The 105,839-nt window shown below is 49.4% G+C and overlaps 2 protein-coding genes across 4 annotated transcripts; one reads left to right on the top strand and one right to left on the bottom strand.

The window, feature by feature from the left end:
* Positions 1–40,034: 40,034 nt before the first annotated feature.
* On the top strand, positions 40,035–86,947 carry EFR3B (EFR3 homolog B). Of its 2 annotated transcripts, none has more exons than XM_037528409.2 (22): positions 40,035–40,111; positions 41,215–41,342; positions 48,730–48,880; positions 63,626–63,747; positions 66,267–66,416; positions 67,513–67,647; positions 68,084–68,162; positions 68,854–68,962; positions 69,214–69,375; positions 70,002–70,113; positions 70,497–70,548; positions 71,717–71,889; positions 72,390–72,465; positions 72,909–73,070; positions 74,303–74,434; positions 75,332–75,399; positions 76,116–76,243; positions 76,950–77,041; positions 79,599–79,647; positions 80,670–80,776; positions 82,807–82,856; positions 83,279–86,947. In XM_037528409.2, the coding sequence occupies exons 2-22, from the start codon at positions 41,236–41,238 to the stop codon at positions 83,382–83,384; spliced, it is 2,322 nt and encodes a 773-aa protein (XP_037384306.1). In that variant the 5' UTR covers positions 40,035–40,111; positions 41,215–41,235; the 3' UTR covers positions 83,385–86,947. The 2 variants fall into 2 exon arrangements, with proteins under 2 accessions (XP_037384306.1, XP_037384305.1); XM_037528408.2 differs by having other exon boundaries at positions 68,827–68,962.
* A 3,419-nt stretch (positions 86,948–90,366) lies between these two features.
* POMC (proopiomelanocortin) lies at positions 90,367–97,219 on the bottom strand. 2 transcript variants are annotated; one of them, XM_037526926.2, is made up of 5 exons: positions 97,208–97,219; positions 97,059–97,074; positions 96,748–96,884; positions 93,338–93,489; positions 90,367–91,309 (listed from the first exon to the last, which is right to left on the bottom strand). In XM_037526926.2, the coding sequence occupies exons 4-5, from the start codon at positions 93,467–93,469 to the stop codon at positions 90,518–90,520; spliced, it is 924 nt and encodes a 307-aa protein (XP_037382823.1). In that variant the 5' UTR covers positions 93,470–93,489; positions 96,748–96,884; positions 97,059–97,074; positions 97,208–97,219; the 3' UTR covers positions 90,367–90,517. The 2 variants fall into 2 exon arrangements, with proteins under 2 accessions (XP_037382823.1, XP_037382822.1); XM_037526925.1 differs by lacking the exons at positions 96,748–96,884; positions 97,059–97,074; positions 97,208–97,219 and adding an exon at positions 96,526–96,547.
* Between the last annotated feature and the right edge of the window lie 8,620 nt (positions 97,220–105,839).

The raw sequence follows: 105,839 nt of genomic DNA, 5'->3' as shown, positions 1-105,839 counted from the left end.
CCTGGCTCCAAACAAAAGGTTTTCCTTGTGGTTGTTGGAAGAGTGACTCAGTGTGTGTGTGTGTGTGTGTGTGTGTGTGTTGCCTGTCTCTCTGTATTCTCTGCTGAGTACTAGCCTTGTGTAGCAGTCCTTATTATATAGTCCTTGCTGGAATGTGGGGTTATGAAGAGTGGATGACGCTTTGTCCCAGCTGCTATGCAGTGGGGGAGGGTTGTCAAATGGCTGCCGAACCTCATTTACAGTCTCAAGTCATTCAACTGAGCTGTGTGCAGTCTGAGCACAGTCGGTCATCACTCCTGGCACTGAACACCCCACTAATTCTGCTAGGTGTAAATGGTGTGAAATGGATGAGAATTCACAAAGATGCTGGGGAGGCTGGTAGATACGAAGCGTTCAAACAGGGGAGTGATGGAGGGAATGAGCAGAACAGAAACCACCAGACAATTGCCCACCACTATGTTTCAAAGAGGTATTCCTCTAAAACTGTAAGATAAAAAGACACATATATTTTTAAAAAGAAAATGCTGTTAAGAGCATCAGAAACTCCTACTAACAGCTGGAATTAGAGCACAGCAAACGCCAATATTGAGGAGATGGTGAGAGAAAGCTGTTCACACATAGGCAGAGCGAGAAATTTTAAAACTAAGACAACGGAGGACAAGACTCAGCAAATGCTCTAAAGAAAAAAGTCCAAGGGGGTGAGAAAGAAGAGGGACAGGACATGGCTGTTCCTGGCAGGACTGATTCTAGGCACATCCCACACTTTGTGGCCTGGTTCCCTAACAAGTCTCAAGTACATATCCAAGTGCATACCACCAGTACCATTTGCTGAACGTTTTTAGTTGACTTTCTTTTCAAAACTCAAGTATCTATTTGCATCTTAAACAATACAACAATCATAGGATTGACATGCTAGTTATATATTTTCCTAACATACATTAATATAAACATATATTTAGGGGCTTCCCAGCATATGTTGTCTGTCTATGTATGTATTTATATATGTATGTATGTATGTATGTATGTATGTATGTATGTATCTATCTATCTATCTATCTATCTATCTATCTATCTATCGATCAATCATTACCCATGAAGTACCCAAAATAACTTCAGGTACTGACTGGTGGCATGCATGCCATTCTCTGGAAAATCTATCCTCTGTTTCATTTCTGTGCAGAAATTCATCCTCTGTTAAGCCCATACCTTAATGGTCATCATCTCTTACTAGAATTATCCAAACCTCTCCCTCTGCCTGGAAAACTCCCTCTTCTCTATCCCTTCTCTATACAAACTCTGACTAGACCTTCAAGTTATACTTGGCTTTCACTTCCAACCACAAGACTGGGGAGTTTCCCTAGCACATGAGTCCATAGTTCCACCTCTTTCCTTATTCACTTACTACACTTGCTGCTATCACTTATTTCATTATTTCCAATTCTCCTTTGGAGATGAACTCTGCCAAGGCAAGGAAACATCAGTGATTTTCATTACATTATCAGGACCTACCACATAGCCAAGTGCATTGTGGAACTCAATAAATTGTTGTTGAATGCATCCTTAGGCGATGCTCCCTCCTATCAAGATTTTTTTTCTCAGCTGACCCTCAATTTGCAAAATAGTGTAGTATCTGTTTTCAGGCATGTAAAGCTGTAAGAGCCAAGTGCATAAGTGGTCTATTTGTAGGGTCCAGCCAGCCAGTGAGATATTTCTTTGCAGAGGATTTTCTTGGAGTCCCTCAAATCACATTTACGTGATGGGTCAACTGTTTTGTTTTGTTTCACACTACGTAGGGTGTGTGGGTGGTCGACAGCGACCTCCAGGGCAGGGTCCCTGGGTGCTAGTCCCAGTGTCCTCAGTTAATAGCTGTACAACTTTGTGAAAGTTATTTATTTAGCTTCCTATGATCCAATTTCCTCATCTGTAAAATAGGTATAAAATTATGCCTGTTTTATAGGTTTTAATATGTTTTCAGCCTGGTACCTGGCACATAGTAAGTATTCAATAAATCATCATTATATCCAGGTGCTTTATCTGCACATACTATACTTTATTAATATCCTTTTAAAAGTGTAACATGTCAAATCCTCTAGTCTACCCAATACAAAAGGTACAAAGGGCACCACCTAAGAGCTAGATTTTTTTATTTATTTTAATACATCCTAGGATTACCCTGTTACTGTTGCTTATTATTATTATTATTATTATTATTACTGTGGCTATCATATCATACTGTTGAGTTACACTGACTTTGCATTTAATAAAATCCTCAGACTTTTGGGGTTAAATTTTTATCTAAATAACACTATTCTTCCTATCTTTGGCAATTATTTTTTTTAAAACAAATACAGAAACTTTACATTTATTCTTGTTCATTTTCATTTGATTGCTTTGGATCCAGTGTTTCTGCTTATGCAGATAACTCTGAAGTTTGATGACAGTCTACAGTATTTGTTCTCATTCTTAGATCTGAATCATCTGTAAATTTGATAAGTATACCTTTTAATTTTTTTAATAAATTTTATTTTTATATTCCCCATACAATTGCAACCCCCTTATTTTGACCCAATCCCTCCCCTCCCCGCCCCCTACCTCCCATAGAGTGTCTCTGGTTCATAGTTGTTTGTTGATTTTGATTTTCACTTTTTTATAGTTATTCATTTTCCTGGTTCCTTATTTAAGTTTTCTAGATTCCTGCTATGAGTGAGACCATCCGGTATTTTTCTTTTTCTTTCTGGCTTATTTCGCTGAGCATGATCCCTTTCAGCGCCAACCATGTTGCTGCAAATTGCATGTCTTTATCTTTTTTGAATGCTGAGTAATATTCCATGGTGTATATGTACCACATCTTCTTGACCCAGTCATCTATTTTTGGGCTTTGGGGTTGTTTCCAAAGCTTAGCTATTGTAAACAGTGCTGCTATAAACATAGGTGTGCAGGTGCTCTTTGGAATTGCTGTTTCTGTGTCCTTTGGGTAAATACCTAGGAGTGGAGTATACCTTTTAATTTTAAATACCTTTTAAAAGGGACCAGGAAAATGAATAACTATAAGAAAGTGAAAATCAAAATCAACAAAAAACTATGAACCAGAGACACTCTATGGGGGGTAGGGGGTGGGAGGGGAAGGATTGGGGTCAAAATAAGGGGGTTGCAATTGTATGGGGAATATAAAAATAAAATTTATTATAAAAAAATAAATAAAAGTTATTCATAGAATGAATGAAAGAGGCCAAAGGCTGAATCTGCATAACTTTAGTAAAGTCTTTGCACATCAACACCAATGAACCAGCTCCATCCTTCATATGTGATCATTCAGCTTACGTTCTCCATCTTGTCTCAAAGGAGTCAACATGTCAAAATCGACCACTCACTAGATATGTCCGTAAAAATTGGGTTCTAAGGATATTTGTTGAGGCAGTGTTTCTAAAAGCAAAAAATAGAAAACAGCCTTAATGTCCTATAAAAGGTAATTGATTGAATACTTTTCTGCACATACTTCTAATGAACTATTCTTTGTCATTGCAAAAAAAAATAATAGAACTCTGCAGATTCTTGATTTCCAAACTTAATTTTTAGACATAGATATTATAGAAATTTGGTGGTAACTGAGGACCAAGAACAGTACAAATTTTGTTTGTAAATAGGGATGATATGTCATAACATACAATGCTTAAAAAAATTAAAAGACAAACATTGCCTCTGATCACTGCACAAGAATAGCAACTATTTACTCTTGCCAAACTACAGGAACATCAAAGGAATTTAAAGGGCTGCAGGTGGTATAACTTCTTCTGTTGGCTCTACTTTACTTAAAACAAATGACAAGCTCAAAAACTTAAATGATCAGATTATAATACAAATAGAAACATTTTCTAAGACAACATGAACAAGAAACTCATTTCTGATAGTCACCTGATGGAGATAATGGAAAACCAAACTCTGTGAGTTGCCAAATTACAAAGTTAACTGAATTTGCAGCCTACGTAGATCTCTCATGGGAAACTTGGGCACTGACAAGTGTAGCTCAAGAACTGGAATAGGAATACAGCAAATATCTGAAGAACTCAGGGGACCCTGTACCCCTAAACCTCACTGAGCCTCCATCACCAGCCAGAACAGACCTGCCCCTATGTCTAATGAGACCATTACTGCGTCACACAAAGATGCACCTAAGGGAGTCCCCTTGCAAAAGGAGCCAATTATCCTTATACTCTAGTCCCTTCACTGCTCATAATTTCCAAACATATAACTAGGACTAGGTATCACTATACCCTGGATGGCCAATTATAAAGTATAACATGGGAGTTAGTGATTAGTACATATAGCGGACAAGGTGCACACATATACACACACACCAAGATTTGTTAATTTACATGAATATAGGGGAACACACTTGGGAATAGATTTCCTAAGAAGAGAAAAAAAATTTTAGAGTCAGGTTGAATTTATCAACTTGGATATGTTTTCTAAAAATTTGCATTTAACATATTGACTTGAGTAATTGGAAGTGTTTCTAAATATTTTCTTGGTCGGTTGCCTAAAACTTAGTAACAATAGAGGAAAATGCTAAATGAAGCTGAGAGATGATGTAGTATAATGTGGAGGAAGGAATTCAAAGATGTTGAAAGATAGAAATATTGGGAGACCTTTATCATGTCCTCTTTCTACGTCTCCAGGGTGGCCCAGAAAACAGCCATGAAGGAAATCTTTGAGGGAGTGTTGTGGTTATTCTAAGTAGGCCGGAAATGCCTGTGGGATGTGACAGCTGAAATGGCCTCCCTTATTTCAATTGCAGGACAGATCCTGACTAAGCAGAGGCCCATATGATGGCATTTAACTGCCAGTGGTTTGTGGACATGATTTCCGGTTGGACAGCAAGACCAACCTGATAATTGGAAACTTCAGGCCTTCAAGGTTTTTTGATCATGGGCCCTCAGTATCAAACTAAATGATTAGCCAGTAGGATCCCTTTTGATTTAAAATATATTTAAAACAATAAAGAATTAAAAAATTTAAAAGCCAAACTCTATTCTGCCAAAAAAAAAATATATATATATATAACTTGAGTTATTACCATAGAATGAAAGCCTCATCACCCAATGACCAGACCCAAGACCCCATGAACAAGGGAGGATCCGGGTCCTTTGATAGAACTGTAACACTGTGGTACCACTGAGAGTATAGACTATATTCCTTCTATCCTTTCCCAAAGGGAATTGTGGCCATTGACCAAGGTAACTTTGGGTGGGTGGGAGGCAGAAGGAGGAGGATAATTAGGGGTCAATGGACACTGGCTTCGAGCTAACACTTAACACTACTATTGCCCACTGGTCAAAGTGGAGGTCTTAGGGAGTCAGGTCGTTAGAGGAATTTTGCCCAGAACCTACTTCACAGTGGGCCCTAAGACTCCTGAATTCACCCCAATGTTATTTCTTCAGTTCTTTTTTTTTTAAAAAGATTTATTTTATTTATGTATACAAGCACTGGGTACAGTCAGAAGCACGGGAGGGTGAGAGAATTCACCAGAGCCAGAGCAAGGAACAGAACAGACAGACTAATGTAATACACTGCTGAAGGGAGCAGCGGGCATGGCAGGAGAGGTCTGCATGCCATGTGGGACCCTCGCCCGGTGGCCAGGGATGGAACCGGTGCTGCAGAGGCTGCGGGCAACCTCACGACCACTCAACCTCTGCGCCACCGGAGAGGCCCTATTTCTTCTGTTCTTGAATGCAGAATTAACTAGATATTCTAAGATACTGGTATAATCACAGAAATAGACTCCTCACCTTTGCAGAAAGGTGTGTTACATATACAGGGCCATGTGGAAGTAACTACAATCATTCCTCTATCAAAAAACAACAAAAAATACGGCCTCCCCTGGTGGCGCAGTGGTTGAGTGCTGGACTGCGAAGCTGCCCGCAGCCTCTGCAGCACCGGTTAGATCCCTGGCCACCTGGCGAGGGCCCCACATGGAGCGCAGACCTCTCCTGCCGCGCCTGCTGCTCCCCTCAGCAGTGTACTTCAGTTCTTCTGCCTGTTCAGCTCCCTGCTCTGGCTCTGGTGAGTCCTCTCACCCTCCCGCACTTCTGACTGTACCCAGTGCTTGTATAAATAAATAAATAAATCTTTAAAAAACAAAAAACAAAAAATAGTCAAGTGCCTCTCTGGTGGTGCAGGGGTTAAAGTCTCAGTGCTATCAAGCTATCACCAGCCACTGCAGCATGAGTTTGATCCCCAGCCAGGGAACTGACCCACATGGCGTAGCAGACCTCTCCTGTCTCACTCACTGCTCCCCTCAGCAGTATATTTCAGTAGATCTGCTTGTTCTGCCCTCCACTCTGTCTCTGGTGAATCCTCTTATCCCCACATTTCTGGCCTACACCATGGTGAATCCTTTATCCCCACATTTCTGGCCTACACCACAATTCTTGCATGCATTAATAAATAAAAATAAATCTTAAAAAAAGGGTCAAAAGCAAAATTACATCCCCAAGGAAATCATTAATACAGTTACCCTAATAGTCTTGTTAGCTGCAAGGTACAAAGTTCTATTATTTTTCTATTAACTATTTTGTTGGGATGATGAAGAAGATGGTTGCATCCTGGAAAAGAGTATGTGGGTCCATAACACCTTTTGAATATTATCAACTTAACTAGGTGTGGCTGCCAGTTGTATCCCCTGTTCCAGATGAGATCTCCTGAGTGAAAATCTCTGGTACCTAGAAGACTGGAGTTGATCTTTATTTTCGTAATGTTCTTTACCCCAATGATTAGAAAATACAAGGGAAAATGGTTGCTTTCATCTGTTTAAGCAATACACCATTTCCCTTGCATTCTGCCATCCCTCTGCCTCTGTACTACAACTTAAATGCATTAATTGTCTTTCTGTCCCATTGGACGCCATTCTAGACTGCAATATGGATCACATGATGGTAGGATCTGGAGGCCTGGAGGCCTGGAAGTACCAGGAACCCTTGTAAAACATGCATGAGGAGTGAGGAAGGGAATTTCTCAGGAAGTTCAGGGTCTGTCACCTCAGTGAAGTTTCTAGAGGTTCAGTATCTGAGTCATGGCAGGGTAGCACATACAGAATGATGAACACCAGCAGCCCTGTCACTTCCATCGGCCCAATGGACCTTTCTGGACTGTCCAAGTAATGCACAAATGACATTTGCGTGTGTTTGTTCAAACTGTTTACCAAGAGACTTGAAAGACTTCCAGGCTTTGAGCAAGACCCCCAAAAGGAAATATTCTGCAGGTTACAGCCTATGTGGCCTTAGTTATTCACGATAGATCCCATATTGGGCCACAAAATAATATTCCTATAATATATATGTCCCTCATTTTCTTTATCCATCTGCTGGTTGATGGACACTTAGGTGGTTCTCATATCTTGCCTGCTGTGAAGAATACGTCAATAAACATGAGGGTACAGCTATGGCTTCCAAATACTGATTTCCTTCCCTTTGGATATGTTCCCCAAAGTGGGGTTGCTGGGTCAGATAGTACTGCTATATAAAAAAAAAATTTTTTTAGTAACTTCCATGCTGTTTTCCATATTGACTCTACCAATTTACATTCCCACCCATATTGTACAGAGACTGCCTTTCTCTCTACCCTCACCACCACTTGTTATCTCCTTCTGGGGATAATCATCCTAGAAGATGGGAAGTGATATCTCCCCGAGGATTAGTGATGTAGAGCACCTTTTCATGTGCCTGTTGGGCATTGGCATGTCTTCTTTGGAAAATAGTCTAGGAGACTGGGCAAGAGATTTAGAAGCTGAGGATGGGGACTGATTATGAAAGCAGAGTCCTCCGGTTGAGCAGAGGCCAAGGAGGGGAAGTGGGTGTAGCCAAGGACCCTTAACTGCTAAATGCTAAGCTGGTAAGTGTAAAATCAGCATCCTGTGGAGAAGAAGGACGGTGATTTCAGGGTGCAAAGCCAACATGGAGCAATAGACAAAACTGGTGGGCTGGGGTTGGGCTGAGGTGGGCCAGGGTCACTTACTTGGAGAGGTGATCTTTGGCCCCACTGAAGTTGTAGGGTTCTTCCTCCACAGGCATTAATTTCCAGTAGCTAGGCTCACAATTTTCTGGAAGTGTTTCTCTTTCCTCTCCTCCAATTTCATTTACTTTGATCAGGCTGGCCAGCCTCTGGGCAAGTCTGTTCTTTCTGGCTGGGATGCCAAGCAAGTCTTCTTAGTCATGGCCTGGAAAGTCAGATCTGACTGTCTGAGATCATCCATGTGACCACTTCACCACTTCCCATTTCTTCTTTTCTCTTTTAAGTCACGCCTATCAGCAGATGAAAATACGCCATGCACCAATAATCCTTCAGAGAGTGGGTGGGCCCAGGTCTGCAGCGTGGGCCAGTATCACACAGGCTGGACCTGGGTGGTAACAGATGGGGAACAGGCGCCTCCTGACAGCTGGGAGCAAGGAGAGAGTGAAAAGACAGAAGAGTTGAGGTGAAGGCCATGGAAATGCTGAGCTTCACCCTGCTCTGGAGGATGAATGCAGAGTAAACCCAAGGCAGGGGTAAGGATGGTGGCTGAGAGAATCTGTTCAATATTCTTAACTTTGACTTGTCAAAAATTGATATCTCAAATTTCACTCGTGGTCTGGTGAAATCTGGTCTAGAGGAGATAAAATCTGTCTGCTGCATCCCTCTCCACTCTCAAACCTCGGTCCCCCTTGCCCCTGCAGCCCAAGGCAGCTCCCAGGGACCTCGCCAGGAGCATGTCCTACTTACCTGGCTTGTGAGCCGTTTCTGTGTTGTGGAGATGCAGTCTTCACCCCAGACATCCACCTGCTCCTATGCTGGGTTTTGTTTTTACAGGATGTTCTTTCTCTGCAGCTTCCGAGAAGTAGGTCAAGGTGCCTGCTTTTAAGGGAGAAGTGCCAGGGGTTCAAATCACTCAGCCTGGAGTCAGGAATCCTGAGTTCTATTTCTGGCCTCCCAGCTCTGACAATCTGAGGGGTGAACGGACTGTCTTATTCTCCCTGGGACCTTCTTTAGATGTCATGAATTCCTCCCCCACCCCCAAGCTGTATCCCTCTTCCCTCAAAGCTGTTAACTACTCCAGGCTGTTGCCCAGAGGCAGGTCTGCTGCAGTTGCCTGGCTGACCTGGAGATTAGAGGCTTTGCAAGGCACAGTGGAGCTGGGTATGAGCCTGGAACACAAGCAAGCCAGACTCCTGACTGAAAGACAGGCCTGGGGCTGTTCTGTGGATGCTAGAGCCTGATGCTAGCTCTGGCTCCTGGGTTTTATGTGATGGTTATAAATTGCCTCCTTTTCTCTGTAACTCAGGGAAACTTCGTCTTCGGTTCACATGGAAACTCTAGAAATCCCAGTGCTTGCTCATGGCAGAGGGGCCCATTTGAGCTGTTGCAGCAAAGGACATTGTTCAGGGTGACCCCATTAACCAGGGTGCACTTTGGTCAAAGAATAATAACATTTTCTAAGGCCTAGTAGCTCTTGACAGTCCCAGCGGGCCCCTGGCTGTGGAGCTGCTGCAGACATAGCAGGTCCACTGTTGATGGCCTAATGGGGAGGGTGGTTAATATTAGCCCCCTGCTTTGGTCTGGATAACCTGAGACCCTCTCCAATATCTTCAAACCCAGGTGATGGGAGTAAAATACAGATGAGGAAGAGGAGAAAAGCAGATGAGGGGAGGAAAGGTGCATGGGTCTTCAGGCTGTTAGAAAGAACTATTCCATTTAAGGTGCAGTTGTTATTGGAGTACAAGTTCTCAGGATGTGATGGAAAAAAATGGGTGTTGGGCAGAATGTCCTGGGCTTGAATCCTCCCTTGGCCATTGACTGAAGATTTTTCTCACTCTCTGGACCTCAGTTTCCCAGCTATAAAATGGGAATAACAGTACTTCTCTTACCAGGTTGCTGAGCAACACGTGTTCCCCAAGATGACCCAAGTCCAGTGCCTGGCACAGAACCTGCCACCTGTTGGGTGTGCAGTAGGTGTTATTTCTTTGCCATTTTCCTTCCCGTCAAACCTGCTGCCCTCTTTTGGATTTCTGAAGATTAAGTAAGGACCCATTCCTAAAATAAGAATCCGAGTGCTGACACACCTTTCTTTCCATAGTTCACCTAACCAGCTGATGTCTGCTTGGTGTCTCGTCACAGCCACACCACCATCATTTTGGCCCATGATGGACTACATCTGTGACAGTGGTCCCCAAAATGCCAGTTGCCTACTGACATGGTAGCTTTGGTAATATTGTAGCATTTTATGCCTGCAGCAACCTCAGCCATCTCCTGTTTACTGGGTCTCTTGATAACATTCTTTTCCCTTGTGCTTGATTTAATCTTGGGTTGTCTGGTTCACAGTGGTCCCGGAGAGAACAAATCCGCTGCTAATGTTGCGTTGGCACAACAATGAACCCGCCTAATCACGTGTCTTTCTCAGGCCAGATCCCTGCTGTTAAGGGACACATGGCTCTCTTCTGGATATTGGGACCACTGTGTTTTGGCATTTCGTTAAAACTCCGGGCCAGAAGACTGGGTCCCCACAAGTCTCAGCTGCCTCATATGGGAGTAACAGCCCAACCTGAGATTTCTACCATTTCCAGCAGCACTTTTATCTAAACACTTTGCCTACACTGCAGACAAGCTGAGGACAGTCTATTCCTTCACCATGGAACCCAGAGGGCCCTCAGCCCCTTGGGCTAAAGCACCCTTGCCAAAGAGGGCAGAGTGGTCAGAGTGACCCATCCTGTGTCCTTAGAAGCCACACAGCAGTGGAATCTATTTGCTAATGAGGACTGGGCAGCAGGGAAAGGACTGGCCTGGGCCTGGTTCAGTCATGAGGATCCGCAGCAGCCATGAGGTTCCGCAGCAGCAACACAGCACCAGCTAGAGCTGCCAGAGAAAGCATAGACTGCATTTGATAAGCAACAACCAAAAATTAGGTATAAATATGTCCCAAATAGTACATGGGACACACAGTGAAAATGACTCTTTATTTATTTGAAATTCAAATCTGAGTGGGCATCCTTATTTTTCTGTACTACCCTGGCAGCCCCACATCCAACAGGAAAGCCTCCGGGTTGGGCGCTCAAGAAGCTCCCCCATGTGGTCCCAGGTGCCCTCCCAGCCTCCCTTCCTGCTTCTGCTCCCGTCTTTAACTCAGTTCCTGCCAGACAGAAGGGTTCCCAACTTGCCCTCAAATACTCTAACCTCTCCCTTCTTGACCTTGGCCATTATAATCTCTCTGCCTAGAATTATTTGCATTATGGCCACATCTAGAAATCCTGCCCATTCTCCAAAGCCCATCTTGAGTGGTTTTGTTTTGTTTTTGCATTTCTTCCCTGTTCTTTCCATGGGCCACTGAAATTATCAGATCTTGTTATAATTTTTTACATGTCTCCCCTCTCCTGTGCACCTTCTGTGATGTCTAGCACATAATAAGGCAGGATCAATAAATATTTGATAAAAAGAATGAATTAACCTATCATCCCTGAATGCATAAATAGAATTTTGTACCTCTCACAGAATCGACCACATACTTTCTTGTCATGTAATGTTTTCATCAGTGTTTGTCTTGTGCTCCCTGCCAGACAGTTCAATCCATGAAGACAGACTCTGCACTTCCCACTGAGCTACACGCACCCGAGTCTATGGGTATAGTTTGTGTTGAACAGAACTGTGGGCTGGGACTATCTCTGGGTATCTTGACCAAGCTAGACTCCAAATTCTCAACGCCATCAGCAGGTGCAAGTCTCAGCCAGCCTCAGAGCCACCTGGCTGCCACCTAGAACTGGCACATAGAGACTGAGCTTCATTCTCTATGAACCCTTTGAGGGTCTAGGTGAAATGTGAGGTGGGGGCGGGATGCTCCCTTGTTCTGCTAATAGAGGCAGAGGAGCAGCAACAAAACCTGATGCAGGGGTGGTGAGACCAGAGAGAAAAAGGTGAACTGGGTTTGAGTGCTTTCGTGTAGGTTTATGTACTTTTCTCAAAGGAAAAGTAGGAAGCGGAGGGTCAGAGCAAGAAGATGACTGACCTATAGACACACAGCACACTTTATGTAGGAAGAACCCCATTAACCTCTCAAGGTCACCATTTCCTCTTCTGTAAAATGGGAGACATGACCCCATCTTTAAGGTCCTCCCCTCCTTAGCTTCTACTGGTAGAATAAACCTCAGCCAATGGGGCAAGAGGAGAAACCAAGGCAGAGCTATTGAAAGGACTGGGAAGTGTGAAGTGCAGAGGGGTCTTGAGCTGGGCTAGGCGGGATCTTCAGGGTGTGGGCCTGGGCCTTCTGCCCCTGAGGGTCTTTTCTCACTTCTCACGTGGGTCACAAAAGGTGGGGCATTTGACCCTGGGGCATGACTGGAGAGGATCTTGGCACAAAGCTTGTGATTTAATTACACGTGTAAATCTGGGAGAGGAAAGCAGCTGACTTCCCGCGGCCCCTGGGGTCAGGTAGGGTGCGTTTCCTGCGTGCCTGGCCTGGGAAGCAAGCTCTTTGGTAGCAACCTCCAGGCCAGAGGAGCTGGGAGGGCCAGAGCTGATGCCTCAATTAGAGAGTGGGGCTTGGTTTAGGGGACCAGGGATGGGGGGAGGGTCATTCCCCAAATTGTCTTCCTTGTACCCCCGCACTCATCCTATGCATCCTGGACAAATCCTGGGGCGCGGGTCCACCTGAGCTTCCAGCGCCGACGCTGCCCCTCGTGGGCCCCGGGTTCGGGGAGATCTCGGTCGTGGGCGGATCTCAGCTGTGGGCCTGGGCATTCAGACAGGAACAGGGGGTTCGGGTGGGTGACTCCCCCGGGGGAACGCTGCAGCTGGAGGACCCGCCGCCCCGGCGACAGCTCGGAAAGGCTCACCTGGGGATCTGGGTTTCCCCGAGGGTGCCTGGGCGGGGATGTGTCTGGGGCGGGGCGGGGGTCGGGCCGGCGGGGCCGAGTTCGGGGGGTTGGGGGACCTCATTAGCATAGCCTCCTCCCCTGCCCGCGCCGCGCGGCCCAGAAACCCGAGCGGAGGCCGGCGGCGCTCAGCCTCGGCCGCTGAATGGGCGCGCGGCTGCGGCTCCGGCCCTCGGCGCCCGGCCCCCCGCGCCCGCGCCCCGCCCGGGGCTCGCCGGCCGCCGCCATCCGCCGCCGGGGCTGCGAGTGAGAGGCCGGCGCCGCCGGGGCTGCGTGCAGGCGGCGCGGCCTCCCGGGAGGCGCTCGCCCGCGGAGATGTACGGTAAGGGCGGCGCTGCCCGGGCTCCAAACTTGCGGCCGCGGACCTTTGTCCCCCGCGGCCCGGGGAGGCCACGGGCGCGGGCGCGGGGCGCGGGGCGCGGCTGCTGCTCCCCCGCCGTGCGCGCGCGTCTGTGCCGAGAGGACAAAGATGCCTCGGGCCGGGGGACCCCGGGGTCCCCGGGGTCCTTCGGTCGGCGCTGGCTGGCGCGGGGGTGGGTGGGCGGCCGTCCGTCGGGGCGCGCGAAGCTGGGGTGATCCCCGGCGGCTGGATTCTGGGGAGAGCGAGTGTCTCCCGAGCCGAGCAAACAAGGGGGAGCTATCAAGGGGGTGGCCTGTGACAGCGTTTGCGGAATTAACAAAAGCGGGTTGTGCTGGGGAGTTTTATGCGGAAAGCTGGCCCAGGATTTTGGGGAGTCGCTCGCTGCCGGCTCACACCGCGCACCGGCTGGGAGGCGCGGGAGGCAGCGGTGGTGCAGAGCGCAGGGGCGCGCGCGGGCTCTGCGGCCGGGTCCCCGCCGCCCCTGCTCGACTTCGCCTCTGCTCGCCCTTGTCGCCGGTGGGACCCTGGTGCCCCAACTTCCAGATCTGTCCACTGCAGTGAGGAAGGGGGGAGACCTGCCCGAGGGAGCCACGCAGCTCTGGGTGTCCTCCGGCCTTCTGGCTGTCCCCCGACCTCTCGCCCCCCACCTGGGCCAGCCCCTCAGTTGTGTGCAACAGTTAGCCAGACCCTCGAGCCGCGCTCCTGTGCTTTGACCTCCCCCGGGAGTCCTGTGGTTTGGGAGGTAGAGTGGGTGACGGGGAGCACTTCGGACACCCCCATCAGGGCTCTGATGAATGAAGCTGGAGACCCAGACTGGTCTAGAAATCAGCTGCATTAGGGAACGTCCAGACAGAGCTGCTGTGTGTGTGTGTGTGTGTGTGTGTGTGTGTGTGTGTGTGTGTGTGTGTGTTTGAGAGAGAGAGAGAGAGAGATGGACATAAGCCCATCAGAACCCAGGTCCTGGCAGCTGTCCTAGGGCTGGAGCTGTACTCACCTCCCAGCCCCACATCCCCCGTGAGGGCTCAGGCAGCACCTGAGGGGTAAGTGAAGAAGGGGCTCATTCCCAATTTAACCCATCCCTGAAGCTGCTCAGCTGCCTCACTCCGCAGAGACTGTGAGTCACAAAGTTTGTTGGAGGCAGAGGAAGCTGGGAGTGTGATGCAGGGCTCCGCAATCGGTGGGGTGAGAGACACTCAGCCTTTTAATCGCTTCCTACGTGGTGGAGTTACTTAGACATCTGCATTTCTGAAGCCAGTTGAGACACCTGCAGGTAACCCTCGGCAAGTATTGTTTCTACCCGCTGGGTGGACTACCCGCTGGGTGTTTGGCAGGAGGAGGGAGAGTTGGGGGGGGAAGAGATAGGAGGGAAGGTTGACCTCAGAGCCTGATGACGGACCAATGGAGGACTCCGGAAGCCAGTGGGGGACTCTGGGGGGAGGTATCCAGGGTCGTGTTTTATAAGCTAGGAAATTATGAGATTCCCAGCGGAGAGCTCTATTTTCTCTCTCTGCTGTCCCCCCTTTCTTTCTGCAGAGCGAGCAGCCTGAAACTGCAGATCACTTGACAAATGCATGTGACTGCAGGGGCACCTGCAGTGGGGAAGGCATTAGGACAGGCCCATCAGAATGGGTAAGAATTAGGAACCCTAGTTCTGCTGGGCCACCTCATTGCGTTCAGCCCAAGACACTTTGGTAACTGACCCTAGGGTACCTGAGCCTTGGGGGGTCCCAGCCTGCCTCTGTTGTATGAAGCAAGTTGTGGAAGAATTGGATGGTACAGGGGGTGAAAAAAGTGAATTGGGAAGCCAGTGTATCTGGCTATTTTTGCATACACCACAGATTTTCATTTTTCCTTTATGTTTGTATTCCTCTCGATGCACACAGAGATGGCACATAACCCCTGAAACAGTCTTAGAAAGATTATAACGAAGGTATCCTCTAGACAGTTGCCTGCAGCAAAAGGAAGTCACACCAGGGCCTCCCCGGTGGCGCAGCGGTTGAGCGCTGGGTTGCGAAGCTGCCCGCAGCCTCTGCAGCACCAGTTCAATCCCCGGCTGCTCCCTGGCCACCAAAGGAGGGTCCCACATGGCGCGCAGACCTCTCCTGCCGCCCGCTGCTCCCCTCAGCAGTGTACTTCGGTCCTTCTGCCTGCTCTTCTCCCCACTCTGGTGAATTCTCTCACCTTCCCGCACTTCTGACTGTACCCAGTGCTTGTATGTATAAACAAACAAACAAATAAATAAATAATAAATCTTTAAAAAAAAAAAAAGGAAGTCATACCAGTGCTGGCCAGGACACTATTATGAGTCTTGCTTCGTGCAAAGCCCACTCTCCACGGTAGGGCTCATGGGCCTGGATTTTTAGTATTTTCTTGATTTTAGTGGTAAAAAAAGATCTAGGATACTTGTAATTTTCCCCCCAGAAGTTAGTCGAGTGATGAAAAAAGATGTAGATAAGGAGGTTAGGAAGTTCTATAGGCGCCTTATCTTTGGTTTTATTTTTCCCTTATTTTCTAAGGAGTTATCTAAGATGATGCAGATGGAACAGGGCAGAGTGAAAACTGGGGCCTCCTACCTCAGTGTACTCTCCCCCCATACTCTGGGTAAATGTTCATTAGGAAAATGGTGACAGGAATTTCACTAGCTGACGGGCAGTGAGGGCCGTGGTGGAGCTGACGGTCACCTAAGAGCGCTAGGCAAAGGCTTCCTTTCCACTATGAATTTCTGGGATCTGCTCTTACCATCTCTCTGCCCCTTGGTGATCCTGACAGATTTTCTTCTTTTCCCTGCCTCACCTTACCTCTGCCCCCACAGCTCAGTCTTCCTGTCTCCTCTATCTTTGTCCTATGTCCATGAGAGGGTAAATGGCTTTGTCTTTGTGAGAGGACACATTCTCTGAGACAGAAAGAACCCGAGACCTGGAGACATCCACCTCTACCCTTGAGCCAGCTCCCTGCTGTGTGGCCGTAGGCAAGTCGGGTCATCTCTTGGATGATACATCTCTGTATAAAATGGTGAGGCACCCAGCCACCTTCCAGGGTGTTGCCAGCCCCAAAGCTGGGCACTGGATGTGACTGCACCCCATGGGGCCCTGCACTCCCAGGCTGGATTGCCCAAGAGCCTGTGCCCTTGGCGTCAGTCCTCTTGGGCCTCCTTCCTCTCTGCATCACCTCCCACCCCTGCTAAACTACTTCTCCCCCTTCACCAACTCACTCCTGCTGTCTCCTCACCCCCCCTTGTTCCGACACCCCAGCCACTTTCCGGACATCTGCCAGTCTTGTTTATGCCAGTGGACAGATTGACAAGGGCCCTGGAAAAAATAAAAGCACTTTGTGCTGAGTGGGAAGATTGTGGGCAAATTCTCTGTAAAAAATGGATGCCCATTAGTTAGAACTGAAAGTTCCCCATTCCCCTGGCCCGTGGTCCTGCCGAGAGCGGCCCACTTACCCACCGAAGCGTGGCAGAGCTCTCTTTCCAAAGGACTTCCCTCTGGAATCAGGGCTGCCGGCCCTGAGGAGAGACTGGGAAGGGTTTCCCCAGAACCAGGTTGTGCAGCCCAATCCGACTAAAACAAGAGCTGCTCTGGGAACCTCCTCACCTCTCCCTGCTGCTTCACCCTCATCACGTGTTTCTTGGTGCTTCGTAACCGGGGATGCTAACTGGAGGGGAAATCAGCAGTGGCTTTCAGCTTTCCTTAATATGTTACAGGTGATGAGAGTGGAGAAAGGCTGCGGGAGCCCCTGAGGGGCAAAGGCTCACCTCCACTGGGCCTGCTTCTCATCACAGGGCGCGCCCATAGACAGACACACAGAGCACATGCGTGCCAGCCGCCCCCAGTCCTGAGCCTTCTGCAGCCACAGCCACGCGGTGCCTTGTGTGGCTCACTCATATGTGGGAGCTGTGTGGCCCTCCCTTGCCCCCCAACTCCTTCATTCCCTGTAGAAGGGGGTAGGGTGAGCGGATCCTGTGCTCTGTCTCTTGTTGGCCACAGTTCAGTGAATTCAAATAGTTGCAGTTTTCTTCTTGCACATAATAAAATAAAAAGTTAGTGTCACTTTATAGAAAATCTGGGAAAGAAAGGCGGGAAACCCATTCACAGCCTTACCCAGTAAAACCAACCCTTTATAGTATATAAATTACCACTCGGACTTGGTGTCCATCTTCCTGTGCCCTTTCTCCCTCCGGCCCCATTCCTAGGTCCTGGCTGTGGACACAGGCGTGATGGCGAAGGAGAGAATGAGAGTCCCAGGCCTGGGGGTGACCCCTGGCTCTGCTTCTCAGGTATTCTTGGGCCGAGTCTGCTGCCTGGCTCTATAGTGATGACAATGCCCACTGCAGCAGAGATTAATCAGGGGAAGAGCGCTGCCCCCGCTTCTTCCAACTCTCTTGTTTCTTAATTTGAAAAGAGGGGAGCAAAAATAAAAATAAACAAAAATTTGTGTTCCCCAAGCTTTGAGACAGTGTTTGTGATGCTGTCCCTTATATTGAACAAAAAGATAATTGAATTTAAAAGTATCTTTTTTTTCTTAATAGTTATCCAGTCCTTCCAGAAAACCTGCAAGACTTAGTAAACTACAAGCAAGTATAACTGCTTTCACTGTTCTGATGTCTTCCATGCATTTCTTGATGCAGCTGGAATTATTTATTTTATATTCTGTTTTTTTTTCTACTTAACATTGTAATAAAAACATCCCCCCCGGGCCTCCCCTGGTGGCGCAGTGGTTGAGCGCTGGGCTGCGAAGCTGCCCACAGCCTCTGCAGCGCCAATTCAATCCCCGGCCACCAGGTGAGGGTCCCACATGCACAGACCTCTCCTGCCGCCCGCGGCTCCCCTCAGCAGAGTATTTCATCAGACTGCCTGTTCTGTTCCCCTCTCTGGCTCTGGTGAATTCTCTCACCCTCCCACGATTCTGACTGTACCCAGTGCTTGTATAAATGAATAAATAAATCTTAAAAAAAAAAAAAGCATCCCCCTCCCCAAGTTAATAAAAAACCCTCACGGATTGCTATTTTTTTTTTTTTTTTTTTTTTTATAGAGGCATGCTTTATTTATTTGTTTGCTGGTTTGTTTGTTTTGTTTATACATGCACTGGGTACAGTCAGAAGCGCGGGAGGGTGAGAGAATTCACCAGAGCCAGAGCGGGGAGCAGAGCAGGCAGAAGGACTGAAGTACACTGCTGAGGGGAGCAGCGGGCGGCAGGAGAGGTCTGCGCGCCATGTGGGACCCTCCTCCGGTGGCCGGGGAGCAGCCGGGGATCGAACCGGCGCCGCAGAGGCCGCGGGCAGCTTCGCAACCCAGCGCTCAACCGCTGCGCCACCGGGAGGCCCACGGATTGCTATTTTTAATGACCATGTAACAACAACCCACTGAATGGGTGTATAATTTCCTTATTATATATAAAAATTCAATATAATAACCCTGGGCAAAGTACCTCTGAATTTTGGACTATTTCCCTGAGCTATAGTCCTCCAAATGGGTTAAGATATAGAAACATCTTAAAGATTTGTTATGTGTTGTCAAGTTATTTTCAATTCGCATCCACTACATTCCCTATTTCCCTGCACCCTCAAAAGCATTAAATATTGAGATTCCCCCCAAGCTCTGCTAATTTGATAGAAAAATTATTTTAACTTCTATTGTTTATAACTAGTGAAGTAGAACACTACCTATGCTTTTTAACCATTTGTATTTTATTGACTAGTCATATGTCTTTGTTTATTGAGGATGTTGACCGTTTGCCTGTCCTTTGCTTTACACTTTGTGTCTTGAAGAGAAATAGTCATAAACTATCAAGTATTTGTGGAGTGCAACCTTATTTGATGCTGTGTAGGGCATCACCGGGATATAAAAGCCTTCCATCAAGATTACCATGTCAGTGGCCAAATGGTTGTAAAACATGCAAAAAATATATAAATGATACAAAAAGTTTTTTGCAGTGGAATAGTTACTCATCAAATCATCAGCCAGTGATATCTTGAAGTGGGTGAGACCACTGCAGGGTGGAGGCTTGGGGCGGGGGTGCCCGGAGGAGAGCAGTCAGTGCAGGGTTCTGAGAGCTAGAAGGAGAAAGGGAAAAGGTCGGCCAGGTACTGGCACCTGTGTGGAGGCAGAGAGGACGTGTAAGGGGTGCTCCCAGGTCGGGCAGGCTTTAGATGGAGAATTACTTGATGAAGGAGCTTATGTCAGGTTTAGGCGTTTTCACTTGGGAAAGTGAGCTGGAGTAGCTGGTGATGATTTCAGACTGTCAAAAGGGCTGATTGGCTCAACTGATGTTTTAGGGAAATGAAGTTGGAGGCACTGCAGAATGGGGGGAAAGTGGGGATGTGTGAAAATAAAAAAAGGGGAGATAGTTGCCCCAGGCACAGGGGGTAGCATAAGGCAGGAGAAAGCTCTGGACTAGTTACGATACTGTATATCCCCTAACCCCCACCCCCAAAGATTACCCAAGGGGGAGAAAAGCAGTAAGATTGGGTGGGTGGAAGGGGTGAGGAATAAGGTGAATTGAAATTTAAAAAAAAAAATTCATGGTACCTAAAATGTGGGTTATATAAGCAGATCTGGAGAATCACTCAGTTTGGAATAGGGGCTAAATTACCTGGAACTGTATATTTATTATAATCTAGTTTATTCTAAGAAAGATCTGGGCATATATTTTACATGCAAATACCCTGTGTAACAATATTTTTGTTTGCCTCTTTATAACTTCTAACCCTCCACATATTTCAGCCTTAAATGTGTTTTGAATAACAACACAAATATTATTACTTTAGCTCCCATTCATTGGGCACTACTATGTGTCAGACAGTATGCAAAGCACCATTTAGGTATTAATTGATTTAATCTCCCCCAAACTCTCTGAGTTAGGGATTACTACTCTCCTTTTGTAAATGGGAAAATGGAGGCGTCCAAAGAGGTTTACTGACCTGCCCAGGGCTGATGAGCACAGGTTTCAGGCAGAGACAAAGGACTTTCATCTTCATGTGCAGCCAGTGTAGAAGCAGCAGTGGCCGCCTCTAGGAGGTGGGGTTAGGACCCAGCTGTGTTTGAGAGAGGACAGACGTCCAAGTCCCAGATGGTCCCCTCTAACCCTGGGACCTGGGCAGTTAGTTCATCCCTCTCTGAACCCATTCCTTCCCCTGTAAAACGAGGATAGTCAGCCTGCTTTATAAGGTGGGGTGGTAAATGAGATCACATCAATGGACATGTAATTACATTAAAGAACACTGTAGTATGAAAAGAAATACTTTCACAATCCAGCAACACATGGATGCTTCTGGGGCATGGCCACACCCTCTCCAGAAACACTGACACTCCCCGCAGACAAGGTTGGATATGTCATATTTAGCCTGGGTTTATTTAAACCCTTAGTCAGAAGGGTCTGGTAATAAAAATGTAAAACCACAGGACTGCTGCATATTAGCAAGCTGGGCATCTGCCTCTGTGAAGTCTGCTGCCAGATTGGGCACCCAAGAGGGGACATTGTACTGCTGATCATGCTGGACATTCTCCTGTCTTCCTAGAGGGCCACCCGCAGATTAGCGGTCTGTGAGTGTTCCTCTCTTCCCTGCACCAGGAAGATAAGAAGAGGAGAGATATGACATAGTTACCTAAATCCTTGTACTGGGCTAGATTCTTATGCACTACTACAATTTAGCAACATTTATTCCAAGGGATTCTATTCATTATCTCAACTGGAAATGACCCTTTGGAAGTAGATGGTATTGATTTCTTTTTGAAGACAAGGAAGGAGGGATACAGAAGTCCAATAATTTGCCCAAGGTCAAGCAGCTGGTTGAAGTTTATTCTCTCCACTGCTCCAACGCGAGCGTTCACAGAACTTTGTGTAAGATTAAAGCCTTGCTTTTGGACCTGGTGACAATTATAAGAGGCACCCATATAAACTTTTGAGCTTAGTGCACCCACACATGTTCTTGTAATCTGATTGTAAATATGAGAATTAGGATTCCTGGTTCAAATGCTGACCTCATTAGCCTACAGAGACCCCAGGTACATTCCATCATCAGGGATCCAAAGCATTAGATTTGGGGCTTGGTAGAGTTCCCACTTCGTCGTAACTTCAGAAAAACTTCTCTCCATATCCCAACTTTTCTTTTAAGTGGATAGCACTTGAAATAATATTTATTAAGTCATGTGAAGAAGAATCCTTAAATTGTAAGAATATAAAGACCTCACATGAGGATCTTTTAGAAAGGAATGGTACAAAATGATGCACTCCCGGCATCTTGTTACTTGTTACCACTTTTGCAGGAAGGATGTTTCTAGAGTGGAAGCATGCAGGGTGGATGCTGCAAAAATCCGTAACACTGCAGCCTCCCACCATGCTTCTTTCTGCTCCCATGTATTTTATGCTTTGATGTTATTTTTATCATTTAGTTGTCACACTGAATACCATTTATTTCTTTACAAGCTAGATCCGGGGACCTCTTGAGGACACAACCTCTGTCTTAATCATCTGTGTTTTCCTTAGCATCTAGCAGGGATCTTTGATTTGTAGTAAGAGCTCATATGTTTGCACTGGATTATAAAATATGTGTCCTGCACGCCTCCATGTATATTTCTAGCAGCCTTTGTTTCCAGGGTACCAATGGCAATGGGCTGGGAAATCTCTGTATGGTCAGAGAAAATCTGGTAGTGCCAGCAACAATATTTCATCATCTTACTGTCTAAGGATCATAAATCCATACAGAGTAAAGAATATGCCAGAATGTAGCCATTTGGCTTCTCCTCCAGACACTGATGGTGTTAGTCACGAGAAAATGCCTCTTGGCCCAATACTGACATGGTTAAAGCAGTTAGAGAAATATTTTTACTCTCAGTGCCCTTGCCTTTTTGGTTTGTGGAGCTCAGAATAAATGTTACCATCTTTTTCTTCGAAAAAGAAGGTCATTTGTTAGCAGGTTACAGGTAAATATTCGCTTCGATTTCCATTCGTATTGTTGGTATAGTCTTCCTTCATGAAACAAGGAAGATGAAAAGGCCCTTTGAGGCAAGGCAAAATGAAATGTCTCTCGTTGCTTGGAAGCACCTGGCCAGAATGTTCCTGCATAAGCCACACGCAGCCAGTGAGCCTTTAGTCTTGGAGCTGGAGGGTGTGGAAGAGCACGGATGCTGACCTTGACTGAGGGTCATCTACAGAGTAGAAGAGGGAAAAAACAGCAGGGTCTCGCGTTGTTTCCATCAGAATCCTCAAGGGCCGTTCTGCTCAGGGACTTGGACTCAGGGGCTGGAAAATGCAGCAAAGACTGACTGTCTTGAGAAGTTCCTGCCCAGAGCTTTTCCACAGCTCTCCGAGGAACGTCCTCTTCCCCCCCAGTCAGCGCTATTGGAGAAGAACAGGGCTGAGTGTTCTGGAGAGGAGTGGGTGGTGCTGGACCTCATACAATGCTTCCTTCTGCTTAATCAAGGGCATTTCTGCTCAGGAGGAAGAGTTAGACATCAGGGCTGACTGGGGCTCTGTGTGTGGGGGGAATTTGGGCAAGATTTATAGCCTCCCTCAGATTTAGTTTTACCATCTGTAGGTTGGGATTGCTGGCCTGGATGGACTTGAAAGGTTCTGAGTTGTCTGCAGACTAGTTGGAGTGGCTGTTCTGTCCCGTTGCTGAGGCAGCAGGGCATGGGAGGGGTGGAAAGGTAGAGGGGAGGAGGTAAACACTCAGCAGGGGAGGAGGTAAATCACTCAGCAGAAGATCTGGGTGGCAGTTTTGACACTGTGAGCTCAGGTGCTTTATGTAAACTGGCTTTGTCTCCATTTCCTCATTGCTAAGATAGGGATAGTTTTCTGTCAATTCACACCCTTGTCCTGGGGCCCTGGCAGTGAAAATGTGCACACTGACTAGAGTGTTGGGGTCGGCGTGGATTAGAGCCCTGTGCCTCCCAAGTGCTGGGCACTGTGATTCTTGCTGTATGTACATTCAAATTTCACAGAATTCCTGTGTGGTAGGTACATCTTTCCCCTGTCCCATTTTCAGATATGGAAAAACAAAGTTAAAAAGAGATAAATGCCTTGTCCAAGGTCATGCAGCTCATTACGTGGCATGGCTAAGAAAAATCTCATCTGTTTTATTCTAATACTATCTCTTCTATTCCAAATGGACTTTCATTTAAAATACCACTATTCATCAGCTTTTACAGTTTTACCAGTTACCTATTTTGCATTGAAATTAAAAACGTTGGTGCACCAAGGGAGACTGTCAACATAGTGAAAAGGCAGCCCATGGGATGGGAGAAAGCATTTGCAAATTATATATCCAAAAAGGGATGACTATGCAGAATCTATAAGAATGCCTACAACTCAACAGTAACAAACAAAAAATTTTAAAAATAGGCAAGCACTTGAATAGAGATGTCTTCAAAGATGTATAAATGACCAATAAGCACATAAGAAGGTAGTCAACATCACTCATTTTTAGGGAAACACAAATCAAAACCATAGTGTGATACCACTTCCTATGTATTAGGGTGACCGTTATTAGAAAATAAGTATTGGTGAGTTTGTAGGGAGCTCAGAACCCTTGTGCCCTGCTGATGGGAATTCAAAATTGTGCCACTGCTGTGGAAGACAGGGATCAAGTCACTCCGTTTCTGGTATATGCCAAAAGAACCAAAACAGGGCCTCAAGAGGATATTTGTACACCCATGTTCATGGCAATAGTATTTAAAATAGTCCAAGGTGGAAGCAACCCAAAGTGTCCAAAGACAGGTGAATGAACAAGCAAAATGTAGTGGAAGATTACTCAGCCATAAAAAAGGAAGGAAATTCTGGCACAAGCATGAATGAACCCGGAGGACATTATGCTAAGTAAAATAATTTAGTCACAAAAGCACAAATAGTGTGTGATTTCACTTACGTGAAGTAGTCAAATTCATCGAGATAGAAAATGGAATAGAGCTCACCAGGACTTAGGAGAAGCAGTTGGGAGTTGTTTAAAGGATGCAAAGTCAGTTGTGCAAGATAAAGAGTTCTGGAGATGGATGACAGTGATGTTGCAAAATAGTGTGAAAGGACTTAATGGCACTGCAATGTACTCCTAAAAGTGGTGAAAATGGTGAATTTTATGTTATGTATATTTTACCACAAAACTTTACAAAATTTTCACACACACACACAAACACACACACACACACATGATACCATTGTCAGAGCTGACTCTTCACCTATTGCATAAATAGGCTTGTGACATAAGTCAGACCTATGCCCTGATTTATGCCGTTGTTGGTTCAGGGTGTGGATAAAAGGAGACCCAGAAACTGACATCATCATCCTATTCTTTGGATCTCTAGAAAACTCTAATTCTTTAAATAGGAATGTCATTCAAGTGCCATTTTTTTTTTTAAAGAAAGAAGATTTCTATAAATAAGACCAAGGGCATGTCTGTTTGTTACTGCTGTCTGTGGAAGTAGCTGGAGGGGTGATGGCCCAGGTTGGAGGGCACCCTCAGGGTGGTCAGTGTTCATGACAAAGGCATTACTGACTGGCAGGGGGAGAGGGCCTCTCAGGGAACTGACTGTTCTTCTGAGCAGAACACTAAGAGGCCCATGTGACCCCCAGCTGGAGAAGGCAGCCAGACAGCTTCCACAGAAGGAAATAGCCATTCAGATGTTGATCCCAGCTGAGCCACAGAGGGCTGGCACCTTGAGCAGCAGGCTGAGTTTTGATTGAGGTGCCTCTCGGTGGGCACTCGAGTGGCCTCTTCTGAACTGAGCAGCGACAGACTTTATTTAAAAAAAGAACCCTGATGTCATGCCGGGGAGCTGGCCTGTTGTAGGCCGTGCGTGTGGACTAGCCCTGACAGAAACCCACTAGAACACGAACTGTGATGATTTCCGGGTGCCGGGGTCACAGATGAGGTTTAAGTGTTCTCTTAAAGAATATTTTATATTTTTCAGTTTGTATAGAGCATGCATTTTAATGGCAGCACTTAAATATAATTAAAAGTGTTTTTCATCATCGAAGGTCTGTGGATCATTACCTAGAATCTTCTAATTATGTTTTAGAAATGATTATTGCAAGAAGACATGGAAAAACAAAGCGATGATGTCAGAATTAGAAATCATCCCGTGGTGGGTGATTTTTGAGGAGCTCAAAAAGCAAGGGGAGCTTTTTGAGGAGCTCAGAATCATCCTGTGTCCTGTTTCAATGGTGATTCCCCAGTGTATAAACAGTTGTCAAAACTCAAGGCACAGAACCCTTAAGATTGGTGCTGCTATTGCATGTTGATTCTCTTGCAAAAAGACAATAGGAAACCGGAAGAGGAGAAAACATGTGTGCAAACAATTGCGGGTCTGTTTCACATCCTTTCCAGTGGGTGTGCTGGAAGACAGCAGAGGACCTGTGCCAGCCGGCACCAGGACTCTCCCCAGCACCCGATTAAAAGCACCTATTGAAAGTTCCTGGTCAGAGGCACAAGCTGCTACACAACTTATGTGCTGAGCAGGGAGCAGCAGAAGCTGACCAGGAGGCCCCCCCACCCCCGTCCTTGGCAGCTTGGAGGCTGATGATGCTGGCAGGGCAGTGGACAGAGGACCCATAAACAAGGCCATCTGGTGTGAGACCTTTTGAGCGCTGCCATTGGCATGCTGGCTCTCCTAGGACTTGAAATAACAAAACAAAGCCCAGCATTACCAGGCCCGCGGCCCCATCTCAGCACCAGCGAGGGCACTGCTGATGGCTGGGCCGCCTGCCTGTGTGCGGGATTGATTTTTCCATTTCCTTCGTGGGGCTTCTGCGACCTCACAGCCCACAGCGGTGTCATTCTAATACCAAGTAGACTTTAATGGCCTTATTATTCACCGTTTCTTAATAACGTGCTGACTTGTGGCATCTTGCACAAGGACCTGTATTTTGCTGGCAAAACGCAGATTCTTTTTTTCTACAGACCCAATGAAATGAATAAATCTCAGTGTCTCCTTTGCAGGCTGGGTTTAAATATGAAAATCTGGGAGTTGGCCTGGCCTGGGTTTGAACCCCAGCTACCCCTTGTAACAGCTGTGTGACTTTGGATAAGTTACTTAATTGCACTCCTTATCCTCATCTGTAAAATGGGGCCAGTCGGTCCTGCCTCAGTGTTGTTGGGAGGATTAAATAAAATAAAGCCTCCAAGGGCCTCCCCTGGTGGCGCAGGCAGTTGAGCACGGGCTGTGAAGCTGTCAGCAGCCTCTGCAGCACTGGTTCGATCCCAGCTGGCTGGAGAGGGTTCCACGTGGTGCCGCAGACCTCTCCTGTTGTGCCCGCTGCTCCCCTCAGCAATATATTTCGTCAGTTTGCCTGTTCTGTTTCCTGCTCTGTCTCTGGTGAATCCTCTCACCCTCCCACACATCTGGCCTGTACCCCGGTTCTTGTATAAAATAAATAAATAATAAATCTTAAAAAAAAAATTCTTAAAAAAAAAAATAAAGCCTCCAAGCCTATTAACACTCTTGATGCATGGTGAGAACTTAATGTTAGCCGATTGATGAGAGAGGCCGTAATGTCTATTTTCTGTCATCAGGGCCCCTTTGAATGACAACAGAGCTGTCATAGGCCCACTCTCTTCTGGATCTGAGGATCTGCTTGGAGGAAAGCTCTGCACTCCTCATTTAGAGCTGTTTCAGGAACTATCCCTCTCCAGCTGGTTTTCTGCTTTCAGAGACCCACTCAGCTCAGCGGCTTTCCCAGCTGTCTGCTCTCTGTTCTTGCAGAGGGCAGAATCTGTTCGAGTGCCTTTCTTCCCTGTGCAGGTACAGCCACAGCGCCCATGCGCACTAGAGCTGCTTCATTAAAAATGGGTCTTGGCGGTGCTCGGCCTGCTGCTTACTTGGCATTTTCAGTGTGGCTCAACCCAGTGCTTATTTTGCATGATTGCAGAATTCTGGTGCTTGCTCCTCATTCTGTTTTGCATTTCAAAAGTGTTGCTTCTGAAATCTCCCTCTGGCACCTAGACCACCGGGTCCTGGCTTTATGTTGTAGCAGCGCTGGGCACCCTGCCTGTTCTGTGCTCCAGCACCGCCGCTCATGCTGTGACAGACTCTCTGATTATATATTTGGACTTTGAATGATTGATCTTGGATTCTCAGCCCTGAAGAGACTGTATCTTAAATCTGTTGGTGTGTGTATTTAAAGCACTTACACTTGTTCTGCATCAATTTGGCTCCATAACACGGAAGCTTCCTCTAGTTACTATATTTGATATTGTGTGTTCATTTGGAAAGCTGGAGGTGAGTAACCCTGCTTTTTATAGATCGCCTGATGACTACAGTAGGAAACTGGACATAATTATGGGAAAGCATCGATGTGTTGTAAATTCTACATCCTGATTTCTAGTTCCTACCTCTGAACTTCAGCCAAATCGCCAGTGACATTTCTAAAACCGCATTGTTTTCCCATGATAGTTTCTGTGCTCTGTGCTGGGAGCCCGTTGGGATGGTGTAGATAAAATTGGGCTTTGCATAAATAAATAAATCTTTTTTAAAAATTGGGCTTAGCTTGGGGGTGGGGAGAAGGGCGTTATTTATCAGAAGTCTTCTTATCCCCTATAGTTCACATGTACTTACAAAAAAACCAAAACGAAACAGAATGCCTCAATGGGCCAAGCTGTAGGTATTTAGGTGGATAAATTTCAGGTGGATGAAGGCCTACAGGTGAGCTCAGAACCCCTTAGGAAAGCTGCATACATAATCATTCGCGTTCACACATACCCCCACCCTCTTCACTCCCATTTATTAGGATTTCCTAGGCTTAAAAGGTCTGCAAAGCACTTCCTTCCACAAATGTAACCAATACACTACTTACACTGATAAGAAATGTTTATAAAGCTAGTACCAATAATTTATAGAACAGGGCACCAACAATGCTCTGTTAAAGGAAATTCTGTCATCAAAGCTGCAAAATACAAGATGTACAAAACCTAAGGCCACACTAGAAGCAGGTGACAGGACCCCTCAGAAGTGCAGGCCGGGGCCTGCACTGCTTCTGGCAATGAAAGCAGCCCACAGTTCCTCAGCTCTGCACCTTGAGCCCCCCAGAACATCCGGCCCACCCCGGGCAGAGCAGACCACGCATGTCACCACTGTTGTTGAACAAATGACCCACACAGCCTTTTATGATGCTGCTTAAACCAGCAGTGGCAGAGCTGAGGTTACTCTCTCCTGCTCACTTTGAGGTCACAGTGGAGGCCTGATTGCCTCCCCTAGGCCTTCACCTTCTCAGTTTTTTTCCTCTCCTGATCGCTTTACTTCCTGAAACTCACCTCTCCCCAAGAAAGAGATGCCCTCTCGGTCCTTCCTTGCCTCCCTGTGTGATTACAAGTCACCTCTGCTCTGAGGTCCTAATGGGTCCCTCCACTCACCCTTCCCATCGGCTCTTGAGGACTCACATGTTTGGGCGGGGGAGTGCACTTACCATGCCTATCTCTGGGCCTCTGCTTGTCCCAGTGGGTTGCTTGCCTGGGGCAGGTGAGGCACCACCTCCACTTTCTTCCTTGCTTCCTTTTTCACTTCCTTCCCACTTCACTGTGGGACTCTGGGCTGGAGACTGAGTATGCCCACCCTCCAGTGTGACCCCACCCCCATCACCATGGACGTACCCTGGCTGCTTTAGCCAGTCCCCTCTTGGTGGGCATGGAGGTTGTTCCATGCCAAGCCGCCTCTCCATTCTTACCTGCTTCCCGGAGCATGTGAGCCGGGTGGAGACCGAGCCTGGGGTTTCTGGGCCCAGGGCAGGAGGAATGACCCCGCCCCCCTCGGTTCTCCTGGAGGCTGCGCAGGCCCCGACCGCTGTGCTGTGCTGGGCTGGCCCGTGTCTGAGTTCCCATCAGGAGATGCTATTATTATTTTTTGGTGGGAAGCTGACAGTCATGTTCTGCTCTCCCCACGCCGAGAAGCTGAAACCTAGATCTTATCAGACAAGCCGTGATGAGCTCTGAAAATACAGAGACATTAATAACAATTTGAAGATGACAGACACAGACAACATTCATCTGCGGGCTGAGTTTGATCAGACTTCAGAATCCAGAATGCTCGGTACCTGGTTTTTAAATTAGAGTTCCCAAAACCACGATCATTCTACTCATCATCTTGGGGCACAAATACAAGATGACTGGGGGGCACAGGCTCATCGATTTGCTAGCATTTGAATGTTGAGCAAAAGAGTGAAATAAAGATTCATTGTATGGTCTGAGCCAGGGTCACTTTCATAGTTTCAGTTCTGCTTCATTCCAAAGCATGTTCTTCCTATAAAATATAAAAAAGTGTCTACGTTGTGGTATAATTCCTTTCTGGAGTGACAATATTGAGGATCACTCTTTAAAAATTGTTGGTGTGAATGTTCATTGAATTATTCAGCAGTTTTTTGGAATACCCATTCTGCCCTGACGGCTGGGTGCCTGGTGTCTGCAGGGAGTTTTCAGGCAAGCTTGGCTCCTAAGGCACTCCTGCGTCCTACTGCTTTTCTTAATTGTCTCTCTTGCCTGGACTGCTCTTCCTCCTTATCTGGAAGCCCACCAGGCTCATGTCCTTCCAGACTGCCTATCCAGAGAGATCTTCTTAACCAACCCAGCCTAAGGAGCACGCTGTCTCCTGTGAGCCACTAAGACACATGGAACCAGCAGGCTGGCTTACATTTTGTTTGTTGATCTCACCTTTTCTTGTCACCTAGACTTTAAGAGCTCTGAAAGCCAGCCCTTGTGTTGTTAACACCTCTTATTCCCAGACAGACCCGAGCACAGTGGGGACCCGTGCTGGCCGCTCAGTACCTGTGTGCGTGAACCAGCTTTCTCCCTCCTGGCAGAAGGGAGGCTGTGTGGGGCTGACTAGTTGCTCCAGGGGGGAGTGAGGGGCTCTGACTTGACCCTGGCTCTTCCCTCCTTCCCTCTCAAGCCTCCCCTCCCCGAGAGATGACAGTGCCCTCTGATAGTTACCACCGTCGTTCAAAAGAAGTGTCATCTCCCCGGTTATATGCCAACTACTTATTTTAAAATACAGATTCATAGGTAGTTGCAAAGAAATGGACAAGGAGGTCAAGGTGCCCTTGACCTTCCCCAGTGTTAACATCTTCATCACCGCAGCTCAGTATCAATATCAGAAAGTCGGCATTGGTGCAATCTACCTAGCTGGGTCAGAGTTCATGAGCAATTAAACAAAACTTTTTATATTCCATCTTAGGAATTATCTTTTTTTTGACTTGATCTCATTTTCTTCTGCCTAACTTATTTACTCACACTTCAAATATTTATACACCACATTGCTTTGAAGTCAGAGGGTCTCCCTAGCTCTATTCCTGCCTCTGCTTTTTGTTCCCTGTGTGATCTTGGGCAAATTAAGTAACCTCTCTGTGCTTTGGTTTTGTCATCTAAAAAGTGACAGTAGTAACCTCATGGATTTTTTTTTTAAATGTGAGTACTTAAGTTAGCCTCTCAATATAAGTGATACTCAGGAATGTCAGTGTTTTCTTTCCACGCTCTTGCAATATGCTAAGGCCTTCCTCACAATTCAGTGGAATTCTTCTCTTTTAAATAATGTTCACATTAGTCTTCTCTACACTTCCCCGTCCCATTTCTAGTTACCTCAGCAGTCTTGCTCTGTGCATGTGTAACATTTAATTAGTCTGGTCCTGATTATATGTTCCATGTTCCTGTTGAATATTCGTTTCTATTTTTTACCGACCAATAGCATAAGGTATTTAAGGGCAGAGACCTAAGCTCTTTAATTTCTACAAGTCAACATATTGGATAAAGGCCTACTTTTGGTGGTGCCTATGAAATGAGGATACGAGTCTCAAGTTCATAGACATTTTGTAAAGATTACCCGAAGGCGTGCAGGTGAAACTCCTGCCACAGACAAGCTCGAACCCTGCAGCTGCTGCTGGTGGTCTTGATGACACCCCCTCACCAGTGTGTCCCCTGGAAACTTTGTCCCTTGGCATCTGAGATGTGTGTCTTCTACATGCTTTGGGTTCAGATTTCTCAACAGCTGTTTATGCTTCGCACTCCAAGTATAAAATAAACTGAAAGATTTTAAGGGCCATTCTTGTTCTAAAATGCCGTTTTCGGGCCTTCTTGGTGGCGCAAGGGGTTAAGTCATAGCACTATGAAGCTATCCACAGCCACTGCAGCACAAGTTCGATCCCCGGCCAGCAAGGTGACCCACATGGTGCAGTAGACCTCTCCTGACTCGCCTGCTGCTCCCCTCAGCAGTGTATTTCAGTTAATCTGCATGTTTTGCTCCCCACTCTTTCTGGTGAATCCTCTCACCCCACCCCCACATCTCTGGCCTGTACCCCAGCACTTGTATGCATAAATAAATAAATATTTTAATAAAATAAAAATGCCATTTTCTCCTTTCTAGCTTCCTAAATTGGGAGAGATTTTAGTGACAATTGTGATAATACTGATGATGATAATAGCTAATAATTTTTGAAGGTTTAGTACATGCTAGGAACAGTCTAAGAAATTCACAGGGGTTAAATTACCTAGCTTTTACCAAGACCCTACGAGGTAGGTCCCATAATGAGTAGCCTGAGTCACAGAGAGCTTGAGCACTTTGCCTACATTTGCACAGCTTGTGAGAGCTGAACCTGGGGTGGGAAGCCAGGCCGGCTCCTCGACGATGTTGGGATAAATTCTTTCCTGCTATAGGCGCTTCCAGGAACTAAGAAATTGGAAAACATTGTTTATTTTTATATATTATTTTCTTAAAGTGTGATGCCAAAGCCCAGGGAAGCTTATAGTTAATGAAGAATTGAAGCTCTGACATCAAATCAGTTGGACACATTTTTCTCTTTAAATACCCATCTTCAATTAAGGTGGCAATCAGATTAAGCAATATTGGCCGAAAGCAGTGAGCATGTGGGAAGCACAAGGAGATCTGGAAGGTCAGACTACTGACAGCTTCTGGCCTGTAAATTCAGACAGGTCTGGCTCAAAACATCTCCCAGAGAGAATTCAGCCACTGCTTAATTGCACTTCCAATAAAATATGTCTGGAAAACGCAGACCTGCCTCCTTCCCCATGCTGGTTTCCATCAGCACTTCCTGTTGGGCTCTTCAATCTCAAATCTTCCCTGGACAGTGAGACAGGTCCTGCCCCTGCAGATGCCTCCTCGCTCCTGGGCTTCAAGTTCTGCAACCACCAGGCGCCATTTGATTTCTTATCACCGAGAAAACCAAACCAGGTGCTCTCTGAACCGTTCTTGGCTTCAATTACCAAAGGCAAATTGCCACATCATTCAGAATAATGAAAAATTGGAAACAACAGTGGGAAATGATTAAATAAATCCAGGTCTGATCAAAATACAGAGTAGTAAGTTGCCTTTAAAGTGGTGTTTTGAACAAGGAAGGTAGATGCTCATAATATAAGAGAAAAATAGATTTTAACACTATACTGGATAGCACCAATTTTATGCATAATTTTTTAAAATGTGCATAAACAGACCACTAGAATACACTAAAATTTTAATAATCACGTATAGTATAAGTGATATCTACATTCATTTTTCCCCTATATTTTTTCCTTGCTGACAAATGTATACACATGAACATGAATTTCTTTTAAAATCAGAAGGGAAAAGAGCACCAAGAGAAAAGGGAAATTTTGGTTTTCTTAAATTTTTCTCCTTTGAAATGTTGCTGATTTTTCCTGTCATGGATTCACCTGCACTTACCAGCTCTCATCACCCCTAGAGATGCAGTCAGGTCTGTCCTCTTCCAGGAAGTCTTCCTGGACTCATCAGACTCCTTAGAAAATGTCTTCAGTTTCAGGAACTCTTCAGTCTCGTGATACATCATCAATTTCAAAGGTGTGTCTAGGCCTCATGTCCCCAACTTGAGAGTGAGTTCCTTGATAGCAGAATTTATTTACTTTTCCCCTCCTTCTTTACTCCATAAACACCTAGTTACAAGCTGTACAAATAATAAAAAAAAAAATAACGGCAGATAAGAGTGGAGGGGGAGGGCCTCCCCTGGCGGCACAGGCGGCTGAGCCCCACACTGTGTAGTTATCCGCAGCCTCTGCAGCTCCCGTTCAATCCGGGCCGGCCGGCGAGGGTCCCACATGGCGCGCAGATCTCCCCTATCTCACCCGCTGCTCCCCTCAGCAGTGTATTTCATCAGTCTGCCTGTTCTGTTCCCCGCTCTGTCTCTGATGAATCCTCTCACCCTCCCACACATCTGGCCTGTACCCCAGTTCTTGTATAAATAAATCAATCTTTTTTAAAAAAAAAAAAGCGTGGAGGGGAAATTTTTGTGATGTTTGGGGCAAAAGAAAGTGGGAACCAGATCTCCCCCTCCAGCACATCCCAGGACTCGGGATCTGAGGAAAGGGCAAAGGGTAGCTGAGGGAAGGAGGAGACCCCTAAACCCAGAGCTCACCCCAAATGCCTATCAATGCATGGAGTGGGGTAAATGAGGAAGGTGAGGAGGTGCAAAGATGGAACAGACACAGAAGTGGCGTCATTGTGGTCAGGGGTTTTAGAAGGAAAACAAGGTCAAGGAGGCAGTGAGGTGGGCTCACTGAAGCCCCTAGGGAGTGGTGGGGGCTGGCTTGCCTGTTAATTTAATATTCAATTGGTTTGGGTCTTGTAGCAGGAAGGTTATTTCAGGGGATGATTTCTCAGCCTTTCAGCCTGTACATGAGGGGCTGAGGGCCCAGAGTCCTCACTAGTCACAGCCCAAAACTCAGGTCCCTGCATGTCCAGGTGGGGAGACCCCTGAAACTTTGTACCTAAAGTCTCTGGGCAAAATCCCCAGAGGGAGGGGCTCTTCTGCCGGGTTCTGGATGTCTCCCTCTGTCACTTAGCACCCAATGCTGCGACTATGCCCACTCAGCAACCCTGGCTCCCAGGGCAGTGGCTCAGGAGTGCTGGGGGATGTGAGCCGACCTCAGGTGTGATGCCCAAGACACCTGCTCTAATCCACGTCTCCCAGATCCACCTGGTGCTGAGCTCCAGCTCCCATTTTAGAGAAGGAGATGGCCTTGCAGAAGGAAAAGGTCTGCAAATTGCCTCCAGCTGTCACGTGTTCCATACTCTGGTCATGTCGTTCATCATCCCAGACACATCCATGAAGCCACCAACAGTCCCTGCATCCCCAAGGGGAAGTCTGCATCCAGCGGCTGGCAGGACTGCCTGGTCCTACCATGTTACCATCTGTGATGCTGAGGAAGCGGCGCTAGTCAAAGCCCCTGACAACATACGGCTCCTGTGCCAATAGTGAATAACAGGCCCCATGTCCCTCACGAAGCAAACATCCTGATTTTAAGCCCAGGGGGCTCCACAGGGTCCTGATTGGCTCCTGATTCCTGCTCAGCGGGTGGGCGGGTCTCCCTCTCAGTGGGCTGCAGAATCAGGTGCCATATGGGATTGCTCCCGGCCTTGGGCCCCTCCCACAGCTGCCACCTGGATAACCCCCCCCACTCCCGGGGCCCCAGAGCCCAGGACCTTCCTCTCCCTTTGTACCAGCAAGGCCTGTGCCAGCTGCTGGGTTCAGTGAACAGCAGCTGGACACAACAGCAGCTGGCCCTCATGGAAGGCACTTGGGCTCAAAGTCCCTCTGTTTCCTGCAATTCATTTGGAAGGGTGTCTGTGCCACTAACCCTGAGTTAAATTTTATTGTAAATTGTTTAAAAAGAATTAGTTTGCTTGGTATGGGTGATCAAGTACAGCCCTCGCCTTTACTAGGCATTGTAAAGCTAATAAATATGAACTATTTTGAGCCAAAAGGCTTTTTTTCTTGGTGAATGGGAATAATGGCGTTGATGTTTCTGAAAAGGAAACCAAGGGCCAGGAGGGGAGGCCACTTCCCTGGGTCTCACGCTGATCAAAGGCGTCCTGCCTGCTTTCGAGTCCTGCTGGGCTCAGATGCCATAGCAAGTTCAGACGAAAGTGAGACCTGGGGAATTTACAGTTTATCTGGGGAGAAGAAAATATGAGTCATTGAGATAACTTAGTCTGAGCCAGCAGTGGTAATAGAAGATTGTTTAAGAGCCTATGGTGCAAAGGATATACAGAAGTTGGGGGAGGGTAATGCCTAGAGTTTGGGGGGGCATTATTTTTTTTCCAAAGATTTATTTATTTATGCATGCAAGAACCGGGGCACAGGCCAGAGATGCAGGGGGTGACAGGAGTCACCAGAGATTGAGTGGGGAACAGAACAGGCAGATTGACTGAAATACACTGCTGAGGGGAGCAGCAGGCCAGGTAGGAGAGGTCTGCTGCACCATGTGGGTTTCTCTCTGGCCAGCCAGGGATCGAACTTGTGCTGCAGAGGCCGCGGATTGCTTCATAGTGTGGTGCTTAACTCCTTGCGCCACCAGGAAGGCTCCTGGGGGACATTATTAATGGAGGGCTTCCAAGGGGAATTGAACAGGTGTGAGGATCTGCCCACCTTCCCACCCCCCACTCAGTATGATGATCTCAAGGCCTTGAGGTCCAAGGCTCAGACTCCTGTCCCCTCACCATGTCTGGCTTCTCTCTGGTCCTAGTCACTTGAATGTCCTCTGTCCTGCAGCTGTGGGGCTCTCCAGGCCTGGCGCCTTGCCCTCCCCCAGCCCTGTCTGCTCTGCTGCAGACTCCCCTGCCCTTCTCACAGCCGGACTCAGACGTGGCCTCCGGCTGCTGGACAAAACTGTTCCTGAAGGTGCAGGGGAGAGTCCCTGAGGGCCCGCTAAGGACATGAATCCTAGATGGAGCAGCCCACCACCTGGTTGAATACTAAGTCAAAAGTTTCTCATTTGATGCAGTGGCAAGCCAGTAACTGCTTGGCTGTGAAACAGGCTAAGTTGAGGAAAGGTGTGCCTCAAAACCACATGTAGAGTGACCTGGAGCAAGGAATCTGGCCAGGCGCATGGGCAGGACTGGGTATCAGATGTCAAGGAGAGTCTGAGCAGCGACTGTGGCAAAGGAGAGCAGAGGATGAACCTGAGAAACTGTTGAGGATGTGTTTTGGGGTAAGTGATGGGACAGTAAAGGGAGCCTCAAGACACATGCTGTGTGACCTTGGGAGGGGAGGGCGGTGCCTAACCTCTCTAGTCCTGCTTATTTGTCTGTAAAATAAATAGTGCATATCTTAGTGGGTTGTTACAAATGTTACATTAAATATTTGCAAAGTGCTTGGCCCAGATGCCTAGCACAGAGTAGGTAGTTTACTTGATTTTTTTTTGTTATTAAAGATCCGCTGGGGCAGCAGTGGAGGAGAGGAAGGGACTAGAGGGGCCCCCGCTGGACCTCAGGGAGTCTGGCAGGCTGGACTGGTTTAGTGCGGGGACTTGGAGGAAGCGACCTATGTGTTGAAAACATGACGTGGTTAGTGTTTGAGATTTTTTGCTCCTTTCAGACCGCCGCTGTAAGTAACAGGTAGTCCAATAGGGGAGGCAGCTCAGTGGCAGAAATGGAGCGAGCAAGCAGAGCAAAGGGGAATCAGGGCTGCTAGCAGGCTGGGTCAGGGGTGTGATGCTGAGCGGCTGTCAGCGGCTGTGAGGTCCACCATCACCTGCCAGGCAGGCAGAGCTGGGCAGTGCCTCCCACCCTGGCTGTGCACTGGATCACGGAGGAGTGCCCACTGTCCTCAGAGCCCCCAGGACTGCACCCACAGGCCGAGCCAGGGCCAGCAAGCAGGACCAGCCAGGAGCCTAGGTGGAATTGGGCACAGTGGGGGAAGGGAGTGGCAGGAGAAGGGCAGAAGCAACTCTGACCCCAGGTTACCCGGCGCCCAAAGCCCCCAGCTGAGCCTCGAGAGCCATAGGCGTGGCAGTCACAGGTGATGGGCTGGACAGAATTCTGGAACAGGAGCCAACCTTTCTCTGACAGCAGCATTCCCCTGAGGGCTCCTAAGAGAACTACCTTGCAAGACCCCGAGATCGTTCCCTAAATGTTTGTTTTATCATCCCTTTATTGACTTTGAAGTTTGATTGCTTTTCTGTTCACGCGTGGGGAGGTGGGCAGGGAGGGCAGCTGCCTGCCGATGTTCCTGGGTGTCTACCAGGCCTGGTCCCGCCTTATGTGTTTGCAGCCTCGGGCCTCCCCACAGCCCTGTGCCGTAAGCCTGGGACATGCGCAGAGACGTCCTTACTGCTCCAAGTCACACATCTGGGATGCGGCAGTACTAGGGTTTGACCAGAAAACCCATGCTGTTAACTACCCTGCCTTTCTGGCTCCTGACCTCCGAGGGGCCGATGAGGTTGGAAAGAAAGAATATACTGGATGGAGAATCAGGGCCTAAGTTAGCTCTGCTAACAAGGGGCTACTGCTCTCCCCTCACTTTTGGCCTTCTGACTCCCCCACCAGTGGGGAAATGCCCTGGGGCCTTGAATGTGACTGGTCCCCACATAGGACCCTGCCTGGTGGCTCTGGAGGCCTCTGTGGTGGGAGGGGGGCTTCCCAGAGGGGCTCATGCACTAGAGGAGGGACAGGAACAAAGGGGGCTTGAGCGTGCCCTTTCCAGAATACGAGAGCAGAAGCCCAGCAGACCTGTTTTCCACCCAAAAGGATATCAGGTCAACGACCCCAGACTGGTCATAACCAGGCCTGCGCCCTGGCAGTTAGTGTCCCTTCCTGCCCTGCACGCGGTGTCTACCCCAGGACCAAAACAGGCCTGTGCTTTCTCTACAGGTCTGGGTTTTAGCATCTCTGAGCTTGGCCTCTGCCAGGGCTGTCCCCAGCTGATAGGCCCTTCAGAAAGGCTTGAGGACGGGACTGACACTAGGAGTTTTTTAGTTCTGACTTCTCTGTGTTTCTCTGTGCTTCTATTTCCTCACACTCTTAAAAGGCGCAGAGCGTGTGTTCCTGTTTTAGGGACAGTGAGGGAGGAGGCTGTTGGGAGACGTCCTGACAGCTGGATGGAGGGCAGGTGTAGATCCTGTGCTTGAGGCCCTGTAGCCAGGAACACAGCCCCAAATGCTGCCCCAGTGTGAGAAATAACCCGGGTCCCCCAGCTGGGCCTTATAACTTCTCCAGGCAGGGGCAGGGAGATGAGGAGGTGGCAGCACAGCCCAATGACACTGAACTTGAAGGACCTGGTGTGCAGCCCAGGAGCAGGTTCTGCCGAGTTGTGGGAGGCCAGGGGGTACACAGCCACCCCTCTGTGGGGGGATGGGTGTCACCAACTGTTGTCCCATATGCTGCACTCCTTTGGGGTCTCCCTTGGACATCCAATCTGCCTGAGTCACCTCTAGAGCCCAAATCAGTGCGCCTTTGTGTATGAACACACACACACACACACACACGCGCGCGCGCGCCCCACGCCCATCACAGCTCCCAGGGAGCTGCTTTTTTCCATTTATACAGGAAGTGATTCAAGCAGCACCCACTGAAGTAATTCATTCTTTGCTGAAGGACCCACAGGCTTGAGACTTCTGAGCACATTTGCATTTCAACCAGAGCATTTTGAACAAGCAGAATTGAGGGTTAATTGGTAGAGTGAAGGGCCAGTTATTGGAGGGAAGGGTGGACTTTCCCAGGCCCATCCTACCCCCCAACCCTGCAGATAAGGTAAGATGGGCAGGGGATGTGGAATGGGAGGTCCCTGCGAGGGGAGGAAGGTGGGAGAAGAACAAGTTACTGACTTTTTTAAAAAAAAAGATTTATTTATTCATTCATGCAAGAACTGGGGTATAGGCCAGAGGTGCGGTGGCGGTGGGGGGTGGGGGGGTGTGTGTGAGAGGATTCAACGGAGAAAGAGTGGGGAACAGAACAGGCAGATCTACTGAAGTACGCTGCTGAGGGGAGCAGCGGGTGAGACAGGAGAGGTCTGCTGGGCCATGTGGGCTGCTCCCTGGCCAGCCGGAGATCCAACTGGTGCTGCAGAGGCTGCAGATAGCTTCACAGTGCTGTACTTAACCGCTTGTGCCACCAGGGAAGCCCAGTTACTGACTTTTTTTATTTCCTTCATCAATTGAAAACTTTTTATGGTGAGACCTAGAATCAAGTTTTTATTTTCCCAGGGTTTGTTTTATTATCAGTGATTTCCTAACACCATCACTTCATAGCACCAAGAAACAAAAAAGGAGTTCATCTCAGTCTTCGAAATGGAGTAGATTGGCTTTCTAAAATCATACTGCATTGCTCGTTTCTTCCTTTTTGCCCCAGACTGGTGAACGCCTCAGTGGGAGCAGGGGTGGCGGCTGGCCGGCCCCTCAGGCCCCGCCCCAACACCACGGTCATGCTGCGTTAAAGATGCATCTTCAGATATTAATAATTAATGACAATGTTAATTTATCATAGTTTCACATAACATCTATAATGGAATCGGCCCCAGGGGAGAGGATGGAAGAGGAGGTTGAGGAGCAGAGACTGAAGAAGTGGGGAGCAAGTGAGGGGTGGGGTGGAAAGAACACCCCTTCAAGCTGAGGAAGATTCATGGGCTGCACAGGCAGTTTCACAGTGCAGAGCGTGAGTGTGTGCAGGTGTGTGTCCATGCATGCTTGTGCACACACAACAGTGGAATTTGTGGGGGCAGTAACTGGCCTTTATGTAAGTTCCACCCCCAAAGGTTCACTCCTTAAAGGGCTCGTCTGTGGCCTGGCTTCATGAGCCAGTGCTGGCGTCTTCCATGCACAGGCCAACTCTGCCTGACCCCCACCCAAAGACTCAAAGTGGAGCTGGCGAAGGCCTGGAACGTGGAGGTTGGGGAGCTGTGGGAGATGCCAGCCCCAGGAAGGGTAGGCCCTGGCACCGTAAGAGAGGGACCTTTTTGTTTCCAGCCTGGGTTTGGTGTCTTTCAAGCCTCCTGGGCTGGGTTGCCAGGACTCCTCAGCCTAACCTGGAGGCTTTGCTCATGAGTTTTTCCCATTCTCGTTGCAGGTGTGTGTGGCTGCTGTGGCGCCCTACGCCCCAGGTACAAAAGGCTGGTTGACAACATCTTCCCCGAGGATCCCGAGGTGGGTCACATCCCAGCTGCATGTGCCTCTCAGCGCCCAGGCTCTGAGGGCCGTGTGTGGAAGCAGGACTCCCCCAGGGTCTTTGCTGTTGGGCCCACTCAGACAAATCAAACTCCAGTCAGTGACATGAGGCTGTTGGGGTCTGAAGGCTGAGACTTGGATCTCTCTGAAGTCAGGATCTGCAGAAGGCTCTGGAAGTTTGTTTTGGCATGCTTTTGGCCATTGCTGTAGGCTAAGACATCCTCACTTACATCTCTGGATGATGATTCTTTGAGCTGCTAACTCCTTGATGATAATATTTCCTGCCTTTAGTGTGGACACTTCTTTGGAGCTGGCTCAGGAACCGGTGTCTTCTCCCTGGCTCTCTCCGGTTCCTGCCAGGCATGTGGTACCCACACAGGAGACCCGGCTTCTTCTTTCCAAGCTGGCACTCCACTCTCGGGCCACACTGTGGTTGTGTGATTTCAGGTGGTGGGACAGAAATGTCAGGAGTTGATGTGCTTGGCTTGCTCTCTGGGAATCAATGACTTCTTGAGGGGCAGTTGGAAGGCTCATATTTCCAGCTATCTCTGGAGAATTCCCTAAGAGCTGCACAGCTGCCTTCTTCCTGTTTACATCTTAATGTTGGCTACCCAACCCTTTTTAGTTGAGTCACTTCCCATGAAGCCTTGTCGTTCATCTATACACACACATGCACACACACATATTCATGTATATCCATCCATCCATATATGTACACCCATATAGTCATGTGTACACGCAGATGTGTATACCCATATCATACCATGCGTGCACACACGTACACACACTATTCATATTGATAGCTAGTAAACATTGGGTAAGTGTCCAGAGGAGGCTTTTGATGGGTAAAACTTTTGGGTTGGGAGCTGCCCCCACATACTCCACTGCTATGTGTGCACACATATGCCTGCAAGGCAAGAGCTATGCTTTAATCATCTCTGTATCCCTGAAACCCACAAGTTGTCTGACACATACTTAATAGGCACCCTGCTAAATGTTGATTAAATTGAATTATTATTTACCTTCAGATTTAGCTCTCCTGGCCACCTGTGGCAGAGAGATGAGCAGTCTGTCTTTCACAGGATGGCCTGGTGAAGACCAACATGGAGAAGCTGACCTTCTACGCCCTGTCAGCTCCAGAAAAGCTAGATCGGATTGGAGCCTATCTCTCCGAGAGGCTCATCCGTGACGTGGGTCGTCATCGCTATGGGTGAGTCGTGCGGGAAAGGGGCAGAACCGCAGAGGCTGTGATTAGGGCAAAACCTCAGGATCTTTTAAGAAAATGATGCTATTCTGCAGAGGCGGAGAAGGGAGGGAAAAGCACAAGGGACTATGGGGATGGATGGCTCATGGGTGAATGGGTGGTAGGAATTTCACAGGGACTATAACCGAGATGAAAATACACACATTGTACAAAAATGAAAAATGATGTAAAAAAATTATAAAATAAAATAATAATTAAAAGAAAGAAAGAAAATGATGCTAGACTGGACTATTGATCAGACCAAGAAAATAGGGCTGGGGAAAGGGGAGTGGGCTCGCCTGTGCTCCTCTAGTAATGGGAAAAGTTGATGCTGCTGCCAATATTTGGGAAGAAGGAGATTCTGGCTTCTTAGGAGCACCTCTTTTAGCATCCGTGTACCCCAGTATCCCTGTGCAAAAGCCTCCAGACACAGTCTAGTCCTTGAAAAGTAGGTTTAGCTCAGAATGTAGCATTATTCTTTTTTTTTTTAAAGCAGGGGGTTTTTTTTAATTTATTTTTTTATTTAATTTTTTTTAAATTTTTTTTTTTTATACAAGCACTGGGTACAGTCAGAAGCGCGGGAGGGTGAGAGAATTCACCAGAGCCAGAGCGGGGAGCAGAGCAGGCAGAAGGACCGAAGTACACTGCTGAGGGGAGCAGCGGGTGGCAGGAGAGGTCTGCGCGCCATGCGGGACCCTCCTCCGGTGGCCGGGGAGCAGCCGGGGATCGAACCAGCGCTGCAGAGGCTGCGGGCAGCTTCGCAACCCAACGCTCAACCGCTGCACCACCAGAGAGGCCCAGAATGTAACATTATTCTTGTCAAACCAATCCTGCCTCGTTCAACTTACTGCCTGAAAAAGCAAGGAGGGACCGTCTATAGACTAGTGATAAGGCAGGATTCTAGGGGTAACTTGTCCTTTAAAAAAGCACTTAAGGGCCTCCCTGGTGGTGCAAGGGGTTAAGATGCAACCTATGAAGCAATCCGCAGCCACTGCAACATGAGATCGATCCCCAGCCAGGGAGCTACCCACTTGGTGTGGCAGACCTCTTCGGACTCACCTGCTGCTCCCCTCATCAGTGTATTTCAGTCAGTCTGCCTGTTCTGTTCCCCACTCTGTCTCTGGTGAATCCTTTAACCCCTCTTCCCCACATCTCTGGCCTGTACCCCAGCTCTTGTATGCATAAATAAATAAATCTTTAAAAAAATTAAAAAAGAAATATAAATCTCAATGTCTAGAAAATAGAGCAAAAAAAAAAAAAAATTGGCCAAAATGTGAGCGTTCTCACTTGCTGAACTACGTGGCTGGGATTTTGGTATGATTTGCTTTGGGTTTCCAGCTACTTTTTCGTGTATTTCCTAGTGTTCTCTACTGGCCATATGTTACTTGCAGAATGAAAAAAACATGAGTTGCACGTCTTACTGTGTTGCTGCCTTAGCATCACACCACATTCAGAGTAAGGTGGCGAGCAGAGAATGGAAAGATGTCCTGGAAGGGTGGAGTGGGCTTGTAGCACGTGTTTCTAAATCCCATTGGTTCTATTATGCCGTTGTGTATAAGCCTGTTATGTCCTTTTCCCACTTTCTTCTGCTCCTACCTTTCTCCTGGTGCAAACTCTTAGTCTCTTTTCGTGCATATAATGACAGTAGCCTTGGAAATGGTCTCCTGCTTCCCATCTTCCCTGTTCTGGTCCTTCCAGATCAATGCTGCTGGCTATGATCTTTGAGACACAGAACTAAAGCTATACTTCCCTGCTCCTTTGGAATAAAATCATTTTGACTTCTGGGTCTCCCAGAATCTGCCCCTCACTGACCATTCCACCCAGCTGTGCCCCCTATACCTGCCATGCCTGCGCTAGGCCAGCCCCAGATGGCCTGGCTCACAATCCCCCACCCCCTGGCTCTCTGGGCCTTCTGCTTCTGAACCTTTGCACTTGTTTTCCTTCAAGGCCCCCTCAAAGGAGCCCCATCACTGCCCCTTCCCTGCCCACAACCTTTCAAGGCCCCTTCCTCCTGGTTTGAACTAACATGAAAAGGTTTGCATTGTACAGACGGGCTGTCAAAGGCACACCTCTCCAGGGCCCACCCCCAAAACTGAAAGCCAGGTCTGCCTGGTAGAAGGCAAGACTGAAAACAGTTCATCACAATGATCATTTTATATAATAAAATTAGATTACATGCTTAACAAAAAGGGCATGAGTGTACCATACATGTCAATTATATAAAGGACCTTGATCTATTCTCAATCATGCTTGAGCGCATAAACACAACTTTATCCTAGATTGAGCCTAAAACTAATATACAAACAATTGCATTAAACATTTAATACTATTTTGCTTCCCCTCTCTGTGGTGATGGTTCTCTTAGTCAAAATGCCCTGTAGCCAGCAGAGCTACTTAGAATCATTCCACTGTCCTTAGAGCTGCAACTCAAAATTGGTATCATCCTAATAAAAATAGCCATTGCAGTATCTGTGTATTTAAAGCCTCGTAGCCCTCAGCCAAGGCTCCAATCATAAATTCTTAGAGAAGAAACATCTGTTAGATCTGATATCTTCTCTCTCTCGCCCTCCTGGCCTTACCCCACCTAACACCACGCTCATCATCATCTCCTTGTCACCAGTGAGCATTTGGAAGAACAAACAAAATATTTCACACAGATGGCTGAGTGGCTGTGTCTCCCCATCACCATGCAGGTGCTTATGGCTCTATCACGTGGACGTGACCCTGGGGTGTGGGACCCCGAGGCAGAATCACCCTCTTTACCCCACTGCCCCCCTGCATCATCGCCCCATTCCGGTAGCGTGTACGCTCAGTGCTTGGAGGTGCAGCGGGGTGACAAGGCAGAGGACATGATGTGATTTCTAAGGTGTTGGTCAGTGTGGACTGTGATGGGCAGTGACATTGACATGCAGACAGCAGAAAGAAGCAGTTCCTCCTAATTTCTCTTTCCTCTTTGTACATTTCCTTTCCGGTTCAGCACAATTACTACAATGTCCTATAAGCTGGGGAGGAGAGACGGTGGTGGCAGTGCTGGATGAGACAGGGGTCAGTTGAGTGACCTTGGCTTGCTGGTCATGCACAGTGCATGGAACCCTGGAGGAGGAGACACCCTGACAAAGACAGATGGGGTGCTCCACGAAGATCCAGGCCCCATCACTGGCCTGCTGAGGATCCTGAGAGATACATATAATCCTGGAGAGCCCTAAACCTGGTCGGAGGAGGGGGCTGGTCCTTCAGACAGAGACACTGCAGCTCCCTCTTAGCTGAGGAGGTTGATCTTTCCCTCCCTTGGTTGAGGTCAATCCACTCCCTTGTTTGAGGTTCCTAAATCCAAAGCTTCTGTCCAGGAGTGAAGCTGACCAAATACATTCAAACTGCCCAGAATAAAAGATGCTTTGCAAAGGCCATGGCTATTTCCCATCGACACGTTCTTGGGCATGGCTGGTCCTGTGCAGCTGCCCCCTCTCCTGCCTCCTGTCCCCGACGGATGACCCTGCATCACCCTTCTCCAGGACCCTCCCAGGACCCCAAGCCCCGAAGCTAGCCTGTCTGGCCCTGGTCCTGCTGAGTGCACAGCACTCCAAGAGGCCCATGCTCTCTCCTCTGAGCGTGTGAGCCTAACAAACAGGGCGTGATGGGACAGACACAGTGAGCATTGCTCCAGGGGCCTGGTTGCAAGGTCCCATTGACTCCTGATTTTCTAAGATACTTCGAAAGACACATCAGTACAGTCCTTCCATCCTCAGTATTGGGATCAAATTTGGGGAATGAAGAACAGTGTCTGCAAAGAACAAGGCCTTAGCCTTTACTTTTCAATTTCATTTCTACTGTAATTTTCACTTACCATCAAAATTTCCATTGGTAGGTAGCCAATTTTTGTTTTTTTAACAGAAGATGGTCTTTCCTTATCAGTATTTTCTGGGAATTTTTTTTTACAGGAAAAGGAAAAGCAGTCATCTAAGCACAAGGGTTTGGGAGGCCTTCTAGTTTCTTCTCTTGCCAAACCCCACCCTTCCTTTCCCTCAATTAAACTCTGTCAACTAATGGTGAAATGCCTCTAGTCCCCTTCATACAGACGGAGGCTGGAATAATTTGTAACAGAAGAGAATTCCCACTGCCTTTTCTCGCTTCCCACCCCCTGTGTCTGGTGGCCGGGACGTGTCTGGGTTTCTCTGCAAGGAGACCTGTCCCCTTTAGAAGGGCCCTGTCCCAGGTTGCTTCCCCAGACCTGCAGGATTCAGCCTGCTTCAGTTTGGGGACCCCAAACTGCAGGGCACAGCAGTTTTCCTGGCCTGTGAAGGTTTGAAAGTCTTGAGGACAAAGCTATAACGAGCCAGGAATGCCCCCCTTTACCTCCTAGCCCCATTCAGCAAAGAACTCAAAGTCCCAATGCTGCCTTTATATTTGAAAGACTCTCTAGATAAGAGGTGACCTGATGCATTTCTGAATGCCCCCAGAGATGACAATTTAATAATATTTGAATTTAACTTAATGATGGTTGACTTGGCTCCTATGGATAAAAGAAATACACAGTTTATAAAAGATTCAGAGGAGAGAAGCTGTTTTTGCTTGTACAGAAGTTAACTCAAGGATATCAGAGAAATAGTATCTGATGCCTGAAAAAAAAGAACATTTCAAAGGTGCTTTTCTTTGGGGTTTGCAAAGCTGGCTGGTGTGCAAGGCACATTGGACACAGACTGAAGCTGAGCTGCTCCCACAAGCAGTGCGGAGCCTCGTGTGGTGGCCTTGTGGTACCCCCAGAAAGTGTCCTGCAGTCATGCTTCCTGTGCTTTTTCTTTTAACCAAATTCTGTTTTAACAAAGACAAAACTAGCTAATTGTGCATTTTTAAATAGCTGCCTAACATTCATAGATGTGTATGATTTGGATCAAAACATAAAAAAGAAGAAACCTTTTTAGTTCATCTTCTATGTATGTGCATGTGGCACAGGAGCCTGACTTCAGAGCACCGGGCAACTTTACCATCTCCAAAGCCCAAGGTGACAGCTTCACCACAATCTCAGATCTTTTGCTACTGGCTGTTGGCTTGGAAAAGCATTAACCTGATTCCTTAGCTCCCCAGCTAGGGCTGGGAGTTCTCTGCCCACTTCGCCTCCCCTGCATTTCGTGTGTATCTTGAGTACTTTTCCATCCACGTGGATGGAAACATCACCAGCCAGTAATGGGCACTTAAGCCCACACTCTGGGTCCTTGCCATCATCCAAAGTCTGCTGCTGGTCTCCCCTCTAGCAGGGTAGACTCGTTTTGAACTCTTATTTCTGCTCTTTCCTATGAGGTCGGTCACTTGATTTGCTTTGGATTGTTTAGGACTCACTTTTATTTATACCAGCACATTTCTAAAGCGCTCCTAACCCTGATTAGTAGGTACCCATGTTATTTAGGATACAAAGAAACTCAAATTCTCAGTAGCTCCCATAGTGCATTGTAGCTGCATAATCAGAAGCTGTTTTTCTCTCTCCTCTGACAGTCGAGGCTTGGTGAGTGGGCTCTACCCCACCAGTCCATCCAGGGGCTTTTGTCTCTGTGTGTCCAGTTGTTGCCACTTCCCAGCCACTGGGCAGAGGGCAAGAGAAGACATGGAAGGCAACCCTGTCTTTTAAGCCGGTAGCGCTGACCTCTGCCCCATTTTAATACAATGAAGTCCTGGGACCTCACCTCCTAGTCCAGCTCAAATCCTAAGTACTAGCGGAAAGGGGGAAGTAGATTCTAGGGGCACAAGTAGCATTGTGCCCCAGGAACCTTAAACTCCTAAAGGAAAATTATGAATATTTTAATCAGAATAATTTTTGACAAATTTGCAGATGAAAGGATGTGTCTTCATGATGCACCTTACCTGACTGACCATAATGTCTTCATGGAGCAAGCGTGGTTTGATCTCAGCCTTGCAGTCCTGATTCTCTGTAGGAATTTGACTCTGGGCCTTCTTCTTGGGATTTGAGAGAGGCACTGAGGAAGACAACTGCCAGGATAATTGGAGTTGTCCTGTGCAGGCTAGCTTGGGGAAGAAATGGATATTTCTTTAGCATAGAAAAAAGAAAAATGAGATTGTTGTTTTAAGAAGCTAAAGGGCTGGCAGGTAGGGAATATTCAGCCCTCTTTTTGCTGCCTCTGAAATTTGACTTGTGAATAAAGGACAGAAATTGCTGGAGTTTAGCTTGAAATATAAAGGAGTTTTTATTTAGTTGCCAAAAATGGGATGGACTGATTTAACTAGTAAGCAATTCACTGGATGTCGTGTATTCCATTTCCAAAATTATTCACTCAGTTTTTAGACTTTGGAAGAATTAAGTCATTTAGGAGCTTAGAGTTGACATGGACCACCTTCGTCAGAAGAAGAAAACAATTATTCTGTGTCCATTTTTTCCTCATGAGGTACATCTGCTTGCTAGGTAGGAACTGATCCAAACTTGGCAATACTGTCAACCGTCTTGTTTGCAAAGTACTTCATCAGAGAACTTCTGAGGTCTTCAGAGTTTATATTCCTTAACCTTCAGCTGGCTGGCCCTCAGGCCATTCCAGGCTCTGCCTAAGCTTTCTTCCTAAAGTCCTTCACTGCCTCCTCACTAGAGCCATCTCTCTTGTTCTTGGGAAACCTTGTGCACGATTTTCTTGCAGCATTGCATATTTCATATTTCCCTTTTAGAGGAGATAACCATGGATTTATTTTGTCTATTGGATTTTAGGCTCCTTCATTTGAGGGTCTTCTCCACTCGAGCTGAATAACTCTCTGATCTCACTGGGTTTGGGTTCAGAATCCTCTCTGCTTGGGTCTACTTGTGAGATGGTGTCCCACATCTCTCCTTGTGCTTTTCATCTCTAAAATGAGGCATTGATGGGCCACCCTGGTGGCGCAAGGGGTTGGGACTCAACCTATGAAGTTGTTTGCAGCCTCTGCAGCATGAGTACTATCCCCGGCCAGCCAGGGAGCACCCCACATGGTGCAGCAGACCTCTCCTGGCTCACCCGCTGCTCCCCTCAGCAGTGTATTTCAGTCAGTCTGCCTGTTCTGTTCCCCACTCTGTCTCTGGTGAGTCTTCTCAACCCCCACACCTCTGGCCTGTACCCCAGTTATTGTATACATAAATAAATCTTTTTTAAAAATTAAAAAATAAAATGAGGCATTGATGAGTTCTAGCAATTATTCATTCTGACTCTCATGTGGACTAGAGTGGACACTCATTGGCAGGGCTGACAAGACACAGGCGATTGATGGGAAATCCTCCTTTTCTGTCTGCTGTCCAGTTGGCCGTGTACTGCCCTCTAGAGCTCTCCAGTTTGCAGTGGGGGGTGAGTGGCTATGAGGCTGAGTGATGACAGTGCTGCCCCCCTCCCAGGTACGTGTGCATTGCCATGGAGGCGCTGGACCAGCTGCTCATGGCTTGCCATTGCCAGAGCATCAACCTCTTCGTGGAGAGCTTCCTCAAGATGGTGGCCAAGCTGCTGGAGTCCGAGAAGCCCAATCTGCAGATCCTCGGCACCAACTCAGTAAGGCGCTGCCCAAGGGGCTCCAGAGGTGGGGGGGAGGAGGGTGGGGCCTTGGGGACAATGTTGTGACGGTCCATTCCTATTGGGGGTCTGACAGTTTCCCTCTTGCTTAGGGTCCTCTGTGTGAATAAAGGAGTATTTTTATGTGGATGTATAATTTAGCTATCATGATTATATAAATTTATAATGAATAAAATAGTTGATAAATAAAATTAACACAAAATGTATGATTCAGTGGTTTTAGAATATTCACAAGGTGGTAGAGTCATCACCATTACCTAACCTAGTCATCTGTAGATTGATGGTCATCAACAACGCTTTAGTAATAGATTTTTCCCTTAACTAATTTTAAGGGAGGCCCCAATAGATATAGAAATAGATGGAAAGGGAGGCATTCCTCTGAGAGTTGGGGGTGCCCAGAACCCACACAGCTTGAGCCCAGCTCTGGGGACTTGCTTTGAAAGTTGGTCCAGATTATGCCTCTTTCAAAGATAAAACAAACTGAGGTGCACAGGGCAGGGGCACCCATAAGTGGAAAGATGCCAGGGACGCAGGAAACGGGGTTTCTTGCTTCGCTCTGCCCTCCCTGTCTGGCTGCCTCGATGGGGCATCGCTTATTGGCTGCCACCTTCCCACGATGCCATGAGCAGATTGAACGGGGTCCAAGATCGAGACACTGGCCTCAATTTGAATGCAGCTCTCGTGAGAGGTTATGGTTCTATGAGAGAACTATCCGCTGCGTCCAGAGCTCCCAGCTTCATGTGTGTCTACAGAGGATACTTGAGTATCCCGGCGGCTTTCTTTAATGTTTTGCCCTCTCTCCTATCCCGCCCCAGCGGTCCACGCTTTCGACTCCGTGTCTTCACGCAGCCTGGTGTTAAAAGCCTTGACAAACTGTCACAAAATGTCCCCTTCTCATCCCCCTATATCGTAACAGTGCCCTTGCCATTCCCGACCTGACTTTCCTGAGTTTTTATTGCTCAGGTCACAGCTGCTGTTCTGTCCTACATGATTTGATTTAACCAGAAGATAGTCTTTCAACTTTAATTTCAGGGACCCAAACTAACAACTTATTCCCTTCTCTTTCCACTCTGCGAGCCAACTGCCTTTGATAAATTACATGTACAGTAACAGAGGGTGAAGTCTTTTGTCATGTTGCCCTGGCAACAGCTTCAGACACCGTTTCACTTGTCCCCTTTAAGATAACTATAGTCTAGAAAAGAACATCCCAGTGGAAAATAAACTAGTCAGCTGCATCCAGAGGGTGTCTCCCCAAGAAGCAGGTGGCCGCCGGCTCTAACTTTCCCCTTTAGTAGCAAATTCTGGCCCACGGCTGGCTTTTGTTAGCTACGTGCACCCTTAATCCAGATCCTGCAAATTCCTGATTCCACATCACTGTGAATTGTCTCAGTGGAGAGAGCAAGTCGCCTAATGGCGGCTGCACCACCGCCAGATGGTCAAAGGTCAGGCGATTACAAGGAAATGTAGTCAAGTAACCGCAGTGGGTTCAGAGTCCATCTTGAGGCAGCCTGTCCTAGTGCTGTCCCTCACCCAGAGGCTGTTTGCAGCTCTTGAGACCTTGGGGCTTCTCCAGTCTTCCCAAGAGGAATGTTCTTTTGCTCCTCCTCATTTCAGACCTGCCAGCAGGCCAGTGCCTGGTGTGAGTGCGGGGTGTCAATCCTGGAGTCTCAACTGGTTTCCGTGGGGATGTGAGCCTGCTTGGGGTTGGGGCAAGGGGTAGAGGGGCGTCACCCCGCAGCCAGCCCTGTTTCGACAATTTGTGTGGAAGCTGACAACATTTTATTTGGATAGAAGCTTTTGCTGCCAGGATATTGAAAGAAAGAAAAGAAAGGAGCAAAAAAAGAAAGAGAAAAGGAAAAGAGGCAGTGAGCTCATCCTAACACCCTCACTTTGCTGGATTTCTCTGCCTGGAAATTGAAGCCCCAGTCAAATTGTCTGTGTTCGCACAACTGGAAAGCCACAGCCCTGGCTTTCCACAAGGGCTTATTCAGCCCCGTGCCTTAACATCTCCCCTAGAATCTGAGAGGTGGCAAGGTCAGAGGTCACCACTGTGACTGTGGTTCCAGCCTCCTGCAGCCAGGCCCGCTCCGAAAAAGCCCTTCTCTCCAAGCCAGCCCTGCCGCTCTGTAGCAAGACCGCAGACCTGCCTGCATGTCCTTCAGAATCTCCTTCTTCTGCAGGGCATCTTTTTCAAAACCCTACTTACTCGAAGTTTCCAAACCTGGCCAGTGACAGAGTCTCCCTGAGAGTTTGGAAACCTACAGATCCCCTGGTCTAAGCCTGGCCACTGAGCAGCATCTGTGAAGAACCCACCCAAGTGTCTGCTTTTGGGCTCCCAGGTGACACTAGCAGCAGGTTTGGGGACCAGGGATCCCATAGTCTTAAACCTATGCAGGGTTCCTGCCTCCCTCCTGCCTTCCCTTCTTCCTTGCCTGACTCTAATGGACCTTGTATTTGATCATCCCAAAGATGAATGAGGTTGTGCTGAGACTTGTCATAAATCCAATCCCTCTACATTATGCATTATAAAGTATAATTTTAAAAATTCAAGTGATGCCTTCAAATCTTAATGAGAATAGCTGAGCTTTGGATGATGACGAGAGACTAGGAATATCAGGAGAAAATGTAGAACCAGGGCCAGTTAAGCTTGGAGTGTTGGGGTGGGGAGGGCAGTTTGCTTCTGCCCCTTTGCTGGTGGGTCCAACTGTGTCTCAGGGACAGTGCAGTGACCATAGGTCATGACCTTTTGAGGTTCTACATTAGTGGTAAACTGAAAATATCAAATCTGAGAATGCCAAGGTCTTCTACATAAACAATGTAAGCTATAAGCCTAATGTAGACAAATAGTAAAATATTATGAAGATGTGGGTCCTCCCTGGTGGTGCAAAGGGTTAAGCACCACAGTATGAAGCAATCTGCAGCCTCTGCTGCATGAGTTCGATCCCCAGCTGGCCAGAGAGCAACCCACATGGCACAGCAGACCTTTCCTGTCTCGCCTGCTGCTCCCCTCAGCAGTGTATTTCAGTGCATCTGCCTGTTCTCTTCCCCACTCTGTCTCTGGTGAATCCTCTCACCCCCTGCATCTCTGACCTGTACCCCAGCTCTTGTATGCATAAATAAATCTTTAAAAAATATATTATGAAGATGCATGGATTCAGAGTTTGTACTTTTACCCCTGCTTCATAACACATAAAAAATTAACTCACTATAGATCTAAGACCTAAATGTGAGACCTAAAATGATCAGACTCTTAGAAGAAATGATAGGGGTATATCTTTATGATCTTAAATTTGGCAAAGGTTTCTTAGATTTGTCATCAAAGCCAAACAATAAGAGAGCAAAAGAGATAAATTTGACTTCATCAATATTTAAAACTTCTGGGCATCAAAAGACACTATCAAGAAAATTTTTTTTAAAAATCACAGAATGGGGGGCCTCCCTGGTGGCACAAGGGGTTAAGCATCAGCACTATGAAGCTATCTGCAGCCACTGCTGCATGAGTTCGATCCCCGGCCAGGGAGCTACCCACATGGCGCAGCAGACCTCTCCTGTCTCACCCACTGCTCCCCTCAGCAGTGTCTTTCATTAGATCTGCCTGTTCTTCTCCCTACTCAGTCTCTGGTGAATCCTCTCACCCTCCCTACACCTCTAGCCTACACCCCAGCTCTTGTATGCATAAATAAATAAATCTTTAAAAAAATCAAAGAATGGTAGAAACTACAAAACAGGCAAAGGACATAGTCTTTTATCCAGAGAAAATAAACAGATAGTTGACAAGCACAATAATTGCTAAGGAAATACAAATCTTTGTACCCACTGGAATGGTCATAAATAAAAAAGAAACATAAAATGACAAGAGTAGGAGGCGGGGAGGGATGTATAGAAATCAGAACGCCTGTGTGTTAGGGGTGGCATGTGAAGTGATGCTGTCACTGTGGAAAACCCAGTGCCTCAAAAAACAAACATAGAATTACCAGATGACTCAGCACTTCTACCTAGCTATATGCTCAAAAAATTTGAAACAGGGACTCAAAAACACCTGTACACAAATGTTCATAGCTGCGTTATTCACAGTAACAGTGAAAACCACCTAGACCTTCACCTGTCGTAGGATTCTATTCATAGAAGATTCCAGAATAGACAGACCCATAAAGACAGAAAGCAGGTGGTGTTTGCAGGGGACTGAGAGGGAGGGATGCAGAGTGACTGCCTGCTGGCTACAGGGTTTGCTTTTGGGGTGAGGAAAATATTGCAAGACATTATGAAGGTATTAAAATGCCACTGAACTCTACCCTTTAAAATGGTTGATTTGATGTTCTGTGAATTGTCCCAAAATCAAAAAAAAATTGCACTCTCTTGAGTCTTGGATCAATGGTGTTATAGGAATTTGTGTTTTTACTGTACGTGACCTAAGTCAAGGGCGCACCGAAGGCTGCCAAAATGAGTCAGAGGAAGAGTAGCTTCCCGGCTTCCCCAGCACTGGGGAGATTCGGGATGCTGAGGCAGAGCCTTCCTGCCATGTTCTCAGGCTCCCCTGCCCCGCAGCAAGCCCTGCCTCCCATGCCTCCTTTCCCAGCTCCAGCGCCCACCTGGCTCCCTCTCTGGAGCTGGAGGGCACCCACTCTGAGCCCTGCCCTGGCCTCCCGGTCCTGCCACCGCCCATTCTGCCTTCTCCACCCAGCGCCCCGGCTGGACGCCCTTCCTCACGAAACCCCGAGGCCTGGGGTCCCTGCACAGAATCCTCACGATTTTACTGGGGCTCTCAAGGCAGATGCTCAGTCCATCTTTAACCACCGCCCTCTCGTCCTCTCGGCAGCCTTTACAAACCTCCTGTTTCCTCCTTATCTCTTCCCAAACCTGCTTCTCCAAACTGGGAGGCGGCCTTGCCTTCCGGGGCTCCCTGAGAAAATTGAGGTGTCAGGTGGGGTGCTCTCATTCCCCTCACCCACCCTCTTCCTCTGCAAGTTTCTCATGTTCCCTGAAGCTCCCTGCATCCATTTTCTCTCTCTCCTCAGTCTCCACCCTATTCCTTTTTCCTATTTCCTTCCCTGGAAGTTCAAGTCTCTTCCAGCGTAAAAACAAATAAGCAAAAACACAAAACAAATACCTTTAGCTCATCTGACGAAAGCCACAATCTTTCCCGGGAAGACCTTTAATATTTAGTGCAACTTCAATTTTCTGTTCCTAAATTATCTTTCATGGCTATCTTTCAAATCAGGATTCCAAGTAGATGCTTTTACTTTGTTTTGTTTTTTTTCCCCATCTTGTACCTCTTAACCAGCCACAGCCTCTATTTTTCTCAACACTGAGTTGTTTGCAAGAGACCGAGTCAGCTACTCTGAGAATGGATTTGTCTGATGATTTCCTTGTGGTGCTCTTCATTCTGCTCTCTGCTCTCCTATGAGCTCGACTTACATTGGAAGGTGTGACTGGGAGAGATAGCTGCTTCTGGCCATAACAGTTCACAGGGGGTGCGGCACGGCCCTGCACGTCTAGCGAGTACAGGTGTCTGGCCTCCCACTTTTCTGTCTACGAAGCGTGATCCCAGGTGAGGGGTGACAGCTGTTCACGCCATCATGAGCGTGCATATTCATCTTTGCAGTTAGAAATCTGCAGAAACCACCAAATAACCCATTCCTGCCCACTGAGATGGCTGTTTCTCTCTCAGGTGGCATTTCCCCCATGCCTGCCCCATCCCCCTGGCTCTCCCTTCTTAGCGCCCGCGCTGGCTAAAAACTGCCCACCCCAGGTCCACATCCTCATCCCTGGGACCTTGATTATTACCTTCCATGACCGATGAGGAGATTATCCAGATGGTACATCACAGGAGGATCCGGGAGGCTCGCAGAGAGGTGATGTGACAATGGAAGCAGAGGGGCAGAGATTCGGGGATGCAAGTCTGCTGGCCTGGACATGGGGTGGGGGTGGAGCCAGAGGATGTAGGCAGCTTCTGGAGGCTAGACAGGTCAAGGAAATGGTTTCCCCCATGGGGCCTCAAGAGCCACAGCCTGGCAGACCCTGAATTTCAGCCTTTGACCTCCAGATCTGTAAGGTCATATGATCGTCTTGGTTTTGACCACCAAGTGGTGTCAGTTATTATAGCATTCACTGGAAACTAATACCGTCTCCTTCAGTGATGCTCTTCCTCCACGGCCCCTGCACTATGTGTAGTCTCCAACATTGGTGCTGTTCTCTTCTCACTCTATATTGGGCCCACGGCCTATTTCATCAACTCTTGTGGTTTGAACAGTCATCTACAGACCAGAAAGGCTCTCATCTCCAGCACCTGCAGAAATCAGCACTGCAGGAGGCCGACAGGCTGGAGGTGGGTCGCAGGAAGGCAGGTCAGACAGACCTTCTTGGATAACATCAATTGGACTTTCTGAAGAGATGTTAGAACCACTCTAGCTTCTCAAAGACTCTGGAAGGAGGGGTGCGATGAGTCTAGATGGGAGAGGCTGCAGGGGTCTCGGAGTCACTGTGCTCTGGCTGGCTGTCAGAGATTTGCAGGACGTGGCTGCTTCTCTGGACTGAAAATCACCACAAACAAGAGCAGCTGGGGGAACAGAGGAGGATGATTCAAACGAAAACCACCTGTTTTACAAGGTCGGCTTTCCAGCAAAGGTTTGTCTTCGTGAAGCAGGGAAGCAGTTCCCGTCTCCTGAGAATGCAGGTGAACATGAGAACAGGGCATGGAGACCCAGGAGAGAGGCGGCTGGGGCTCCATCTCTGCCCAGTACTTTTTTTTTAAGATTTATTTATTTATCCAAGAACTGGGGTATAGGCCAGAGTTTTGGGGGGTGAGAGGATTCACCGGAGACAGAGTGAGGAACAGAACCGGCAGACTATAGTGGCAGGATTGACACTGAGCAGGTTTTCTGATCCAGCAGACCGGGGAAAGGAGTCCTGGAGCCCTCAGTGGCTTTGCAGGCTTTTATTGGGATTTACCAGGTACACGGCAGGCAGGGGTGCTGGGGGGCCGGGAGGCTGGCAGGTCTCCCAGCCCCCAGCAAGTCTTCACTCTGGGCTCTCCGGCATTCTCACATTCTGCTCTTCTTCTCTCTCGGCTTCTCTTCTCCTGCTGGCGTCCCCGTGACGCCGCCCTTAAAAGCCCAGTCTCAGCCCAGGTGAATCCCATCTACCTCCGCCCACACCCTACTCCAGGTGCCCGCCATCAGGCATGCATTTGGGACCACAGGGTTCCTCATGGCGGGAGGACAGAAAAGCCTGATAAATTTTTACCTTACTCTGCACAGACTGACTGAAATACACTGCTGAGGGGAGCAGCGGGCTAGTCAGGAGAGGTCTGCTGAGCTATGTGAGTTGCTCCCTGGCCAGGGATCGAACTTGTGCTGTGGTGGCTGCGGTGAGCTTCATAGATTGCATCTTAACCCCTTGCGCCACCAGGGAGGCCCCCGACTGCCCATTACTTTAAACCAGGGCTCTGTTGCTGAGGCAGGGCGTTGCATGGCTCAGAATCCCCATCTGGAGAAGAGGAAAAGCGAACTTCTGTTTGGAGAGACTCAGTCTGCCCTGCAGGGAGGCCAGCCGGCTCGGCTTCCATTTTCCAGACCAGGCGAGAGCTATTTTCGCAATGTCAATATTTGGAACTTGCTTTTTCTATTGACCCAGGCCCTTCGTGATCCTCAGTTTTCACACAGTTGTGGCCCCTCCCTGCTTGAACAGAGGCTGGAGATCCGCTCAGCCAACTTGGCCCTGTTGTGTGTCATTTGCTGAGACTTTGATCTTGAAAGGGTGACCCTAGCAGCATCCAGGGCCTTTGAAATGTCACATGTTCAGAATCTTCCGTTTGTTGCTATGGAGACCTTCCTCATCGTTGCTATCGCTTGAAAAAATAAAACAAAGAAACCCCAATTATTTCACAATGTTGTGCATTAGGCAACTCGCTTTTAATAAAAGCTGTTTGTAGGGTAAGAATTCACCATGGTAGAGGTGAAGCAGACAGGAAGTTCCTGTTTTTACTGGGCATTAAAAAAAATAGTCACCTGTCACAGGTTAAAGGGCTGGTGAAACCCATGGAGTGCTGACAGCAGCCAAAAAACCATGGTGGGCTGGTCATACCAAGCCTACAACAAGTTCTCTTGTTAGCCCGTTTTACAGATGGGTGACTGAGGCTCAGGGAGCTTAGGTCACTTGCCCCAGATCAGTCTCCTGAGGAGAGGAGTAGGATTCAGAAATGGGCCTGGTTGGGCCTCCCTGATGGCACAAGGAGTTAAGTCTGAGCACTATGAAGCTATCCACAGCCACTGCAGCACAAGTTTGATCCCCAATCCGAGAGCTACCCACATGGCGCAGCAGACCTCTCCTGTCTTGCCCGCCGCTCCCCTCAGCAGTGTATTTCAATAGATCCGCCTGTTCTGTTCTCCTCTCTGTCTCTGGTGAATCCTTTCACCCCTCCCCACCCCACATCTCTGGTCTACACCCCAGCTCTCGTATGCATTAATAAAATAAATCTTTAAAAAAGAGAGAGAGAAATGGGCCTGGTTGGTGACCCCGTGTTGTGCCTCTCACAGAGGGTGTCTTTAGGCCTAGAGTTTCCACGCCATCTGTTCTGCAACTGTCCCGGGCCGGGTAGGTTCATCATCGGTTCAGACAGCTTAAAAGAGAAAGTTGGAGCCCTTGGCATCATCCCCACAGGTTTTTTAATAGTATGCAGGAGAAACGAGCCAGCAGGGAGACAGACAGCAGCTTGGGCCCCCTGCGAGTCCCTCTGCGCTCTCTCCTCTCGTAGCCGCTCTCCCGCTCTCGGCTGCATTGTCCTCTGCCGCACACCAACCTCTGTGTGATGCTGCCCTTATGGCCTCAGGCTGCAGGCTCAGGCATTCACACTCACACACGCCCACACCACACTCCGGGTACCCGCCATCAGACACGCGTACAAGACCACAGGTGCCCATCATAGATGCTAATGGGGGAAGGACAGAAAAAGCCTGGTAACTTCCATTTGCCCTACACCACCTCAGCCAGGGTTTGGCTCACTTCCCAGATGGGTCTCCCCAAGGGAGACCCCCCGAGTAACACGTTGCTTTTTACCCCCTTGTAGTGCAGGCAGGCAGCAAGGCAGGTTCTCTATGGATGCGGGCAGACAGGTGAAAGAGTTCTGGAGCCCTCAGTGGCTTTTTCAGGCTTTTAATGACCTTTCTATGCCGTTTGCAGTGAGGCCACCAGGTGCAGGAAAGCAGGAGGGCCAAGGAACCAGGAGGCTGGCAGGTGTCCTAGCCCCAGGCGAATTCTTACTCTTTCTGGACTCCTCTGACCTTCTCTTGTAGTCTCTGCTGCTGTCCTCTGCTGTGCTGTGATGCTGCCCTTATATGCGCAGTCTCTCAGCTCAGGTGTAACCACCTATGTGTGCCCACACCACACTCCAGGTGTCCACCATCAGGCATGCCGACCCTGAGCCCACACTCCCAGGCACCTCCTGCCTTCAAGGCCACAGGTGACAGCTGCAGCCGCATTTACCCCACAGCCCTGAGCCACCCTCACCCAGGTTTCCATTTGAGTCTCTCCCGCCAGCCCAGACTCAGGTGCAGCTTGCTGGGTTTTTAAGGTGCTGTCCCCACTGGACACTGCAGGCCTGTACTCCCTAAGCTGGTCATCTGGACTGGTGTGTTCATCCTTTCAGACTCGGGAACTCACATCAAGCTGTGAAATCCAGGGCTCCTAAGGATGCTGAGATCCTGGTACAAAAAGTGCCTGTCTTGTTATTTGCAAGCCACAGTCTTGTAGAAGAGTAGAAGACAGAGTAGAAGACAGTGTTTTCCAGAGATGGAACTGTGGCAGGGAGGCCCACCTCTCCCATCCTTGGCTCAACCCCAAACCACTTTGGCTCAAAGGATGGTCCTCGCCATCCATCCAGCCTGGACAGAGCTCCATCGCCAAGTGCAAGCTTCCCTACATCCTCCCCACATGCTGCCTCAGAACATTTCCAGAGCTCCAAGGGACAAAGGAAATGGTGTCTATAGACCTCTGCCCCAGAATCTCCAGGGTCAGAGGGAACAGCACTCTTCCAAATGCAGATACCCAGGCCCTACCCCCAGAGAGGCTGTCAGCAGGTCCAGGTGGCTCAGAAGCCTGCCTTTTCAATAAACTCTTCAGCTCATACCAATGTCATGAAAGTTAAAAAAAAAAAAAACAAAAACATTGGTACAGAATCCACATTCCAGTTTCACCTGTCATGAGTTGATTGATCTGAAATAATTCACTTGCTCCTTTGGCACCTCCTTGAGCTGCCTCTTCATCTGCACAATGGGAGCAATATAGGGAATATAGGTCCTGATATATATATATATATATAATGGAATATAGGTCTGTTTCACACGTTGGCCAAAATGTGCACCAGATATAATGGATGTTGTGTTAGAATGAAAAATGTCCCCCTCCCCATTGTCCACACGCCAATCCCTGGAACCTGTAAATATCTGCTACTGAGAAACAGGCTGGGCAATATGGTCAAGCTAAGGAGCTTGAGATGGGGCGATGATCCTGGATTATCTGGGTGGCCCCTATCCCTCACAAGGGTCTTATATGAGAAAGACGATCTGACACAGAGAAGATGGCAGAGTTTGGAGTGGCGCAGCCCTAGGCAAGGCTGCACTGTGCATTCCTCAACAGGAGCGGTTCCTTTGTTACGATTTGGTGTGTAGGTGTAACTGCTCTGTCACTCACCCTGCATCCACATTGGGCGTTAAAGGTAGGGCAGCTGCTCCTCACCAAGACGCCTGTGTCCATGAATAACTCCTGCAGGGATCCATGGCTTCTGAATATCTGGAAGGCATCCAAAAGAACAAGGTGTCCAGGAAACCCAAGCAAGCGGGCTTCACTACAGCCGTATTTGAAATTCGTCTTTCTGGTCAAGTGGGGTGTGAAGGCACAATAGTGGACTCGTGGAGTGTGAAGAATGGAGTGTGTATTTGCACGTTGACCCAGCAAACACTTGTTCAGTGACGTGCGGGGCTGAATTTTGTAAGACTCATAAAAAGTTTAAGCCTCTTAAGAACCTTAGGAATAAGAACCTTAGGAATAATAAGCCTTGAATGCGCACAGTTCCTGTTATTCCAGATTTCCTTTACTCTATTCACACTCTAGGAGGTGATATGTGCATTTTAAAGATGTCATTCTGGCTGTGGCCACTCCCTGAGCCCCCATTCCAGTCCGCCCCCTGCCCCCAGGTGCTGTGTTCCCTCCCACCCTACTGTGCTAAATGATCTTCAGTTCCTGAACGGCACTTCAGGTGCCTCAGCCATCATCTCCCACTTCTCAGCCATCTGCCGCCACCCCCACTCTCACCCTCAGGGGCACCGTGTTATGGGGGGTGTCTGTAACTCATCTTCTCTCTACACCCCACCCCATGTCATATTTGAGGTGTGTTAGTTACCTGCACAGTCCATGCTGCCCCTCTGGTCTGCTCCTCTGATTTCTGGCTGGACCCGTGTTGGTAGCATGGAAAGGACAAAGATCACCCTGCACCCGAGCCCAGGCCCAGCTGATGGATAAACCGTAGACGCCCACTGTCTCCACGTCACCACGGTGCTGTGTCCTGAGCACGCTGCGGTGACTAGTGGTGATGGCATGTGCGGTTTATGTTGAGATGTGGAACTGTGAAGCTTTGCTCCTGGAACCCATCAGTCACCCCATGCTGTGTCAATTTAAAAAAGAACAATTGAACGGAGACTTAACGTCCAGTCCCAAGAGGACCAGAAATCCATCCAGAGACGCGTCAGTGTGGGAGAGAGGCTGGAGAGGAAGGAGGAAGCCAATCGCTGTCAGTGATTCCGCTGTCAGTGATTCCGCTGTCAGTGATTCCGCTGTGCTCTCAACTGTGGGCCTCGGGCCATCCCACTGGGGTTTCCTGGGACCTTATTAAAAGGGAAATCCCTGGGCCTCATCCAAGACCAGGACTGATTCAGCATGTCTGGGGTTGGTGGCAGGAATCTGCCTGGTTACCAGCCCACTTGGCTCTGCTGTCACTTAATGTTTGGCACTCAGGACCCTCCCTCCTTCACCCCCTCTCTACCCCTCCCCCACCCCCTCCATAAGACCCAACTAAGGCCACCCTGGCCACGTCTTCATTCTCTGCTTGTTCCTCCCCTGAAATACCCCCTATGCCTCATCCCCTATCCAGCAGTCCCGGGTCACCTGGCCTGAGGTGCTGGAGGAGGCAGGGAGTGGGAGTAGAAGTGGGGGAAGGTCTGGGGCAGAGGTCCCACGAGGCTCAGGGGGCTGAGACCTGGGTTACTCCTGCAGGACCCTGGCAAGTTCCTTAATGTTTGTGGGTCTCAGTCTCTTAGCGTGTGAAGTGAGAATAATGCTCTCTCTAACTTAGAACCACTTAAGAAATAAAAGAAACGATGTACATAAAATGCGTAGGGTAGTACTAGATATCTGTATTTATTCTGACTATCTATCTATCTATCTATCTATCTATCTATCTATCTATCTATCTATCTATCTATCTATCTATCTCTCTGTCTATCTCTCTATCTATCTATCATCTATCATCCAAAGTTTCTAAAAATTTATTGCTATTCACCCAGAAATCCTCAAACCAGTGAATGCGAAATTTGGCCTTTTGTTTTCCTGACATGTATTTGAGGTCCGCACTCAGTAAATGTTAGGGACAGAGGCTTTTTCAATTGTTTCTCCGTTTACTAATAGCCTCTTTTTCCCCCCAGTGTTGTTCTAAAGTGCGTGTACTCTTGCAAACACCCAAGTAGGCTTGTTTTAAGCTGCCTTATCCTATCTGAGGTTGCTACCTATAAATAAAAACCTAGTGAATGAAGACTGGGCCACTTATTTTACACGTGGGAAAATAAAATGAGGAGTTTAATGTCCCACTCATGGGTCATACCACTAGCTAGGGAAGACCTGCCTTAGACCCCTTACAGGGCTCTACCCATCCCCATTGAGGAACAGACACCCTGACCCAGTCACACTTCAGTCATGGGGAGCGCAGCGTGGCTAAGGGCAGCGATGCACCCAAATTTTGCTTCAGCTCAGCATCAGCCTAAGTCTGTGTTCTGGCCTTTGGGGGCTTAGGAAGGTCATATAGTCACAGCCCTGCTTTATAGTTGCTTCTGGAACTCCTGAACTTGTGTCTAATCAATGCTCTTGTGATCACATGGGTTACCCTTAGGGCTCTTCTGCATAGACTCATCAATAATGCAGGCTGAGTCATTTGGATTTATTGCTAATATCAAAATATTCACTTCCAAATATGTGTATGGATTTTAGATGTGACTTGGGAGGCAAGATCTTTCTATCTGCATCGCATGTTGGGATTTTATCAGTGAGCAGAAAATAAATGTATATTAATTAGCGTAAGAATGAAATACCAGTAATCATTAATTAATATTTGTTGAAGTTGTTAATTTTCATCCCGAAGAAGTGAATACAATGTTTAAGTAGTTAAACGGGGAAATAGAGTGATAAAATAATGTTAAGGGAGTGTACTAATCAGATTATTTTAAGGATAATAGTGGTGTTGGTGATTCCTAGTAAGAAATATGTATATCGCCTCTGTCCTATTTCTGGTGCAGAGCCCCTAACCATGAGCTCTAAAGGAGAATTGGGTGTCCAGTTCATAACACGCTACTTTCCACCCCAACTGGGTTGATGTGAATGAAGTGACCTTGGGACCACACTAAGGAAGGGGACTAATGGTGAGCCCCAATCCTGTGATTCGAGGGTTGGAACTTTCAGTCCTATGGCCCTTCACCCCACCCCCCACCCCAGGGGAGAAAGGCTGGAGATTGAGCCCCATCACCAACAGCCACCAATTTAATCAACCATGCCTCTATAATAAAGTCTCCATGAAAACCCAAAAGAACAAGACTCAGGGTGCTCGTAGGTTGGTGAACTTGTGGAGTTTTGGGGGGGAGCTTCCGGCTTGGAGAGGGCTTGGAAGCTCTGTGCCCTGGCACTGGTCCTTGAATCATCTCCATAGTCTATGCTTTTTGAACCAACACGTTTGTAGATATTAAATAATACAAAGCAGAATATGGAGTATATATTTTTAAGTCTAATCTCTTTAGAGTCATTTGCAATAAATTTATAACATTAAACAAAATAACCCATAAAAATTACATTTAATTTTCAGTAATTTAACTCCACTTAGTCCACAATTCTGGCTTCTCTGTGGGATGCGGTTGAAACGAAGACCCCGTTGAGAGTAGCAAATGGGCCGCAGAGCAATGACGGAGGAAGCAGCAGCGAGAACCAAGAGAGACTTACTCCACTGAAGTGGCAAACCATAAATTTACTCAACTGTTTAACAATAAAGTGTTATTATAGTTTTCATCAATTTTAGATGTGTTCTTGTTTGCCGGAAGGCATTCAAGGTGATGCCATGTCGACTGACACTGGCTTCTGCTCCATTTCAGAATTATTCCTCTCAGCCTGGCAGCCTGTGTGTCTGGAAACAAAAGGGAGCAGGAGCTGAAGGAACCTCTTCTCTTCCACCCTCTGCTCACCCCACTGGGGATGGAAGGCGAGGACCTTGTTTTCCAGGCTGATTGTGTAGACAGGAAAGATGAGCAGGACTTGGAGCTCCTGATTTCTCGAGTGTGCACTGTCAGGTGGACCAGCACCGGGTACCCAGAGGTGCCGCCCTGGAGCTTTACAGTGGCAGGAGCCTGGGGAAGCCAAGTGCGGCCTGTGAGGACACATGGTCTCCTCTTACCTGCCTTTCTCTCTGCTCCCTCATAGTTCGTGAAGTTTGCCAACATCGAGGAGGACACGCCATCCTATCACCGGAGCTATGACTTCTTTGTGTCCCGCTTCAGTGAAATGTGCCACTCCAGCCATGATGACTTGGAAATCAAGACAAAGTGAGTCTGCGCAGGAGGTGGGGGCGGGAGGGGAGGGGCACTGTGCGGCCAAGACAGAAGCATCACAGGGCTTGCTGAGCTCCCAGCCCAGATTGCTTGTCTGACTTCCTTGGCGTTGAGCTCTGCTGTGACCTTCTCTGGAAGAAAGAGCACCTGGCAGGACATCAGTGGGCAAGTGGACAGACTGGACTCCCAACATGTGCTTTCTAAAAGAAAGGGCTCTGGAGGCAGAGAACAGGGTGAGATGTAAGGTAAGGGTCTGCTGAGCCCAGTTTGAGAGCATAAGAGCTCACACACATGCACATGAGCTCACAGACACGCACATGAGCTCTGGCTCATGCACACAAACATACACAAGCACACATGCTGCCTTTGTTCAGAAGCACATTCATTTATGCACTTCCTGCCTTCATCTCAATGCTCTCCCATAAGCCCCCCTCAGCCACCAAGGTCTCCTCACTGCCCCACAAACGTACAGGGGCATCGCTGCCACAGGGCTTGTGCACAGTCTCTTCCTGTAACTAAAATGCTTCCTCTGTGGGTCTGTATTACTCACTCCTTCAGGCTTTGCTCAGATGTCCCCTTGTCAATAACTTCTCCTGACACCCCCACATACCCAGTCCCCTTCTCTCTCCCTCACTTGCTCCATAATCTACTCACGATGCCTCCTGTTGGGTGCCTCTCCCCACTAGAATGGAAGCTCTGTGAGGGCAGGACTCCTTTGCTCATTGATGCATCCCAAGAGCAAAACAGTGCCTGAGAGCAGGAGGCACACAATAAGTATTTGTCGAGTGAATGAATGAATGAATGTTTTCAGATCAGCTACTTGAATTAAAGAACACACTTTTACACAAGCACACACTCAAAGTCACACAAATACTTAACTCAGAGATATATACTTATCGACATAGATTAATAAAACCCTTCAGATTGCATCAGACTGATGAAGCAAGGACAATGTAAAACATTGTCCGAATCTGAAAATGCAAAAGGATTAGAAGTAAGTCCCTACCTACAAAGAAGGTGTTATCAACTGAGGGAGGCTCTAAGAGGCTATGAGACAGTCTTCTAGCGATAAGCAGCCCTCCTGACTGGTTCTGGAAGCTTCCAAGCTAGAGGAATGATGTTAGGGCAGGGCCAGTGGAATGGATTCCTGTGACTTGTTACATCCTGACTAAGGGTCTTGACAGGGGTCAGACTCAGAGCAGCTGAACCCCTGCCCTAACTGGTCCTGGGCCCCCAGTTTGGGTACCGTCACCCAGTAAGACACAGGGTAGGGTACTTGGTAACCCCATTTAAGACTGAAAATACAAACAATAGCAAGAAGAAATCCCCAGTAAACATCAAGAAAATTCAAAAGAGAAAAGCTGCCAGATGTGGGGCTTTTCTGAGCTATAGATTAGACCCGGCACTTATGGAGAACAGTGAGGATGGGTGGTGTTTTTCTGCGCCTGTGCGCTGGAGGCACACAGTCAGTGGGCAAAATTGGGCCCTTCCTTTCTTAGCTCTGGATTCAGTAACCCCTCTTAGGGCAATCATTTGAAATGTGGTAAAATATTTTAAACAATGAGGTTCGGTGTAGCTTTCTATTGAAGACAGAAAACTCAAACAACTTAAATGACCAATTGGAGAGGAGTTTACAAAGTTCTTAAGACAGTTTATCATGCAGCCACCAACATGTTATGATAATGATACTGGAATAATAAAGGAATGATTAGGAAATGAACCAGTGAAACAGGAAAATGCTTAGGATAGAATGTTGGGGGTGGCGTGGGGACCAATTCAATTACACTCACAATAGGGTCTTAATTCTCTTATGTATCATGCATAGAAGAAAGGAAGACAACAATGCCGATAATGGTTATCTTTGAGAGGTGACTGGAAGGGTAAATCTTCTTTATAGATTTCTATAATTATCATGTTTTATTTTATAATTGAAAAAAGTTGATTAAAATAAGGATAAAAAAGGAATTCAGGCTGAAATAAATGGCCAGGAAGGGCGCTCCCTGCCTTGGGCCAAGCTGACTCTGGGTCAGTGTATGAGGACTAGGTGCCCTCCCTGAGCTATTACTCAACTTCCCCTGTGGGTTTCCAGAGAGCATAGCCCCCTTGGGCGCCCATAGAGCCCAGTGGCTGTGTGCTTCTTCCCCGACCCCCACCCTCCTGTAAGTGGCTGAGTCCTGGATTCTACCTCATCAGTTCTTGGCATATCTTTGGGTTCATATCTTAGGCTCAGGCTGGAACAAACCCAGCTGAACAACTGGCATCCTAGGGATGAAGCCCAGGTGGTATTGGGAACAGGGAGTCTGGAAATCTCTGGGATGAGCCAGAAGACATGGTTTCCTGGGCTCACAGCCACCAACACAAGAAGGTAGCCAGCCAGGAGTTGTATGAAGAGTAGAAGTGGGCTCCCTCCTGCCTTTTGATGGACAAATGCATCCCTCACCCCCACACTGTCCTCTCCGTGCCCAGGAGCTGGGCTTCTCAGGGCCTGAGTCTGCCCACCCTTTTCCTTACAGGATCCGAATGTCCGGCATAAAAGGCCTGCAAGGGGTGGTGAGGAAGACGGTGAACGATGAACTGCAGGCCAATATCTGGGAACCACAGCACATGGACAAGATCGTCCCATCACTGCTTTTCAATCTGCAGCACGTGGAGGAGGCTGAGAGGTAAAAGGGGCAGGTGGGGCAGGTGCAGGCTGCTCTGGCTGCTTGGGCACCACAGGACCTGGGTGGGTTGGTGACACTCAGCTACCAGGCCAGGGAGCTCTGCTTTGTGGCTTGTTGTGCAGAGAGCCCAAGGCTTGCTCCCTAATAGCCTGGGGTCTGGCCTTCAGCCAGCCAGCCACAGCCTTAAGGTCTGTGCTCACGAAGGAAGGACAAGCCAGGCTCCACGGGGGGATGTGTGTGCAGATAAGAACACAAAGAACCAAGAGTCCAGTTACCTTTGTCCCTCTGGCAGCAACAGGCCAAGGAGGTTTTCAAATGCCTATCAATGGCCGCCGTTGCTGAGGATTTTCCCTCCCTGACCTTGCTTCCTTCCTCACTTCCCAATGGTATTTCAGGCCTTTGTGTTTCTGCCTCACCAGCCAGCAGCCACTCCACACTAGTTACTGGGTTTTAATCTGGGAGTTCCCAAACACAGGACTCATCCTGTGCCTGCCTCGCTGTCCCCTGTGAAATGGGGTGGAGGCGTAGGTCCTGCTGCTGTCCGCCTTGCTGTGCGTGATGTGCCTTAAAGAGACTGGATTGGCGCCTGTGCGGCCAGAAAGTCAGTGTGCCCTCTGCTGGCTGTCTCTGGAACAGCACCTCACTGACCCGTGAGATCAGTGAGACCTGCTGCCCCTGGGCTCCTGTGCCCCCACCTGGCTCCTGGCACGTGGGCGCCTTCGTCCCTCCTTCTGTGAGTCACACCTGAGCCAACCACGTTGCCTTGTCTTTTCCCCTTCCGCCTTCTCTCTCCCACTTTATTTTGCTTTCTCCTCCTCTCCCTGCCTCCTGCTTGTCATACCCATCCCCCTTTCCTCGCAAAGTTTTAGGGACATGGAGATACTTGTGCTCTCTGCCCTCAGCACTCAGGGTATCAGTGTTGACAGAAGGAAATATAACCCCCCTCCCGTGATCTTCCTCCACCCTGGGCTTCTTCACCTCATTAAATTTCCGAGCTAGGGCAGCCAGCCACTGCTCTGTAGAAACCAGGCAAGCACAAGGCCCGAGCCCTGGCTTTGCCTTCCAACCTTCACCCGCCGGCCGTGTGTCTCCACAGTCGGTCCCCCTCGCCCCTCCAAGCACCAGAGAAAGAAAAGGAGAACCCAGCCGAGCTGGCCGAGAGGTGCCTTCGGGAACTGCTGGGCCGGGCGGCCTTTGGCAACATTAAAAATGCCATCAAGCCTGTTCTCATGTGAGTGCCCCCACCCCGACCTCCACCCCGACTGCCCCAGGTCCCGGCACCTGCTTGCTGCCGCTGGGAGGAGGGAGGTGCTGTTGCAGTGGCGGGCTGTGGCCACGCCAGTTTCTACTCTGCACCGGTGCTCCCTGCAGCGTGACAGCAAAGGCTACCACACAGGGGCCACGCGCAGCTGGGGAGGGGAGGTGACAGGAGAGCACCCAGGCTGAAGGGAGGTGCCCAGCTTCATTCCTGTGTTCACAGTTACAGAACCTTGACCGAGCGCCCACTTGGGCTGGGAGTGCCTGGGGGGTCCCTCCTGCTTCTCTCCCTTCACTCACCTGGTGGCTGTAGGAGGGGCTGGGTCCCTCGGGAGATGCCCCTCTCTTGTCTCTCCTCCCTAACATCACTAGGCACTTCCTAGTTGGCGCCCATGTTTTCTCCCTCGCAGACACCTGGATAACCATTCTCTCTGGGAACCAAAGGTGTTCGCCATCCGTTGCTTTAAAATCATCATGTACTCAATTCAGGTACAGTGGTGCTCCAGTGCAGCGTGGCCCCCCGGCCGGGGTGCCTCTGGGAACAGGATGGTGCACTAGGGGAGAAAGCTGGGAGGCCCTCCTTGTCTGAGCCAGTGCTGCTTAGCCTGCCTGTGGAGAGGAGCCAATGCGGTTTTATTTCTACTGTGTCACAGACCGATCCTTTATAAGATACATTTAAAAGGAATTCCTAAATAAAGAACTCATGCAAAATACAAGCCCACAGGTCACGCTTGGCTGCCATGGCATGGTCCTACTGCTTCCTACCCTCTATTTCTGCACTTAATCTCCATGGAAACGTGGTGCCTCCGAGAGATCTGTTTCCAGACCACCGGCCCCCCTGAGCAGCACTGGGCTAAGCTAGGTGGTCCTCACTGGGGCTGGAGAAAATGAACGACAGTATTTTAAAATTGACTTTTAACCCATTTGAAGTGAAAGGGCGTGGGGAATGTGCAGAAATGCGGGACCTCACTGGGATTTGCCCCTGCTCCAAGTTAGGCCAAGGCGGGAGGGGGAAAGGAGCCGGGTGTTTGGGTGCCCACTGGCCTGCAGCCTCACTGTTGTCCACCGGCCTCTGGGGCCAGGTGAGGGCTGCCTGGCTCCGAGGCCACGTGGGGGTGGCCGTTTGGGGCCCAGCACGTCTTCCTCCCCCCAGCCGCAGCACTCCCACCTGGTTATCCAGCAGCTCCTGAGTCACCTGGATGCCAACAGCCGCAGCGCGGCCACGGTGCGGGCCGGCATCGTGGAGGTCCTGTCGGAAGCAGCGGTCATCGCCGCCACCGGCTCTGTTGGTGAGGGGCCCTGCGCGAGCGGTGGAGGCTGGGGACACGCTGTGGACAAAGAACTGCCCTCGGCGTGGGGCTGCCTCCCCTTAGAGAAGGGCGAGGCACCCGAGGGAGATGCCAGAACCAGAGAAGCAGGTGGCAGGTGGGGGGCAGAGGAAGCCCCCGGCTGGAAGGGCGCCTGGGCCGGCCGGGTGATGCAGGGCAGGGGGGGAGCGCAGGGCGCAGCCCTGGACTTCAGGCCTCCACTTGTGCGACAGGGCCCACGGTGCTGGAGATGTTCAACACTCTCCTGAGGCAACTGCGCCTCAGCATCGACTATGCCCTGACGGGGAGCTACGATGGGGCGATCAGCCTGGGCACCAAGATCATCAAGGAGCACGAAGAGCGCATGTTCCAGGAGGCTGTCATCAAGACCATAGGTGGGACCCGGGAGGGGTGGGGCCCGGGAGGGGTGGCAGATACTTGAGGAGGAGGAACAGAGTTAGGAAATCTGGAGGGAGGGACAAAGGCACAATCCAGGCCTTGGGGGGGATCGTCCTCCGCTCATATCATGTTATTCATGATCATTGGGGTAGGTGGGGTCAGGCCACAGCACACACACCTCAGGGACTGTCCTGGGCCTAAGAGAACACACAGAACAATCTCGGGGGGCTGCTCAGCCTGGACTTCAGATCAAAGATTGAAAGAGGTGAACTCTCCCGGCATCCCGGCCCCCGCTGAAGCTTCCAGCCTAAAGCCTCCACTTTGGAGAGAAAGGAAGGGGCAAAGGTAGAAGGTAGGGGAGAAAATGTGTCCGCACTTGCCCTGGCAGAGAACCATTTAGTCCACCCATAGGTACGTGAGGGCTCAGCACTTCCACAGCCTGCCTTCCTGGCTCCCTGCAGCTGCTCTCCGTCCCAGACACCGTCCACAGCCCTGGGAGTCATCCAGTTTCTCCCTGGGCCTCGGTGTCTCTAGAGGAGCAGTCCTCACTCTTCATAGCAGTTTGCTCAGCTGAAGGGCTAGACTCATCAACCCAACCCCCATCTTTTTCCTTTTTCCATAGGTTCCTTTGCCAGCACGTTGCCTACTTACCAGCGCTCAGAGGTGATCCTCTTCATTATGAGCAAGGTCCCGCTGCCTTCCCTGCACCACGCCATGGAGACAGGGCGGACGGGGTGAGTCTACCTCTCTGTCCTCTCCCTCCTTCCTCTCCTAGCTTCCCCGTCCCGTCTTCAGACTCTCCCCTTTCTCCACCTGGACTTTCCTGGTTCCGTCCTCACTTCCCGTCGCTTTCTACTCTCAGCTCCCTCAGCAGCCTTTAGTGGGGCCCTTGGATCCCACAACAGTCCCTCAGTCTGCTCCACCAATAACCCCCCCCCATTTTGGGGAGAGCCATTACTGCCCTGCTCTGCTCCCTGGCTCTGAGAGCCACTGTCCTACGTGATCTAGCAAGATGAGCCTCCTGGAGGACCTAATCAGCAGAGAGGACTGAGCAGGCAAGCATGGAGTTTCTGCCCATGTCACCATCCTGCTGGGTATTTGTGTCTCTGGTCTACAGGGAGAACAGGAACCGGCTGACCCAGATTATGCTGCTGAAATCCCTCCTGCAAGTAAGTGTCTCTTGTCCCCATTCCTGCTCTGTCTCTCCAAGAGGCAGCGGCTTCCAAAGAACCACAAGAAGGCGGCCACATACAGTCATCCCGATGGCGTACTGCACAACTACGCCCAGTCACAGGGGTGCGCAAGGCACTGAAATCCAGCCTGTGTTCTGCTCATTAGCCAGAATGGGCGCCCACAGAGCTGGATCATCCCGGTAGGCAGTGCCCCTATTTCTAATTTTCACCAAGTCTACCAGCTACTGGTAGACGTGTCGCTCCAACACTGTCTCTGTATTACAGTGGAATCTACTGGCATTTGCCCATTTCTCCTCCATGTACCACCCTGGATCCTTCCCCCCCTGTTTGCATGGCCCTTCTTCACGCCTCAGTCGCTAGTCACCACCGTTCCCTTCATCCATGCTTTACTTACCTCTCGCTTATGTCCCTGAAGCCATCCCTAAACTCTAGATTCATTGTTCCTACAATGCCATTCCTCTGACCAACTTGTTAAAATATATAGATTCCCTAGAGATTTTGAGCTGTCAGTCTGAGTGGGGGCCGGGAATCTGCATTCAAAGCCAACTCCCCAGGGGCTCTTAGGTAGGACCCTGCGTCACCTCTGGACATCTGACACCCAGGTGATTCTCATTGTGCCTCTTGCCTCCATCAGTCCTCACCTGTCACAAACATAGCCCCAGTTCCTTCCAAGAAATGCTGATCCCCACATTACTCCTTGCTGAAGAATAGTTCTCAGTTTTCAGTTAATTTGCCTCCAGATTTCAAACTTCTCAGACTGAAATTGGAAGGTCCCTGGTCCCTTTTCCCCCATCAGTCTCCCCTCCTCATCTCTCTGCCCTGTGTCTGTTCCAGGCATGCTGAGCTATGCAGCCCTCTCCCTCCGCCCCCTGCTCCTCCCACCCCCCACCCAGCCTTTGCCTTTCATGGTCCTCTGCTTTCTAAAGGCTTTGGTGCTGACACTGCCCCAGCTAGTGACCTGCTTCGTCTGCGTACACCTGCCATCTCTTTGCTGGGTTTACCATCGTTATGGTTACAGTTTGGGGTACACTCAGATATATCCCACTTCCGGGAGCTTTAATGTTTACTGCTGGTGCCTCCAGGCTTTGCTGGACCCTCAGAGGGCCAGCACTGCTAAGCACAGCCAACCTGGGCTCCCCTGCAGGTGTCCACAGGTTTCCAGTGCAACAACATGATGTCAGCCCTGCCCAGCAACTTCCTTGACCGCCTGCTCTCCACGGCCCTCATGGAGGACGCAGAGATCCGTCTATTCGTTCTAGAGATTCTGATCAGTTTCATTGATCGTCATGGCAACCGCCACAAGTTCTCTACCATCAGGTGAACTTGGAGTCTCCATTTCAGTTGATGTGTAATGGGGGAGAAGACTCCCGAGAGGGCCTCACACCAGGTGGGAGGACAGTTTGGATGTCCAGTGAGACCCCTGGAGTCCTGCCAGGGGAGGAGAGAGAGGGGTTGGGGCTCAGGGACATGGATTGGAGATTTGGAAGATGAGGAGCAGCTACTAAAGGGAGTTTTCAGGTGGGAAGGAAAGAAGCGGGTACAGGGTCGTCAATAGAGACTGGGCAGATGTCAGAGAAAGAAAGGGAAGAAGAGAAAAATCTGGATCAATGTTTACGAAAAGAGGAGAGGAATTTGAGAACTTGGGAGAGAGTGGAGCTTGGCTTAAGAACCAGGGCTGGAGGGCTCTGGGAGGGAGCTGGCCCAGGTGGGGGTCTGTGGAACAGGTAAGGGTGTTGGATAAAATGACGACACCATGTGAGCTCTGAGTGGCCTCATACAAGGGCTAAGGTGGCCCTGGGCTCTCATCACCCCTCCAGCACCCTTGGTGACATCTCTGTCCTGAAGCTGAAAGTGGACAAGTGCTCCCGACAGGACACTGTCTTCATGAAGAAGGTTAGCAAGCACAGCCTCAAGACACAGTGAGCCCCGGGCGGGTCAGGTCAGGGTTGGGCCCCACCTTCCAGTGCCCCAGCCATCAGCCACCACTGCCACCAGAGCCTGCCTCCTCCCACTCTGTGCTTACTTAGGATGACCCGCCAACCCCTGGGGGGGTCAAGCCCCCTAGATCATCCTCACTCCCAGGCCTGGTGAGCCAGCCTGAGTCCATCAACTGAGATCTGCTTGTAAAACTAGATCTGGGCAGCAGCTTCTGCCGCAGCTTCAGGGGGCCCATCTCTCCCTAAACGCAGTTCCTGGAGGGGCTCACTTCCACAGGGTCTCCCTGAGGGTGGAAGTGGGGTACACACATCTATCCCCCCCCTTTCAGACTGGCCTTCCTCCCTTCTTGCCTCTCCTGTCCCCACCCTGCCCTTTTTCTGCCCTTACTCCCACCACAGCACTCCCAGCAGCTCTATCGACACATCTACCTGAGCTGTAAGGCGGAATCGAATATCCAGAAGCACTATGAGGCTCTCTACGGCTTGCTGGCGCTCATCAGCATCGAGCTGGCCAACGAGGAGGTGGTGGTGGACCTCATCCGCCTGGTGCTGGCTGTTCAGGTGGGGCCGGCGTGGACAGCACAGAAGGGTCGGGCTCAGGCAGGGGGACCTGTTTGGGCCAAGCACTGATGAGAGGGCCAAGCGGCAACAGGTTAGTTGTTATGGCGCCTCGGTGGCCATCGCTCCACGGAGACCACAGCCATGGTCCTGTTGGTGGAACCACCAAGGGATGCTTCATCCATCAACTTCAGCCTATCTTCAGACTAAAGGAGGGACACAGGGAACAGGCCCTGTCTAAAACATGTCTGAGCCCCAAATATTTTAAGTGTCTTGCAGGGAGGGGCTGGATAGAACCCCAAGGATTTCCGAGAGGGTGCTTATAAGCTCTGAGTGATCCCAGAACAAATCTAAAGATCACTTAGTTCCCACACCTGCCTTGCTTCAGAGCCTTAAACACTTATGACAAATACTTTGTTCCCAGTTCTGTCCCCACATCCAGGGCCTAGAGATTCCCAAGCCTCCCCGGTGACTTGGGCAGCCAATGAGGCTTTGGGGGTCTGTCTGGGAGGCAGTTTACTGCCAAGGATGCTGGGAATCCAGTGGGTCTTTCAGGCCTCAAAGGTCAGGGTCTGCGAGTCCTGCAGCCAGATGGGCATCACCATCTGAACGGAGGCCTAGGAATTCAGTAGTGCCATCCCAGACCATGTGCTTGGCAGTGCTCAGGGCCGCACGGCAAGTTTTATAAACCAATATTACCTCAATAACCTTTATTAAAAAAAAAAAAAAAGAAGAGCCCTGAACAATCAGCCCTGATGCTAGGATCGTCTTCACTCTGCTCACCCACAAGAGCTAGAATTTGAGATTCCTTTGTGTCCCAGTTCCCTCGTAACCCCCACACCTTTTTCAACATGTGAACCCAGCTTAGCAAGCCAAGCCAGTCCTCAAAAACTCACCCCAGGTCTTTAGTGAAGGAAACAGCCTCCTAGTGCTGGGGTTCGTGGCAAAGTGTGGGCAGTCACGGTGTCTAAGCTGGAGCTGCAGAGCGGGCACTGGACGCCATCACCGCCACATTCAAGAATTTAAGAGCCTTCTGCTCATAGATTGTTCTAGGGACCTCTCATTCCAGCTTTAACATGGATAATTTCCTTGCCCCAGGAAGTCTGGGGCAAATGCTAGAAAAGGCTCAGTCTAGAGAAGTGAGCCATCTCTAAAGAAGGGGTGGGGGCATGGAGGGTGGGCACCGGTTTAGCTTGTCAGGGAGAAACTCTCAAGGCCCATCTTTGTCGCTCCAGGACGTGGCCCAGGTCAACGAGGAGAACTTGCCCGTGTACAACCGCTGTGCCCTCTACGCGCTGGGCGCCGCCTACCTGAACCTCATCAGCCAGCTCACTACGGTGCCCGCCTTCTGCCAGCACATCCACGAGGTGGGTTCCTCAAGACCTGGAGAGCCGGGGAGGGCCATGACTGGGGTGTCCTTAGAACTCTCCCTTCTTTGCCTGCCCCCCGTGCTTAGTATAGGTGGAGGGCAAGTGCTGACATAGGAACTCGTCAGGTGAGAAGTCACTGGCACGCCTCATTAAGTGGTCGATAATGCTCCAGTATTACCTAATACCGAGTATGATCAAATGCTGTCAGATGTCAGAAAAAGACATTTGAAAACATGCTGGAGTATTTGCAGGTAGAATATGATGCCTACGACGGACTGTAAAATACTAGCAAAACAAGCTATAACAAAATAAAAGGCTCCCCAATTTCAGCTGGCTGGCAGACTGGGGGGGCATGGAAGAGGGTGCTGAGCACTGTGCCAAAGACCTCCCCAAGGGAGGCAGGTCCTTTCAAGCCTCAGGGATGATGAGGGAGTGCAGGAAAGTCAGTGCCCGGACAACCTCATTGTGAAAATAGCGGCAGCATTGCGTGTGCACCTCCTGCACACACGTGCGTGCCAACTGTGCCCCGATTTCTCACATTCACCATTCTCATCAGAAGTTTGCAAAGGAGACAGGGACACTGAAGATGTCCTGTCCATCCGGGAGGTTTTGCAGTGGGCTTGGGAAGTGGCGCGCCTGCACTCCCTTTTTCATGTTTAAATAGGAAACAGGACTGTCTCCCAGGAGCAAGACGCCGCAACCTCTGGGGGCTCGGCTCCCTGCACGGGGAGGACATGCAGGGCATGTTGGTGGCAATGGGTTCCTCGGGGTGCTCTGCGTAGTGCTGCTGAGCTGGCTCTCCCTCAGCCCGGCTGCAGGGTGCTCCACCGCATGGTGCGGGGGGAGGAAACACTGAGAGGACCCAACTCTGACAGGATTCCTTCCCAACTCCAGGTGATAGAGACCAGGAAGAAGGAGGCTCCGTACATGCTCCCCGAGGACGTGTTTGTGGAGAAGCCCAGGTGAGGAGACACACGCGTGCTCAAAGCCACCCAAAGCAGCTGAGGAAGAAGACAGGGGGTCTGAGGACAGGGGCTTAGTCTCCTCTGGGCTCAAGGGCAGAAAGTGGACCCTGCCTGGGACTCTGAAGCCCTGGGTCAAGGTCCACCCCCTCACCTGACGGAAAGTCACGCCTGGCGCAGGCACTGAGCTGTCCCTGAGGGTTGGATGTGATGTGAGTGTGTGACTCAGCCTCCGGGGGGCTCTCTGGCCAGACCCTGGGACTGCATCCTGGGGGAGTTGTTCCTGATGAGAAGCTGGACCCCAGGGGCATCAGTACCACTTCAGCATCAGCGGCACTGCAGGAAAAAACATCCTAAAGAAACGAAATGTCCAACAGTGAGGAATTAAGACTCACCCGCACAGTAGACGTCTGGGAGACGGGCACGCATGCAAAGTAGTCGCTGCAAGAGAGGTGGATGGGATGGATGACAGCCCAGGTAGGCGGGGCAGGCAGAGTGTGTGTGTGGATATGGGTGCGTGGATGTGGCTGAAGGATTCTGCCCCTCTCCAGAAAGGATGCACGCTTCTCCAGAAAGTGGAACTGGGGATGATTCCTTTTTCTTTTGCTTCTCTGTCATTTGAATAATGAGCATTAGTTCTGTAACAAGGAACGTCACTGGGAAATCATCCCGCTACCCTGCATTCTAACTCGTCTCTTCCCTCTGTTGATGTCCAGGCTGTCTCAAAACCTTGAAGGAGTGGTGATTGAGTTTCTCTTCCGCCAGAGCAAGATCAGTGAAGTCCTGGGGGGCAGTGGCTACAATGCAGACAGGCTCTGCCTGCCCTACATCCCTCAGCTGACAGGTAAGCACTCAGGCCAAGGGCTTCCAAGCCTGCCTCTGGCTATTGGCCAGGAAGGCCCTGAGTGTCAGCAACTTGTAGGCTACCTTCCATGGCACCCTGGATGTCACAGAAGGTTCTGAGAGGCACAGTAGGCATCTTTGGTGAGAGTCTTGATTTTCCCACGCTCTCCTCGTGGACACAGGATCCTTGGAAGTAACTGGCCCACAAGACAGCCTGGCCTGTGGATGGGAGAGCCCTACTGTGCTGGAAAGGGCACAGAATCAGAGGCCCAGTTGTCTGCAGCTTCTTGAAAAGTCTTGGACAAGTCTCTTGGAATCTCTGAGTTTGTCTCCTTGGGACTTAAAAATTGGGATGTTAGCCCCACTGCCTGAGGGGGCTGACGTAGGGGGCACGTGAGCTGATGGAGGCAGCAGCATTTAGTAAACGCCACGCTAGTGGCAGCTCTTAGCCAGTGACACAGCTGGGATGTGGGAGAAGCTTTCTGGTCATGAGCAACTCCAGTGTGTGCTCATCAGTCATTTCAGAGTCTTGGCCTCAGGAGCAAAACTCAGCACTCTGAGGTGGGCAGAGAATGTCTGCGGCTCCAACTGTGGCTCAGTGTGCACCGTGGGCCAGGCAGAGGGTTGGGGGTTAGAGCTGGAGGCGTGACCCTGCCTGGATCTCAGTGGGGGCTGGGAACTCCAGCTCCGGGCTTCTCCTTCCCCAGATGAGGACCGCCTGTCCAAGAGGAAGAGCATTGGAGAAACCATCTCCTTGCAGGTGGAGGTGGAGTCCAGGAACAGCCCAGAGAAAGAGGAGGTGAGTGTCCTACTTTTGATACGCTGTTCGCGGGGAGCCTGAGGTCCCCCAGGCGAAGGGGCTCCTTCTCTCTCCAGGGCAGTCCATGCGCCAGACCCCTTATCTGCATTATACGTTCTCAGATAATTCCTGTTTCTTTCTTACTCTCATCATATATATTCCCATCTGGAAAGATCCTTTGTCTCTCTCTCTCTCTTCCTCTCTCTCCCTCTCTCTCTCTCTCTCTCTCTCTCTCACACACACACACACACACACACACACACACACACACACACACACACCATGAGGAAGCCATAAAATTGCTTGAAAGACTCCCCATTCGTGATGGAAACAGACATGCTCCTTGTTGGAAACGGAAGGCCCAACATGAGAAATGAGGGGAAGAAAAGCTCATGGTGTTTCCTGCACATGCAGCAGTGACTGTGCTTTTTTATAGAGAGAGCTGCAGCTGAACGCCCTCCCTTCCCTCTCCTCTTGAGGGCCATGAGCTCAGTGTCTGCTCATATTCACCTATGCTCTCTCCCCTGCCGTTCTTCTGTCTCAGAAAATAAAGCAAACAGGGCCTCCCTGGTGGCGCAGCGGGTTGAGCGCAGCGCTGTGGGGCTGTCCGCAGCTTCTGCAGCATGGGTTCGATTCCCAGCCGGCCAGGGAGAGTCCCACATGGCGCAGCAGACCTCTCCTGTCTCGCCCGCTGCTCCCCTCAGCAGTGTACTTTGGTCCGTCTGCCTGTTCTGCTCCCTGCTTTGTCTCTGGTGAATCCTCTCACCCTCCCACGCCTTTGGCCTGTGCCCCAGTTCTTGTATAAATAAATCTTTAAAAAAAAAAATTAAGCAAATATACCCAACGAGTAAGAGAGAACAAGGAATCAGAGTGGGAACACCAACTTTACTTCCTCAAATGAGAAGAAACAGGGGAAGGTCACGGAGGCCACGGAGCCAGGAGGGCGCCCAAGCCAGGTGTGGCTGTTTTAGAGGTGACTTTCCCCAGGAAGGGGGATACACAGAGGCAAGGGGGAAGCCTCACCTCAGCAGGAAGTGGGGAGGATGCACACCTGGGTGAGATGGGGACTTGGGGTCTCTCGGCACAGACACCCCAGCATCCCCCAGTTTCTGCCCTTCCGGGCTGGGGTAGCCATGGAGCTCAGAGTCGGCGCTGAGCCTTTCCCCAGAGGTGATTGGAGCAAGAAGTCTTGGGGGTCAAAATCAAGCCTCCCTGACACTGTGACCTCAACCACTTGGGCAAATTGTTGCTCATTCTCCCACATCACCCCGATCCCCTCCACGTCTTTGCTAGCACCGACGCCCACGTCTGGTTCTCCCTTCCCTGCACCTCTGCTGCGTGAGTCACCCACACTGAAGACTGGCTTGTGCTCCGTTCCTCCACAAGCCCCCCTCTATCTGCCCTTGCCTGGTGATCTTTCCTGTCGCCACCACGTGGTTCCCTTGTGCCTTGCACCGGAAATCTGATGGTGCGGCCCGGGGCTGGCGAAGATGCATGCTCAGGGTGACTGACAGCCCAGCACAGTTCTCTCTTGTGTGTGACTCCCGCGCTGCCACGTTGTGCGATCTCCCCTAAATGATGACATCTTGCACGTAGCTGGTGCTCGCTTAGTGTTTGTTGAACGGCTTTATTCCACATCTGCACCTCTGTCCTTTCCTACTCATACATCACATGCCGGCCAAAGCACAGCAAGTACAGCTCAGTGCATTTTCACAAAAGGAGTGTACTCACCCCCAGCTTGGGGAGGACAGCACAGTCACTGCCCAGGAGCCCCCACCCTGCCCTCCTCTTTCCCAAAGGGAGCCACCGGCCTGACTTACGACACTGCTGGCCCTTGACATGAATGGAGTCATTCTCTCCTATGTCTGCTTCTTTCACTGAACATTGCATTTAAGTGACAGGGTGTGAGTCAGCCCCAAGCCTTACCTCAGCTCAGTGGCTAGTGGAAAATTCCTGGAATTAGTCTGGCTCCTTCACTGTTCCCAGCATCTGACCTGAGACCGCACCCGTGGGGTACCCTGCTTTGGGTTTTATCTTCACCTCCTGTAATGGCCTCTGCAGAGGCCTGAGATCCTGCGGCCCAGTCCTTGAACCAACCTCAGCGTGTCTTACTGTATTAACTATTCAATCCCCTGGGTGGATACCGGAGTATTAGAAGTCTTCAAAAACATTATTCAGTTCTTGAAAGTGACATTTGAGATTATATTTGGCAACTGCCTCCTCTTGTGTCCGACATTTTCTGTTATGTTTTCTGGACATTTTTTGAATTATGATGCTTGCTTTCCTCCCACAGCATGTGACAGGACAAGCTGCAGGGGGTGGGGGGCAGTGAAAGTTCTTGACTCTGATGAGCAATTAGCCTCCCCTCAGCTGGTGGCTCTGTGCTGCCCGGGGGGCTTCAGCAGTCCCTGGTGAGAATGCGGGTGTCCTGAGGGCGTCCCCCCATCACAGCCTTCTGAGAAGCCAAGGGGCTTCCAGGTGACTGAGCAAGTCAAGGCTGCGCCCTCCCGGCCTCCCCACTCCACCCTTCTGAGCATTTCTGTCCCCTGCCCCTCAGAGAGTGCCCGCCGAGGAGATCACCTACGAGACGCTGAAGAAGGCCATCGGTGAGTGGGCGGCCCTGGGCTCCGGGGATGAGGAGGGCAGGGTGGTGCTGGGGTGCATGTGAGCGTGTGCAGCCCCATCCAGGCCTGCAGGAGGGACTGAGCACAGACGTGAGGGGAGAGGCTGGAGGCCTCCTGTGAACATGTCCCTGCCACCAAACCAGCCACTCAAAATCCTTCCCCCCAACGCGGCTGTGGCCTGACGTGCCCTCTGGCAGGTCGCCCTTTTCTGCCATGACAGCTGCCTCTACACTGAGGGTAGCAAGCAGTTTTCTACAAACACTTGGGCTATCTTTCGGAGGAATGGGATACAAAAACAAGCTGACCGGGGTGAGCTACTCAGAAGGAAGTGTGCTCACGTGTGTTCAGTGATGGTGACAGAGTCCTCGGCGCGGTTCCCTCCGCCTGTCTGCATTGCCAGGCGGGGAAGTATTCCCAGTGGGAGAACTTTCCCGATGACCGATGACAGATGTGCTTCAAATGCCAAACCTTTCTCCTTTTTGCTGGCACCAGTGTCGTCTTCCTGAGCATGCACGGGGCGCTGCCGCCTTCAGTGGAGCAAGAGGAACACGCTGACTTTGGAGCCAGGAGGAATGTGGACACGCCTAAATGGCCTCAGACTGCTCCACCATAGGGTTCTTCTGGGTTGGCTTTGCGGCCTCTGTGCCTTTCCATTGCCAGTGTCCCTTTAAATGATCCCCAAAGGACGTCTTGTCCGCAGAACACTCATGGAAAGGTCCCGCTGGCAGGGCAGCTGCTGGGGCTTTCAGAGCCCAGCGTAAGGGTCTCTTACCTAGTCCTGACATTCTTACACAACCCAGGCAGAGTCAGGGAGATGCCTTGCCCTGGGGGCCGAGTGTAGGTTCTGCTCCCAGTGCCCCCTGCCCTGCTCGCCTGCAGGGAGGACCTGAGCCGCAGCAAGGGCAGTGCTCCCGGAGGAGTCCTCCCATCTTCCGGGCTTCTCCGGCCGCTGCCCCCATCAGCAGAGGGGAAGCTGGGGCCTGACCCGCCTTTCTGTGCTGCAGTGGACAGCGTGGCGGTCGAGGAACAGGAGCGTGAGCGGCGGCGGCAGGTGGTGGAAAAGTTCCAGAAGGCGCCCTTTGAGGAGATCGCGGCGCACTGCGGAGCCCGGGTGAGTGAGGCTGAGGGGCCGGCCCGTGGGCCACGTGGACGCTGATTTGGGCTCCAGGCAGGACCGACGCTAGGAGATCTTGGCACTTTTGCCCCCTACAAAGGATTGGATTCCTACCACACAGTGCTTTCCCAGGAACCCGTAACCTCGAGCATCAGTCACACTCTGCCCCAGACCTCACAATTTTCACATAAAGAGGAGGGCCTGGCCTCAGGGGCTCCTATCGAACAGCTGGGTTTAAATCATCGCAATCCTAGTAGCGAGTGTGTAAGTGCCGCTTACTGCGCACCACGCACTCCCGTTTGTTGGCTCACCTCTCTGAGGCTTGTGCCTTTAGGATCCGCACATTAGGGAGCCACGGCAGGGGGGAGATGGAGCAGGGGGGAGATGGAGCAAGGGGAAGGGGCCATGAAGAGGGAAGATGGAGCGAGGGGGCGGAGCCACAAAGAGGGATGATGGAGCTGTTGCAGGGCAGGGAGAGGGGCAGCCCAAACCCCACAAACCTGCCTATTCTAAATGGGTTCTGCCATCCGCTGCATCAACACAAAACATATGAGACTTCAATGGGAAGGAACTTTAACACAATTAGGAAACAATACAGGAAAGGCAAAGAATCTAGTTTCTAAATCAAGCACCCAAAGTTACCCGTCCCCTCGGGGGTAAAAGTCCACCCAAATGGGATTGGCCCAGAGCAAGGCCCCAAAGCCTGCCACACGTCTAAAGCACCTTCCAGTGGGGACCCACAGAAAAGGATCAGAAACAACCAGACAAGCCTGGAAGGAAAAGAGCAAAATCAAGAAAAAAGCCACCATTGGCACCTCCACACGGGTCTCTCACCCACATCTGTGTCACCCCGTCCACGACTAAAAGGCAGTTTCTTCACATGTCTCTTGGCCCTATGTGCCTCCTCCAGGTCTCCTTCTGTCTCCATCCTGCTTCCTCCCTCCCTCAGTCTCCTCTGCAGCTTCTTCTCTCCCTGCTCAGCTCCACCCTCCATTTGGGTGGGGCAGGGAACCTGGAACCTCCCCCTTTCCTGGGGACCCCCCTGTTACAGAGCGAGGCAGCAGAGCCACGCAGGAGGGAAGATGGAGTGAGGGGGAAGAGCCATGAAAAGGGAAGGTGGAGTGAGAGGGAGGAGCCATGAAGGAGGGAAGATGGAGCGAGGGGCGGAGCCACGGCAGGGGGCAGGTGGCCATGTTGGCAGCGAGGCTCTTTCCGGCCGAGGGCCCTGGCAAGAGGCATGGAACTGCCCACCCTGGGAAAGAGATTTGAAAGACAAGGCAGCCAGAAAGGCTATTGTCTCTGCTTAAGGACGACGCACAGACATTTCTTGAAATTAATGATAAGCCAGGATTTATATGCCACAGTTTCATCTTAGTAACGATGAAACAGACTTGTCATCATCCACAGTCTACAAATAGCTTATATTTTATTGTATTTTCCCTCAATAAATACATGTAGTTTTCTTGAGCATGTTTCTAACATATGACATATAAATGATAGCCTATATTTATCATATGTATTTGAAATATACATATTCATATATAAGTTTATAGCTATATTATATATTATCTATGTGTATGCAGATTATACGTACACACATAGGCATTAATATAAATATAAGATGGGTAGGTATAACACAAATTTTTCTGGCCCTCTGTGATCCCAACCTCTTGGTGGCATCTTGAGACATAGATGCTGCTTATTTCATGAGCCTGAATTCAAGCCCAGCTCCCGAACGCAGGCACAACCTCACACTCTGGTATGTAGACTTACTTGAACCAGAGCGAGCATTTTCCCTAAAGCACCAGTTTTGCACAGCCACTCCTTGTGAGCTGAGGAAAGAGCTAGAACCAGCCCTGAGCCTCCTGACTCTGCACCCAGCAGTAAGTGCTGGAAGCAAGATCACATGGTCCCTTCCTAAGGCTGCAGCTTCCCCACCTGCCAGCTGCACCCCAGACAGATGGGCTGCTGTGTCAGCTGCAGAGGTGCAGGGGCCCCTGCCTCACATTCCCTCTGTTTGTGTCTAGGCGTCACTGCTGCAGAGCAAACTCAACCAGATCTTTGAAATCACCATCCGGTAAGTGGCCACCCTGGGCCGGGAACCTCTACCTCTGTAGCCCAGTGTTGGGACCCGTCTTCCGAGTCCTCCTCATGTACCAGTCTTTACCCTCCCTCTGCCAGCCCCTGTATCCAGGCTGGGGTCAACCCCCAGCTCTCCCAGACAAGGAAATAGAGACTAGACAGGGCAGGAGACAGCTCCGTGAAGCCCAGTGAACAGCCAGGCTGGAACTCTGCTTTCTAAAGCAGCAACATCACTGTAGAGTCTACAGAGAAGCTTGACTTTAAGCCATAGGTTCTAGAACAACTTAAAGCTAGGAACCCATGGAGTCACAAAGTTGCTGTTCAAGGAGAAACCCATGTTTGCTGCCCCGTTTAGATGCCGGGGGCAGAACTGCAGAACCCCTCCTCATGCTTTTCTCCCCTGTATTCCTGCCCCAGCCCGCCCCCAAGCCCATCGGGGACCATCACGGCAGCCTACGGCCAGCCTCAGAACCACTCCATCCCGGTCTACGAGATGAAGTTTCCGGACCTGTGTGTGTACTGAATCCCGAGAGATGGAGCTCCTCACAGGGTGGGCCTGAGGGACGGGCTTGCCCTCGTCTGCCCTTCCAACATGGAAATCTAACTGGGACTTCAGAGAAGAGGCCACCTTGAATGACAGCACCCCCTCTCTGCCCCCCCACTTGAGCAAGGTGGAATCTCTGCCCTCTGCTTCCTCCCTGTCTCCCCCAAGGGAGGTCGGCTACCTGCCCCTCGGGGCAAATAAGCATCTCACCTGAACCTTTGTCTCCTCCATTGCGTCAGCCAGGGGCTGAGAAACATGGGGGACGGGGGTCTCAGGAGAGAGGCAGAGGTCCTGAGGTGCTCCTGCTTTATGCTGCGAGTGAAGGACTTTCGTGGAGCGGGTCTGAGGGGCCCAGATGTCCTTCCCCTGCGAGGGGGCTGGGTGGAGGCACCGTCTGCCATCGACTGAGCCTGAAGGAAGGGAAGCCGCTGGTCTCGTAAGAGCTGCAAGATGGCCGGCCACCCCTCCCCCATTCGAGGGCCCTCAGCCTCCTCCACTCTTCTGCTCACCTTGCCAGGTGACTCTTCATGTGTCTTTCTATTATTAATTAATGTTAAAACTGGAACTAGGGTAGAGACCCTGGGGCAGGGAGAGGGAGGCAGCAAAGAGAGAAACGAAGGGTACGGACTGCTGGAGGTGCCGCTTCTCCCCAGGCCGGCAGCAGGGGTCTGGGCTGCGGGCCTCACCTCCTGCCCAAAGCGGCAGGCACAGGTGGGCGAGTCCTGTAGCGTCTTCTCACTGGCTGTGGTCAGAGGAAGCTTGCTCGCCCACCTGTGGCCCCTCCTCTGGATTTTCCTGAGTTGTGTTCTCTCTTAGATGCCTTTCACCTGAGGGTGCCCACATGTTTCTACAGCCTCTGGGTTGAGGGAGGGCAGAACAAGGTCATCTAGCTCTAGACCCCTCAAAATGAGGAGGCACCGCAGTGGCCCCAGGCCTGCCCCACATCACCTCCTAGGAAGAGGCCCCAACCTGGCTGGGCCAGGGGGCTGGGGCTGAGGGAGGGACACCCTGTGACAAAGGGGCACTTTGTCATTTGACAAAACAACCTTTAGGATGTTTCATTTGAGGAAGGAAAGATTCTGCACCGAATGTTGGAGTGATTTCTTCACTCTTTGGTCCAAGTATGGACATCGATGCCAAAAGGCAAAGCTTGAGGCCCAGGGAGAGGTTGTGGAGGTGACTTTGGGTTCTGAGTTCCTTTTTCCTGAGGGCCTCTCTGCGGAGGGGGAGCTGCCCTCTCTTGGCTTCCCCTTCTCACCCAGGGGCCTCCGTGCCTCCACAGCCACCTCTGGGGCCCTTGTCCCCGGGCCTCCCTGGCCTCCCCCAGGCGTTGTCTGTGTGCCACAATAGCCCATTTCTCCTCTCCTGAAGTTCCCATGACTTTTCAGAGCTGATGTAATTCGCAGTAAGGTGTGAATGGTCAAATGATTCCTCCCTGAAGAATGTGCTTTTTAAAGAGAGGGAGAGTAAGTAGAAAGGGGCCCAAAAGCCCCCTTTAGTCAGAGTGGTACAGGGCGGGAAGCAGCCTGTTTGTGCTAAAGGGTGGGCAGGCTTCTCGGCTACACTCGGTCAAGCCCCCACACAGAGGCACAGTGAGAGCCTGGTTATCGGGACAGACACGTTTCCCAAGTTGGGAGACACTTAACATACTACGTTTCCCGCTAAATTTCTCATGCAATACATTTCTTGGGTGAGGGGACTATCTGAACCCCCTTCCTGTAGTTCCCACCGTTGGTCATTGGTTGCTGCCTCTGGGCTGTGGGCCCTCAGCTTCCAGAAGGCCTGCATGACTACAGGGCCCTAGAGGGCCAGCTCTTGCTCTCTCCACCAGCTTTTGACTCTGCCCTGTGGCTTTGGCTTATGCACAACCCAACTGTAAGCATGGACTTAGATTTCTCCTTATTTTAATCTCTTTAGCAAGAAACCAAGTTTAAAATAACTTGAAACAAACTTGAAGGCACATAATCTTTGGCAGAACCTTTAAAGACTATCTCAATCTCGGAGCCACAAACATGTCTTTCTGCACTAGATCTTCCTTCTTTAGCCCCAGCTCGGCGCTCACGGAAACACTGTTTGGTTTTATGCCTACTTGAATGTGGGGGTTCTGCTCCTGACATCTCACCCTGAGCTTTGTCCTTGGACCCTGGAGATCATCACCCTGAAGCCTCTTTCTCAAGCCAGCAGGACCTGCAGGTTCGCTTAGCTGACTCCCTCCTCCCCACCCTGGCAACAGAGTGCAGCAAAGGGTTCCGGGCTTCCTGTTCTTCAGACACTCAGCCGAAGCAGCTTGTCCTTCTGATCACCGCTGCTTAGCAAATGTGTGCTTCTTTCGGAGAACTGGCCGTTTGTGTGCCTTCTCAGTTTCAAGTTCGTAGAATATTAGGTTGCTGCTCTGGAACAGCACCTGGATTCTGGTCAGTCATGCCTCAGTCCCAGAAAGTGTAAAGTGAGTGTGAATGTAAACAGAAGTTAACTGGTCAATTAAGCCATCTCCACCCCAGCACGAAGCCCGGGAGCGAGGCAAAGAAGCGTTGGCAGGTGCCCGGGCCTTCGGTTAGCTTCAAGCCCTGTGGAGTCTGGCGGCGCTGTGTGGCGGACCTGTCCTTTTTTTGCTCCTACTCCTTATGTTGATTTTGAGCCAGCAATTCCATCCAAACCAGCTGCTCCCCAAAGCCACCAAGGACTCTCGCTTTGTGGGCAAAGGGGAGGGCTGGTTAGCATTCTGCTGACGGTACTTAAAGAACCTGAACATAAGTGAGACGTTTTGCTAGTTTGGTAGAGTCGTACGTGTGTAAGAAGTGGTCCGCAGGAAGCACCCACATGCGCCTGGAGGCTCCTGTTTTCCTTGCAGCGGGTCTCCAGTGTCCAGTGCCTCCCCCCATTTTCCTCTCTGAAAGTAGAAATCAGTGGTTTCTTGACTCCTAGATGCCTCCCCACCAGAGAAGGAATCCAAACAGGCCAGAAGTAAAGCTAGGAAAGTCCTCAGGTACCCACTGTCCAGTCCTCCGCCTGATAAACAGGTGTAAAGGGATGAGCCGCGGAAAGGTGGGCCCTTGGGCCAGCCAGGGAGCGTGAAGAATCACGGGTTGTGTACATGAGCCCTTTACCCTGGGTGTTCGGGTCTCACCAAACACATCTGATCTGACCTGAGTCAGAACAACCTTGGGAATTACCCGGGGGCCCCCGGGTCACAATACCTTGCGTTGCTTTTCCGTTGTCCCCAGGCCTTCTGGCTTGAGTACAGAGAGGTGGTTGAGAAGTGAGGCTACTGCCCCCAATTCTTCCTCATGACCAAATGGCGGCTGGTCAGCAGGGCATCTGTGGGAAAGGACTAGACCTGAGCTGTTAGGCTGAGTATCAGGGAGAAGGGCTTGTGTGGCAGGCCGCCTCTGATTCTTCAGACCCATAGAACCTGGCAGGCAGGTGGAGATGGAACTGGGCAGTATTTGCTTGTTCATCCCCTCACCCTTCTGGTTAAAGTGCTCCTTATCCCGAACCCAGCCAAGGTCTGAGGACTGTAGAGAATGGTCATGGGGGGAGGGGCCCAGCCAACCAGGGCAGGGGGGGTGGAAGACAGGGACTGTGGGAGGGGCTCCGGGGCCCTCTTGGGACCAGAAAGCAGTTGCTTATGCCAGGTCAGCCAGGTCTTTTCCAGGGTTCTTGGGGCCTCAGCCTGTCACCTCCTCTTTTGAGCTCTGCCTCCATGACTGTAGATTCCAGCTCATGGAGTGCAGAGTTGTAAGTTCACAAATGCTGCAGCCCATTCATTGTGAAGAGTCTCTGTCCATTTGACCTTCCTGACCTGGCTGAGCGTGTGCGTGCCCATGTGCGTGCCTGTGAGTGTCACGTAGTTCACAGTTGACGAGACATGTATATAGTAGCTGACGTATTTATATGTGAGTGCAGAATTAGTGCCTGTGGCAGTTTTCTGTATTTTAAACTCATTGAATCATATTAGTTTTAAGGCAGGGGAAAGAGGAGTGGGGGTGGGGGACTGTGGGAAGCCGGACTCATAGCAAGATCATTTTGGGACTATTAGTGGTGGTTTCCCAATGAGCCTTCGTGATGCCCTTTTCAAATAAATGTTAATGTTGTCTCCACATGGTTGTCTGTTTGATTTCTTTAACATAAATGGTTTTTTGAGATGCAAACAGGATGTGAAAATACCAGCATTAACCACTGACATTTAGCCACCCCCATCTACCATTACTTTACTTGCCTCAAAAGGAAAGGCTGCTGTCAGGATGTAAGCATGAGTCCAGGGTTCCCAGCTTGGGTGCATCCTCAGGTGGGGAAGCGGGGACCACTTCTCCATTATAGTTACTAGAATCCAGCTCCATTTTATATAAGCCACATCGGGGGAGACTTTGTCTTCGGAATCTGGCTCTCTGATTCCCCTTACATCAGGCCTTACATCCCAGGGTACATTCCAGTTTCCATTATAAATTAGGGCATCAAAATATGGGGTATGTGCCATATACATACACATGTACACAAATGTTTCCCAGCCAGCTTTCCTCTGACCTGGCCACTGCTGTGTGTAATGCTGTTATAGGACAGGGAGAGGGGCAGCCCAAGCCCCGCAAACCTGCCTATTCTAAATGGGTTTTGCCATCCGCTGCATCAACACAAAACATAGGAGACTTTAATGGGAAGGAACTTTAATAAAACTAGGAAACAATACAGGTAAGGCAAAGAGTCTAGTTTCTAAATGAAGCACCTAAAGTTACCCATCCCCTCGTGGGTAAAAGTCCATCCATATGGGATTGGCCCAGAGCAAGGCCCCAAAGCCTGCCACAAGTCTAAAGCATCTTCCAGTGGGGACCCACAGAAAAGGGTCACAAACAACTGGACAAGCCCGGAAGAAAAAGAGCAAAATCAACATCAAGATAAAAGCTGCCATGGTCACCTCCCCACGGGTCTCACCCACATCTGTGTCACCCAGTCCACGACCAAAAGACAAGCGCAGCTTCTTCACGTGTCTCTAGGCTCCATGCACCTCCTCCAGGTCTCCTGGCTCCATCCTGCTCCTTCCTCAGTCTCTTCTGCAGCTTCTTCTCTCCCTGCTCAGCTCCACCCTCCCTTGGGTGGGGCAGGGAACCTCCCCCTTTCCTGGGGACCACCCTGTTGCAATGCCATTGACACGGATGTGTGCCTCTGTGTGCGTGTCCATGTCTGTGAGTCTTGTAAATGGCAAATGTGTGTGGCTGCAAACCCAGGGCCCTGATGTGAAAACATCACGGGGACAAAAAGAAACAGAGACCTGGCCTTGGGACGCTCAGCGATTCCCTGAAAGGAGAGCACAGGACACATGGACAGCAAGAGATGTGGCGTCTGAGCCAGACAGCAGGTGTCTGAGCCTGGCTCAAGTTGAAAAAAGGATGACATTCAAATAACACAGAAAAATTAATTCCAAAGGGCACCTGCACCCCTATGTTTATAGCAGCACTGTTTACAATAGCTAAGCTTTGGAAACAGCCCAAATGCCCAAAAATAGATGACTGGATCAAGAAGATGTGGCACATATATACCATGGAATATTACTCAGCATTCAAAAAAGATAAACACATGCAATTTGCAGCAACATGGATGGCGCTGGAAGGGATCATGCTCAGCGAAATAAGCCAGAAAGAAAAAGAAAAATTCCGGATGGTCTCACTCATAGCAGGAATCTAGAAAACTTAAATAAGGGATCAGGAAAATGAATATAAGAAAGTGAAAATCAAAATCAACAAAAAACTATGAACCAGAGACACTTTTTGGGGGGTGGGGGCCGGGAGGGGAGGGATTGGGGTCAGAATGGGGCATGTGCAGTTGTATGGGGGAATATAAAAATAAAATTTATTATTTAAAAAAAAAAAAAATGGAGGAGGTTGGATTCTAGGCCCAGTGTGAGGGAGGAGGGGAGAGACTCTGAGCAGCCCAGTAGGTGCGAAAACAGGAAATGCGGTGTGGTCCGGGGAGAGAACCTGATTGACAAGAACCCTAAATGCCCTAGTAGTTTGGAATTGATAGAAAATTGGGAGGAGCTGACTTTTTTGGCTCTTTGAACCAGAGAACGTTGTATATCAGTTAATATGAAGAATTTATATCTGACAGGTTAGGGAGGAGAGCAACTGGAGACAAGACCAGTGATTAGGAAGCTGTACGAGAGTCAGGCTGAGTCAGGCGCACGCAATGAAGAGAAGCACTGAGGCCAGCAACATGGGAAAGAGAGTTTGGGCATCGCAAGAGGGAAAAGATGGTCAGAGGAGCTCCAGGCTTGAGCCCAAGGAACTGGAAGTACTATGTATACTATGCTGTATTTATGCAGATGTGACTCCATGGTGCGCTGGGGCGGAGCCATTGGTGGGGGGGGGCGGGGGGGGTGTGAGACCATGTGTTTGAGAATATTTGAGAGTTTCCTGGGAATGTGGACACGCCCCTCCACTGTCACGCTTGGCTTCTCAGGGATAAACATCCATCACATCCATTTAGTCAGTCCCCTTAACAGCTCTCACACTACGGGTGGGTAAGAGAAATAAATCCTGGAGTTCAGAGGCTTGTTTCAGGTCACACTGCTTCCCACCTGGTCCTTTCCAGTCAGGGGCAGCTTCAGCCAACATCAGACTGACTCTCAGAGGTGAACGCGAGTCAGGCGTGACCCTGAGCCCCTGTGGTCCCTCCTAGGAATCCTGTCTTTTGGTGTAGCTGCTAATTAAAGAATCTTTCCCCCCTCGATAGAGGGGAGGGAAATGCAGCCACCCTGAGTCATTCACCCAAACTACTTGGAGCATTGAAGACCCATGGGGGAGGAAATAAGAGTACATTTTCTGTCCATTTCTACTAAGCCTACCCCTTGGTCTCATGGAAAACATGTCTCTCCTCCAACATAGGCTACTCTTCACTTGGTGGATATGTATTGTTATTCTCCACATCAACATTCAAAGTCAGAGTCAGCTGTGAATGAAACATAAAAGCTTTTATTTCCTAACTACAGCTTTGAGAGGCTGATGGTCTGCCAGGCCTCCCTCCCAGGCGAGCAAATCACCTGGGCCTGGAGGCGGCCTGGAGACAGGAGAGGGGCCTTCTGGTGGACTCCCAGGGAGAGAAGCCCCTGGGCCGGCTGCCCCTCACTGGCCCTTCTCTTGGGTGTTCTTGATGATGGCGTTTTTGAACAGCGTCATGAGGGGCGTCTGGCTCTTCTCGGTCATGAAGCCACCATAGCGCTTGCTCTTGCTCTTGGGCGGCCTGCCCCAGCGGAAATGCTCCATCTTGTAGCGCCCCTTCTTCTTCTTGTCCGCCTCCTGGGTGTCCCCCACCAGGCCGTCCTCCAGGTCGGCCACGCTCTCTTCTAGGCCCTCGGGGCCCTCCCCTGTCTCGTCGTCAGTGCCATCGAGGTACACCTGGTCCAGGCTCTGCATCTTCTCGGTCATGAAGCCCTCGTGGCGCTTGCTCTTGGGCGGCCTGCCCCAGCGGAAATGCTCCATCTTGTAGCGCCCATTGTTCTTCTTCTCCGCCTTCTGGGTGTCCCCCTCCGGGCCATCCTCCAGGTCTTCCACGCTCTCTGCCAGGCCGTCGGGGCGCTCGTCTGCCAGCGCCCTCTTGAACTCCACCGGGAGGGCTGCGGGCAACCTGTCCTCGCTGCCATTGGGGTACACCTTCACGGGGCGCCGCTTCTTGCCCACCGGCTTGCCCCAGCGGAAGTGCTCCATGGAGTAGGAGCGCTTGCCCGTGAGGTGGCCGGCCTGGCCGGGCTCGGTGCCTTCACCTTGGGGCCCCAGGAGGCCGATGTTCGCCCCGACCTCCTCGACGTGCTGCTGGCCCGCGTCGTACTTCTGGCGGTCGTCGGTCAGCAGGTGCTCGTCGCCTGGGGACACGAGCATGCTGGCCCGGAGTTCGCGCTGGCAGGCCTGCAGGCACGCCTGGTGGGAGAGTGGGGAGCGTGAGGGCCCCCCTGGGCCGCCGCCCCACCCATCCCTGGGCCTGGCTTCCCGCGCTCCCCGAGCCCTCAAGGCCTCAGGGTGAAGGGCCCCCGCCTGGGACGTCTGCCCACCGTCCTCGTGGCACCCACGGGCATCTCACGCTCAGCCTGGGCCTCGCCTCTCTTCTCCCCTCTGTCCTTTGACTGCCTCTGCCTGGTAGCTGCACCGAACACCTCATCCCACTCTGCCGTTTGCTTGACCCCATAGCCTTTGTAAGCAAGGCGGACAACGCCTCTCGCAATGCAATAGCTGATGCAGAGGAATTAGTCAATAAACGCCAGGTGGGTGGTGTTTGTTGGCACTTGATGAAGATTGAGTAACCATGGTTCAATTCAGGTCTGGCGGGGGCGGGGGGCGGGGCACTGGACTGAAACTCGGGGGAAACTCTCTCTAGGTAGATGTGTAAGTGCGACTTCTGGAGACTGTGCTTTCAATAACGCCTCAATCTTGCCCCAGTGGTCAGCAGAGCAACCTCATGCCCTGCCCCAGCCTTGTCCCTGTTTACAGCCCTCAAAACTCCCACCCCCAGTTTGCACCTTCCTTTGTTCTTTCCTGCCTTCTGAGGGCCTCTCTACTTTTCCCAATCAGTGAGTTTTGGGAGCGGGTGGCTTGCTTCCCTGTCACCTCTCTCCCTGGGAGGAAGGGTAGAAAGCCAAGGTCATTTCCACTGTGCGGGTCTCAGGACCTGTTCTGTGTTCTCTGTCTCCACGATTCAACCGTAAAACACTCTTGCTTAGGAAGATGACCTGCGGTCTGCAGCCTTCAGTGACTCAGGATGCACGTAAGAAACAGAAGGATCCCACCCACTTTGTTGAGTTGAAACCCCAGGGATTTAGAATTACTGCAGAATGTAAATAGTGGAAAATAAGAACTATCTCATTTAAATTTCATTCCCCGAATACATAATGAGACAGGCAGCCCAGAGAGTAAAAGAGGGCTTTGGCAAGTTTCCGCAGCTCACTGGTGACAGATCCAGAACTGGAATTCATGGGCTCTGGCCATGGCCAGGGCGCCCTCCCTGGCAAGCCGTCCACAGGAGAGTTGTGCGGTGGATGTCCCCACGCAACAGTCTCTTGAGTCTCTCCGAATTCAAGGAATTCCTGGGCTCTTTCTTTTTATTTTATATTCCACATGAATATAAAATGCTCTTGTGTTATTGAGAGACTCCCCTTTCACCTTAACGCTGTTGACAAGCACAAAATAGAGTGACAAGCACAGCATTCCGCTCTCGCCTGGCAGGTGCTGGCAGCACAGTGGAATCTATCACTGACACCGGCAGTGTCTTTTAGTCCTTGGACTTGATATCACTTCTCATCTATGCCTCCCAATACAGATACACACACCCCTACACACTGGGATGACCTGGAGGGAGCCTGGCACAAGGGCCTTTACATGCAGGACAGGCTGCAGAAGGTCAGTCTTCCTGAAGAAGCGGGAGACATCTGCCACCAGTGAGAGGAAAATGGCTCTGGGATTTTCCTTCTCCCTCTAGAGATGACTTGTGGTACTACCTAGCTGGATTTGTAACTGGTAGCAGATAGAAAGGGAAGAAAAAAAGGAGTGAAAATAACAAGTGATAAGAGATAGGAGGTTATTTAAAAATGAATAACTTAAGGGCTAAGAGATTGAAAATGAAAATGTAGCATCCGTTGAGAGAGCAATTATTATTACTATTATTAGAATGGTTATTATTATTGAATGGCACTATCTTGAAATAGCTCGACTGGAATGGGATCTCCATACAAGAAGACAGGGCAGGAAGTAAAGATAATCAAGAAGAAATTGTGGACCAGGCCCATCTACTTCCTCCCCTCCTTGACCCAATTCTGACTCCCCTCTAGAAGTCTGCTCCTGCCCTGCATTGAGTGAATTTGCCTTTCCCCACCCCCCCCTTCTTTTGCACTGTCCCAGCCCCAACCCCAGTGCTATCTGATGCCCAAACCAAGATGGCAGCTATGGTCCACGTACCAGCAGGTTACTTTCCATGGTGAGGTCCTGACACTCGTTGTTCTCCAGGCACCAGCCACGCACTTCCATGGAGGCCTGAAGCAGCAAGACCAGCAGCAGGGCCCCTGAGCGGCTGCAGCATGATCTCAGCATCTTCCAGGCGGGCAGAGGCTCTGCAGAGGGAAACAAGATTGGTGGGACCCCTGCAAGGAGCAGAACAATGTTGGCCACTGACCAGGAAGAACCTCAAGCCAACATTAACAACGCAGTCGCCTGTGGAGCTCAGGGCTTTTTGAGGACAGGAGCAGTTCAAGGAGAAGGTTGGTGTTTTGGTGATGGTGTGAGTAGTAGTAGAGGGGTGGTAGGGAGTGGGGCCAGGGTGAGATGCACACAATTTTTCCTTTATGTCTTGTTAAAGTCAGATCCTAAAGGAGGTTAGAACTGGAAGCTATTTTAAGAATCATCTGGTCCAGCCCTGTGCTTAAAAGATGGGGAAACTGAGACCCAGAGAGAGACAATAACTTGGGTGTTCATGACAAGGTAAGGGCAAATTCTGTTTCCAGCACAGAGCTTTCCTATCACACCACCTTCATGAAGCTATAATTCTAATACTCCAGATCCAAGGAGTAACTTGGGAAGGACAAAGGACTCTGAAATTCCCGCTCAATGACATCCTCCCTTTTCTTCCTCCACCAGGATCTATCACTTCTCAGAAGCTCACATTTCCTTTAATAGTAGGTTTGCATAAAGGCAAATAAAACCTCTGCTCAATTTAGCCAAAATCTCCGTTAACCCAATTTAATGTCCTGTATACAAATTGCTCAGGTGATCGCTATTTCCCAGACCCCTGGGGGTGTTTGTTTTTAAAGCAGCCCCCCATTGTTTTAAAGCCAGCTCACTTTCTGAACACATTACACGTCAGCCCTCTTACTCTCTACGTCTCTCAAATGTAGTCTGATAGGGCTGGATGTGAAGATGCTGTCTGTGCAGAAGGGGACAGGAGATGGACAGCAAAAGGATCGACCTCCAGCGAACACCTACCAAAAACTTTTGGAGAAGTCAGGCGGTACCTCCCAGCAGATGCTGAGCTCGAGGCAACAATGCATTGACGAGGGGTGCCTTTTCCACTCTGACCAACCATTCCCCAGCCGTCTAGCTCTCACCCTACCCTGTCCGCCCTTGCTCACCACCGACCCCACACTCAGTTTGGATTGCAGAAGATCTCAACCAGCTGTTTGGAAGAAGTCTAATTAAATGAGAAAAGTCATTCACATTATCTCTCCTGATCAACATTTGCCTATTCAAATAAGTTTGCCTAAAAGAAATCTTTTATGTGTGGCAGCATGGACCAACTCATTCTTATAAGGCAGATTTTGGAAGTGAAAGCTTTGCCTTGCTCTCCCTGTGGACTTCAGGAAGCTGCTTCCTTCTTTCTGCCACCCCCTCACCCCTTTCCCCCAAAGCTGAGCCAGCCAAGGACTCCCTTCTGAAAGGTTGCCGGATCCTGCCTGAGTGTTTTCAGAACAGACATTAGATGGCGCTGGCGGCCAGTGAGCTGGCCCATCAGTATCCCGGGCTTGGAGTCTTGATTGGGGACAGGCTACTCTCGTAACCTTTTGATGTTCCGAAGTACAAAGCCTGAACTTGTTGGACAAAGCCATTAAGATTAATTTTCTGAAAATGAATAACTATAAGAAAGTGAAAATCAAAATCAACAAAAAACTATGAACCAGAGACACTCTATGGGGGGTAGGGGGTGGGAGGGGAGGGATTGGGTCAAAATAAGGGGGTTGCAATTGTATTGGGAATATAAAAATAAAATTTATTATTAAAAAAATAAAATTAAAAAAAAGATTAATTTTCTGAGACCACACAGCACATTTAGGTCAGAAAAATGCCTGGATTTATAATGAAGGCAGGGATAGGAGTGTTACATATCACTATGGGCAAGTGTAAAATAACAGAAGTAAAACCATAAAGGTCTGACAGTTCCACCAACTATATTTCAATTCTCCTCAAAGTTGGTCTTTCTGGAGATTCTAAACATTTTGTAGCCACCTACCCTATAATTTTGGCTTTCCTGGAAAATTTCAGAGAGCATTTTCTCTCCTCTACCCATTGGCTGTATGACACAACATGTAACATGCTCATTCCCCATCCCTCAGAGCTCCATTCCAGAGCTAAAAAGTTGATTTCCAGAAAGCAAATTCTTTTTGTTTGTATTTTCTGCAATGAATAAATATGACCTGTGCCATTTTTTGAAAAGTAATCAAGTAGTGGAGAGATGTCAAGTATTGGGCTTTTTGTGAGTAGTCAGAGTGATACAATTAGTAATTGAAAGTCTTAGAAAAATAACCAGAAATTTTTAATTCGTTAATCGTGATGTTAACTTTATAATAAAACTACACTTATTAGAACCTCATAGTGTTCTCTATGAGCTAAACAAAACATTTTGTTTGTTACCCTAAAATTGCACACTTGTTCATTTCCTTCTGGAAAGATTAGAGGAACGAAGGTGTAAAATTTTGCCCTTGCACCTTAATACACATGCTTCAAGTCCTAAAACAAAAGTTGTCAAAGGAATATTGGGTCATTTAATAAGTCACAATCTGTCTATACCTTAACGGCTGACAAAAACACACTTTTCACATTCCTTGGCTCCTTTCAGTAATTCTCTGAGAACCATCACCTCCCCCTTTACACACAAAGAATTTGGGAGATCCAAACACCCTGCAGATTCCACTTTTCACCAGAAACCCTCCTTGCCTTGGCCATTCTGAGTTCAAATGCCTGCTCCCGCCCTGCAATCTAGGGTCGGAGGGATCGAGGGTCCACTCTGTGAAGGTCTTGATGTCACAGACACAGCGGTTCAGGACCGTGGACAGTTCCCACCTCATTTTACCACCACTTGGGCCTTGGGGCCGAGACCCTTGTCATTATCACAAGGCGGCCACGTCGGGTGGGCCGGGAGACGAGGAATCAAGGGTGTCTGTGCCCCAGAAAGTCTAGAATGCAGGGAATTAATTGTGTCTTTCAATCTTTTCTCTCCTGTCTTCATGTCCAACGTTAATTTGTGTAAAGTATCTTTAAAGAAAAGACACCACCCAGAGAAGGAGGGAGCCTAAGGACCTAGATCTGCCCAGAGGGTGGTAAGAGTCTCGGGGACCCCAGCAGCTCCACTGCCACCCCCCCCACCCCTGTTTCCTCACCTGAGCCCCGAGCCCCGGGGGAGTCGCGGCCACCAGCCCGGGAGAGCCGCCTGCAGCGTGGAGGCAGAGGCTGCCTGGCTCCGCTCAGCTGCGGGCGGCTCTCCGCGCCAGTGCAGAAAGTTTCCAGAGAACTGAGGACCGCGGCAAGCAAAAGGCGCCTCGAGGTCTGGATCAGAGATCAGAGCCCGCGGGCAGGCGGGCTGCGCGCCGCTGCGCCCTTACCTGTGGCGGGAGGCAGCTCTCCGGGCGACTCCCAGGCAAAGATGCTCGGTGGCCTCTGTCGGTCGCTTCTCTTCCCTCCTTTGTCCTCTCTCACCGCTGCCTGATCAGAGACTCCCTCCTCGGTCCTTAAATACCTGCTGAGTTCGCCCGTGTGGGCGCTTCCCGTCAGCCTAACGAGCAACTCCTGCGTCCATGGCAGGGGGGGCTGTGGGGCGCTAGAGGTGGTTTTTCAGGTAGGGTTGAGCCCCAGGGCACACATTCCCGGAAAGGGGGGTGGAGCTCGGTCGCCAGCGGCTGGAATTAACACTGACCTGCGGAGGAGCGCACCTGGCCGCGGTGAGGAAAGAACTTAATTAAGAACAGGGTTGGGTCTCCAGTTAGAATGAGGGGCGGCTTAGCATCCCGGTGTGGAGCAGGCTTGGCCCACATGCTGAGGTCTTTGAGGAGAGGATGAAGTTACCTGCCTGCGTGCATGGGCCAGCCTCTGCCTCATTCACATTTGGAGGTAAATATCACTGCAAAGGAAGCACATCCGTAACGCCTCAGGTTTCACCAGCACTGGCAGCTGTGATAGGAAGGTGTCATGGAGGATGGCAATCTCTGTTCCAGGTTGGGGGGACAGGGGACAGAGAAGGTCAGGAGTCAGTCATGTGAAGGTGAGTTGCATTGCCTCCCCGGGTCTCTCTCCAAGGTCCAATCCAGGGCAGGCTTCCTCCATTCCCCAAAGCCCAAGGAAAGAGTCTTGTTAACCTTAGGCTATTAAAGCCTGGGAGTGTGCCCTGTGAAGAGCAGCTGAAGTGCTTCCCCTGTGGAGATAAACTGGCAGAGTGGTCTGAGGACTCTCAATCTGCAATGTCAGATCTGGTCTTGGAGTTCTGGCTGGGCTCTAGTCCTTAATGTCAGACGAGAGAGGAGAGGACAGCACTCAAATCTGCAATAGGAGAGATTCTACCTTAACCTGGAATAAAGAAGCATAAACAGATTGTGAGGAGTCCTGGGGGTGGGGAGCAGTGTTGGAACTAAACTGAACTTCAAGTAAAGGTGTTTGTTTAATCTTCCAACTGCAGGAAATTTCTTCCCAATCAAATGAGATGCTCTTCCGTTTGACCCTAAAACTCCCTTAAGAATTTCTGGTTGGGGGGCTCCCTGGTGGTGCAAGGGGTTAAGCACTGCACTATGAAGCAATCTGCAGCCTCTGCAGCACGAGTTCCATCCTGGTTAGCCAGGGAGCAACTCACATGGCACAGCAGACCTCTCCTGTCTCGCCTGCCACTCCCCTCAGCAGTGGATTTCAGTCAATCTGCCTGTTCTGTTCCCCACTCTGTCTCTGGTGAGTGCTCTCACCACCACCACCACCACCACCACCACTCGCGCATCTCTGGCCTGTACCCCAGCTCTTGTATGCATAAATAAATAAATCTTAAAAAACAAAAAAAGAATTTCTGGTTGGTGGCATTCACTTTCTACTCATCAACACTTTTCTTCTGGGCTCCAGAAAACATCTAAACTCCTTACTAGTAAACAAGGTTTGATCATCACCTGACCTTGACCTCTTTCCAAAGTCTTCTCCCACTTGCTATCTTGCATCCTGGCACTTCAGCTATCTACAACATTCACAGCCCCATGCACAATGCTTTCTCAAACCTTCATCTCTGTCCATGCCACTTCCCCAAATGAAACACCCTTTTCCTCCAGCTACCCAGGAAAATTGGAATTCTTTCACTAAGATTTAGCTCATCACCATAACCTGCTCTCTGAAGTCCTCCTCGGCCACTTGTCCTGCCAGGGGCCCAAAGTGTGGTTCTCCGGACCTCTCATCTGTACACATAACCTTTTCTGTGGGAACAAATTCCAATCTTATCTTCTCTCTTCCACCCACTCTTAACCCTACCTCTACCAGGCTTGTGAGTCCTCTCAATTAGACTGTGATTTTATCTTATTTTCCCCTTTATTACTTCTATAACTTCAAAAGGCAACTGGAAGCAGCAGAAAAGCCAGACCAGGAAAGGTTCAGATTGGCCCAGCTCTTGTCTTCCTTTGTCAGCTGAGACTTATATGGAGCAGAAACCACTTTGGCCAATGTGAACTGAATGGCCTTTGAAGTACATTCCTAGAAGCACTAGGAAGGCTGGTTGATCAAAGGAATGGGCATGGCCAAAACCAGGCTGCTGATTGGGTCCAATGAGAAAGGAAACCAGACCACTGCTGGAAATAAGAGTCCGCAAGTGGCACAGTCAATACCACAGGCCTTGGAGATAGATGTCACGTCTAGCCTTAACTGTTAAACCTATTATGAATTCCTGGATTGAGGCTAATTTGATTATTGTGTGTTCTCTTTATATAGCACTGGGTTTAATTTCCTTATCTCTTATTTAAGATATTCACATCATATCCCTGAGGTTGGCCTTTATTCTTTCTTAAGAATTCTTGTCAGATTTTTGTATCAAAATCATACTGTCATCAATCAAGTCGAAAATCCTTCCCCTTCCTTGTTTTTTATAATTCAGTAGAAGAATTTGTATACAGTGGTAATTATCTCTTCCTTAAATATTTGGGGTGATTCGCCAATGAAGATATCTAGGTTGTTTGTTGAGCAATTTTTTTTTTTTTTTTTTTTTTTAGTTTTTATTTTTTTTTTTTAATATTAAATTTTATTTTTATATTCCCCCATACAATTGCAAATGCCCCATTCTAACCCCAATCCTTCCCCACCCGCCCCCCACCCCCCAACAAGTGTCTCTGGTTCATAGTTTTTTGTTGATTTTGATTTTCACTTTCTTATAGTTATTCGTTTTCCTGGTCCCTTATTTAAGTTTTCTAGATTCCTGCTATGAGTGAGACCATCCGGTATTTTTCTTTTTCTTGTTGAGCAATTTTTAATTACAGATTCAGCTACTTAGCTATATTCTGATTGTCTATTTCTTCTTGTTTCAATTTTGGTAAGATACCTTAGTAAATATTTCCAAGAATGTGTCCATTTCATCTATATTTTAAATTTTGTTGATTTAAAGTAGTTCACGATATCGTATTATCTTCCTAGTATCTACAGAATCTGTAGTTATGGTCCCCTTTCATCTGATATTGGTAACTTACACCCTCTTTATCAATTTTATTAGCCTTTATAAAGGATCAGTTTTAATTCTGTTGATTTCCTCCATTGCATACACTTTTTTGTAATTCAGAATTTTTTGCTTATTATTTCTTGCTTTCTACTTTCTATAAGTTTAATTAGTCATTCTTTTATTATCCTCTTGCATTGAGCATTAAAAATATTTTTACTTAGATAATTGATATTCAACCTTTCTTTTTGACATATGTACTTGTGGCTATAAATTTATTTCCAATATATCTTTAGTTTTATCTCGTAAGTTTTTATATGCAATATTTTTATTACTGCATACTTAAAAATAGCTCCTTATTTTCAATGAGACATTTTCATTGACCTATGGGTTATTGAAAAGTATTCTGTTTAGCTTCCAAACATTGGACATTTTCTAGTTATATTTTGAAACTAATTTTTAGCTTAATACCCCAATGATCAGAGGATTTCTCTGTATGAATTCATTCCTTTGAAATGTTTTGAAGTGGTTAATAGATAAATATATGCTCTATTTTGATTAATGTTTCATGTGCACTTGAAAAGAATATGCATTTTGTGGCTACTCAAATATTTTATATCCTTTTCTATACCTATATCCTTTCTGATTATTTGTGATCTATTAGTTACTCATAGGGATTAGGCTTTTAAATCTCCCTATTATTTTTGTGGATTCATCTACTTCTCCCTCTAGCCTTCCCCCCAGGTTCAAGGGAACAGACTATAGATCCCAGTTCCCAAAGAAGGAATGTCAAAATCCTATCATAAGAAAAACATATGGGATAAGGTATATATTAGTGAAGCTCTTTTGGAAAATACAATCTACTAAAATCCACTCTATAGACACAACAATTCAAATCCCTCCTAAATGCAAAATATGTTCATTCACTCCCTCACAACCTCCAATTCTCATCCCATTATGGGATTAAAGTCCAAGGTTTCATCATCTAAATATATTCCAGGTGTCAATGAAGTTTCTTAGGAGGAGCTCCTTAAATATAATTCTTCTTGATGTGGTACATATACACCATGGAATATTACTCAGCAATCAAAAAAGATAAACACATGCAGTTTGCAGCACCATGGATGGAGCTAGAAGGGATCATGCTCAGTGAAATAAGCCAGAAAGAAAAAGAAAAACAACAGCTGGTCTCACTCATAGCAGGAATTTAGAAAACCTAAATAAGGGACCAGGAAAAAGACTAATTAATACAAAGTAAAAATCAAAATCAATGAGCAACTATAAGCCAGAGACACACTACAGGGGGGGGGAGGTCGGGAGAGGAAGGATTAGGATCAAAATATGGGGGGGTGCAATTGTATGGGGAATATAACCAAAATGAAAATGTTTACATTGTGCAAAGATGAAAAATGATGTAAGAATTATATAAAATAAAATATTAAAAAAATATATAAAATTCTTCTCAGTCTAAAGACCTAGACAACAAAGAGGCAAGTTATCTGACCCCAAGACCCCAAGCGCAGTGGAGGCACAGGCATAGAATAACCATTATAGATCCTCCCACTTTATTTTTTTTAAGATTTATTTATGCATACAAGAACTGGGGTACAGGCCAGAAGTGTGGGGGTGAGAGGATTCACCAGAGACAGAGTGGGGAGCAGAACAGGCAGATCGACTGAAATCCACTGCTGAGGGGAGCAGCGGGGAGACAGGAGAGGTCTGCTGCGCCATGTGGATCAGCTCCCTGGCTGGACTTCATTGTGCTTCTACTTAACCCCTTGCACCACCAGGGAAGCCCGATCCTCCCACTTTAAAATAGGGGGAGGTAAGAGACGCCCAGGAGTCCCCAGTCCATGGATGTTCCGAAATCCTCTTTGGCTCGTGTTACCGGTTCCTTTACTGCATGGTTCTGGCGCTTGGGAGTGACTCTCTAGGCTGTGTCCGTCCTCTGCGTTCGCTCCCCTTTTCCATAACTGCCAGGATTCTTGGGGCTGGGGTGATGCTCCCACACTGGGCCGCGGGGCGCAGGGCCAGGGCTGCTCTCGTCATCCCAGCTTTGCACCTTTGAGGGCTTAATTGGAAAAGCGATGTCACCAGGGTGTGAGTGCGTTACAGAGACAGGTGCAGAGGCACCGCCACAGGGGAGCGGGAAGGGCTTCGAGGCCCACAATCCCGATAAGGGTGTCTGAGTGCCCAACACCGCGGTGGGGGCACAGGAGGTGGCCTTGCCCTCGGCCCAAAGGCACAGGGCCAGGCCATGGGGGACATCTCACTGGGAGAAGAGAAGGCTTAGGGGCAAGGCTCCCGGCTGCCTGAGCTTGGCTGACTGCTGAGACAAATACCAGCTCCAGCCTCCGGGGCAGAGCAGGGAGCCGGCCCCACCTGGTTCGCTCTTCTACACTCTCTCCAAGGACAAGCCAGGTGCCTGCCAGCCCTGCTTCCTGTCAGCAAATAACTCCCTCCTCAGGGCTTCTGAGCCCAACCAGGGCCTCTGTCAGAGGGAATGCTTCATTCCTGGTGTGGCCTAGGTCCTGGAGACTCAGGCCAGCTCAGCTCACGCCCCTTGTCAGTAAGAGCAGTTCTCAGACCCCAAGTCTGCAAGACGGTAAGAGGCCTGGTTATAGACTCGGAGCTCAGAAGTTTTTGCAGAGAGTGCTGGAGGGAGGGAGAGTGGGAGGCAGCTCCTCTTAGGCCTCAGCGTGCAGAAACCAGTCATTCTCTCAAATGCTCTCTCAACCTCGAGCTAGTGTCCTCTCGCCCACCATGTGTCCGAATCAGAAAGAGCTCAGAGCTGCCCCTCTCTGTGTGGGGTGGGGGTGGTGGAGGGGTGCAGAGGCTTGATCCTCCCTGGTTGTGGCAGCCCAAGGACCAGGATCTTCACTGAAGACGTCATACCTGCTGGTCGCCTCCCTTGTCATAGATAAGAAGAGGATACTGAGTGTCCTGTCTACCCACACAGGGAAACTACCCACCCACACTACCACAGACCTCAGGAGAGGGCCTTCCTGGTGGGAGAGAGACGTGGCGCCTCTGGGGACAGGACACAGCGCAGGATCCAGTCCAGCCCGGGTAGGCCGATCCTCCTTGGACAGCCAAGGGAAGGATACAGCAGGGCCGAGGGCGACCAGGGCTTGGGCAGGGGCTCTCTGACCCAAGAGTCGAGGAGGGAATGGAGAGCAAGGTGGGGAGAGAGACGGGAGAGGCAAGGACAAGCCAAGAGACCCTGAGGAACAAGGGCCTTGGGGTCCCAGCGGGTGGTAGGAGACAGGGAGAGGGCAAAGTCAGCAGGATTTAGATGTAGGGTTGAGGGAAGAGACCAGGAGGACTAAAAAGGGGGTAGGTTGGTAGCTGAGAATCACTTGACTTTGAAGCAGTTTCTGTTCGATCTGTTCTCCAGCTGCTCACGTCATCCCAGCTTTTGCCAGGGCAAAATGCCAGGCCCCGGGGGGCACTCAGAGGGCCCAGACTTGGTTCTATTGCTCATTCATTCAACACATATTTATTCACCCCCTCATTTGCCAGGCCTCGTCTGTGCTTCTAAGGAATATCAGCTCTAGGGGAACCAAAAATAAAGTAGTCTACAAATAATTATGAATTTGTGATGGCGGCAGTGAGAGGAGCAGCGCGGGAGAGGGGAGGAGGGAGGCTGCTTAGCTGGAGGAACAGAGAGTGCCGGGGCCCTGGGTCAGCGAAGACGAAAAGGTTGCAGGAGTTGCTGGCACAGGAGCAAGGGGAGGCAGCAATTCTTGGAATCCAGGGATGTGAGGGAAAGGTCTTGGAGGCTGTGAAGCTCGTTAGATGATGACTTAGAATTTATGCCAAAACCACGGCTCAGTTTTAAGTGACAGAATCCACTAGAATTCCTTTAAAAGATGGCTCTGGCTCTTGTCCAGAGAACAAATCAGAGGCTACCCAACAGTCTCTTTTTGGGGAGTCAGAATCAATAGGACGTGGAGCAGATGTGGGAATGAGGCAAAGGGAGGAATTAAAGATGGTCCTCCCTCGTGGCACAAGGGGTTAAGCACTGTACTATGAAGCAATTCGCAGCCTCTGCAGCATGAGTTCGATCCCTGGCCAGGGAGCTACACACATGGCGTAGCAGACCTCTCCTGTCTTGCACGCTGCTCCCCTCAGCAGTGTATTTCAGTCAGTCTGCCTGTTCTGTTCCCCACTCTGTCTCTGGTGAATCCTCTCACCTGCCCGCACTTCTGGCCTGTACCCCAGTTCTTGTATGCATAAATAAATAAATCTTTAAAAAAAAAATTGATACTCAAAGCCCGAACTTGAGGAAATACTGCGTCAGTAGGACTTACATGAGCATTTTTCTTCTCTTTAAAAATTTTTTTTTGCTGGAACATTGGTTTTTAGCATGGTATAAGCAAAGCATTATAATTCAGCATCTGTGGTCTACATTATAATTCAACATCTGTATAGTCCACATTATGATCACCACCCAAAGTCTAGTTTCCATTCACCACTATGCAACTGAACCCCTTTACCCACTATACCCCCTCCCCTCCAAACCCATCTTCACCCCCCACATCATGCACATTCTCAGCCAAGGCCTGGCCCTGTGGGTCTTGCTGTGCCCCCCATTCAGCGCTGCTCCTGGGCCACTTCACCAGCCTTCAGTTTGACCTCAAGGGCAAAGAGGAATCAATTTGTGCAGAGAATTGGAATGAAAGAGATTTCAATTGACCTTTGAATGGGGTTTTAATTTGCTTTATTACAGCCAAAGGGGCCTTGTGAAGAGACCCTTGAGACGCTTTTATCCACTAATGCATGCATTAGTGAACAGCCCGGCCTTTGTCTAGATGCCTGGGGGCAGAGCAAAGGGGGACCAGCCCGAGAGGCCTGGAGTTAGTTTGCAGACCCTCAGGCCCAAAGCAGAGTGGAGGGGGGAAGAGCTGGAAGGGCAGCCCAGCTGGGTTCCAGGCCGGCTCTGTGGCTAGATGGCCTTGGGACCTCATGGGGAAGAAGGGGTGTGAACTGCATAGCCTCCCGGTCCCTTCCAGGCCCAAAGTTCTATAGTTTTAGGGCCTCCCTGGTGGTGCAAGGGGTTAAGCACTGCAGTAGGAAGCAATCCGCAGCCTCTGCAGTACGAGTTCGATCCCCGGCCACCAGCGAGGGTCCCACATGGTGCGACAGACCTCTCCTGCCCCGCCTGCTGCTCCTCTCAGCAGTGAATTTTGTCAGTCTGCCCGTTCTGCTCCCCGCTCTGGCTCTGGTGAATTCTCTCACCCTCCCGCGCTTCTGACTATACCCAGTGCTTGTATAAATAAATAAATAAATCTTAAAAAAAAAAAAAAAAAAGTTCTATAGTTTTAAGCACAGATCTAGAGTCAGATGCTTTGGGAGAAAATCAATAATCTAGAGAATGTGGCCGAAGAATGAGGACACAGAGCTCAGAGGGCTGAGGAGATAAGCTCTGTGCCTCAGTCTCTGGGTCCTCTCTTAGGCCCTGTTTCTCTTGACACTTCTGCTCCAGTCCCCTGACATAGGCCAGCTGGTTCTCTGTTCTCTCTGCTCCAAATCAGAGGAGGAGGCCAAGGAACTGCCTTCTCTTCTGGGCACAGTCCTGCAGACAGTCAACAACCTCCAAATGGCCCCCTCCCGGCGTGGTCCCCCTGTAATTGCTTCTCTACGGAGGTTCAATTTCTGTGAGACAACCTCAGACAGAGGCATGTGTGTTCTGCCTTAGAAATGCAGGTTCCCTTCTCCCGTGCTCCATATGTGGTGTCTGGTGGACGTGGCACCATGTGCTTTCAGAACCACTTCCTTATCCTAAATCCCTTCTTTTTTTTTTTTTACTTCAAACTGAGGGATTCTTGCTGTGCAATCAGAGTGGATTTCCTGGAGGTGGGGTCTTGCTGAGGATGTCATGGACATTAAGGACACACTAATCTGTCTTGTGTGATGCCCCTGTAGCCACTTGTTCTAGACAGAGCCCAGGCACAGCTGCCACTATTCTGATGCAGTAGCAGTCATAATGGTCCTTTTGTGGAGAAATGCCTTTGTTAGTGGCAAGACGGC

Source organism: Talpa occidentalis, unplaced genomic scaffold (assembly GCF_014898055.3).
Source record: "Talpa occidentalis isolate TD23 unplaced genomic scaffold, MPIMG_talOcc4v2.1 talOcc4.5, whole genome shotgun sequence".
Lineage (NCBI taxonomy): Eukaryota > Metazoa > Chordata > Mammalia > Eulipotyphla > Talpidae > Talpa > Talpa occidentalis.
Note: the sequence above shows the minus strand (reverse complement) of the source record. Positions and strands in the feature narration are given on the sequence as shown.

Excerpts from the sequence above, each read along its gene's own strand:
- EFR3B (XM_037528408.2), top strand. The coding sequence starts at position 41,236 with ATGGAGAAGCTGACCTTCTACGCCCTGTCAGCTCCAGAAAAGCTAGAT. Across the intron at positions 67,648-68,083 it reads GCCATCAAGCCTGTTCTCAT|ACACCTGGATAACCATTCTC; the intron begins GTGAGTGCCCCC and ends TCTCCCTCGCAG. Across the intron at positions 68,163-68,826 it reads TCATCATGTACTCAATTCAG|CCGCAGCACTCCCACCTGGT; the intron begins GTACAGTGGTGC and ends TCCTCCCCCCAG.
- POMC (XM_037526926.2), bottom strand. The coding sequence starts at position 93,469 with ATGCTGAGATCATGCTGCAGCCGCTCAGGGGCCCTGCTGCTGGTCTTG. Across the intron at positions 91,310-93,337 it reads CCATGGAAAGTAACCTGCTG|GCGTGCCTGCAGGCCTGCCA; the intron begins GTACGTGGACCA and ends CTCTCCCACCAG.